The sequence below is a fragment of the Mustela putorius genome, unplaced genomic scaffold, assembly GCF_011764305.1.
Source record: "Mustela putorius furo isolate JIRA1106 unplaced genomic scaffold, ASM1176430v1.1 tig00000275_pilon_pilon_pilon, whole genome shotgun sequence".
NCBI lineage: Eukaryota > Metazoa > Chordata > Mammalia > Carnivora > Mustelidae > Mustela > Mustela putorius.
Window position 1 is genome coordinate 30,429,744 of NW_025421341.1, and position 144,179 is coordinate 30,573,922.

The 144,179-nt window shown below is 39.8% G+C and overlaps 3 protein-coding genes and 1 non-coding gene across 10 annotated transcripts in view; 3 read left to right on the plus strand and 1 right to left on the minus strand.

Moving 5' to 3' along the window:
- CCL20 (C-C motif chemokine ligand 20) overlaps nucleotides 1–159 on the plus strand; it is a 3,598-nt gene extending 3,439 nt beyond the window's left edge. The window contains exon 4 of the mRNA XM_004776611.3: nucleotides 1–159. This exon is cut by the window's left edge and continues 323 nt beyond it. The gene's annotated coding sequence lies outside the window, so the exon portion shown is untranslated.
- A 35,411-nt stretch (nucleotides 160–35,570) lies between these two features.
- DAW1 (dynein assembly factor with WD repeats 1) lies at nucleotides 35,571–80,207 on the plus strand. 4 transcript variants are annotated; one of them, XM_004776612.3, is made up of 13 exons: nucleotides 35,572–35,742; nucleotides 45,573–45,645; nucleotides 48,770–48,914; nucleotides 50,586–50,644; nucleotides 53,345–53,467; nucleotides 57,368–57,467; nucleotides 60,457–60,564; nucleotides 62,685–62,791; nucleotides 63,673–63,775; nucleotides 64,546–64,660; nucleotides 71,848–71,924; nucleotides 74,292–74,454; nucleotides 76,867–80,206. In XM_004776612.3, exons 1-13 carry the CDS (start codon nucleotides 35,661–35,663, stop codon nucleotides 76,899–76,901), a joined length of 1,290 nt encoding a protein of 429 aa, XP_004776669.2. In that variant the 5' UTR covers nucleotides 35,572–35,660; the 3' UTR covers nucleotides 76,902–80,206. The 4 variants fall into 4 exon arrangements, with proteins under 4 accessions (XP_004776673.2, XP_004776672.2, XP_004776669.2 ...); XM_045078824.1 differs by lacking the exon at nucleotides 53,345–53,467 and having other exon boundaries at nucleotides 76,867–80,207; XM_004776616.3 differs by lacking the exons at nucleotides 71,848–71,924; nucleotides 74,292–74,454; nucleotides 76,867–80,206 and adding an exon at nucleotides 65,881–70,061 and having other exon boundaries at nucleotides 35,571–35,742.
- Nucleotides 80,208–95,702: 15,495 nt separating this feature from the next.
- On the plus strand, nucleotides 95,703–95,959 carry LOC123391689. The gene has a single exon (XR_006606394.1). It is a non-coding gene; the product is annotated as a small nucleolar RNA U89 (small nucleolar RNA).
- Nucleotides 95,960–126,024: 30,065 nt separating this feature from the next.
- The window catches only part of LOC101693015 (SPHK1 interactor, AKAP domain containing), a 172,229-nt gene continuing 154,074 nt past the window's right edge, over nucleotides 126,025–144,179 (minus strand). For 2 of the 4 annotated variants that reach the window (XM_045078825.1, XM_045078827.1), the window contains 6 exons: nucleotides 139,336–139,521; nucleotides 138,981–139,007; nucleotides 137,415–137,501; nucleotides 135,247–135,299; nucleotides 134,972–135,156; nucleotides 126,025–126,956 (listed from right to left, as the gene is read on the minus strand). In XM_045078825.1, coding sequence (XP_044934760.1) covers nucleotides 126,813–126,956; nucleotides 134,972–135,156; nucleotides 135,247–135,299; nucleotides 137,415–137,501; nucleotides 138,981–139,007; nucleotides 139,336–139,521 — 682 coding nt within the window. In that variant the 3' untranslated portion in view covers nucleotides 126,025–126,812. The remainder of the gene's footprint in view (nucleotides 126,957–134,971; nucleotides 135,157–135,246; nucleotides 135,300–137,414; nucleotides 137,502–138,980; nucleotides 139,008–139,335; nucleotides 139,522–144,179) is intronic. The other 2 variants (XM_045078826.1, XM_045078828.1) reach the window with 2 other exon arrangements.

A 144,179-nucleotide genomic window follows, 5' to 3' on the forward strand; every position in this document is an offset into this window, starting at 1 on the left:
AGAAATGAGGTTATATGGACTTTCTTGTAAGCAGCAAGCTCTTTGTAAAAAACTATTTAACATTTTTCTTCTACATTGTTTTGTTTCCAGAACTGTTGTAATTATCCTGTAAAAAAGAAAAATTATGATAAAAATAAATATTGAAAATTAAAGAATGAACTAAAATTGTTTGTTAATAGAGTTATATAGCACTTCTAAGATATAAATTAAAAATTTAAAAAATATTTAAGGGGATAGTAAATCTAAAAATTGGAGGGGAGGGTCATATTTCTCCATTCACTTCTGTCTGGTTGTTCCCCTTTCCCTGTTCCTCATGGTCCTGGTTTTTATTCTATATGATTTATAATGGAAAGGGTTTTTTTTTTTTTTTTTTTAGATTCAAAGTCATCCAAACCAAAAATTAGAAAATCCATAGCTCCATTAGAAATCCATGGTTACATGCTTATCAATATAAAACTTTTCAAAATAAAGAGTACCTATATACTTTGTGACTTCAGGGACATAATAGCCACAGAGAAAATGTCTTCAGAAATTCTTTTGTCCATCCATCATGGTCACTAGCAAGGGACCTAGGAATGGGCATCTCAGCACAGAAACATTCTTCTATTTCATAAGTCCTCTGGAGTCATCCTTAAGCAGTTTCCAAAAAGAAAATGACAAAGCAGAGGGTTCTAGGAACTGATTGCCTCACTAAGTGGAGGAGATACTTGAGGTATGTGAAACTTAGCAAGAACCCAGACAAAAGATGAAAGGGTCCTCAACCAAGGGAGTCACGATCACAGTGTTCAAGTAGCAAAGTCTGTAACTTGAAACAGCACTCAGGACTGTCTGTCTTAGACTCCAAAGACCATGAAGGATCATTGGAGGCAGGCACACTGATGATATGATGCCAAATCCAGACACACAAACCCATAAAGCAGGGCAATGGTGGGTCATTGGTACAGAGCCAAGAGCTGCAAATGGCCCATTTAGCCTGGAAGTTGTCTCTCTGCCCAGGAGTAAGAACACTGAGTCATCAGGGAAAGTATGCTCAATATCCTGTTTGTTTATTCATCAAACATGGGTTTAGTACCTATTATGTGCCAGGTACTGAGCCAAGTGAAGCTTGCAATACCAATACCACGTCCTGACGTGGTCTTTGCTCCCAGATAATTAGGGCTGAGCAGTGAGGTTAGAGGGAGGGGACAAGAAAATCAGCTCTTACCACACATGGTGTAAGCACTTGGATAACGAGAGTCACAGAGTTCTGTAGGTCATCAGCAGTGAGGGCTTCCAGAAGGGAAGAACTTTTGGTTGAATCATATTAAATAGCCAGTATTCGATGCTCTTGAACTATAGGGGTGGCAATTATGTATGGTTCCATATTTGAGGTGAGGTTTAAGTGGCCAGTAGGAGCCACCCAGTTGGAGAAGCAGGAAATGTTTGGAAATATCTAGGGACATATTTTAATTCTCATAATGTCTGAAGGTGGGATACTATGGGTATTTAGTGGGTGGGAGGCAGGATGCCAATCTATTGGAATGCACAGGATAGCCCTGCACAATGAAGAATTGCCCCATCCAAAATGTCAACCACGCCACCAATTTGGCAAACTGGATGAAGTGGAAAGTATGTAAGGAGTGAGGATGGGGTGGAGTAAGTTACAGGTGAAGTGAAACTGTTACCTCAACCAAGTCTAGTGGTTTGAACTTGAACATGGGAACACTGGGGAACTTGTGAAAAAGTCCAAGCAGGGGCAAAGGGATGTGGGGAAGAAAATAGAAGTAGATGTAGCAGGGAGACCAGCAGCAAGTAAGGTGAAAAATGATGGGAATTCAGTGAAAATCAGAGTAGAAAGACAGATATATAAATAAATATTTTTTTCCCCAATTATATTATACTTTATTTTATTTTTTCAGTGTTCCAAGATTCATTGTTTATGCACCAAACCCAGTCCTCCATGCAATACATGCCCTCCTTAATACCCATCACCAGGCTCACCCAACCGCCCACCACCCTCCCTTCCAAAACCCTCGATTCGTTTCTCAGAGTCCACAGTCTTTCATGGTTGATCTCCCCCTCAAATTTCTTTAAAAAAAGAAATCCAAAAAGCAAAAGCAGAGAATCATACAAAGACCACCCCCTACCTTGCACCCAGCTTCATTCACACAGCTTCAGCCAACCAATGCCATCTTGTTCCACCTATAACACCCACCTCATTTCTTCCCATTTATATACCCCCTGAGTGACTTTGAAGCAATTCCCACATACCAAAGTACTCGGTCTATAATATTTAATTAAAATGCAAGAACACTTTCATTATCACAGATTTAAATTGATTCCCTAATATCACCAAATAACCACTGTTAAAATATCCCTGTTTGAAAAAAAAATCCAGTTTATTTCCCCCAAGAGTTTTTTTTTAAATTTATTTATATATATATTTGCAGTTGAATTTGTTTGAATGAAAATCCAGATAAGGTCTAGACATTGCATTTGTTTGCTTTTTCTTTTTTTTTTTTTTTTTTTTTTTTTTTTTTTTTTTTTTTTTTTTTTTTTTTTTTTTGATGGTTAGCTGGTGTGACTTCTTATTCTCTGGACAAGATTTTTTTTTTTTTTTCTTATTTAATAAACATATATTTTTATCCCCAGGGGTACAGGTCTGTGAATCACCAGGTTTACACACTTCACAGCACTCACCAAATCACATACCCTCCCCAATGTCCATAATCCCACCCCCTTCTCCCAAACCCCCCTCCCCCCAGCAACCCTCAGTTTGTTTTGTGAGATTAAGAGTCACTTATGGTTTGTCTCCCTCCCAATCCCATCTTGTTTCATTTATTCTTTCTACCCACTTAAGCCTCCATGTTGCATCACCACTTCCTCATATCAGGGAGATCATATGATAGTTGTCTTTCTCTGCTTGACTTCTAATGTATGTTTCTTAACCCCTCACCTTTGCGATTTATGTTTTGGAGAAATAAGGACCTGTATTCTGTAGTTTCTCATCTTCTGGGTCTTGCTGAATTTGCATTTGTATGCTGAGATTTTGTCTGTTCCCTAACTCTGAGTTACAAATAGAGGCTGCATTGAAGCTTCATTTGAGGAAGGGACGTTTTACAAGTGACATTGTGCCACCTTGGCATAAAGTTGCCTAAACTGTTATCAGCAACAGATATAGAGGGGGAGACTGTGGGCTTGGGCCCAAGCCTTCAAAGAATGTGAAGAATTGATTAAGACCTTCACCTGACAGCTGGAGGGTGGTGTGTATGGGCTAATGACATGCACGTATTTCAAAGAGGGTGATGGGGAAGGGGGCAGTAGGAATAGAGAAGCTCCATCGTTGAAGCATGGGAAGGCTATTTTCCATCTGCTTCTGACCTTGTGCTTGTTTTGAGAAGGCCCTAGGGGCAGTGATATTCTTGCCATAGACTCAGGTTTCAAGTGAGGAAAGGAGCTAGGGGAGGGAAAGATGGAAGGACAGAAAATAGTTGCCAGAAGAAGCCAAAGGGTGACATCACGGAGATGAGCTGGAGGCACTTAAGAGTACTGGAGTGGGAACATGAGATGTGTGAGAAAGGACAGATGAATGCAAGGGTTTAGGCTGGGGTCCCCGTCATGACATCAGTAATATCTAAGCCTCTGTGCTAGTATCACCTGCTAAGATCACTGATGTATTATCTCATTTAAACACAATGTATGTCCTATTTTTGTGTCCATTTTGAGGATAGAGAAACTGAGGGTCAAAGGAATTAAGGATTTACCCAGTGTCATACAGTCTTGTGAAATACTGTGGAATCAGTTGATCTCACATTCTGCCCAGACATTAAGGCATAAAGGTGTTTCTGTGTGAGTGAAGACACATATGTGGTATTTGATGCTTCTTCTTCTTCTTCTTCTTTTTTTTTTTTTTTAAAGAGTTATTTATTTATTTTGGAGGGCAGAGGGAAAGGGAGAGGACGTTCTCAAGCAGTGATATGGGACTTGATTTTCCAACCCTGAGATCAAGACATGAGCCAAAATCAGGAGTCCAATGCTCAATTGCCTGAGCCACTCAGGCACCCATGCCCTGCCCCCCGGGAGTGTGTTTGACAGTTTTTAAAGCTGTGCTTTTTCTTTCTTATTAGACAGTTCTTTGTCATCATTCCAGCGACTTCCTGGCTTCCACATGGTAGGTGTGATCTCTGGTTCAGAAGCTGTGTTTCACTACTTGAAGGAATTCCATTTCTTAGGTCTCCACCCTCAAGGTTCCCTGGGCAGAGTTTGCCCTCACCACCTGCATCTTCCTGCCACCACCACACCACTCGGCTGGGCTCTGGACCTTGTCTGGGCCTGCCTCGGCCTGCCTCACTCCCTCCTTCAGTCTACAAATCAGCTTGACAAAGTTCAGATGTGAAACCTGCCTGCTCGTGAGGTGAGTCAGCCCAGGTGGCAATGTCAGCACAGTGAAGAATTGTTTTCCACTTTACAACAAAGTGGGGTAAAAATATTGTCTCCTAAAAACCAAACTAGAAACCTCCAACGACATGGAGTGACCAGGATTGGCCGGGCTGCCCCCTCTCTGAGCGTGGCTGCCTCTCTTTTTGCTCCCTAATTCCATTTTCTGACACCTGCTTTGCTTTAATCTCATGCATGCCTCGAATTTCTTGGTTCCTACCTTTTCTTTCAATCTGTCAGTAGGTTTCAATTCTTGGCCCGACCAACCAAAACCTCTGATGGGTCAGTCCCCTTTCTGGCCACCTGATCTAGGTTGGTCTTCCTACTTATTTCATAGCAGCATATAAGTTGTTGGGGCTTCTGTTTTTGCATTTCTAAAGTGGGTAATTCTGGCACCTGCCCTATAGGGTTCTTATAAGGATTAAATGAATTTATACTTGGAACCATTCTCAGCACCTCATAGACACCTACATATTATCATTCCCGCCACTGGCACTAACTGTAAATATTTATTCGTTTATGTACCAGTTAGCTGGTTTCTTGAGCATCTTTTGCTATTGTAATAGATGCTCATTACTTCACAGATTTCCTTCTACTTGCTCACTTCTGCATCTCCAACACCTAAAACAGTGACTGCCTAGAGGGGATTCTCAATAAATATTCTAGTGAAATTATAATACTAATCAGACATGTGTTCACGGGACGTGTGCATATAGACAAAGAAAATCTGCAAGAAGAGAAATATATTTATTGTATGATCTTGTGTGATAAAATATATATATATATATATGCATATTCATAGAAGAAAATGAAAAGAGAAACACCAATCTGATTATTTTTCTTAATTCTAGGCTTTGAAATAAGGGATAAATTTTGTTTTTTTCTTAACATTTCTTTTTATATTTGAAAAATTCTCCACCAGGAAATATCTGGACTTACTTAAAAATAGAAATAGATACATTATTTTATGTCATACTTGTTAAGAGTAGAAGTTTCTAGAGATTCTGCTTTATTAGGTCCTGAGTGAGGTCCAAGAATCTCTATTTCTACAAGTGCCCAGTGGATTCTCACTATCGAGTGAATTTGGTTCCTGGAAAAACTCCATGAGGGAATGGATCTGTGGAGGTTAGGGTCAGCCCAGAGAACTTTTTTTTTTTTTTTTTTTTAAGATTTATTTATTTATTAGAGAGAGAAAGAGAGGAGGCGCATGCAGGGGGAGGGGCAGAGGAAGAGGGAGAGAGAATTCTAGGCAGACTCTATGCTGAGCACAGAGCCTGATATGGGGCTCAATGAGCTGAAACAGAGTCAGTTACTCAACCAACTGCGCCATCCAGACACCCCTGGAGGAGGCCTATTTTCAAAGGGTCTCTAAACTGGGAGGTTGATTAAGGAAAAGTTGATAAAAGCAAGAAAATTTTTGTTTTCTTCCCTAAGGGCTGGCCTTATTCATCTGAAGGAAATGAGTGAGCTTTATCTCCCTACACAGTGGGATCAGGTCACTCCCTGCTTCGAGGTGGTACCCTGTGGGGCATGTGTGCCACATTGGACCTGTCTACCATGGGGAACCTGGATTGCATGATCAGCAGGAGGTGAGACTGGCAATGGAGCCCGGGTCAGGTTGGTCCCCAAACCCACACCATTAGAGCTACCAAAGAGAATGAGACCATCAGATTATTGGTAGCATTCCAAGCATATGTATCATATCCAGAAAACTAGGACCCTGTTCACACTCTATCCCAGAGCTCAGCAGAGTGCCTGTCACATTCTAGGTTCCCAGGAAATACCTGTCAAGTCAATAAGTGATTATGAATCATTTCATAATTTACAACATACTCATTTACAACACTATAAATCTGTGATTTTCTTTAATGTTGAGTCTTTAATTTTCAGAGAATTCAATGCAGTTGATACCCAAAAGAGGGATAAGAAATGACAAAGAATTTGGGCACCTCTGTGGTCTTCCTCTGTCCTCAGCTCTTCTGGTGACCTCCATGTCAGTATCAGAGTCGGAATATTGGAAGCAGACAAGTGTCCATTTTCAGTTATTTCAAAGGCTCTCAAAGGCGATGTGGGAGACTTGCTCCTCCGCCTTTACTATTAATTTAAGTTCATTGTACACATACCCATGATCACGTGTCTTTTTAAAAAATCACTGATTTCTGCAATGTTTCTGCTTTTTGTTTTGCTCTGTTTTCTTGTCCATCTTCAGTCAACTCTCCAACTGCTTAGGTTGGAGCTGGATCCACAGAAGACAAGTTTAGTATCTCAAGGTGAGACCCCAGGAAAAACTAAAGAATGATTCTGTAGGGAAGTGGATATAAATTGTCATTTAATTGAAAAGAGGCCTGAATGAATTGCTCTTTGCTTAAGGTCACAACTGAGTAAAAGATGAAAGTAAAGGCCTCTGAGGTCACTTTCTAAAAAATGTCATTATTTTTAAGTTGTGCCTTCCACTCTAGGTCCCTGTTTTAAAATAATCATCTTTAGGGGCACCTGGGTGGCTTATTCAGTCAAGCTTCTGCCTTCAGCTCAGGTCATGTTCCCAGAGTCCTGGGATGGAGTCCTGTGGAGGGTTCCTTGCTCAGTGGGGTGTCTGTTTCTCTCTTTCCTTCTACTGCTCTGCCCCTCCTCCTGTACTCCCCCCAACCCTCGCTAATGATCTCTCTCTCTAGAAAATTTAAAAAAAAACTTAAAAAAAAAAAGAAAAATAGTAATCTTTAAGATTGCTTCTAATCTTATATCTTGTAATCCCATGAATCTGTAATGGATTACTTTTGAGATCCTGTTTTGGTATATTAACAATATCTGAAATGTGCTTTCAGCTAACAAAAATATTTTTTAAGAGCTTGGTAGTGTATCATATACAATTATTAAATTTACTTTACATTCTGAGGAGCACCTTGCTGGCTCAGTCAGTAAAACATATGACTCTTGACCTTGCCATTGTGAGTTCAAGCCCTATGTGTATTTAAAAGTAAATTTTTTTTTAAAGTTTACATTCTGTAAAGTAAAATGTGGATTTGTAAGTCACAGTTTAACCTGAGCATTTCTTTTATTGCATGGTTTTGAAAGAAGTTATTTCATTCTTTCTGCAAAGCTAGCTGTTCCTAACAGAGAGAGTTCCTGCTAGGCTGATAAACTCCTGAAGAGAATAATGTAATCCATAGGACAGGAAACTTTGGAAATACCAAAATGTTAGCATGGGGGTTCTTGGAATAGCTGGAACATTGACCTCATGATGTCTATAAGCCTTTACACCTTAAAATCCTACATACCTGGCCCTGGATTTCCATGTTAGGCAGGTTGCGTCATGATTACCTGGAGAGATTTAAAAAATAGATTGTAGGCTCTTTCTAGAGAGATTCTTACACTATGGGGTGGAGTCTGGGAATCTTTTTTTTTTGCTCTCAAGTGTACAATGTGGTTTGATGTTCCAGATTTTGGAATTCCTGCCCAAAGGTAAATTCCTGTTATTTCAAAATATCTTGTATTTTAGGGTGCATATTTCTCAGATCCAGAAAACTTTATCAGTCCGCATTCAGTGTGGATAAAAACCACTACAAGTATTTTGATCAAAAAAAGTTGTAATACAGGAAATCAGGTCTTAGAACATTATTGGAAGGGCAGACAGAAATGCATTCCAAGTTGGGTCTCCAGGAATAAATTGAGAACCAGAAGGAATTGACCCACCATGAGATTCGAGAACATCAATTGAAGTCACCTGCTGCTGGTAAAGTGGACCTTTAGACTATCTAGAACATGGAAAGTAGGCACCCAGGGCTGCAATCCAGGTAACAGGAAGCCTCACCAAGGAGCACCAGTAACTTGTTACCCTTGAAGCTAGAGATGGATGTGGAATGCTAGCAGAGGCTCGCAAACCTCATGATTTCATCACTTTGCGGGAGAATACAAACCAGAAAAGGGCAATGTGAAAGTGAACCTGGCTTAGTTCTACATTCCAAATCTTGACCTACTACATCTATTAGGTTGATCCTGTCACACCCAGCATACTAGCTGTAAGGGCTTTGGAAAATGTGGCTTTAGCTTTCCAGCCTCTCTGATTATGAGAAGGAGGGTAGAGGGGAGGCTGAGGGGGTCCATCTCCAACAGCTAGCATACCCGAAAAACACATGGCTTGTACGGAGACCATTTCTGTAATGTAGAGCGAGGTCGCTGGTCTAACCATCATGGGGAATATAGATGGGAAGATGTCAGGAGGCGTGGAAGGGAACTTGGGATTTGACTCTGAACCGCTGAAGGGTGAATAACAACATTTGATTTTTTTTGGCTGCAGGGGAGTAGGATAGGGTAGTGGAGAGCAGGACCAGATGCCAGGGACACTGTGTTGCTCACTGTGGTTGGAATCATGGGCTTTGTTGAGCATATTCAATAATATCATTTTAAATATATTTGGTTTGATACTATCTTATTTTAAATTATACTCTCTATTATGAGTTTTAAAAGATGATTTCATTCATTACAATTCCTTCCTTTTGTTAACATTTTTATTATAAAAATTTTCAGATATACAGAAAAATTGAAAGGCTAGTAGGAACACCATGTACTGAATAACGAGTTTTGACACCTACAAACATTTTGCCATATTGTTCTCTTGCTCTGTTTCGATCTCTGTCTTCTCTCTCTTTCTCTGAATTATTGATTTGAATTATTCAACGGAAGTTGCAGATACTGTGCTCTTCGTACCATAAGAATTTAACAGGCATCTCCTAAAACAGTGAAATTCCCCTCCCTCATCAATAGGTCAATTAGCACCCCTAAAAAAATTAGCAATCATTTTATAATATATCTAATGCCTAGTCCGTATTATACTTCCACCAAATTGTGCTCCACAGATTTTTTTTTTTTTTTGGCTGTTTTTTTCTTTCAAATTAGTTTCCAACAAAGATTCACACGTTGTGCTTGCTGACATATCTTCCGACCAAGTATTTATGTCAGACCTGCTCCATTTATTTTTTTTAAATCATATTGTTTGAAGGATTGTTTCATAAAATGGCACATTCTGCATTTGACGATTGCTTCTTTTAATTTCACTGTCTTTTTTAATTCTCTGTCCTCCATATTCCCTTTAGATCAGGAGTGAAGTCTAAGAGCTGATCAGATTCAGGTAAAATTTTCTGCCCTGATTTCATAGGTGAGGTTAATGTCACGTGCTTCCCTTCACAATGCACACAATGCCAGTTAGTCCACAATTAGTGATGCTAATTTGGTCACTTGGCTCAGATGGTGACAGACATCTCTCTCTTATAAAGGAGGTATCTCTTTGTAAAGAGTAGGCAGTTTGTGAAGTGACACTTCTGATTCATGTCATGTCAGTATCCCCAGTGTAATTTACAGAGTAGTTTTACATCCAGTGATGATCCTTCATGAATTATTTCTTTGGTGGTTGTAATTCTCCCATTATTCCTTCTATATTTTTGGCTGGAATTCCTCTGTGAAGAAGAGCTATTCCTCAGCACTTTGGGAAGATTTTCCTAAAAAGGTATTAATATCCAGAATAATGTTTTGGTATGATAGATAACTGTCAGTAGTGTGGATGTTTATTTATTCAATGTGTCTCAATCATTTAGTATTTTTGGATCCCATAGTCCTAAAATTTGGCCCCTGTGTGTTTTATATGCACCCACTGATCTTTGAACATTCCCTACTTTCAGCACAAGATGTCCCAGGCATTTTTTGCACTTTCTCTCCCTCAAAACTGGAATCTGCTATTTCTCCAAGAACTCATAGTTAAGTCTGGGCATATAGGAGGAGTCTATAGAAAGCACGATCTTTGTTCTAAGGTACTGATTGTCACGAGGTGCCCTGCTTTGAACATCTCCCAGGGGAAAAGAACCAGGGAATATATTTCTAAAAATATATGAGTTCCCATTGAGATTTTCAATTAAGTATTACATTTTGCCATTGTAATTAATATTACAGAGTTTTTACTTAACTTCTTGGATTTTAGTTTTGGTCTCTCTTTTTGCATTGTCACTCTTGGCTCCTGATAATGACAGCATATTTACTTGCTTTATCTTACAGTATATATGAAATAGTTTCAAAATAGTAGCAGTGTTGTTATTAACAATAAAACCAATAAAGGGAAATTTGTATTTTTTTTAGGTCTATATAGAATATATCCTACTAAGTTTACATAGACTGCTATGTTCAAAATCACTTCAAATAAATATTTTCTTCTGTGTTGTTATCAATTTGACAAACGATTAAGTGCATTGTTTCCTCTTCCCTTTTTTTTTTTTGATTTCTTTCTCAAACATTTTATTATAAGGTTCTTCAAACACGTAGAAAAGTTGAAACAATTGTACCGTGAACACCCATATACCCACTAACTAGATATCATGATTAACATTTAACACTATTTGTCCGTCTCCATCCATTAATCTGACATATTTTGATGCATTTAAAATAACTTGCAGGCATTAGTACACTCCACTCCCAACCATTTCAGTCTGCATATCAAGAACTATGGTTTGATATTTGTTTCCACTACTCCAATTCTTTAAGCCAACTTACATAAAACAAAATGCACAAATCTTAGGGGTGCCTGGGGTGGCTCAGTGGGTTAAGCCTCTGCTTTGGCTCAGGTCATGGTCTCAGGGTCCTGGGATTGAGCCCCTCATCGGGCTCTCTGCTCGACAGGGAGCCTGCTTCCCCCACTCTCTGCCTGCCTCTCTGCCTACTTGTGATCTCTCTCTCTCTGTCAAATAAAAAAAAATCTTTTTAAAAAATGCACAAATCTTAAATGTATCATTCCATGGGTTTTGACAAATGGATACGTTTAAAGAATCTAAACTGTGATCAAGTTGTATTCTCTTCTGTGTTTAATTTGTTTTACTTTGAAAAGTTTTGAGATTCTTCCATATTGAAGTATGTATTAATACTGTATTTATTTTTTTATTACTGAGTAATATTCCTTTGTATAGATACACCACATTTGTTCATTCAATTTCCCTATTGATGGACATCTAAGCTGTTCCCGGTGTGGAGTTTTTACAAAGAAAGCTTCTATGAATATTCTTGTAAAGTTTTTTAGTGGGCATACATTTTCATTTATCTTGGATAAGATAAGTAGGAGTGGAATTCTGGATCAGAGGCTAAATGTTTATTAACTTTATAAGAAACTACCATATTTTTTTCTGAAATGGTTGTAACATTTTAAAATGCCACCAACCATGTAGGAGACTTCCACAACCTTGTCAGTCTTTAATATTGTTATAAGTTATTCCAGTAATTGTGCAGTGGATTTTGTTATCCTGGTATAGTTTCATATTTTGAGTTTGTAAATATTATGATCTTATCTTGATTTTATTTATTATTTGTTTGACAGACAGAGATCACAAGCAGGTAGAGAGGCAGGCAGAGAGAGAGGGGGAAGCAGGCTCCCTGCGGAGTAGAGAGCTCAATGCGGGGCTCTATCCCAGGACCCTGAAATCATGACCTGAACTGAAGGCAGAGGCTTAACCCACTGAGCCACGCAGGGGCCCCCTTATCCTGATTTTTAAAAAGGTTTTATTTTTTTATTAATTTTGGGGCTTCAGTATCAATTCATCACAGAAACTAAAGTCTGTGTGTGATTTTAGGTATTACTTAATTTAACACCTTTTAAAAGTATAGAAAATGAGGAGTAGGGAGCTTGTCCAAGTATATACCAAGAAGCTTCTAGAATGTGTACTATGAGATTTCCATCCCAGTGCTTTCTTTTCTGCAATGCCCCTCCCATTTGACCATGTGCTTTCCCCCTTAGTGATGACATCACCTTCTTGCAAAAAGTTGCTTGTTCTTGACTTTAAGAAAACAGTCTGGTTTAAGAAAACAGTATGGTTGGCCATGAGGACAAACGTGATCATTTTGCGTTACGCTTTGATCTCTTTTTTGTCCCATTGACTCTTAACTATAATCCAGTAAGAAGGATGTGTTCATCAATTAAGAGGAAACTTGATGAAGTAGGAGGGGCAAATAATGGGACAGGTAGAAGTCTTGAGAGTCTTTCTTTTCACGTATCTCAAACATCATTTTCTGAGAGTGGTACAGCAATTCACAAATCAACTTTTTAAAAAATTTATTTATTTGAGAGAGACAGAGAGACAGAGACAGAGAGTGAGCATAAGCAGTGGGAGCAGCTGAGGGAGAGGGAGAAGCAGATGCCCCACTAAGATGAGAGCCTGATGTGGCTGGATCCCAGGACCCGGGGATCATGACCTGAGACAAAGGCAGATGCTTAACTGACTGAGCCACCCTGACCCCCCTCCTACCAACTCTTGAGGAAGATCTGCAGTTACTTCTCTGCTAGACATGTACTTAACATTCAACTTGAAGAATATTTTCAAACCCTTATTGTCCAATAGAGGAGATATTAAAAGTGGGAGAGATTTGAAAATGAGAATTTTAAACTGGCTTCTCATAGATGCCCTAACCAAAAATCATTTAAAAAATTATAGAGCATTAACTCATGCATTCAGTTAACATCTAAATTAAAGGAGACATTTGTTTTTAAACGGGGAAATTTTTACTAGCAATACTTCACGGGCATTAAAATGAAATCCCTGAACATACGTTTATGATGGCAATTCTTTAACATGTGAAACTTCACTCCATCTCACTTCTACCACCTCTCCAGTATTTGATCTCCAGAGAAGTATGAAGACACAGTGTCAGGTCTGGTCCCATGTGTCTCCATTTGCATCTTTTAATTAAAAAAACCAGTCCAAAAAGACTTGTACTATATGTTGGCTAGTTGAATTAAAAAAAAAAACACAACAAAAAACCTTGTGATTGTAGAAAATGTACTGGTGGGCATCTATTAATTGACAGGAAGGATGGGAGCTTCAGGAGGGGCCTCATGATATAGGTAGAAACAAACTCTTCTGTTTGCATCTTGCCTCAAGTGGTAGCAGAACTCCACAGAAAGTCCCTGGAAAGCCCAGATCTCTTGATCCCAGAACTGCTGGAATGGAAAGGCGGGATGGAAAGGCCCCTCCTGAGCTCAGGAATGTGGAGACTCAGTGGGTGCTGCCAGTCCTTTATCTTAGGGCTAACGGCACTGGCATGGGATGTGTACCACAGCTTGCTTCCACCTGCTCAGCACAAAGGCTTATACAAGCTTCATCCCATCTACCAGCAGTATCAGTGGAGCAAAGCTTGTTACATGTCAAAGAAAATAAATTATCAGAGTAGGTGTCATCTGTGCACACTTGACCCAAGTTCTCCTAAGGTAGATCCTTGGAAAATTTTCAGACACAGAATAAGTCTGTAATGAATCATGAGCATAAGGGAATTTTATGAATTAATACATGCATGGGAACATATTCTATAAACCAGTCATTTGGGTAGCTCGGGGCATTGAGAGATGAAAAATGCCCATCCTTGCCCATCAGATGGGTAAAGAAGGCGCGGCTCTGAATCAAAAAGAATTCCCATAGATGGCCAGTGGGAATGTAAACTGTTACCACCTCTTGGGAAGATAGTTTGGTATTTCCTACCAAAGCTGAGCCCAAGTATGCTCCGTGACTCAGCAGTTCTTTCTCATTCCTGACCTGGAGAAATGCAGGCACACATGTGCCAGGCTTCTTGTCCAAGAATGTTTTCAGCAACCGTGTTTACAGTAGCTCCAGATGGGTTCACCGACTTTATAATGAATAAATTGTGGAATGTCTCATGGGACTGAAATCTGGAGAGCAGGGAAAATAAGCAAGCTACACCTAAACACCATAGTCTGAAATCTTAAACACCGCCTGAATGCAAGAAAGAAGACAAAAGAGAGAGATCTGCGTGTTCCTTCCATGGGAGTGATCCCATTTCTATAAAATTCGAAATCAGGAAAAATGAAACTTTGTTGTTTAAGGAGGCATAGACAGGTGGTAAAACTCTAATGAAGTGTGAGGGAGTGATTAGCATTTAGGGCAAGAATAACAGTTATTTTCAGGAGGGAGGAAGCCATGTGTGTGTGTGACACAAAAAGATACATCAAGTTTGGGGGAGTACAGACCCAGGTTTTTAAAAAATAATTATTCAATATATTGTATATTTGTTTTGTGCATTCTTTTCATGTTGTTATATCTGACATTTCTTCTTTTTCAGAGAGAGAGAGAAAAAAAAGTATGAGCGAGGGAGGGGCAGAGGGAGAAGCAGGGAGCCCGATATGGGGCTCTATCCCAGTACCCTGAGATCATAACCCAAGCTGAGGGCAGATGCTCAACTGACTGAGTCACTCAGGCGCCCCATACCTTTTTTAAAGATTTTTAAAATACATTAAAAAAAAACAGGTCAATTTATAATCTCACCTTGAATTTTTATTGATAAGGAGGTTAAATTCATGAGGTAATAGAAGCAGAGATGACATTTGACTAACCAGGCTAGGAAAGTTGGGAGAAGTTGTGTTGGAAGAGCAGCAGAAGATACTTAGAGAAAAGAAGAAACATTGTAGACAGAATAAGACTGCTCCAGGAGGGTAAGTGATGGGCCAGCACCCCAGGTTTGTGGGTGAGAGCATAAGAAGGGCTGGTAAGGCAGGTCAGAGGCCAGATGTCCTGCTTGTGTTCAGGAGATTTATTGGAGTTTTTTTTTTTTTTTTTTTTTTTTTGAAGCAAGGACATTCTTGTTATGAAGCAAGAACAGAAAGACCTAAAAAAAGAGGAAACTTTTTAAATGAAAACTTAGAAGGGAAAATGATACAAAGGAGATAAAAGGAGAAAAGAAGGTAGGGAATGAGTCAGGAGGAAATTTGAGGGAAAGTATTTGAAAGGAATAAAATCTAAAGGTATAAGGAATGCCTACGGTGAGAGACGGGAGGGTTGATAAGCCTGATTTGTTCTCAGATGCAGGAAGGGGAAGAAAGACACATGAAAGAGAATTGAGAAACCAAGTTTTAACAGAAAAGAAGAGAAATTGATCAGACATGGCTAATGGGAATGAGAAAATTAAAAGGAGCAAAAATAAAATGAGGCTTATTTTTTAAAAGAACAAACATTTATAGGAAATCAAGGGGGCTCATATTTCAACGATCAACAAAACCAAGTAATGGAAAAACCTTTAGAAAAAAAAAAAAAGCAAGAATGGTCACAAAAATCTGCTTAATTTACTCCTTTGTAGATGCTGAAGGAAACCATCAGGCAAATGGGACCAAAAATATGAGTCATGACACTAGAGAAAATATAGAAGGAAAAAAGAATGAAAGTGGTTAGATTTTTCTAAGTTTCTAGTGTCCTTACTTCTTACTTTGCTAAGAAAAAAAGGAAAAAGGAGACAGAAAAGAAGAAAAATGAAATACATCACAAAGCCAACCATTTGAGGTCACTCCAAGTCATTAAAACCAGAGGGAATGGGGATTGTCATCACCGTTGGGAGGAGGATGGGAAAATCATGAGTTCACTTTTCCTGGGGGCATGACACTCCTTCAACTGGAAAGGCAAGTTCCACTCAAGTTAAAGGAGCAGCTAGGAAGTGACCTCACAAAAATCTTCCTCTGCTCTAGGGTAATTTATGCCTTTCATGATTTAACTCAGTCTACCACATCTTGACCTAGTTGAAAAGTGGGTCAGACTAGTTTTCTTTTTTTTTAAGCGGAAGCCTAAAAAACCACCCTCCCTTCAACAAATTCATATTTTGCACTATTTAACATTTTTTTACATTTCTAACTTTTTGGAGATGCTCATAAAAACTGCTGGAGCCAGTCACAGACCCTAGACTCTGAAACCGTAGAGAATTGGAAAGAAACTGGAAATTCACAAGATAGTAAGAGGACTTATTCACAGACCCTCCTGGCGTGGCCCTGGTGTTAACTTAGAAGACATTCAACTTTCTGATGTGACATTTCTCCTTTTCTGAGTGATCTTGGAAGTGCCAATTAACCCCATTTGGGCTCAGAGATTTCTATGAGGGGCTGAAGGAAGACTGTGTGAGGGGGGTTAGGGAATTGAGGAGAAGTGAGTGAGAAGTGAGGAGAAGTGAGTCTATAGAGTAAGTTGGGGGCAGGGACTCCCAGGCAACATGAAGGAGTTTATGAGGACTATAAAGATTGGTAATATGTTCAGATTTGTTACTTGAAACAGGTTAGAAGGGACCAGAGCCTCTGGAAGAATGATGGGGAAGAAACTGGTCTGAGTGTAGGTCTAGTGTAGGAAGCTGCTTACTGATGAATTTTCATCTTGACCCGGACCATAAACTCCCCTGGGAGCATGAATATCCACTCATTTTCCCATCTGCCTGGTTGAAACGGGTATGATCACCCAAGGAAGGTTGCCAGATAAAATAGAGGCCAACCACTTAATTTCGAATTTTGGATAAGCAACCTATTTTAGCATTATTATGTTCCATGCAATATTTGGAGAATACTTACACTAAAAATATTATGTGCTGTTTATCTGATATTCAAAATTAATAATAACATTTTGTATTTTTCTGTGCTAAATCTGACCACCGTATCCCCAAGGCAGTCTTGGGAGTCTCAAATAGAAGAATGTAGAGCCAAAACATGAAAGGAGCCCATGTCTCTGAATCAAAGCTGGCATGAGGCCTGCCTTGATTTCAGGACTCTGGCTTTCACAACAGTAAGGAAGTAAATTTATGTTTTAAGTCACCGGGGTGTGGTAATTAGTTACAGGGATTAATACGTAGCCTAACACTCTGGAACTACTGAAACTCTTTTCCTCTGTTTTTCTTCCTTTTCTGCCTTCCTTGTCTACCCCTTAGACACAGAGAATGCCAGCACTGGGAGTATATTAGTGGTAATGGAACTAATTTACTTGTTTTCAGATGAGGAAACTGAGGACATGAGGACCATTTAATTCACTTGGAGAGTAGCTCTCAGTGTTCTTTCCTCCATGCTCTCTACACAATCTCATATATTTCTTGTCCTCTTCCTCTTCATCTCATGGTCTCCCTCTTCCAAAATCTTTCCAGTCTTCCTGTTTCTAGCCCCCATTTTTTTCTCCATCCATCCATCCATCCATCCATCCATCCATCCATGCATCCATCCATTCATCCATCCATGCATCCATCCATCCATCCATCCATCCATGCATCCATCCATGCATCCATCCATGCATCCATCCATGCACCCACCCATTCATCCCTCCATCATTTATCCAACATATTCTTCCCAATTTTTGTTCATTATTTATTCCAAAGGAGCGCTGTTCAGATTCACTAGTCCTCACCTACTCCTCCCCCAAATTTAATCATTTTGTCCCTCCTTCATTATGGTGTGTCACTAGTTTTGGATCGATTTGGGTAAAGAAATTTCCTTTTTTAAAAATGCAGTATCTCAAGGGAGCCTGGGTGGCTTAAATGTCTGAGTCTTGATTTGGGCTTAGGTCATGATCTCAGGGTCATGGGAATCAAGCTCTGTGCTGGGCTCCCTGCTCAGCAGGGATTCTGCTTGAGATTCTCTCTACTTCCTCTCTTTCTTCCTCCTTGTCCCCCTGCCTGCTCACAGGCTCTCTGTCTCTCTCAAATAAATGAATAAATCTTTAAAAAATAAAATGAAAATGCAGTATCTCTAGTTTGTTTGTCAGGTTTCCATAGGCAAAAACCATCTGGGACACTTGTTAAGAGCCCCACCCCACACCCACTATTTGTATATTGTTTCAGGGCTCTGTATACTTTGTATACTTGAATACTATTTAAATACTTTGAAGAGCACTTTGTAGAAACCACTGGTTTCCCAGACTCTGGGATTTCACAGATTGGTCTTAAAAAAAAAAAAAAAAAGTGGGGGATTCACAGTGAAGGGGTGTTGACTGTCAGAGTTACCAAGTCTTTATTTTTCAAAACAAAATCATTAGACTAATGACCAAGTAAAAAGGCTGTAATTTCATTTTATAAAGGATATTTTCACATCATAAATATGGGAAGAATAATTTCAGAGTAATGGAAACTCATCTTAAGAAAGCACAAGAAGTAAAGTTCTGTGGATACCTAAATGTCTCTTTGAAGATAAAATATATGACAGCATGTAGGTACAAAAAAATAAAGAACAACACAGCAGTTTATTTTACTTGGAGTGTATTTTTCTTTTATACAAGCTTGTCAATTTGCACATTTATATTTGAAGTGGTGTGAAATGAGGTGACAATATCCTACTTCTTCCTGGACTTAATGTTTATCAGTTATTGCTGAAAATCTGTTCTCAGATGCATATGTTGACAGAAATAGAAACAACTTTCTTCAGGCGATCTCTCTCCATCTAAAATATCCTGGATTCATGGCTCCAGTCATTTCTCCTGATTTTTCATATTCTCAGTGATGAAAGCAGCTCTGCTTGATGATTTGCCATATTGGGAAAGAAAGAGCCAGAGTCTCCAGGGGTCCCTCCCATCCTGGTGACCCCTTCCACCTAGGGCTGGCCACCAGGGAGCTGAATGCAAGCTTCTGGGTCCCCATATAGGTCTGGACAGGGGAAAACCTCTTCCCCAACAGAAACCACATCTTGGACTTCTGTTTGGGAGCTAACCTTTCTTTATGACATTTCGAAATCTGTGGAAACTTTTTTGGCCAGTGGTTCTCCAGAGTGTATAAGAATCGCCTCTACAGTTTTAGAAATATTCAGGCACTTGGTTCCACTTCAGACCTATGGGATCAAAAATTTTGGAAAGGATATGTTTGACATATGGTTTTGTTTTGCTGTTGATTTTTAAACTGCAGAATGATCTGGTGCCCATTCTAATTAAGGAGCTTACTATATGCATCCATGATTCTCACTGATGCCCATAAGTATGTTTACTTAGGGAGCAATGCCTGAGCCATACCTCAGAGCACTCATATCAGAATATCCGGTGCAGGAGGGAGCCTGGGCATCCATAGATTTTAAGAGCTTTCCAGATTATTCTAATTTGCTGCCAGAGTTGAGAACAACAGGGGAAAAATGCTTGTATCCACATAATTTTGCATACCATTTCATGAGCCCAATATTAAGGAACTCCACACATGACACATGTAGATGATAGCCAGCTACTCCTTATTGTGATTTTATAAATCATGTGGGCTTTTTTAGGAGGCAGAACCAGAGTAAGCCTTGTAATAGAAGTTAACGCGTTCTGAATACTTCCCGAGTGCCCAGTCCTGTTCTAGGGGTTTACATGTATTCCTACATCTCCCAAGGATGCCAGTAGGTTGGCACTATTGTTTTCCTTGTTTTACAAGAGAGAGGATGAAGGTTAATTCTGTTGCCTGGATTCACGCAGCTGAGTCATGAGGCAGTGTGGCTCCACACTTGCCCTCTTCTCCAGAAGGCTCTGAGGAGGAGGATGTTCGGCAGGGAAAAAGTTGGGGGGTGGCAGATGGTTAAAGAGGGCAATGATTGTAAAGGCTTGTAACACCTTGGCAATGAGCGCGCGTCCAAGGGACCCCTTGTGAAGGGCCGATGTGGAAGGGAGAGAAGATGGGAGCATCCCTGGTGGGAAAGAGAATTGGTGCATGAAGTCAGCAGAGGCTGAGACAAAGACAAATGTCCTTACTCTGTTTGGATAATTTCCCTGAGCTTTGCGCCCACAGAAGGGGAAGGAAACCATTATGCAGTGTAAGGCATGCAAACTAGACTGCTCTCCATGGTGAACTGTTCCTATTACCCCGTGGCTGCCCAAAGAAAGTCATCTGAATTAACGGTACAGCATCAGACTTGGGGTCTCTAGAATGAGGGAGGTGGCAGCCCCTTTCCTTTGTGTTGTTTACACCATGTGCAGAGAATGAGCCATACTTGGAAAAGGAGAAGAGAAGAGGGTATGAGGAACCAGCAGGGTTTCACGGTGACCTTGAAGGGCACAGAGTGCCAGCTGCTGTGGGATGTCTTGAAGAAGATTGATTAGTTCCTCTGAATCTGGTTTCCAGGACTGGACTGCAGGCGGATACAGACTACGGGTTTATCCCATTAGAACAAAGCTATCTCTGACCGCCTTGAGAAGTGAATTACTTATTCCTGGAAAGAACCAAGGTAGGCTGAACCATGCCTGGGAATGGGGGTACCTTTCAAGGTCTTTGCAAGTGACCTTCTGTGATGATTCCTGATCCTCATTTAACTGGTGAACAACAGTTTATTGTCCTTGGGCTTGACATGAGGGATGCGGTGGTGACCCTCAGACTGGGCAAGTAGAGAGGAAAGAACATGGACAGTTTCATGCCTGTACGCATGATCACTTGCTCCCAAGACCTAGAATTCAGATTCAGATTAATTCGCACGATGTTTCCTTTTATATTTTAGAGGCAACCTCTCCCCCTCTTTCCCTTTCCCTCTTCCTCTCTCTTTGTTCACGTGTCCTATGTATTTCCCTTCTTCTTGGCCTATTTTTAATGCCTCCTCTTTCCTTGTCATTAACCATCTGTCTCTGTGACTTTTCTCTCTCTTTTGTCCCCTATTCTTCCCTTTACCTCCTTCTTATCACCCACTAATAAATGGGTGAAATTAGTACCCATATTAAACAATACTTAAGCATTATATTTATATGGGCATATATAAAAATATCTGCTCATCATTTTTGTATTTTCAGTTACATTAGAAGGATTGAAATATTGAAATAAAAGAGAAAATAGATTTCTTCTCTCCTCTCAGCCAATTCTCAAAGGTGAACTTCCTGTCTCCGCCTTGCGTATGGGAAGTACCGAGCAGGTTACACTATCAATATATCACGTATTCTATGTTTTGTTCCTCAACAGTGAATGGCTTTCTTGTTCTGCTGTGGTTGATCAGGTACCCACATTTCTAAAACAATAACATAGGTAGGACAGAAAGTCCTTAAAGCTAACTTCACCTCATTGTTTCAAAAGTGGTGGTTTCCACGGTGAAGAAAGGCAGTTTGAATTTTTGTTCTTTTCACCTGTGGAGGTTAACACTGTGAGTGAATTCTGAGAGCAAGCATTTCAAATAGTTCTGCTTTAACATGAAAATGGAGAGCACATAACAACATATTTTAGGAACTTTCACTTGGAAAGGACTAAAAAAAGATCACTCTCGGCAATTGCTACATATTAAATAGCACTTTCTGCTCCAACAGAGAAATAAATCAAGATGGTAGAGGAAGTAGGGGGTCACATGAGAACCCAGTTCTACCATCAGTAACTACTTAACGAACATATCTGGTTGAGGCCGAGACGTAGTCCAGAAGTTTTAATGGGAAATTAGGCCTGTGTTCTAAAGGGGGCTTTTGCCCAGATAACTTTCTACCTCTAAAAAGAAAATCAGACTGCTATAATCTTTCCCCTGGCTCTATGCCCTGTTAGATAATATCACAAATTCTTTGCTTACCGTTCCTATAATGTTACACATTTTTTACTCATTATATTTCTGGAAAAGATATAACCAGCTGCCAAACTGCCAAACAGATCTGTCAGTTGTTAAGGGATGAGGAACCACACTCGGTGATGTGTGCCAGGTACTATATTCGGTGGTTTACACTCATGATCTCACTTATTTCTCACGACAATCCTTCCAGGGAGGGGTTAGCATTATACACACGGGATGCTGAGGCTGAGCTCTGGGAAAGTCAGGTCTGGGGAGTCAAGCAGGGATTCAAGCTCCCAGTCCTGTGGCTCTAACAGCTCTCTGATCTTTCTATTGCAGCGGAGAACAGAGCCCTTGTCAGAGTTTAAACACCCTTTCCCCCATTCTTTTTGAAAGAGGGCTAGGGTGGTGCGGTCACATAGGAAATGTGTCCTAGAAGGATGTCTGGGAGATGCAGTCTTGGTTTCCAGAACAGCCTCCAGTTTGCAGTAAGGCCTGATTCAACCCAAGGGGTTTGGAATGGACTAGAAGGAGCCTGTAGCCAATGCTTTGCCATAGACCACACTTTTGGCTACTCAACACCCACAAATACCCTTCTTCCCGCACGTAAACTTTCAAACCACAGCACAGCAACAAAAAATGCCCTCATTGTTGTCGTGAGACCATTCCCCAAAATGGAGAAGCCCTCCCCACAATGTTACCCAGCATCACCAATCATCTCTGGGTGATGTCTTTCATCTTTCAGTTCAGGCTCAGCCTCTGTTGCTTTACTATAACCCACCAGCAACATTACAACCAAGCCCTCTGTAAAATAGTCGGAAAAGGGAGGGAGGAGGAAGCTACGACACAGCAGGGAGGGCAGGAGCCCTCTGCCTGCCGCAGTGCTCATTTCTGCAACCGATCCTGTGGCTTTGTTCATTATTTGTTATTTCTACCTTTCTAACTCCACTTCCAGTTCTGGGCTCCCTTTGCCTCCAGCCAGCCCCTAGGTTAGGTTTCTTTATTCAAGCAGGAACTGAAACTTCATTCTTGAAGGGCATAGATCTTAGGGAGGTCCTGGTTATATGGGTTCTCATGGTCATCCATTGACTTTTACCACCTGACGAGGTGTGGTATAGAGAATTTCCACAGGGCTGCTTGGTTAGCAGAATGTTCTCCCATTGTTTGACTGACTTAACAGGAACTCCATTTCCCCTTGATAGCCAATGGGGCAACCCTCTTTTTCTTTGACCTGTTTATCCAGGGACACAAGGAACCCAAAAGGGTCAGAAGGCAGTTCTTGGCCATAGTTTTCCATAGTTATTTCAATATCTATATAGTTGGCCATAGTTATTCCAATGGTGGAATCCTTTTGTCCTTGGGATCTCAGACTTCTAAACCAGTAGAATAACAACTCAAAAGATGTTGAGAGAACTTTAATAAAATGGGATGTTAGGAGATGCCATGCTCATTTCCATTTCAGAATAATACATTCTGACTATGGGAGAATCAGTATCCAGTACATTGGTGGTTCAGAGCGGATAACCATTATCAGGAACAACACACCCTAATCTAACCCAGCGTTGCTTTCCACCTGGTGCTGGAACTGAATGCCCCCACGCCAGTTGCTTCCAGGTGGTGAAGCTGTGGTTAAGAGGAGGGAATGCTTTAACTGCCTCAATTCTTGTGCATGGACAAGATTTTTGGCTCAGAAGCAACACTGTTAGCTAACATGATGATATTTTAGTCTGTTCAGGCTACTATAACAAAATACCACAACTGGGCAGCTTGTACAAGTAAAAATTTATTTCTCGTTTTATTTATTTATTTATTTATTTATTTCTGGGGTCTGGAAGTCCAAGATCAGAGTGCCAGCTTGATCAGATGAGAACCCCCTTTCAGGTCACAGAGGGCCCCTTGCTGTATTCTCCTGTGGGGAAGAGGGTTAGGGACTCTCTCAGGCCTCTTTTTGTAAGTGCATTAATCTTGTTCATGAGGGCTCCACCCTCATGATCTAATCACCTCCCAAAGGCCTCCTGTCTGAATATCATCCCCTTGGGCATGAGGATTTCAGCCTATGAATTCAGTGATGGAGAGAGAGGGCCCCATGCCGTGTTCAGCAAAGCATACGTCAGATTGTGTTGCAGGAGGGAGAGAAGATTGCTTATCCTGTATGAGTGTCTTTTCCACTTTCCTGCCCTCTGCGGTAAGAAGTTTCACTCTAATTAACCTTCTGATGGTGTCACCAGGTCCTCGGGTTATGGTACACAAATGGGATTCAAGGTTGCTCGCTGCTGTGGGTGATGGGGACACTCAACGGGCAGCAGGCAGGCCAGCCAGCGGTGAGAAGAAATCCTGTCTGGGCCATGTCTTACCTTCATTTCTGTCTCTACTTCACTCATTGCCCATGAAGCCAAAAGTGGAGTTGGTGGGCAGGAGACGGACTGACAGCTCCAGAGTGGGTTTACTTTGTTTTGTTCTTGATTGCCAAGACCCTTCACTCTGGGGGTGGGCGGGGGGAGCTGTGTCTTTGGTAAGCACTCATGTGGACATAACAAATATTCTCATACTCTGGCCCCGTTCTGAGATGCCCATCTCTACCTTCGTCTTCTCTAGACTTCCTTGTCACCAAACTCCAGGATTTTCTTTCCAATTCCCTGAACCTTCTTCCTAGTTATTGTGGTTGCTCACATACCAGGCCCTCCTTCCCGCCCGGTTGCCAAATAGACTTTGAGATGAGCTGTTTCAAGTCCTGTCCTGAACGTGGATTTTCATTCCCCACTGTCCTTGTGAGTTACTTCTAACTGGAACTGAAGCTTTGCAGCTGTCCACTTCTAATGTATGAAGCCACATTTAAATGATGCTTAAATTTTTGCCTTCCTCAGTTTACTGGTGGGCTCCTCACATGGCTAGAGGTGTGGGTGGAAGAAACAACGTCAGTGTAGCCATACAGACACCCTTGGGGTATAAACTTTGTTCATGCAACTGATTTATGCCTTCAGGATGGGCTCCTGCTGGATCCCATGAGTGCTGCTTGATCCTCCTGACTTAAAGCTTGACGAGCCAGGTATTATGCACCTCCATCTACAAAGCCAGCTGGTTTTTTGGTCAGGGATTTAGTCTCTGATAGGGCTCCCAAGCAAGCCAAGCACTATCTTTCTAAAGAAGATGTACTTAAAAAAGAGGACATGGTTTGCTTTGAAGCCCAGTGATTTTACCTTCATGGCTGTCCATAGGCTCTCTGTACGTCATCCTGAACATGCTTTGACCCTTAAGCACCAGGAGGTGGCGCTGTTTCCAGCGGGAGGAATTGAGAACACTCCTTTGGCCAGGCTTGCTCCAAGTCAGCCGCAGTAGAGGCTACTCGTTAGAGTTGAGACTTTGAACTCAAAGCATCCTAATAGTCCCACAAGGGTTTTTGCCTTTTAACTGGGTGGGGGGCAGGGTGCAACATCTTATTTTTCTCTTTGAAACTGATATCCCGACAAGCTTGAGAATGCTGGTCTCGCACAAACATCTGTAAGGTGGCAGATCCTTATATTTAACAGAATTTATCTTTGAACCACTTTACAGATGGATCATGGCAGGGTATCCTGCAGCTTGTTGCTTGCCGCGTCTTCTCAGCCTGGTGTCATTACCTAACGAACCAGCGTCATCTCGTGGGCCAGGTGGTGGGCAGATGAGTAGAGGCGGCAGATGGCCAAAGTCCCTCTGTGCTATGGACTCTCAGTATTTCATCCTGCAGTGGTTACTGCCGCAGCCTGGTCAGACAGCCACTCCCAGATGCCTATCTTTGAGGGTGTGTTGCCTCCAGTCACTTTTCTTTCCAATTAATGATCAGGCAGGAGTTTATTTTGAACTCAAGGGATTAAAAACAGGGATAAGTTTTCCAAGTCCCTCGAGGGCTAGAAGAACAGATTTTGACCAGGGACTTCAGGCAGGTTGAAACTCCCCTGCAGAGTGGGTGAAGCAAGTGTGTGGCCAGCTCTGCCACCGTCAGAAAATAGGGGATCGGGACACTGGCCCACAGCAGATGGCCGTGGAGGACGCAGTACTGTGGGCATTTTGGGTGGCCTGCACTCTGCTTTCCAGCGCCCATGAAGTGAGAGACCTCATGTGGAGCTCTATTAAAGCTGCTTCGGAAAAACTCTCCCTGCTTGCATGACTGAGGGGCGGAGCTTGGCAGCTGCAGCAGGTGCTTCGATGCCTGCCGGGCAGGACACTGATCAGCTCCCAGATGGCACAGGAGCCACCTGTTTGGTGGAAGTCAGGCCCCCCCCCTCCCCGTGGAAGCTGGCTCGGCTCAGAGGTGACCTGCAGGCTCCAGCAGGCATGAGGCCACCTGCCAGGGGGATGAAACAGAGCTGAGTGAGCCTTCCTGCCAAAGTGGCCATGTGAGAGTTTGGGAAATACAAAGACTTATCAGCTGATTCCCTTTGAAGAAGAAGAGGAAGGGGAAGTCTTTCAAGTGCTGAAAGTGTCGGAAAACGAGCTGGTATGGGGAAAGGAGGCTGACACATAGGTCCGGTTGGGGACAGCAATGTGGGACTGCAACAAGAGAGCGAAATAGATCAGAAAGGCAGGAGAAAAACTAAAGAACCTTTGAAAGAGAAGGGAGTGTGAGTGGGGTCACAGAAAGAGAAGGGAAGGAGTAAAGGTCTGGCCCCCCACTAATGATAGAACAGAGATGTGGGTTCTGCTACCCCTTCTGGCCATTACCCACAAATATTGATGCTCTGAGATGCTGGACAGTCCAGGGGATTTAAGCTCTGAGGAAAAGAATGACAACAATGATGGCTATAGCACCATGGGTCTCAAGTTCTTTATTGTTGAAAGTATTTTTGCATATATTGCCACTGCAAACAAGACACAGTGAGGGCAGTTTGATTTTTTCCCTTTTCCATTTTGAAATGCCACCTGTTAGCCACCATACATGGAGTATGATTATCCCCATGAAGTCACAGTCCTGGCTGACAGAGAGCCACACTGTGGTCATGTTAGAGTGTGTCAGGCATCACAGTCCTGCTGGGACCCCAGATCTTGAGTCAGCACAAACTCCATCTCTGGGAAGTAGTTCTTCCTTCTTGGGGAAGGTGTTACATTCTTCAAAGGAAAAGCAAGAGAAAATGGAATTTTAGTTTTCTTTTTAAATAAAAAAATGTAGACTAAAAAGCAAAAAAGTCGGTTAAATAAGATAACTATTTTAAATAGCTGTACATAGGGGAGCCTGGGTGATGCCATTGGTTAAACCTGACTCTTGGTTTTGGCTCAGGTCATGATCTCAGGGTTGTAGGATCGAGCCCCGATCAGTGGAGAGTCTGTTTATGACTCTCTCTATCTCTCTCTTTCCGACCCTTCTCCCCAACACCCCTTCCCTAAAATAAATAAATCTTAAAAAAAAAAAAAAAACGACTATACAGTCAGAGAAGGAGGCTTAATCTCAGAGTCTCAGTTTCTCATTTTTAAAATGGGGACAATAGTCCTCACTTTCTAGAGGTTTTGTGAAGACTGAATCAGGTCATCTTTTGTGTAATATACTTAACCCAGTGTCTGGCACAGAGTAAGCATTCTGTCAATGTTAATTATTATTATTGTTATCATAGCTAGCATATTTGGGTGTCATTAGCACTGCGGTGCAAGCCACATGTTTTGATTTCTTACAGCATGATCCTAAGATCAGGTAGCATGATCGTTGTCTTATTATATATTTAATAATTGATTGTTTCTCTTAAATATATTAAATTGCGGCTAAGAATATAGCACTAACACATAAGTAAAGTTAAATACAATCAATAGAAGACAATTAAGTCTAGCTCACCAATATTGAACATTCTTTCAAAGCAAAGAGAAACACACCTTTAAATGACAAAACCTCAAGAAATAAATGCAAAATTATTTATTTTACAGGAATAAATAAATAAATAAAATTATTTATTTAAACAGGAATCAGTCTTGTGCACTGTTTTGGTATATCCAGGGAATGGTCTTCAAAGATGGGTTTCTGGAAGCCAGAAGAAAGGAGCGTACGCTTTAAGAGTGTGTACTCCTTTGCCCAATGACTTGGGCTCTGGACTTTGGAAGGCAACAGGTATTCGGGCTCATAAAGAACGTATGTACACTGCTGTCCCCTACTGCCAAGGAGGCAGCTAAATAACAATAACTGGATTGTAAGAATCCCTCAAAGTGGTCTTTATTCTGAATAGCGAGCTAATTATTCTGTGCATGTATGCTTCGCAGAGTTAGAGAGTTTAGTTGTAGAAGCAGATCACTGCAGGATGATATTTAAGGGAAAACAATTTTAGGTGCCCAGAGACTTTAAGGGCCATAAGAACACTCCCTTATATTTCCATCATTAATCTGCACAAGAACCCCATGAGGCAGATACTATTATTATTCTCGCTGCAAGTGAAAGAATCCAGAAGTTCTAAAAGTGACCCTGCTCTAGGCGTCAGAACTGGCATTCAACTTCAAACTCCTCTGACCCAGTTTTGCATCCTTTCTGGGCCAGGATGCCTTCTTCTAAAGAGCACACAGTCGTCAACAGCTTCGAAAGTTTGAGGCTCGGGCAAGTCTAACCTAATCATGTAACTCTTCCTCTCAGCCAGCCTCCCGTCACTTCTGCATGGAAAAGCAACTTGCAGGCAAATGTACTTCCCTAGCGTGAGCCACACGGGGAAGTTTAGGTGGGTCAAGGCTTTTGTGTGGGTAGCATTGTAAGGATCAATCCTCCCTTGGGCATGCTCGGAGGACTGCGGGCAGTCTGGGCAGCACACTGAGCCTGGCCATGGAAGAGGAGTGCAGAGAAACCTAGCCCATACCCAGCCTGGGTTGGCCGGCTGTGGGAGCCTAGCCCCGGCACCCTGGAACCCTAGAGTGGTGAAGGGGCGTCATTTGTAGTTCTCCAGCCCAGAGGTGACAACATTTTTATAATCTGTGTATAGTCATGGTGGGTGCTAGCCTGGCTCTGTGTGAAGCACTTGCTGGGTGTTTCCCTGCCTGTGGGGGATTCCCAAGTCTGGGTGGGGGGCAGGGGGTTACCAGGGCACTGACTCCAAACCAACTCCCTTCACCAGCATATTTAGAAAATGGCCCTTTCATCTGGGTAGATGGAGAAACATGGAAACGGTTTGTTACAAGATGTGGAAGGCTTACGGAGAACTCCATTGGTGTTTTGGATCCAGGAAGAAGAAGGAGACCACCCTTCTGTGAGATGATGCTAGAATCCAGCAAGCCTTGTTCCTGCTTTACTGTAATGGATGGAAATCGGGAAGAAATGGCAGCCCTCTATGGATTAGAGGGAACCCCCTTGTTTCTTGTGGTCAAATTGGCGAATTTAGATATTTGAAAATTCTCAGGACCCATGAATGGGTCATGGGAGGTAATGAAGAAAGAGCTAGAGAGCCTTCCAGGATATGCTGGCCTAGAGGAGAAAGAGCAGACGTGAGGCACACACTGTCCCGCTGGGGTCCAGAGCAAGACATGGTCTCATCTCAGCTCCTGGCTGCAGGGAGGGGGTGGGAAGCACCCTGGCAAGTGCGGGGGAGGGATTGCAAAGTAGGCGGGCAGGACCCAGGGTAACCATGACTGAGAATTCTGGGTCGTTCTCCACAAGACATGATAAGTGGCTATGAAATGTTCAGAATAAACTCTATTTGAAAAGGACAAAGCAAATAACAGTTCCGAATGCAATGAGGTTTTAAAGATGAAATGGCTTCCAGAGGAATCCCTGGATTGATCTGGATTTGCCGGAAAGTGGCCAGGTGCAGTCCTGAGAATGGGAGCTTGAGGCAGGAATGGCCTTAGCCCTGATGCGAAACCCACACCCACCCCATACAGCTGAACTGAGCATGTGGCGAAGGTGATTGGAGCCTGGTACGACTTTAGAGCAGATGAGCTGGGTGTTTATCAGGTGGAAGGAATGACAGAATGAAAGCCCAGAGCATGAAGAAGTTGGCGGTGTTATGCTGGAACTGAATGGAATGAAGGATGATTTGCCGATGAGTAACTCCAGCTGAGGACAAGTGACTTGCTCAGAGATCACTGATGGGAGGGCGGGGACTGGAACTTCCAACTCCCAGGCTACCGTCATTCACCAGCCTGGGGTTACTCCTTTGTGAAAACACGCAGGCAGCACAAAATGAAGGAACTATAGCATCAGGAGGGAGACGAAACTTCTTATCTAGTTTTGGCTTTCATCCAATTAACACTGTGTTCTGCAGTCATCCTGGCAGCTGGTCAAATTGTTTCAGCTAAAACACTTCCCGTGCTGGGAAATCCTCAGTACTTTTTGAGACAGCCTAGCCCATTACTGGACACATGGGTACAAAGTTCTTTGTACTGAGCCGAAATCTGTCTCTGGGGATCCGGCTCTCTCAACCCTGCCCTCTCTCTGCACGTAATCAGCTACTTCCTCTTTCACATGGACCCTCCAAGTTCTTAAGCATCAGACACTGATAGAGGACCCACTGTGTATCAGGCACGGACATGGAAGGTGGTGTGAGGTCCATGGCCGCTCCCCTCGTTTGAACATTCTCATGTCCTTACACAGCTTTAGTCTTCTTTGGACAATCTCTAGGTGTTGTTAAGATCTATAACCCTCTTGCCCCTTCTAAGTCCTCATGGGCCATTTCTTTAAGAAGTCAAATCTACTCGGATCTACAGACAAAGTAGTTATGTCTTAAGGAATGTAAGCTCGTTTTACTATTTATACTAATTATACTAATACAAACATAACTTGAAAGGTGTATCTATTGTCAGATACCATACAAAGGACTCCAAATTGCTTATACAGGGTTATCAGAGTAATTGTGGATCTAGATTATCAATTTAGATGAGAGCAATGGGCACACGCCCTTCCTCAATTTCAAACAAGCCACCTTAGGAAAATAATCGCTTATCACTCCTCATCAACCTTGATACTTGCAGAGTGTTTCTGAACAAGCCAGACTCGGAGATAACAACCCCATTAACTGGATGCCGGGATCATTCTTATCTTTCCGATGAGGAAACTGAAGCCTTAGGGCTTCGGGACCTTGCCTAAGAGCCCACGGCTGGTAGATGGCCGAACGAGGTCTCAGGTCAGGCATGCTGCTCTTCATGACAGAAGCTACTGCAGTGGTCCTGTTAGTGCGGCCTGCAGGTCCCAGTAGGAGTACCTCAGAGACTGTAAATGCAGTCCTACCTAGGGACATGCCCCCCACCCATAAACACAATAGTTTCAAACCCATCTGAAGTCTGGTCCTCTCTAGGAATGAGAGAGGATTATTGTTTTCAGAATTAGACCCTTTATACCTGAAACATGCCTAGCACTGGCAGGCCCTCTAAATATGCTTAGTGCATCAATTAGCGGCCCTTGGTGTTGCTGGTTTTCCGGTCCCAGATAAGATCAGGTACTCCACAGGTCCTTCAGGGAGGTGGAGGCAGGAATGGGAAGAAGTTTCAAAAGCCCGGATGCAGCCCCTCTGGGATGGCTGTCCTGGGGTCCCACCGCCTGGGAGGCTCAGCAGACCTCTCTCGGTAGTCTTTGAAGATTCAGATCTCATTCTCTGTACTTCCTTTCCAGGAAGCAACTGTGCCTCTCTTTCCTATGGACTGGGTGCCCCCGAGACTAGTGATTATAGGTTCCCATTGATGGCAGGGCTCTTTCCCAGAGGAACTGGGTCAAATGGGAGCCACCATGTCCTTCTGGAACTGCATTCCTGCCCATCAGTCTTGCCTCGGTGCTGAGCCAGATCCTCCAGGCTGACTCCTGCCTCCCTCCCTGAGTCCTTCTCCCCTCCTTGTCTCCCTCTCCCGCTTGGAGACATTCCCCCATCCGGAGCCTTCCTTCACGCTCTGATATCCACCGGTGTCTCTCAGCCCATCAGAGCCTCTGAAACCCAATTAGGTTGAGAATTCCAGTTTCTTCCCACACTGTTTCTGGGTCCTACTCACATTCTCGGATGTGACCAAGCCGCGTACTGTCCCTGACAATCAGGGAAGACTTCAGAATATATAAAAGGCCTGATGGTAGGGGCAGAGCGCCCACCTTCTCTCAGGCCTGGCCCCACCATCGTAACATATTGTACCAACTGAGTGGTTTTCCAACTTTATTGTTCACCAGAATCACCAGAAAAGCTTGTTCAAACAGGGATTGTCGGGCATTCGCTACCCGCATTTCTGATCTCATAGGCGGGAAGGTGTGGTAAGAATTTACATTTCCAGCAAGTTCCCAGGTGGGACTATGCTGCTGGTCCAGAGACACACTGAGAACAGAAACCCAGTGTGGCTTCGATCCACCAGACAGAATTACTTCGGGGGAGTCAAGTTAATGATACTAAATTTTTTAAGCTTCTGGCTGCTCAAGGAAGGTGTCAGTGGGAAGAAACCCAGAGTCAAATGTTACATTTATATATACAAATCCATTATGAATGGTGATTGTTGCTCTAGTGAGTCAAGGGTCAAATCACTACAGAATGCAAGAATTGATGGAGAGTATGATATGACTTTTAGGAAGGTGTCTAGAGTAACCCTGTGAGGAAGTCATACCAAGTCTGCCAGACACTAAGATGAGCACCTTTCACTTGAACAATGAAGTTTTGTTTTTGTAGATTTCTGTACAGCATTCATGGCTATTGGCCATGAATTAGCATGGAACAGACATTTACTCAGGTCGAGAGAGATTCATGCAGTGCCTTCCAGGAATGAGTACATGGTAAGTCAATTACGCATAGCTTTAACCTCAACGTAAGCCAAGGCCAGAAGAGAAATCTGTCCACACTCATGAACTTCACTTACTTCTCTTTGGATCACCACTTCATTTGCAGAGAAGCCTATTGCCTCCCGAAAGGGGGGGACTGAGGGGACTTACACTGGATACTTGTGGCAGGATTCTGGGCTATCAAGTCAGAACACTAGGAATCCCATCAGCAGAGACTATCTAGGTGTTAGGGAGGAAATGTGAGAGAACTTTGGGACAGTCGGGATGTTTTGACATCCAGATAAATTACTCTGAAGCAAAGACAGAGAGGAGGGCGCTGACCCCTAGTGGGGATGGGATCTGGGAAGATGGGACCCCAACACGAAAAGTCTGTGCCCCAGAGTCGGTACAGAGGGCCCTGGATAGGACGTGAAGGTGGTGAGGAAGTTCTCTAACTTATGTGGGAGAACTTGGCTTAAACTCTTGGAGCCAAAGGAAGGATGTCAAAAGCTGCAGAGCTGGAATTTTTTTTTTTTTTTTTTTTTTTTTTTTAAGAAGCAAAAGGACAACCTGTTAAAGTTTGCTTCATGGAAGTAGGAGAAATCCTTTACCTGGAACAGAAAGACAAGAGCCACTTAGGAAGTGCAGGAACTCCTGGAAATGGAGGGAGTGGTGATGATAGATTGGTAACAGTGGTGGAGGCTCTTGGTCTCAACTAGAGGAAGATGGAGGTAGAATTAGAGGTGAAACAGGGAGTGAACTTGAACTTGGGGATCTCTTAACAAAAGTGGAGACAGATGGTTCCGTGGTTGTTATCTATATCCTGGAACATTATGAAGCCTGGCTTGTTCTGTGGAAAACAAAGGCCACTTTTTATTGTGTAAGAATTTCAAACTTATGGAGAAGTTGCAAGAGTAGGACAAGGAACTTAAAAAGAGTCCTGTGCCAGGCTGGATTCAGTATTTTTCTCTCAGTGGCTTTATTGTTTCTTATTCATCCACCTATCCAAACACACACATGCACACGTGCGCGCGCACACACAAACACACACACACACACCCCTACACATAAATATAAGATTTTCAAAACCACTATCTCTATCTCTAAAGAAATCAGTGTATTTTTTCTAAGAACAAAGACATTGTCTTATATAATCACAGCACAATGATCAAAATCAGGAAACTCACTACAGATACCATATAATCTAAACTACAATGTCTCATTCACTTGTCCCAGTCATGTCCTTTACAGATAATTTTCTTCCTGGTTCAGGACCCAGCATCACTCAGTGCATTTAATTGTTCTATGTCTTTAGTGCCTTTAATCTTTTTTTTTTTTTTTCTTGGCTTGACAGTTATTTCGTACAATTTCTGTAACTTTGGTTGCCCTGATGTTTCCTCATGATTAAAGGGACAGGTTAGGAATTCCAGAGAATTCCTATCATTGGAAGGATAAGAATGTCCTTATCATTGCCTTGTATAACGAGCTATGAATGTCAGTTTGTCTCTACATTGGGGATGTTAACTTCTATCCCAATGGTTAAATAAATGGTGTCTACTGGATTTCTCCATCGTAGTTACTATTTTTTCAAAGGCCTCATTTAAAATGTCACAAGCATAAACAATAAATGGGGAAACAAAATCCACTAAAGACTTTGTTCTTTTTTTTTTTTTAAAGACTTTATTTATTTCATTTGAGAGAGAGAGTGAAAGACCTGGGGGAGGGGCAGAGGGACAGGGAGAGAATCTCAAGCCAACTTCCTATGAGCAGGAGCCCAAGGTAGGGCTCAGTCCCATGACCCTGAGATCATGCATGACCTGGAGATCATAACCTGGACAGAAATCAACACCTAACTGACTAAGCCATTCTGGAGCCCCAAGACTTCTTGTTTCTCTAGATGATCCCTTCGCCCTTCCCCACTTAAACCTTTTCCAGAGTCTTAATGATTAGGGGAAACTTTGAGCTAGAAGGAATCTTACATTTCATCTGTTTTTCTGTTTCTCAAGTGTGGGATGCTAGGATTTTTATGTGCTTCTCATTTGTATTAGGCTTAATTTTTCCATGCAGAGACTCTCCCATTTCAATGATCTCCCCAGCCTTCTGAGGACATGAAGAAAAAGGCTCAGTTGGGTGCTAGGTTGTCTTGAAAATTTCAAATAGTTAATGATGCTTCCCTACTGTTTTGTAGGGAAGGTCTTTGGAAGGTCTTTGGTTCATAGTCTCTTGTAGGCAATAGTATAGGGTGATTCCATAGCATTTAAAAAATCGCATTTATTTTTACAGTTACGTACTGCTCCTCATCGGCAACTGGGCAAAATTCTAATTTACAGGATTAACAATAATTTTCTTGCAAGCTTGCATTTAAAAACTTGAAGTTAAATAAATGAGTCAATTTGGAGAATTGGCATGGAGACGATGAGGAGACGTGGCCCATAGTTGTGAAGACCACGGAGGAAGTGCTTACCTTTGGGGATATTCTGACTTAGGAATTTAGGTCAAATTCCTTAAAGGAAATGGACAGTCTGGCCCCACGGATTCTTCCAGGACCGTCTTCCTCACGGGAACTGGACTTTACAGGCAAAGAACCGACTCTGGCAGGAAACCGAATACGCCACAAAAAGGTCGGGGAACCATATACCCTGGGTGGACAGTACCCTGTAGACTCCAGGTGACAGGCTTCTGAGGCACCTGCCCTCCCGTCCCGCCTCTGTGGCTCACTAGTTGGGGGTGGGTGGGGGTCCTCACTTTTTCTGATGCTGGATTGTTGCATCCGTGAGAGGGGGCGGGAAGAAATGGTGCACCGCTCAAACCTCTGTCAATCTCTACAGCTACGGGTTTGTAAGGCACCAAGCGCAGTGCACCCCACAGCTTCAGGAAATGTAGCCTGATGCATTGTGGTCCTAATTCTTTTGTGGGAACAAGGACAGGGCATGAGGAGAGGCCCGGAATGGTGACCAGGAGGGGACTTTTCTCCCGTCCCCTCTCCTTGGAAACTCAATAGGCCACAGCGTGCGCGGCCGGCACTCCGTAGAGTGCTTCGCCCGTTGTGAAGAGAACGGGAGGGGACCCCGTCCCTGCGCAGCCCAGGCACCGACCGTGCAGACGGAGCGAGGGTGGCAGCGCTCTCTTCAGCGACGCGCCCTGGAGCCCCCGCCCTCCCCTACGAACAAGCAGGCAGGTGCGGGCACCCGCAGGGGCAGGGCGTGCTCCCTGGCCGCGCCTCCCGGAGCGGACGCCCCCCAACCCGCCACGGGTCGCCTGCGCGGCAGACCGCACCCCCGAAGTCTGCAAGCCCAGCTCCGCTCCCTGGACGCTCGCGCATGCGCGCCGAAGCACAGCTGCTGTTTGGCTGTTTCCATGGCTACGAAGAGCGTTGACCAGGGGTCTGGGAAGGAGAAAATGAAGCTCAAGGGCCTCCTACTCCGGTATTACCCGCCAGGTAGGGGCCGGACCTCCTCGGTGCTGGCGTGGGTGCTGGGCTCTGGCCTTGAGAGGCTCCGGGGCGATGGAGGGTGCGGGAACTCGAGGGGTCGGCGGGGTCCCCTAGAGGGTGATCCATGTCGGGGACAGAGAGCCGGGCGATTCTCAACAGGTCCCCTCGCTCCTTTGGTTGCTGAACACTGTGACTCAAAACGTTTAAAGTGATTTTTTAGGAATTCTTTAAACTTTGAAGTTGCGGAGTTATAATGCTTTTCTGGCTAGTTAGGAATGGGGCGGATGGGGAGGGAGAGGTGGTGATCAGTGATGTCCCTAGAGATTGGTATCCGGAAGGGAAGGCACTGACAAGGAGCACATTGCTTTTTATTTTAAACAGAGCAGAACGATCAAGTCAAGTGTGTTGAGTATGAAAAGGAAAATGCATATGCAACAAAGCATATTAATTGAGTGTCCACATTCCAGACCACGCTTATCAGTTGACCAAACACATTTATTGAGGGCCTGCCACCAGGCGCCTGTGCCCCAGGGCTTTCAGCTTAAAGGTCACAGTCCTTGATTCCAATGAGTTGAGGAATTTCAAAATACACCCACAGTACCCTGTAGTTTTAGAGTGGGACAAACTTGTCTAGTTGTCTTGTTTCACAGGTGAGGACATGGTCACCTTTGAAGAATGAGTGAAGACCACTGGTCACCCAACTCGTTAGGTACAGAAATAAGGGGAGAACTCTTTGTTCCAATTCAGAGCTCACTTTAAAAATAAGAATAGGGGCGCCTGGGTGGCTCAGTGGGTTAAGTGTCTGCCTTGGGCTCAGGTCATGATCCCAGGGTCCTGCGATGGAGCCCCTCATGGGGCTCTCTGCTCAGCGGGGAGCCTGCTTCTCCCTCTCCCTCTGCCTGCCGCTCCCCCTGCTTGTGTGCGCGCGCTCTCTCAAACAAATAAATTTTAAAAATCTTTAAAAAATAAATAAAAATAAGAAGAATATAAAATTAAAAAGTCTACAAAACTTGCCACAAAGCAGTAGATGACCAAATATCCTTGCGGGATGAGAAGACTGGGCTTCCCTGCAACAGGAGGCCTGGCATGAACTCTCACCCATGTGAAGTTAACATCTGTAGTAAAATCATAACTCATTTCCTCCCTCAGAATTACAATTAAAATAACACAAAAAGGCCCTAGATGTGAGAGGTAGCACGTGGGAAATTGTAAATAGCTTGTTCTCTCGATGGATTCACAACTTTGGCTGTGCTTGGTGTAGGCTGGGGCTGGTTCCCATAAATAGATGGGCACGTGAATGACTGGCTTTCATTCGTCCCTTTGCTGTGGAGTGTAGGTTAGGAAGATGAGCTCTGGGATCATAATATCTGGCTCTCACCGTACACAGATTTTGTAGCTTGGGCAATTTGTTTCAATCCATCAAGTCACACGTTGGTAACAACGCCCATCCTAACCTGTCTGTTGACCCTTTGCAGCTACTCCCCCATTTATCTCCTTCCCTTCAGAGCAAACCTCCTTGGAAGAGCAGCGTCCCTATTTCTTTTCTCTTCTGTCTTGGACTCACTCCTGTCGTGTTTCCACCCTCATGGCTCCCCTGAAACTGTGCTCTTCAAGATCCTCAGTGACCTCCCAACATCACTCAATCTGTTGGCCGCCTCTGCCTCCTTCTTGTCCTGACCTGACAGCAGCATCTAATGCATTTGACCACTCTGTCCCTTGGCTTCAGGACACACTGGTTTTTAATCCCACTTTATTGTGGCCCCTTCTTCATTCATCTTATTGGTGTCTCTTCCTTCTGATCTTAATGTTGGAGTGTCCCAGCACTCTGTCCTTGGCCTTCTCTATCTATACTCATCGGTTAGGTGATCTCATCTATTTTCTCTGTTTAAAAACCTGAGGGAGTAGTCCTGAGTACCTCATGGCCTGCCTGATTGTTCACTTGGATACACAATGTATGTCTTCTGCTGGTTTTTTTTTTTTCTTAGCTCTATCTCAGGGCAACGTACCACAGTTTTACCTATGTATTTCACCTGGTCACCCCAACTTAAAAGAAAAGCTTCCTGAGGTCCTGGACTTCGTCTATTTTGTTTATTAGTGCATCTCTAGCACTTAGAGTAGATGGAGATGGGTCAATAAAGATGAGCTCACATATTTGTTGAATAAACAAGTTTAATGAGATAAGATGTGTTGAGTAGAATGCTTTCAGCTCCTTTTGAAGTGGGAATAGGTGAGACAGATGATCTGTAAGATTCACTCCAGCTCTGAAAGTCCAGGATTCCAATGGCAATCTCCCATTCAATAAGGCTTTGGACTTAAACTTGCAACTATTGCCTTAATGATTATCTTGTAATGAAGTCATATCACTTAGCATGTTAGATACTTAATTTCTGAATTCCAGTCTTTGGTGAGCCATGCATTATATGCAAGTTTCCAAGGTACTACTGAATAGCGGGTGGGTGTTGAAATAACATTATCAAGGAGGAAAAAAAATCACTCACCACTGAATCATTCTTGTATTACCTTTATCCCTTCTGCAATTTTGTTTAATCTCTTAGTCCCCAGATTTCAGTCCTCCTACTTTCTTTTGAATAGCATATGGGTCAGGAGCATCCCACCATTGGCATCCATGGAATTTGTCCCTCTCCCTCCGAAAAGTACATGGCAGTAATATGGCTAATCAAGCCTGGGCATTCTCTTTTTATCTCATTCATTAATTCATAAGCTCTTCACGAAGAGTAGGTGTTGCATACGTGCTTTTCAACTGACTCAGGCATGACAGTCTTTGTCTTTTACTTCTTGTGTGTAGGCCCCTAGTGTTTTGGGCCACGGGAAGGAGTTAAGTAAACATTAATTAGACTCATTAATATTCTGAGCACTCTAAGGGTCTTTGTTGGTTGAATGTGATCGGAGTAAGGAACACTCACATCTTTTGAAGCTTAGTCTTACAGTACATTGCGGAATTTGCGGGGGAGAAGTTTCTTAAGTGTTCTTGGGAATCCTACCTACTGCACAAAAATTCATGGAGAACATTAAGAAACTGTGGGCAACGATCACTGAAGAACAACATGTACTCCTGGGAGCATCTTTGTCTGTTTTCTACTTGCGTTCTTCACTATGCACGACCCAGCTTCTGTCTCAATACTGCAGCTCAGTGGTCATGGGGAGGGTGAGCATTTGACCTTGATGTTTTTTAACAGCAGAACCATCCAATGCACAGGTTTCAGATTTTGCACTTTGTTTTCTAAATCCATCTGTATAGTAACCCAGCTAATTTTTAGTAGTTGACTTTAAAGACTTTCAACACTTTTTATTTTATAAGAAACAAGATAACCGTGAAAAAAAGAATGCAGTATTTTGTGAATTTGCTAAAATTATTTAGTGCATCTCCTTAGAATAATGCTAATTCTTTCCAACCTTTCTCTGAGTTACAGATTAAGATTATATAATTTACCCACTGTTTACACATCATTTATTTAGTCAACTATTTATCGAATGCCTACTTTCCTTAAGAATAAATAGTGCATATTGAGTACTCATATATAATGCAAAATACTTAAAATTACAGAACAGGAAGGAAGCAGTCCTTAATGATAGTGATACGTTAAGCTGATAGAAACTTTGTATGTTATTTGAGTTTTCAAATAACCTTATGGAGATCTTGATCTTTAGGAGCTTATATGTTAATAATGTTAATCTCTATCATTTCTCTCCCTTTTCCTCCATGTTCTAATTTTTCTTTCTCTTTTTTTTCTATCTTAAGAATAATATTTACTTTTAACAAAATTCTGAAAAATACATGAAAGGATAACTAAGAGCATGCTCAACCCACTGAAGGTATGATGGCTTTTTTTTTTTTTCCTTTAAAGATTTTATTTATTTATTTGACAGAGGGGAGGGATCACAAGTAGGCAGAGAGGCAGGCTGAGGAGGCGGGGGGAAGCGGGGGAAGCAGGCTCCCCGCTGAGCAGAGAGCCCGATGCAGGACTTCATCCCAGGACCCTGAGATCATGACCTGAGCCAAAGGCAGAGGCTTAACCCACTGAGGTGCCCTGGTATGATGGCTTCTTGAAGGGAGCCACCTGACATGTCTACCACCAATAAGAGCTCCTATTTCCTCAATCTGGCTAGTATTTAGTATTATCAGTCTTTGCTATCTATGCAATTCTGATGAGTAAAAATTATATCTCTTTTTGTATTTTGTATTTCTTTTCCCAGTTAAAATATGGGGAATATTTTATTTTTGTCTATTTATTGACCATAGTCGCTCTCTGTTTGCAAACTGGCCTTTCTTGCCTTTTGTCCATTTTCTTTTTAAAAATAATTTTTAGGCTTCTTTATAGTAAGTTCTTGAAGCTTTGTATTTATAGTTGAAATTTTTTTGCTGATTATCATTTATCTTTAACTTTGTGGTATCTTCTCCTGTATAGAAGTTTCAATTTATTTCAGACAAAGGCATCATTTTTTTTTTTTTTTTCTTTTTTAGGTGTTGAGTTTCACATCATGCTTAAAAAGGCAATTGCTGGGTGCCTGGATGGCTCAGTGGGTTAAGCCTCTGCCTTCTGCTCAGATTGTGCATGATCTCGGGGTCCTGGAATCGAGGCCCACATCAGGCTCTCTGCTCAGCGGGGAGCCTGCTTCTCCTTCTCACTCTGCCTGCCTCTCCTTCTACTTGTGCTCTCTCTCTCTGTCAAATAAATAAATAAAATCTTAAAAAAAAAAAGTCAATTGCTTACACTAAGTTGTAAATATATTATTTTGACCATTTTGTTTTGTTTTTAATATTAAAATTTCAAATCAATCTAGAATATATTTTTGTATCTTGTGTGGTAGCAATCCAGTTTTATGAATTTTTCCAAAATCCAACTGATTATTATATCATTATTTATTGCATAATTTATTTTTCCCCATTAATTTCAAATATTACCGTCAGTTTATTTTTAAACTTCCATATATAAGTGATTCTTTTATGTTGATCTAAGTCACACTTTATGTTGACTGGAGTCACACTTTTTTGTTTTACAGTTTGTTATAATATATGGTAAATTTTCAAATTCCAAAGAATAAAGTCATTATAATTACTTTAATTCATAGATTGATTTGACATGTTTATAATATTACATTTTCTCATCTAGAAATGTGTGTCCTCATCACAAAAGAAAAAGTTTTCTTTTATGTTCCATAGTACAGCTAGGCCTTGCACATTTCTTGTTAATTTTATATTTAAATGTTCTATGCAATTACAGATGTGATCTTTCCTTTACTTGAACCTTCCCTTGTCAATGCATCTAATTCTTACTACTTCCAATCTTTGCTTTTTGAATTTTATTTATTTTTCTCTAAGCCCTTTTAAATCTTTTCTAGAACACATGACATATAAATAGGTTTTTTAAACAGATTTTCACAATGTTGTAATTTTTTGAAAAGGTTAGTTACAGTTGTTTGCCTGCTGTGTCCGGGTGCTCTGGTCATTAAAAGCACCTGGAGTGATTTTTTGGTTCTAATACCTTATACTTCATTACACAACAGCTGCTTGGGTTTACCTACTTAAGTTGTGCCAAATCCATGCAGCATGACCGTGTTGAGATGAATTCCTCCCAAGAGTGCAGTTGTGCTGTCCTGTGAGTGGTGATGTCTGACCCTGGGAAATAAGCTCTGTAGGAAAAGCAGGATGAGGCGGAAGATCCAGGACTTGTTTGAGGTACTGGTGAGATACATACGCATCTAAGAACGCAGAAGTCTAGACAGGAGAATTACAACTGGTAATTGTTGGCATACTGATGGTAATCAGAGCCATGGGTATGGGTGAATTTATATAGACAAAAAAAATGTAAAGCGAAGAGAGAATTCCTAGACCCAAACCCTAATCTAAATCAGTATTTAAAGGTCAGCTATAAGAGGAGGAATTTGTAAAAGAGAATGAAAAGTAACAAAGTAGAAAAAAGACAGATTTCATAAAAGCCAATGGATAATTGTATCTGAAGAAGGAGATTTGGTCATAGTGTTGATTATTTTGAAAGTCCGTGTCGTAAAGATAAGGACTATCAATTGCATTAAGCATTCTGGGGGTACTCATCATCTGTCAGTTAGCTCGTGTATTCAACAAGCTCTGTTTGAACAGTTCCTGTGCACCAGTTTCATGGTAGACACTAGGGATAAAGAGAAGACAGACCCAGGAGGGCATCGTCTGGTGAGTCAGATGTGGAGAGATTGGAAAACAGAAAGATCATAAAGACAACGGGGAGGGGCAGACCCCTCTGAGGGAGAAATGAAGGCCAGAGAGGGGAAGGTGTAAATCCATTTGACAGTGTTGCTTGTACTTGAAACTGGTCAAATCATGTGATTACTGTGCGTAAATCATCAGGACTCATTTCAAGGAGGATATCTTATACTTCCTCCTGGAAGTGTAAAGAAGCATATGGTTTTCTTCTCAAAGATGTTACAGTCTCACCAGAGAGAGAGGGTATAGATGTAATTTAAGTAATATAAGGTGACTATGTGTCACAAGGCAGTGTTAGATTATTCACCAGATAATAAGAAATACTTAATAAGTTTCTAGATGCCAGGGGCTTTATGTACATATTATTTAATTTCAACCAGAAAAATGAAAGTATTATCTATAAATGAGAAGACTGAGGTATAAAGAGATTACTAGTATCATGAAATAAGTAGGGACTTGAGCTGGAACTCAAACCTGGATCTGTTTGATGCCACGTACATGCCTTTTCAACTCCACCTCATTCTATCTCAGTGGTTCAGTGCTCTAGAACATAAATATGTATTTGATGGAATTTCCTACTTTCTATTGATCTAAAATGCTTCTGGAATCACATCTGTTATATCAAATATATGACCTTAGGGGAGCGATTCTCACATTGTAGGAGGACCCTTGGGGCTCTTGTGCCTTTTCAGTGAGGCTTCAAGGCCAAACCTCTTTCCATAGTAACAAGATACCACTTGGATTTTACACGATATTGACATTTGCATTATGGTTACAAAAGCACTGGGAAGTGAAATCTTTGAAAATTTAACTCCACGTCAGGAGGTGGCAACAAACTTTCATACTGGTGATAGGACAAAAACCCTCTCAGTTTCACTTAGGAATGCCCTTGATGAAGTGGTAGAACTTAATAATATAGTCAAATACTGACCTGGGAGTACTTGCATTCTGCCTGATGAAATAGGAAGTTCTCATTAAGTACTTCTGCTGCACAGAGATGTTTGATAGTTGTTTTGAGGAAAACACTTGTATGGTCATGTGAATGAGAGATGAACCAGCCATTTTCTTCATGGAACACCAGTTGTTCTTGAAAGACTGAAAAACAAATGCAGCTTTCAGACTTGGACATTTGGAAGACATTTTGTTTGCAAATGAGCAAAGTGAGCCAGGAACTTTGAAGGCAAACTGTCAGCATTTCTTGCCAGTGATAAAATTTGAGCCTTCAGGCAAAAATGAGAATTTCAGAAAACTTGGATCTACCACCATGAGTTGGGCAGCATACTGACCCTGAAAGAGTTTTCTGATAAAAGATATTGGTAGTGATATTAACAAATGTGATTTTTTGGGGGGATATTGTGTGATGATATATGTCAACATTTAGAAGATGTGTATAACTCAGTAAACGAATATTTTTCAGATGTCTGATGCATGATCTGAATATTTTTCAGATATCTGATCAGATAAATCATACATTAATAAAAGATCCTTTGAAAGTGTGAGATAGACCAATGGATTTTAATATAACAGAATACGAAGGATTAATTGATGTGGTTTCAGATTCTATATTGCAACAAATCTTTAAGAATTACTAGTTATTAAGTTTTAATGCAGTATTAAGGAAGATTATCTACAATTACCTGGAAATGCAACTAAAATAATTTCTTGTTTTCCAACTACATATCTGTGCATGACCAGATTTTTTCCCCTATACTTCATCTGAAACTGTGTAGGAACCACTTGAATGCAGAAGCAGAGATGAGAATCCAACTGTCTTTCAATAAGCCAGATATTAAAGATATGTGCTAAAGTGTAAAATGATGCTACTCTTCTTATTTTATAAACTGTTATGTACATTAGCATACTATGACTTTATTATTATTTTAAAGCCGTTTAATAAATAATTTAAAAATTTCTCAATTTTAATATGGAAAATATTACAAAAACAAAAACTCTTTGGTGTCCTCAATAATTTAAAGAGTATAAAGTGGTCCTAAGGCCAAAACTTTTGAGATCCACTGGCCCATATTTATAGAGGTAGTACAGTAAAGTGGGTAAGAGACTCCTTTTATTTTTTTTCTCCTAATAAATTATCTCTCTGTTGTTCAGAATGAATATTATTCTATTGATCTGTCTTCAAGTTCACTGATTCTATCCTTTGTCATCTCCATTCTGCTACTGAACTTATTTAACAAGTTTTTCATTTTGCCCATTGAACTTTCTCATTCTATAATTCTCATTTAGTTTGTTTAAAAAAACTTTTATTTATCTGAGATTATTTTATTTTTTCATTTGTTTCACACGAATTTGTAAGTGGTTGTTTTTAAGTGTTTTCGACATCTCCTTTAAGGAGGTCAAATAATCCCAGCATAAGATTATTTGTGTTTGTCAATCATCTTTCTCTGGTTCTTGGTGTGATGGGTGGTTTTTTAAATTATATCCTGGGTATTGGGGTCTAGTGATTGTCTTTTCCTGTTTATTGTATCCTGGACATTTTGGTTCTTACATTAGGAGACTCTTGATCCTATCTGAATCTACTTTGACAGGCCTGTCACCATGTTTAGATTTAGCATAGAGGTTCTGTCTAGCTTGTGGGCTTCAGTTCCAATGGCAGCTTAAGTTTATGAGCCCTTGCAATGTTATTCTGGTCTGCTTCATTTTTCTGGTGCTGCAAGGTCTCCGGTTCTAGCTGGTGCCACCTGCAGGGTAGAAGGTACTTCCCAATATGCCTGCTCTCACTGAATAACCTTCCAGGACAGTGTGGGGGACAAGACTCTAGTCCTGGTGACACCATTGGTTGAAAGGCAGGAAGAGACCATTTCGGTACCTAGTTGTAGAGTGGGGTCCAGTATATCTCAGGACTTCATTGTTGTCCCTTCTAAGGGTGGATAAGGCTGCCCAACAATGACTTGGTTGTGAAATGGGTTTTGAGTGATTCTGGGACTTCCCAGTGGCTGCTAGACAGATTGGATAGCCCCCTGGGGCCCCCGCTGAGGATGTTGAGGGGGCCTGGGTCTTTGTGGCCAGGCTACTGCAGGCAGATCAGATTACTGCTGGGGCCCAGTTTTGCAGGGGGACTGGGACAGGATTTCTTTCCACTGGGGGATTAAACTGCCTAAGGATCCCCAGTTATGGAGCAGTGTTTAGGGTTCCCCATTAGTTCTTTGTCTGACTTCCCTTTGTCTGGTCCTTTGGCCACAGAGAGCAAACTTTGCTATTACTTGGTTTTTGTTGTTTATGCTTTTTGGTGGTTCCAGGCAGCAAGTTGCTCTGGTTTCCAGTTTGGGGGTATATAGGAGATAAACAGAAAATCCAGGAAACTCATCACACTGTCATTGCTCAAGTCCTGAGACCTCTAGCCAGTCTACCCTCTATCCAACCTTCAATTATTTTAACATTGCTTGTTGAGTAATTTCAAGGGTGTGTAGCTGTATTTAGAGGAAGCACTAGGAAAAAGTGAGTTCACACTATCTTGTTTTAGAATCAGACATCACTGCACATGTTTTATGCAGAGAAATTCTAAAAATTAAAAAAACAAATAAAAAAATTATGGCAAAGTACATTAATTTTTGACATTGTTGTCATCCTAAGTGGTTTATAACATGTTTGTTTATTTTTATAGGAATTATGTTGGAATATGAAAAGGGTGGAGAATTGAGGACCAAATCCATAGATTTGCTCAACCTCAGTTCCAGGTAAACTAGCTACTCAGTGCAACCTGGGTTTCATATCCAGATTTTTTTTTACTGGAAAATGCTGACCCAGGATGATGTGTGGATGAGCTGCATGAACTTAGATTGCTAGAACAATGTTCTAGTGGTGCCGTATTAATTCCTGCTTGCTTCAGTGAGGTCTGCTTAAATGACTTGCTGGGTGGGGAGGGGGTGGGAAAAGGGTAGTCAGTCTGCCCTTTTTTTCACCTTAAATAGACCTGTTTTTATTGTTTTTAATCTTAGTTTAGAATAGTTTTAGAAAACTGTGAAGACAGGAGTTCCCACATACCCCATGCCCTGAATCTCCTATTATTAACATCATACATTCGTGTGGTACATTGGTCTTAACTAGTGAATCAGTACTGAAACATTCTTGCTAACTAAAGACCATATCTTATTCAATTTTCCTTGTTTTATTTTATTTTTTTCTATTATCTCTTTCTTTTCCAAAATACCACATTCCATTTCATTGTCAAGTCTCCCCAGGCTCCTCTTGGTGAATGATCTTTCAGACTTCCCTTCTTTTTGATGATCTTAACATTTGTGAGGAATACTGGTTATTAGAATTTTAAGAAGACAATGGAGCCTGTTACTTTGCTGGTAGATAAACAGTTCACAGTACTGATTGCATTCTGTCCTCTTCATTAATTGTCATGGGGCAGAGTTAGGAAATCCTCTTATGAGATCATACTGCCCAGAATTCATCCTCTTTAGGAAATCCTATGCAAAACTAAAAAAAAAAAAAGAAAGAGAAGAGAGAGAGAGGAAAAGAAGAGAGAGAGAAAGAAAAGAAAAAAATAAAGAAATCAATTCTAGGCAAAACTCCACTTTGAGAAACAGAATCAGATTAGTGATTATCCTACAGAAACCCATGTTCAGATAAAGTAAAGATAGTTTGAGTGGGAGAAAATTTGCAAATAGAACAAAAATACCATGATACCTGTTTCAGAGTTGTTGACCCAGAGAAATAAGGGATTTCCCATTGTGACTGTCCTCCTCCTTTGTCATGATTATCGGGGAGGGGAACAGAAACTGAGAGCCAAGGGACCTCTCACATAACTGTAGTTAAATAGTAGATGAGCTGCTCTCGAGTTTTGAAATGAGCCCAAACAACATGGCTTCCCAGAACTGTGGCCACTAGAGAGGTCTGGAGCTTGTCTGAGGGTGAGGACAGGGAGTGGCTCGGGTGGTGATGGTTTACCTTGAGTCCTCTTCTTGTTCCAAGTGACTACACAAAGAAGGTATTCAATCGTTTGTTGTTTAACCAAAGAATAAATAGTGGCAAAGATAATGCCATTGAATTTCATATAGAAGTCATTGTTTTATCTATTTTCAGGGAAGACAAGGTCTAAGATCAAGTCAGGAATGTCAGTTATTTTTGTAACTGGCACATGTTACTGATTATGCCAGCGTGTAGAAAGTTCCTTTGTTAAACATTCATTTATTGAGTCTGTAATGAGGTTATCTGCATCTTCTACATGCAAACCTCTAGGTTAGGGTCAATAAGAAGCTATAAAAATCTTAATCCTGACCCCGGTGAATGTGTTTTCCAGTTTGAGAAACAACTTGTACTGAGTGGGACATCATGTGAGTGGCACAGATTAATGTTTATATGAGAGAATAGCTTTCAGCTAGAGAGGCAGAAAAATATAGATTTTATATTTAAAAAGGTATAGGTCCTTAGGATGCAGTAGTCATGCTTTGTAGTATATAAATGCCAAGTTAAAAAAAAGTATATGGATATTACTTCTGGTTCTGCTCAAGAATTTAGAAGAATTCTGCACATAAAAATATTTGCACAATAGGGGACATTCTGGAGTTACTATATTGGAAAGGAACAATTAGAATTCCACAGGCTTGGGATGTACAGATTAAATATCTGTAAATCTGGTGAATATCTGGTGAATTTAGATCTTGCTGGGAAATCTGTTTTGATTTATAACAATGGTCGGAAACCTTTCCAAGAGGCATTATCATCTTAATTCTTAGGAAACTATAAGCCCTTGGACAACTGACTCTCTGGAATTTATCAAAGTCATCATTATAAACTGCCTCTGATTCATTTCTGATCTAAATATTCATTCTGATTCTGATACATTGTATTTCTTGAGAGCAGGGACTGTGTCTTTTACACTCCCAGGGCCTAAGCAATAGTAGGATAAATGTTAGTGGGATGACTAGTCTTCCAGCTCAGTCCCTTACGTGGAAGGGAGCTCGGGAACTGTTTATTTATGAAGAGGAGAGGCTTGCTTATCTGAGTTTGCATTTCTGAGAACCAGCTGCTGAGACAGAGGTAGGAGAGGTAGGTGGGTTATTGAGAAGTGACATTCGCGACAGACAGCTGATGAAGCAGAATTTGGCATAAGGAGCCAAAATGACCTATTTTGGTTGCCTTTGTGGTTTATAGACATTATTCTTTGTCTTGAACAATTATTCCAGACTAGCAAAATTAATCAGCATTGCCATAGGTTATTTGAATATTGGGGGAAAGTTGAATTCATACTTCTCAGAGCAGCTTTTTTTTTTTTTTGAGAACGATGCTATAGTCCATATGAAATATTAATCATCATCATTCTTTGAATGTCCATTTTTCTCTTTCCTTAAAAAATATTTAAAACTTAACCTTTCCAAACCTCAGTTTCTTCATCCCTGAAGTAATTATGATAAAAGCATTAAATCAGGGGGTTGTTTAAACAAGAGAGCATATATAAGGTACAAAATAGAGTGGTACCAGGAACATTCTGTACGGGTTCATTAAAGAGACAAAAAAAAAAAAAAAAACCAAAACAGGAAGAAAATAAAGAGCTCATGTGCAGAACCTATATGCACTTGGGCTTCTCAGGTGAGCAAATAATAATTCTTGCACAATTTCCACAGGAGAAGACGAGGTTCATGATGGTGCATTCTGAAGAACCTGAGCTACTTTTCTGCAGGCTCGATTTTACTGATTTGTATCCTCCACCCCCAAAATCTCCTAGTAAAGCTATGGTGTTTTGACATTCTGTAGATGTGCTTCATAACACAATGCAATTCTTCCTGCAATGCATGTCTATGCAAATTTTGGCATAGAAAAAAAGTAACTCTTTTTTTTGTGTGTGAATTTCAGCACTGATGTCAATGCCTTAGTAGAAGAAATACAAAAAGCAGAGCCTCTAATCACAGCTTCACGATCAGATCAAGTAAAGCTTTTAATACAGAGGTTACAAGATAAACTCAGACAGCACAGCAACCACAAATTTTATCTTTTTAAGGTAATGAGTGTTTTAAAAAACTAAATAGAAGAACTTCAATGAATTAGTTGGTATCCTACCAATTTGAGACAAAATACAGATTATATTTTCTCTTTCCCTCTGTGCCTCACATATATTTGCTAAGACTAAGTCTCAACAGATGTTTGTTTATTGACTGACTGAATGAAATTCTAACGTTTATTTCTTGAGAAGTTAAAGAAAGATTTTTAGTAAGTTTGGCTGTTCTTTACAGTGTTAAGCTTAAACGATGACCATTAAGGTTGTCTTAAGCTATTGAATAATTAGATTTTTTTCCAGTTGGACTAATACCAAGAAGTTGTATTTCACAGTACATCAATAACTTAATATTTTCTGCTTCCATGTGAACTAAACTGTATTTCAGTAAATTATTTATTGATATGACTTCTATAATAATTTAAATGCAGTGCAAATGTACCTATTTTTTTTCTAATCAGCTTATACCGGTTAAAGTAAAAATATCACAATTATAGTCAATTATTCAGGACATTTTTAGTTTTTCTTATTTATTTAACAATATTTAATAGTTTATTCTAGTATTGCTTCATATTACACTGATTTTATTTTTATGATTTAAATAAAACTAAACTAAACTAAACTATTATTTAGATAATTAACATATCCTATCTGAAAGAAAATATTCAATCTTTTGTAGCCATCCCTTCACTGTATTATTGAAAGATTAAGAAATTATTCGTATGATACTGCTTTGTTCCAGGAGGTGGCACTGTTTAACTCCAAATATGAGCTCTATAACTCACAAGCCCTTGTAATTTATCCTCCAAAGGGAATATTTTTGATAGGGAAAGGGGACAGTATTAATAATTATACTCCTGCAGTAGAAATAACTGGGTCTGGCCCAGCCTTGGCAATCACTTTATCTTTAAACACACTATCCAATTTATGTATGTTCATTCAATAAATATTAAGCATTCACCATGTGCTTGACAATGTGGAAATTGAAAGATAAATAAAATAATACATATCTTGACTCTAGGAAAGTTTAGGAGTCCAAAAGTAATAACAAATTGTAAAGTCTATATTTAAAACACATTTGGTATATTTCCTCTGCATACTATTCATGCATATTTACAAAACCATGTGCAGTATTTATTTACTTATTTTCTTTTTTTAAAAGATTTTATTTATTTGGTTGGCAGAAAGGGACATAGAGAGAGAGGAAACACAAGCAGGGGGAGTGGGAGAGAGAGAAGCAAGTTTCTCGCTGAGCAGGGAGCCCAATCCGGGGCTTGATCCCAGGACTCCCAGACCCTGGGTCCATGACCTGAGCCTAAGGCAGAGGCTTAACCACTGAGCCACCAGGGCCCCCATGTGTAGTATTTAAAAGAAAATATTATAAATTAGTGCTTTTTGATATCTTATTTAATATCAGTAATTTATCTTAAAATCAAATTTATGGAAAACACAGATTTAATTATGTTTTTGGAATTATTTTTAACTATCAAATGTCTTAATGGTCTTAATGGTAGAAGACACAATGTATTTTTTTTCATATTTGTTCAGATAGTGACTATTGTCCATTTATTTATAATTAAGACAAACTTGAATGTCTTCATTAGTTTGAAGTTAAAATTAATGAGTTAAACTTAATTTTTTTCATTTTAAAACAAATTGTGATTTCTTTCATTGAAGGTTCTCAGAGCACATATACTGCCATTGACTAATGTTGCACTTAATAAATCAGGCTCATGGTAAGTTTCTCAAATTTATTTATTTAAAATTTAAAAATTTTAGTTTATTTGACTATTTTATTTATTGATTTGGGAGACAGCAAGAGAGAGAGCATGAGCAGAGTGGGGGAGGGGAGGGCAGAAGGAGAAGGATAAGCAGACTCTCCCCGGAGTGAGAAGCCTGATGTAGGGATCGGTTCCAGGCCCCCGGATCATTACTTGAGTTACAGGCAGATGATGGTTAACCAACTGAGCCATCCAGGTGCCTCTAAAATTTAAAAATTTTTGAATGAAAAAAATTTATTAAAGAAATTATTAGAATACGTTTTATAGCGGTTTTTAGGTTTATAGCAAAATTGAACAAAAGGTACAGAGATTTGCCATACACCCTCAGATTCCCTCTTTGCCGGCCCTACATTGACAAACTCATCATTATCACCCAAAGCTCATAGTTTGCATTAGGGGTCACTCTGGCTTTCGTCCATTCTAGGGGTTGATGGATGTGTAACGACAGGGATCCCCCATTAAGACATCACACAGAGCAGTTTCTCTGCCCTGAGAATCCTCTGTGTGCCACCTCTTTATTTCTATATTTCCATTTCTAGTCTTTATTTCTAATTTTTAACAGCCAAGGAATAGAAATTCCTTTTTTTAAATTAACCTTGTAGATAGTTAAGGTGACATAATTTGACATTCATATATACAGAGTAAAGTAATTGTTACAGTTGAGCTAATTAACATTATCTCCTCACAATTACCACTTTTTTGTGTGTGTGAAGGAAGCACTTGAAATGTGTTCTTTTAGCATCTTTCCAGTATTCAATCCTATATTATTAACTACAGTCTTTATGCCTGTGCATTGCATCTCTAGCCTTATTCATCACACAGAACTGCAATGTTATACGCTTTGACCAATGCGTCTCCATTTCTCCCACTCCCCGCCCCTGGTGACTACTGTTCTATCTATGCTTCTATGAATTTGACTTTTTTTTTTTAAATTCCACATATAAGTGAGATCAGACAATATTTGTCTTTCTGTGTCTGGCTTATTTTATTTAGCATAATGTCCTCTAAGTTCATCCATGTTGTAGTAAATGGCAGCATTTCCTTCTTTCTCATGGCTGAATAATATTCCATTCATTTCTTGATGGACATTTATGTTGTTTCCATATCTTGGCTACTGTGAACAATGCTGCAAAGAACATGAGGATGCAGATAGCTCGATGAGATTCTGATTTCATTTTTTGGATATGCATCCAGAAGAGAGATTGCTGGATCATATGGTAGTTCTATTTTTTTAATTTTTTTTGGAACCACCATTCTGTCTTCCATCACGAACGTACTAATTTACATCCCTGAAGAAGCTGTGAGGAGATGCTTAGAAAGGAATCATACACTGTTTTGTCAGCCTTTTCATTTATTTGAGTTTCAATGTCAGGATTTGTGTTCAACTTTTATCTTAATCATTTGGCGTAGAGACTGGCTTTCTAATTTTGTGCATTTTTTTTTCTGTGTCTCTGTGTCGGGGAAGTATATTTCCTAATGGAATATTTAAGGAATAAGTGAGATACTATTATTTTACTTTAAAATTTGAGAGGGCAGCATGCTAATTATTCCTGTAGTAGGATAGTCATGTAAGAAGATTGCAAATCTTAAGTAAATGTTCATTGAACACTTATTAGTGTGTCAGTCATGTTCCAGGTCATGGGGTCTTACAGCAGTAAACCAGATGGGTGGAACTAGCATGTGTAAAAAAGGAAAAACAAAAATGAGTTCTTCAGAGACAAGCAAAAAAGCCAACATGGCAGCTCAGGGTATGCTTTGGGGCAAAGTTGAAGTCCCAGGGAAGGCCAGTACTGCGGGCCTTATGGGGATAAGCAGAATTTGGCTTTTCCTCTAGATTGCTAGGAAGCCATCTAAGGAAGGTTAAAAAAAAAAAAAAAAAAAAAAAAGCCCAAAACAAAACTCCAGTTTCAGTGTGGAAAACAGACTTGTAAGGACCAAGTACCAGCCAAGACCCATTAGAAGATGGCTTCATTTGTGGAGGCAAGAGATGGAGGCAATGGAGCCTGGTGAGAAGGCGCCACACTAGGGATGTATTTTGAGATTGGACTAACAGGATTTACTAATAGATTGTGCGTGGGATGTGAGGGAATTAAAGGAATCAAAGATGGTGCTCATATTTTATGGTGGGGCCGATGGGAAGAATGATGCTGTTTATTGAAATATGTTAGAATTTCAGAAAACATTATGATTAATGCTCTAGTTATTAATTATTTATAAGAATGATTATTCTTCTTTTTAAAGATTTTATTTATTTATTTGACACACAGAGAGAGACAGTGAAAGGGAACACAAGCAGAGTGAGTGGGAGAGGGAGAAGCAGGCTCCCTGCTGAGCAGAGAGCCCTATGCAGAGCTGAACCCCAGAACACTGGGATCATGACCTGAACCGAAGGCAGAGGCTTAACTGACTGAGTGATCCAGGCACCCCTGGCATGATTATTCTTTATTTTATTTAGTGACTCCTTTTTGAGTTAGGGATAATCAGAAAGTTTATAATCAAAGGATTTAGATACTGTTCCCAATTCACCTCTTCTGCATCCACAATTTCCATTGTAAAAACCAAGATAAATGGGCTTACAATATTGCAGGTTAAAAAAAATAAGGATAAACACCCTGCTATTGTCACTTTGTGATTCATTTATATTCCTTGTCTTAGCTTTATCACAGGAAGCTATGATCGGACATGTAAAGTCTGGGACACTGCATCTGGAGAGGAACTTCACACCCTGGAGGGCCATAGGAATGTAGTCTATGCCATAGCATTCAACAATCCATACGGGTACAGAGACATTCACTCATTCACTTATGCCTTTTTAATCCATTAATTTGTTTGTTCTTCTCCCCCTACGTGGAAAAAGAGAACTAAAATTTGCCAAATGCCTTATGTGTGCATTGAAAGCCTTCTAAATATCTTCTCCAGTGCTTAAAGGGGTTTTGGGACAAGTATTACCGTTCTCATATAAAGTATATAAAGTTCAAGTACCCTTCCCAGGATCACATAGTAAACAGAAGAGTGAGAGTCCAAGTTCACGCAGAGCTCAGTCTCTTCCCTTCAGAGTTCTCTGACAGGCAGTTCCTACGGATGGTTATAGCAATGGCATCTAGAGACTCTGACATACCCACATAGCACAGTTTACCTTGTTTAAAAGTTAACTTACCATCTTTACCAGGGAGAAAATGTGTACAGTAACATGATACATAACAGTACAAAATATAATTGCATTTCCAACCAACCTCTAGTTACCTGATTGAACAGATTAACTTAGTTCTCTAGCTCGCCTTCTGCTCCCTGCATGCTTGCAACAACTGCGCCACCCACTGGTATGCCCAGCTTCTTGTCCCACTGGTTAGTCAACCTACCAAGAATTAGTTGTGTTTGTTCATCAGTCAGCTTATGTTGGCTGTGCTTTCAGTTATAATTATGGTATTTATTTGAGCATTGCTTTAACTAATGAAATATGACTATGAAAATAAAGCTTTTTTTTTGTGAAAACATAGATAAGGCAAATCTTGGAAAAAATTACTACTGAATGAAGTTGTAGATGATATCAATGCAAAAATTAGAAAGCACATTGAAACATTTAGAAAACCTTTGCATTCAGATTGTTCTGCAAGTATGTTTACATTCTCATCCCATTTTTAAGAAAATAATTGGAAGTGGTAGAGGTTGGATATGATTTCTGAAAGACACTTAATGAGCTCGAGTTAGCCAAAGAAAAGGCCTTGGCCTTGCATATTTGAGTAAAAAAATTTTAATGTGTGTCTTTTTCTTGATGACTCCCCAACTTTTTTCACTCACCATGCTGTTTCAATAAATATAGGTATTATGATGACTAGAAAAAAAAAAAAACAGCAAATGGTTTAAAAGTTAAGAGGAGAAAGATCCATGTGATTTCTCCTGGTAGAGGTTTTCAAGATGATGTGAGGCTCAAGCAGAAGCATGGAAAGTGGGAGACAGAAGGAAAGGGGAGGACATCCTGGGCGAGGGCACCTTGCAGCTCCGGAGATTAGGTAGGACTCCGTCTGGCTCGCCCAGTGCCCCCGGCTCTCTAGTGGACATTTCCTGGTGAGAAACAAAAGTCAAGATCATAGTGTTCTGTGTAGTTCGGACTCTGCTCTGGAGGACGGAGTTGTGATGAAAGCTTTGTGAACAAAGGAGGCACTCAATGAAAGTGCTATTCAGGAGGGCTCTTATGGCAGAGACAAGGGGCCAGAGGGTTTGGACTGGGAAGAAACAGGAGGCAAGGAGATTGGTTGGAGGCAGATAAAGTGGTAGATTCAAGAGACGATGAAAACAGTGTAAGATAGTGGCAAGGGCAATAATAGGGAGTTTTATAAAAATTTGATGCACTTAGAGTTGAAATTTTATACCATAAATATTAAACACTTGATATGTAGGTTGCTAATGTCATTACATCTCTTTAAAATGTAACACACTTTTAAAACATTAATTGTGATGGCACAGTCAAACTTAATTGGTACATTAAAATGATTAAATATTCCAATTGCATTACCAAAAACTTAACTATGATGTGATGCAGTTTTACAATGTAGGGAATGATAATTTTTATAATATCTTATTTCACCAACCTGTGGAGAGAAAGATTTTATTGAAATTATAAATGATCATGCTTTACTTCTAGTATAATTTCTATTTTAATTGCAATGTTCTTTAAAGCACTTTACAAGTATAGTCTCTATAGTATATTACCATATCACATAAAGTCTACTTAGAAGATACGATATTTTTGCATGCCTATCTGAGAACAAAGTTTTTGGGGGTATAGAGAGGTCAGGAACCCTTCACTTTTTGGCCCTTTTATTGGATTCTACCAAGACCCCCTGACGAAAACTTTCTTGTCCAGTTACATAATTCAATATTTATGTATGGATTAAAGCAGCATTTCCCAGGGAATTTGGGGGCATTGAGGTTTCAACCGAATGAGTCCTAAATAACCACCAAAGAATGAGAGGGAGTGTGTGTGTGTGTGTGTGAAAGAGAGAGAGAGAGAGAGAGAGAGAGAGAGAGGAGGGAAAGAGGAAAGAGAGAGAGAGACAGAGAGGTGAACTTCAGCCAGTTTAGTGTTTATGTGTTCTATACATTAGGTCAGGAGTAAGCTTTGATTCAATAAAGTAATTCTAAAAAAATATGTGAATATGTGATCAGTATTATCTTTTCTCATGTAGAGGCATATGGATGTAGAGAGCAGTGTGTGACCAAACAGTAGTTAACTGAGAAACAACAGCACTTGAGACAATATGTTTGAGGGGCAGGAGGGATAGGAAATGGAGAGAAGGAGCAGGAAAAGAGCACACAGGGCTCTCAGCGTGTCTGAGCAGAAGTTGGTGGACACAGCAACTGATGAGGAATGCCTAGACTGGATGGAGAGAGAGCCAGTGCAGACTTTTGGTTGACAACCAGCCTTGAGTGTAAGGAAGCTCTAGGTGGGTTGGGTGGGTGTTCTCCAGAAAAAAGAAAAAAAAAAAATGTCCCTGGAGCATGGGTAGAAAGGACTTCATTTATTTTATTTTTTATTTTATTATTTTTTAAAGATTTTATTTATTTATTTGACAGAGAGATCACAAGTAGGCAGAGAGGCAGGCACAGAGAGAGAGGGGGAAGCAGGCTCCCGGATGAGCAGGGAACCCAATGTGGGGCTGATCCTAGAACCCTAAGATCACGACCAGGGTGAAGGCAGATGCTTAACCCACTGAGCCACCCAGGCACCCCCTTCATTTTCTTTAGAATCAGAGACCACAGAAACACTATGTGGGTGGCCTAAGAGCAAAGGAGATATACAGAGCGTTGGTGTTAGTTTGGACAAAATATGAATTCTGCAACTGTGCCAAGCACATAGAATTTGCTTTAGGATATGTATTTTGGATCTTAAGACATTTCACACTTTTGAACGGTGCACCTGCATTGTAATTGATGACCCAGTTGGATGAACATTTGGACGACTTGCTATAAAAGACAGGAGTCAGTGGTAAAGGAAAAGATTTAGTTCTATGATGAAAGCCAAACAGGCCAACCTACTCTTACCTGTTGGATGTTGATAGTAACCCTACTCCCCGGTATACACAGGAAGCCTCTTGTTTGCAAGGTACTGGTCTTCACCATATTTCCTCTCTAGACCCTCCTTCTTGTTCAAAGACCTTACAGTTAGAGTAATATTAGCATTATTTTCCCAAGGAGACACTAAGTTCTCAAAACCTTACCTAGTCATATGGTATAAATTAAATTATTTATATATTTTCATTCTTCTTCTTTTAAATTCAACATTATCCTTGTCAGTAGACCTGCTAATAGAATTTTTTTGTGTCCCTGCAACTCATACATTATGTATTTCCATTTGGTAGGAATTTTCTAAACTAAATTTTGTACCAAATTCATTTTGTTATTTTAAAAGCTTATTGTAATCCCAAACATAAATTTATTACTTTTTAATGCAATATTTTAATGTAAAATACTTAAAATTAAACATATAAACTGATACTATTGAAAAATTAGACCTTAGTTTTGTTGTCCACTGAAACAAATGCCAGATTACTTTTTGTTTTAAAAACAAAGTAAATTCCTGACTAGATAAACCCATGTATTAATATCTCTTGTCTTAATTCAGTGTATGATATACGTGCTTGAATTTTTTTTCAAAATCCATTTTTTTTTTAATCTTAGTGACAAAATTGCCACTGGGTCCTTCGATAAGACTTGTAAGCTATGGAGTGTAGAAACAGGAAAATGTTACCATACCTTTAGGGGTCACACAGCAGAAATAGTGAGTATATTTATTTTATTGCATTTTCCTTCCTTCCTTCCTTCCTTCCTTCCTTCCTTCCTTCCTTCCTTCTTTCCTTTCTTTTCTTTTTTTAATAGACTTTATGTTTTAGAGCAGTTTTAGATTCACAGCAAAACTAAGTGGAAGATATAGTGGTTTCCCATATATTCTCTGCCTTGCCCCAAACATGTCCATTATCAACAACCCGCACCAAACTTGTACATTTCTTACAACTGATGGACCTACATCAATGCATCATTTTTATTTCTTTTTAGTAACCCATTATACAAGGAATAGTTCTACCTTTATAAATAATTTTCCAATTATATCCGGTATTTTCAGTTTGTATATATTTTATATGGAGGCATTAAAGTAATTTGTAAACTATTTGAGTTTTTATATCTTACAGTTGTTGTCAAAGACCCATATCCTACATTGAATAAGAAGATGTGCAAAGTGATAATTACATTTGAATACCATGTCCAACCTCACTTTTTCTTTTTCAGTGACTTGCTTTTAAAGGACCAACTTAATGAGTGTTGATAAAATTCTTAGAATAGTTTTTAAAGTAACTTTTTTATATCATGTGAAATATTTAGCCTGGTTGTTTTCTGGATATCATTAGAACTCAAATTTGCATAAACAGTTTGCTACTCTAAATAGCTATCGCTTTTGGGAAGACCTTGCCCTTGGCCAATTCTGCGTTACATCCTATAACAATTAGTGAGTTAATTGGCACCCTATGGGAAAAATGATAGCATTTAAAAATAAACAGGCTGCTTATTTTAGGAGTAAAATTTATAATTATCATTCGGATTCATGGCGTATTCATCCAATAAGGGCTCATGCTATGTTTAATATTTTGCTAGACACTGGGGGATACTATAGTGCAAAATTATAACCAACCTGTTAATGACACTCAGTGTGCACAAAAGACAGTTTTGTGCTAATGTATAAGTCCTTTATATATATTAGCTTAGTTGTACCTCATCACTACCCTAAGAGCTAGAAATTTCCCCATTTTACAGTTGAAGATGCCAGGGCATAGAGAGAGTAAGTAACATGTCCAAACTCATGAGAAAAACATAATCCTCATTCTCATGCTTCCTTGGAATTCTGAAAAAGTTTTCTTTATATATAGTTCCAAGGAAGACTTTGATACTTTTGACAGTCAACAACATCAATCCAATAATTATTTACTACCTATTGACCATGTGTCGAGCCATGGCCTGTGTGTTTGGCATACCAAATAGAATCACACATGGTTCCTGTCCTGCAGGGACTTTGTGGTTCACTGGAGGGAGTAGAAGCATCAATAAATAAGTTTAGAGATGCATTGTAGTGTGCTAGAAGTTGGTGGGGGGTTTAGTGTGGTCACAAAGGGGACACTCTGATGGTGGGGATGATAAGGAAAGTATGTGCAGGTAGATAGCACATTCTCTGGGCAGTGAGAGCTGCACTGGCCAATGCCCAGAGGGGGTTTGCAACAGTGATGGGTGTTTTCAGCCTCAGATGACTCCATGTGGCCAGAGAAGTACTTGCCAACCATCCCCACCTGATGACGTACACAGAATAGGCCAATATGGCTGAGCACCACACTGGATGGGGGGTTGGAGGTTGCTGCCTGCTGCCATGGTCAGAAGTGCTGGCTGAGGATCTCTGGTGCTGCCCAGCTGCCTGGATTAAAGGTACCATGTCTTGGTGCACTTGCACCGCATTCGAAGCCATATCACATGGTGAGCGTGATCAAAGTGGGGGAGGCTGGCAAGGCCGTTGTATTGATTCATATGTTGTGCTAAGGGATTTGTACTTTATCCTATGGAGAATGCCATGCTGTTGAGACTTTTTAGGTGGGAGATAGCGTGGTCATTTTTACTCTTTGGAAAGACCCTTGGTGTGGCAGAATGATGTACGATCAGAAGCAGGGGCTAGCTGGCCATCTTGTTGCAGTGCAAGCAGAGACAGCGGAGGCCCATCGTGAGGCAGGTGAAGAAAGTGTGAGAGAGGCTGGAGTGGAAGAGTAGGAGGGGGTTGTCAGGCAGATGTGAGGCGTGAAGGAGAGAAAGGGCTCCAGAGTGATTCCTTAACTTCAGACAATGGCAGGGCATTTTATGTAAAACGTCTTGTCCATTTATATAAAAGGGACAAGCAGGTTTGTGGTCATATGACTTGCATGTCTTAGATTGATCCAAGCTGCCTATGCGATGTCTTCACAGAAGCCCTTTGGGGTTGAACTGAGCGTGAGGTCGGGGAAGGAGACGTGGGCGTGTGAGTCACAGGCATCAGGGTGGCCACGGGAACTGCTGAGAATTGCAATTTCTGAAAATAAAAGGATGAGTAGGGAGTGAAGTGTGATGGCACCTTGAGCACCTGGGGACGAGAAGAATTCTCCAAAAGATACAAAAAAGAGATAGGAGGTAAAAGAATAAAAGCAGAACGCCATCAAAGTTGTCAAGAAGGAAGAAAATATGGAGAAGAAAGGAGTCGACACTGCAGGCATCAGGGAGCCTAAGTGGGGGTGACCAGCAGAGCCTTCCGATCAGTTAGTCAGAGTGGTTCTCACAGTTGAAATATTGGGGGATGGGCAAGTGATGATGATGGTACACTATTTTTCCAAGGAATTTGGTTGTGAAAGGGGAAAAAAGGTAGCTAAAAATGAGGTACATGGAGTCAAGGGAGGATTTATTTTTATGTGGAAAGAGCTCGAACATATTTATGGGCCATTAGGAGGCACCCAGTATAGACATAGGGAAAAAATGAGTGGGCGTGTCTCCCTAGGTGACATGGGAGAGCAAAGAGACCTCTTCTCAAGAGGACAGTGCTACAGGATTCAACCTGCAGAACATAAGCCACCCAGAGGCCACCCTGCTATCTCACTGCAGAGAATTAGGCTGAACCTAAGGCAGTTACCTCTTGAAGCTTTTCTATACAAAATCAACAATTCAAAACTCTTCTCTTTCTAAAATCTCTTCCATTCCCTGGAATTCAGGTGTGTTTATCCTTCAATCCTCAAAGCACACTCGTGGCCACTGGGAGTATGGACACAACAGCCAAACTGTGGGACATCCAGAATGGAGAGGAGGTGTTCACTTTAACGGTACGTGCATCCTGTCGCCAGTTTCCAGAGCTCTGCGCTCTCCCGAGCTATTGCTTAGCCTAAGCCTAATTCGGAGTGTGTTGTTATTCATATTCTTATCACAGAATGAGCTCCATGTGAGAAGATATTTTTGAGCTATTGGTTTTCAGACTGTGATGAAAGTACATCCCAGTGGGTTTGTTGGTGATTCCCAACGACTTTGACTTTGACGAGGGAGCTGAGAAGGTCTGGGCTTTTTTATTTTGATGAGCTTCCGTCTGTAAGTCCCATCAAGCACAGCTTAAAACCTAGTGCCATCTCTCCTGCTTAAGGCCAAGGAGGTGGAGGCTGACACTTTCTGGAAGAGGCAGAACTGGAGAAACTTGCCAGAAGATTCCCTAAAACGACAACTGTCCGCACTGCACTCCACTATCCCTAGTCTCACAAGCCTCCTGTATTACAAAGTCTGAAATGACAAGGGGTACGTGGCTGGAGGAGAAAGGCTAAAGGGCACTGCCCAGAGAGCAAGAGCGGGTGGTGTATGTCCACGGGGGTCTCAGTCTGTCACCACCACGCGCCCCGCACTTTCCTCCCACCTGCTCCCTCTGCTTCCTCGCACCCCAGTCCAAGCAACAGAACACACATAGGGGGATTCTCTGTGCCAATCAGTCAGAACAGCTAGGTGGGAAACCCAATTCTTATCCTTTCAAATTATAAATGGATTCCAAATTAGGACCCCTTTCGTAGGAGAGTTTTTTCTAAGAAAGTCAAAATGGACTAGAAAGAGAGAAAAAGCACTCTTTTCAACGAACACCAAGGGGTTTTCTGAATTCAGAGTGCCATCCTTAATTAACGTAAGTATATACACTCTTCCGACGTCGTTCTCATCATTTCTGTGGGGTGCTGCCTCTTCACTACCTTTTCTTTCAGACCCATGCCCAACAGTCTTCGAAAGGCTGCGTCCCCCTCGGCACACCCACACCTGTCTGCCACATCTATTTTGTGTGCTTGGAATTTTCATGTTCAGCTACATTTAATGTCCACCATTTGGAATCAGCCAGAAATTTGATGTGTAAATGAATATTTTCACTAGTGAAAAAAGTAATGTTAATTTGCTAAAATAATTCGGGAAACCAGGGCCATACTGCAAGCAGAGTCTGCTGCCAGGAGGGGCTTCTTGCCGTTGCCTCAGAATGTTTGATGCGTTGGCCCTAGACAGTGACCAAGGGAAAGTCAGGCCAAAGGCCAGATATTTATTAATCTATTTTATGTTAGATCATCTTAAGAGGGGTGCCTATGTGGCTCGGTCAGTTAGGGGGTACATTTGGCTCAGGTCGCCATCTCAGGGTCCTGGGGTTGAGCCCTGTGGGTTGGGCTCCCTGTACAGTGGGGAGCCTGCTTCTCCTCCTCTTTCTGCCCATCCCTACGCAGGTCTTGCTCTCTCTCTCTCAAATAATTAAAATCTTTTTTAAAAAATCAGCATAAGAATATCCTTTTTTAAAAGTTAAATTTATTCCACAAGCCTTTCTATCACCTGCTGTTAACTCATAAAGCATATAGCTTTTTTTTTTTTTTTAAGAGACAGAAAGAGAGCAAGAAGGGGGAGGGGCAGAGAGAGAGAGAGACAGACAGACAGACAAACAGACTCCCTGCTGAGCGGGTAGCCCTATGCAGAGCTGGATGTCAAGACCCTGAGAGCCAAAACAAACAGTCAGACACTTAACCTTAACAGACTGAACCAACCACCCAAGTACCCCAGCCCCCCCCCCTTTTTTTTTGCATACCGCTTTTTAAAAAGTGTTTTCAAGACAATGTGGAAGAAGCCCTCTGATGATTTCCCACATATTGCCCTCTTCCTGTCCATTAAAACAAACAAAACCTAGTTTTATTAAGTTAAATGGACTTGATTTAAGTGTATAAGTCAGATTTTAGTAAATTTACGGAATTGCAACCTTTACCAAACTCCAGTTTTCAAAATTTCCCCCGAAAGATACCTATTACCACCCCCCAGCCAACCACTAATCTCTTTTCTACCTATAGAGTTTTGCCTTTTCTAGCATTTTCTTTTAAACTAAGAATTGTGCCTTTGTAGAGATTGTTTTTCTGCAGGTAATGCATGACAGTATCTATTCTCTTTCTAGGGACATTCCGCTGAAATCATCTCTTTGTCCTTTAATACCTCAGGAAAGAGAATCATTACGGGATCTTTTGATCATACTGTTGCAGTGTGGGAAGCTGATACTGGAAGGTATTCTGTGTCTTTAAGGATTTTTTACTCTGGATCAGAGGGTTAAGAATACCATCTTTGCTGTTCATATCTAGTAACTGTGCTTTGGACTCTATAGGAATAGGATACCCCCTGAATAAATTAATCCATTATTTAATTCATTCATTAATCAGAAGTGATATTTTGGATCCAGGAAAAAATGTGTGCATTCTTGGAATTCTGACCAAATAATGCCACACAGAAACATAAAAGGAGAATGTTAACAATAGCCTGGGTGTATGGCTGTTATTCCTTCTGTATATGTGTAATCAGATTTCAATGACTTGTCAGTATGGCGGGCATGGATCTCATGAGTAAATAAAATCATGGCTAATTTTCAAAATTTAATTTAGTCCAACAATTTCAATTTCCTTCCTAATTATTTTGGGTTCTAGTTGCTGAGAAGTTAACTAAATTAGACTCTGCATTGGAAAGCTCTACCTTGGACTTGCATCTTTATGGAGGGGCTAGTTACCAGGGATAGCAGTCAAGATATGAGGGGGAAGGAAGGGCCCTTCAGACGTTGGATGGGTAGTTTCTGAACTACCAAGAGGTCTACTGGTCTGGTAAAGAATACTTCCAGGACCTCAGACCAACTGGATTAGTTATTAGCCATGGATTTCTGAAGTCTTAAGTAATGTTGTTATTTTTGAGTGCTCCAAATATATGTTTGCCGAAATGAAATTAATAGACTAGTTGGCTGTTTCTAAGCTGTAGTAGAACCATCTTTGTTTTGTCATCAAAAGTATTTTTTTGTGAAAACCAAAATTTTGACTCTCACACCAATGGGCTTGACATCATTATCTGTACCTTTATCCTGAAGTAGGGCAACTTTCACAAATGTGAATCCTTTCCTTTTGTAGGAAGGTGTATACCTTAATTGGGCATTGTGCTGAGATTAGCAGTGCTTTATTCAACTGGGATTGCTCTCTGATATTAACTGGCTCTATGGACAAAACCTGCATGGTGAGCTCAAGAAATATCTTTGCTTTACAGTTCTCCTGTGTGCCCTTTTTACTGGGTCAGATATTCATTGAAACATTACCACATTTCAAAGGTGCTGTAAAATTAGGATTTAATTTATAAATAATTGGCATTTTTAAATGTTAACTTTCTGATCCCCCAGGTTTAAAGGAATTATGATGGAGTAAAACCATGTTAATTGAATCAAATATATCACAAGATCTTATTTTCAAAGACACGTTATTTTTCTTTAATGTCTCTCTGTTCATTTGTTAAACTTTGATTAGAGTGAATCTTGAGGAAGCTCAAAACAATGTTTCCCTGCCTTTAAATTTCTGTTGCTAAGAGCTTATGCTCTTGAATTAATATTTGATTACATATGTGATGTATTATAATCTTAATGTACTTTTTATTCTCTAGCATTATAGTTTTAGATCAAGCTTCTTATCATTCGATGACCTTCTTATGGAAAGAGGACATTTCTACTCCAATCAGTGAAACACGCACTTTGAGATTTTTCCTGATGTAGTGGCAGATTTGCACTCTCCATTCTAAATGTGTGTCTCTGGTCTTTTCTTGTCCAGTGTGCCTTGTGAGTTGGTTGGCTGGGGTTTCTTGTCATGAATCCAGGTAAACTTAACAGAACATGTGGAAATTATACACATGATCTTGGCACAGTTATTCAGCTAGCCATAAGCATGTCATAATGACTACTTCTTCCCATTTTTGCACTTCAGACAGGAAGTCACAGTCACTTTCTTTTTTTATTGTAGCTGTGGGATGCCACAAATGGAAAATGTGTGGCAACACTAACAGGCCATGATGATGAAATTCTAGACAGCTGTTTCGATTACACTGGAAAACTTATTGCAACTGCTTCAGCCGATGGTAGGTCATCTGTTCATACATTTGATTTGTTTGATAAATGTGTATAATTCTATACCATAGGTAATCTATCTGATAACCAGCTGTGAGAGACACTACATCTGCCTCATCTCTGTGATGCTGGTCATTACACTACGTTGGTATCATATTCTTGGTAACCACAGGTTACAATGTCTGCATCATCTCCTTGACAACCACATCTGATATTATACTGGGTCTTCACATCCCCTTGATGACTATATATAATGGTATATTCTGGGTCGTCTCCCTAATCATGCATTATGCTACAACACGTTGACCTCATCAACTTGACCACCATCCATAGCACTATAATAAATCTGCATAAATCTTTATACCACATGTGCTGCATGTAACACATCTTTGCGATGACATATGTGATGCTTTGTTGTACATCATGTTCTTGTTTACCACCTAGGTCTGCATCATCTTACTGATAACTATGGGCTGGTGGTACACTACGTGTACCTCTGTTCACTGAAGACCACAGATGATGCTCCAATACCTCTATGTCATTTCCCTGTTGACCACGTATGCTATTCTATTATGCCCACCTTGTCCCTCTAGGACACATGCTCTATCTACTCCAGGCCTGGGTCACCAAATGAGATACTGCTTTATATACCATCATCATCCTGATCACCGTGCACGATACACCATACTCAAATTTTCTTAAAAACCATATATGAACAAACTGAGGGTTGCTGGGGGGAGGGGGATTGTGAGAGGGGGGTGGGGTTATGGACATTGGGGAGGGTATGTGCTATGGTGAGTGCTGTGAAGTGTGTAAACCAGACGTGTACCCCTGGGGATAAAAATATATTATATGTTTATAAAAAATAAAAAATTAAAAAAATACAAAAAAACCATATATGATATTGCACTCTACCTATATCTTCTCCTCGATTGCTGTGTATGATGTATACTACGTCAGCATCATTGCCTTGATAACTGTGTGTGCTGTGATACTAGAACTCATCTTGATGACAAATATATGTGATGCTGCACTGTATCTGTGACATTTCACTGAAAACCATATATGTGATGTCTGCATCATCTCATTGACAACCATCTGTATTGGTATACTACATATACAGTATGTCCTGGATGATAATTTATGATAGTAAACAACAGGTCATCTTCATAACAGCTATGTATTCCTGACAAGCATGTAAAATGCTATACAACTTCTGCCTCATTCACAGCCCCCCCCGTCATTATATCATATCCACGATAATCACATGTGATACTGTGTCTGCATCATCTCCTTGACAACCACATGGGATGCTATACTCAGTCTCTGTCATCTCATGCCGTCATACAACAATGTGTGATTCTGTTCTGAGTCATCACCTTGATAATGAAGTAAGATGCTACAGAACACTACATGTCCTCTTCCTGAAGACTGCAGTTAATGCTACACCACCTCTGTGCCATCCACCTGATGGTCATGTATGGAGCTGTGCTATGTTAACCCTTTAACAACCAAGTATGATGCTATACAACCAAGTATGATGCTATATTGTATCTATATCATATACCTGACAGTTTTAATTTATAGTCCTTGTCTTTCCTCTTAAAATCATGTATGATACTACACTATATCTACATCAAATATTTTATAACCATATATAATATTCTACCATACCTTCACCATTTCATAGAAATTTATGTGTGATGCTATAATATTTCTACCTCATCACCTTGATAAACACATCTTCAAGGTCTGCTATGTCTGGATCCCTTCATTTACAAAACTACATGATTCCATGTTATACTTAGATTATATCCTTGAAGTCTGCTTATCACACTATCCTTTAATGTCATCTCCTTGAGTGCTATGTGTGGTGTTATTGTGTGTGTCATCTCCACAGTGGGCTCATATGTTATGCTCTCTGTGCCCACAATTAATGAGGTTATGTGATGTTAAAGTGTGTAACTTCACTGACCTCCATGTATGATGCTACACTCAGATTGTCTCATCTCTCTGATAACCACATTATCTCTGACAATTATTAAGATGCCATGCTGTTTCTGTGTTATTGCCTTAAAAACATGTATGGTGTTATACTATGTCTGTATTATGTTCTTTACAGGGACATCTATATCCTCTTCTTGAAAATCATGTGTGATGCTCTACTATGAGAGTTTTCTCAATTACCACACATGAGGCTACATAATATATGCATCATATCTTAGAAAACCATGCTATGTTATGCAAAACCTCCCAAACAAGTATGTGTGATGCTTTACTCTCTCATCCCTTTAACAACCCTGTAAGCTGCTAGAGGATGTGACTAGATGATTTCTATATCATGTCCATGATAATCATGTATGACACTATACCATGTCTGTGCCATTTGGAAAACAGTATGACGATACATTATTTTTGTGTTATTTTCCTATTTTTTAATGCTGAAGTCTATGTCTTATATTCCTGATAAGCACCTATGACATTAAATATGTCTGTCTCAAGTTCATTATATCCACATATGACACAAATCATGTCTATGTCATCACTCTGATGACCACGTATGACACTATAATATCTGTTAGCTCCATGATAATATATGTCACCATGCTACATTTGCATCATTTCCCTGACAGCCAAAGTGATGCTACACTATTTCTGGGTCATTTCCTTGACAACCATGTATGAACTTATGCTAAGTCTCATTGTGTCTCTGACAACAGATGAAGCTATATACTGTATGATGATCTATTGTGGGTAGTCTCTTGACAATCACGTATGATGCTATGAGCATCTTTACCATCTGGTCCGCTATGTATGCTACTACAGTATTGCTGTGGTAAGCACATATAATGCTCCTGTGTGACTGCATCATCTCTTGGGTAACTGTATTCATTTGTCAGGGCTGCTATAACAGAGCACAACAGACTAAGTGGCTTAAACAAAAAGAATTTCTTTTCTCACCATTCTGGAAGCTACAAGTTTGAGATCAAGATGTTGTCAGTCTTGGTTTCTTCTGAGGCCTGCAGGTGGCATTTTTCTCCCTATGTCTTCATGTGGTCTTCCCTCTCTACATGTCTGTATCCTCATCTCTTCTTCTTAAAAGGATACCAACTATATTGGGTTAGGGCCCACTCTAATGAACTCATGTTAATCCATTTCTTCTTTAAAGTCTCAAATCTCCCTACTGAGTCAACTTCTAAGATACTCGGGGTTAGGAATTCAACATAGGAGTTTTGCGGGGGACACAATTTGATGTGTAACACCATGTGGGACAAACAGTGTATTTCCATTTTCTGCCTAAAGTCTTCTCTCCTTGTAAATCCCAGGATATTCCATGTCTAACTAGGTCTTTGATAATCATATGTGAGTCTATGCTATAGGTCATCTTTCTGACAACCACCTATCATGCTACACTATGTATCATCTTTAACCTGCTCTATATGATCCTACACTGTGACTTCCCCCTGTCCTGATAGCCATGGATGATGCCCAGCTATGCGTAAGCTCCCTGAAGACAATAAGTGATGCTTCACGATGTTGCCACACTCTGTATCAACTTTAAGTATGTGTTGTGGTGTGTCATTACGACTGAATGTTTTGATAAATACATGATGCTGTGTCATTATTCATGTCTTTGATGACCAACTAGGGATATATCTTATATATGCTATACTATGTTTATGTCATCTCCTTGATAACCATGTTGAGTGGTACACTATTTTGAATCATCTCCCCGATGGCTGTGTTTCATGATATAGTATGTGCTATATCCATGATGGCCTTATTATAATGCTACAGTGTATCTGTCCCATTGGTTGATGACCCCATATGTTACTACACTGGTATGTGTCATCTTTCTATAGTCCATAGATAACTCTACACACCATCTCCATTATCTTTTTGATGTCCTGTATGATGCTATGCTGTGTGTTTTCATCTCCTTGACAACCACACATCATGCTTCACTATGTCTGCATCATCTCTGTGATGACCACCTATAACACTATATTGTTTCTGTGTCACCTCCCCATGAATGCATATCATGCTGTTCTATGATTATGTCCTCACCATGTCAGCACACATTAGCCTACACTGTGTCTAAGTCATCTCTTTGATAATCACACATGATGCTTCACTATGTCTAATTCCCTTAATGACTGACCTTATGTGACTCTACATCATGTCCATGTAAACTTAAAAGCCATTTAAGAAATTCTAGCAAAAATGGGATGCTTTTTCCAGATATGATTTGTTCTTTGTTTGCCTGCATTTGCTCTTTGTGACTAACATACTGTTAGATAGTCACATATACTTTGTGTTATAACCAGGTATGGAATTTTGCCAGTGATTCATTTTAATTACACAGTCTTTATTCCAACTTTCTCTCACTTTTCAAAATTACATTTGCATGCTGTACCCTTACTCACTATGACTTTTCAGAGGTGATCCTTTGATCATACATAAATTTCTTTCTATATCCTTGAATATAAATGCCCTAAGTTTGGAGAACGATCTTTTTCAGAGTAACTACTTACTTTTTCATCTTACAGAGCTTTGCTTTTTAGAATCATACCTCAACTGTAATTAATCTACACTTTTTATTTTAAATATCATTTTCACTTATACCAAAAAAAAAAATCATTCAAAAAGAATAGGGAACCTACTTTGTGCCAGGAATTGTTTTAGGAACATGGGCTATATCAGCGAACAAAAGAGAGAGGAATTCCTTCCCACGTGGAGCTATATTATGGAGGGGGAAGATATGAAGAATATCATATATGTGTTTTCCATAGAATGTTAGAATATTGAGTATAAAGATTATACTTTATATATAGAATATATAGATTATAGAATATAGATTATAGAATAAGTAAGTTATATATATAATATAGATTATAAAGAATGTTAAGAGATTGTCAGCACTAGGAGGGGAGAAACAAGCAAGGTCTAGGGATCAGGATACTGAGAGATGGATGAGAACTAACTGTAAGTTCAGTAATTCTTCTGTTTTCTCTATCATCTGTTACGTCCCCTATCAGTGATTCCATTTCCTTGCTCTAGAAGACATTACTTCAAAAAAACTTTTTTTTTTCTTTTGGTATGTTTTGTAAACCTCTTCTCATTCTGTACCTTCTAAGAAGTCTTGATGCTTGGAGAAATCTTGTTTACTTAACTCTGGTTCTTGCTTCTCATTCCCTTCTTAAAACTGGATCCATTCAACAGGAGTTAGTTGAAGCTGTAAAAGTGAAGATAAATGTTTCCTCACATTAATCACATTGTACTTCTTCATTTGAATCATTCTCAAGGCTGGATTATTTTTTGGTGTCTTATTCCTGTTTCTATCTTTTAAAAACGTAGTTTTAGGTTATATTATTTTGGTGTTTTCTTAAGTTTAAAAATCTTTTGAGCAATTTGGAGAATTATTATATGTAGGATATTCATTTTTCTTGTATTAACACTTCTTTTTTTAAGAGATATTTATTTGAGAGAGAGAGAAAGAGAGTGAGCAAGTGAGGGAGGGGCAAAAGCAGAGAACCCCAATCAGACTTCCTGCTGAGCACAGAGGCCAATATGGGGCTATACCTCACAACACTGAGATCACGAGATTAGCTGAAACCAAGAGTTGGATGCTCAGCTACCTGGGCCACCCAGATGCCCCAATATTAGCACATTCTTAAAAAAAAAAAGTTAATGATTTGAGAGAGAGAGATCGTGGGTAGGGGGGGAGGAGCAGAGGAAGAGGGAGAAGCAAATTCCATGCTGATCAGGGAACCTGATATGGGGTTTGATCCTAGAACCCTAGGGTTATGACTTAAACTGAAGGCAGATGCTTAACCTACTGAGCTACCGAGGTCCCCCATTAACACATTTTTAAAATGCATTGGTCACTTTAAGTCTTTTGAAATGTTCGACACATTAATTGTAAAATAGCATTTTTCATCTATTTCCCTCTAAAGTTGACATTGTCAGAAGGGCAAGTAAAAATTTTACTTAAATGTTTTGCTCTTCTCTGAATGAAAATTAAGTAACCAAAACTCCCTATCATTACTAATTTTGCCCCTATGTAATTTTGCATTGTAATAAGGGAGCAGCCTTCATCTGGCCAGAAAAATTTTAACGTTTTTTCTGACAACAATTTTACTACTGCTGTTTTTCTCCTTCTACAATTATTTAGCTCTTCCATACCTTAATTCAAAGGAAATTTCTATACCACTTCTTCCTTCCTTCCTTCCACTCATCCATCCATCCATCCATCCACCTACCCACCCATCCATCCACCTACCTATCTATCCATCCATCCATCCATCCATCCATGCATCCACCTATCCATCCATCCATCCATCCATCCATCCATCCATCCACCAATCCATTGTACATTCTACCAATCTATCTATCTATCCATCCATCCATCCATCCATCCATCCATCCATGCATCCACCTATCCATCCATCCATCCATCCATCCATCCATCCATCCATCCACCTATCCATCCATCCACCCACCTACCCATCCATCCACCCACCTATCCATCCATCCATCCATCCATCCATCCATCCATCCATCAATCCACCTTCCCACCCATCCATCCATCCACCTATCCATCCATTCACCCATCTATCCACCTACTCAACCATCCATCCATCCACCCATCCATTCATTATCCACTTATTGTCTACTGGGAGCTTGGCACTTCTGGCCCCTGGGGATACAACAGGGAATAAACCATTCTACCAACTCTTTCCTGGCTTCCCTGATGCCTCTTCTTTGTTCAGCAAGTAGTGGCTGTTGCTCCATTTCAGGAAGACCTCTCGAACCTTTTGTCACCTTAGACTCCTATTTGGTGTATGATGCTGGTCTGGCTGCTTGTTTCATCACCAGCCTCTCAAAACTCGTTTTAATTCTCCCTTTCCCATTAAAAGCTTTTTCTTTGTGGATTCCTTCCCCCCCACCTTTTCTACCTTGGAACCCATCATTTCTTCTAATAAGCTTGGGGCTGGAGGGGCACCCTGTTCCCATTCTTCTCCTACCCTGGCACCAGCTTACATTTGCAGTTTTAGGTGGTGGCTGTCACTGCAGGCAAGAAGACAAGCAGCACAGAACCTGGACATCAGAGGGATGGATATTACATAATTCAGGGCACATGGCTCAAACGGTCTGTATTTCAGATGAATTTATGTATTTCCATTCTTTCGAAAAGGAACAGCAAGAGTTTTCAGTGCAGCCACAAGAAAATGCATTACCAAATTGGAAGGCCATGAAGGAGAAATTTCAAAGGTGAGTTGCTTTCTCACTTGGAGCAATTTAGTTTAAAAACATAGCGTGCTTAGTGTCAATAGATCTGTTGGCAATAGGGTTTGTCCAATTATCTCATTCTTTCTAGAAATCAGCTACCTAAAAATTATATTTTTAAGTGGGACCTCAAACTTAGCATAATAAATCATTCTTAAAACCTTTTAAAAACTATAAAACAGCATTTTTCTCAGCCATCAGCAAAAGATTGAGCTTGTTGAAAATACTTATTAAAGCTATTTAAGAAACTCATAAAGTGCTTTTCCTGGTCCGAGCAGACACACAAGTATGTATTATGCAAAAAACATGCTGTGCAACGAGTATCAAGTGTTTTGTAAATTAGATGCAATTGAGAAAGTATTTCCTGGAAATATTTAACACTTAACAGAGTTTAAAATGACCTACTTTGAAACTTCAAAGCTGTAGCTTAAGATTTTGTCTAACCTCCTCCCACAAGCTGATTCACAGAGCAGGGCCTTCCAGTCAGTAATCTGAGGTTTAGCTGTGTCCTTCGAAAACTCTGGAAAGGTCGGAGGTTGGTGACTCTCAGCTCCCACACAGCTCAGTCCAGTTTTTTGGTCTCATACCTGAGATCAGATTTATCCTTTTAAAGGATCAGGTTGATGTCTTCAGGTCCTGGAAGGCTGCCCCTGGACCCTTGAACTGCCCCCTGTTGTGTTTTCTCTACTCTTCCCTCCTCTGCACCTGCCACTGTGGACAGGAGCCTCTGCCCTTCAAAGTTTTGTGCATGTGTGAATATAAAGGGTTCTCTCACTCTATATTGCATTTTAGGATATGTGATACATTACTTATTGAATTGCCTTTCAGCAATGGCATTTCTATGGTATTCTAAGGTATTCATTCATTCATTCATTCATTCACTCAAGAAATGCTTTTTGAGAGCTTTCCCTGTGCTGGGCATTGTACTGAGGACACAGGGACAAAAAAAGCTATTCTCTTGAACTTTGTTCTCATCAAACCTTCAACCATAAAGGGTGTGACCCAAGTCATTGCCTTATGATGATTTAGAGTTTTATGTTATAAGCATGGAACCCAAAGGAATAGTGAACTAACCATTTCCTTTGACAGTCGCTCAGATACTATATGACAATGCTTGACACAAAGGAGGCGCTCAGGAAATATTTATAGAACCTACTTTATTTTGAATGGAAGTAGAACAAAAGTCCCCCCGACATTCACTCATTCTGAGGCACAGATGGAAACAATGAGGGAGCACGAGGCTGGCTGGTGCCTTGTAACCCGCCCCCCCATCCGCTCCCCCTCAGCCCAGACTGCCATGAACAATAAGCAAATGGTTATCTTGCAGAGATCACAGTCCTGCAAGGCAGGAGTCTCCCTTGATTTGCAAATGTCCTTGAGATTTACAACAAAGAAGTTACCTTATCAATAGCCCAGTTTCCAAAGACACATAACTCAGTTCCTCAAGCCCTAACCTCCATAAAAAAAACCCTCCCCTCCATAAAAAAACCAAAGGAGGCAGAGGTAGAAGGAAAAGTAAATAAAGTTAAATTTCTTCTAAACCTAAATCTCACTAACAAGGACGCTTGATAGCAGGAATGTAACATTCCACCAGGAGACTCCCAATTGTCTTTATGTTAGTGCCTCATTAGAGGAAAAGTGGCCTTGGCTTGATAGTAACCAGGCCTTCAATATCCTGACAGTCTTCTTTACCCCAAGCGCCCTTCTGAACACCCCCTTGTCCTCACCTACCCAACTCCTGTGTATATAACCAGCCACTCCTCACAGGCCCTGGGCAGTAGCATCTCCGTCTGCCCACAGGTCCTGTCCCCGTGCTCTAAAAAACTACCTTTTTGCACAAAGACGTCTAAAGAATTCTTTCTTAGCCCTTGGCTCCGAACCTCAGCCCATTGAACCTCACCTAGGTTCAAGAACTTCATCAGAAAGAGGATTTATATGCTTTTGATTAGAGAAAGTTGAGTTATAGGGATGACATGGGGGCTTGGGTTTGAAGGAACCTGACTTGTGTTCTCATCCACACCAGGGCTCTGTCTCTTCGTGTGGAAAGGCTTGCATCTTGAGTTTTTGGAAAGAAGCTAGGTGGGGAATACTCGAAATAGAAGGGAACTTTGGTCTTTTTCCTTAGAACTGTGGGGTGGGTGTGGGGTGCCCTGTTATACTCTGTTGTATAGCCTTTAATTTTCATGTATTAGTCCCTGCAGTTTTTCCCCCTTCAGGAAGGAACTGTTCTATGTAAGAATAAATGCCAAGCTGGGAAGATGACAGGTGCTTAGTCATGTCCCCTTTCTGCTGATTAAAAATATATCAGGAATCAAATTACACAAACCTGTCATTTTCCTTTCTGTCTTGTAGATTTCTTTCAACCCCCAGGGGAATCATATTCTGACTGGCAGCGCTGACAAAACAGCGAGAATCTGGGATGCTCAGACTGGTCAGTGCGTCCAGGTCCTTGAGGGGCACACAGATGAGATCTTTTCATGTGCTTTCAACTACAAAGGCAACATAATCATTACAGGTATGGGAGAGAGAAACACATACACTTGGTTTTCTTTTTCAGTTGGCTATTAGCGTTTCCAAGCTGAATACCAAAGAGTTTTACTGCTCTCCCCTCCCCATCTTGCAGGGTCCCTGGTGTGTGCTTACGTTTCCCACACCCGCGATTTAATTTTAGTAGCATGTGGGACCACAGGGGTGAGCTCTGACTGTAAGGCTTTGTGAATTTTGAATTTTAGTTGCTCTTAACAAAGAGCTCAGTAGCCTGCCTTACTGGTTACTGCATCTCTCCAGGAAGTACCCACCGAATGGTTAATATTCAGTTGTCAGTAAGTGTTAGTAACTAAAACAGGCTAGAACCCATGTTCTGCACAGTTGGACTTCCAGCCCATGAGAGATTTATTCTTTGAGCGAAGTTGTTTTCTCCTTGGATACCCCACTAACACATTAATATTTGGGAGAAGAGAACCCATATTCAGCATTTTTCAACTGTTAACAATTTATTGTGAATTAATTATATTAGAAATGTTTTTTAAGAACTGAATTGAAAATAGGCTAACTTTGATTGTGGAAAGTGACAAGAGTATGGTGTAATGTTATTTGGTGCCTCTGGAAGGAGGCCCTGGCATGGAGTGGGGTGGTAAAGCTGTGTGGGGTAGGGGCACCCTAAGAGGACCCAGAGGACAGAATCTGCCTAACTCCCAGTGATTCTTACTATGTTGAGCAATTTCAAAATTGCTTAACTGGTCTAATAACTTAAATGTCCCATGCACAAGGTTGGCTTTTTATATTGGCCGATTAAATAGCTTCTTAGTCATATAACTTGAGGGGTGCTTAGAATAATCTCCCTTTTCGCCCTAAAAAATCTCTTCTTACTATTTAATTGTGGACAATTTCTAAAATTATGGATTACTTTCTGGAGTTTATGATTTGCTAATGTCACTAAAGTGCAGGTACTCTTAAGACAATGCCATAAGAATCCACATATTTTATTGTGAGCTCACTGTCAAATCCTTTCCTAGCATGAGGAAAGAGATGGGAGGCAGTGGTGGGGGCACCAGCAGCTGATGTAGGAAGCTCCTGGCAAGTAAGGAAAAGGAAGCTGGCACTGCTTTGTCAGAGGACCAACCTTTTCTAGTCTACAGGGCTCATGTTAGACCAGCTGTATGATGCCTCTTCCTGGAGTCACAGGAGGTCCTAAGAGACTTTAGGGAAGAAACATTGTCTATCTCTTGTTTTGGGGCTGGCATTTACACTCCTGAGCTCATTGAGACATTATTGATTTATTTAGTGTCTCCCAAAGCACTGAAGTGCTGAATACTGGCCTACTAGATGGGGGAGCTTACTACAAAGGGGTAACACTTCTGTCTTGAAAGCAGCAGAGCAATCACTTTGTTTGAATGGATCTACCCCCTTTTCTTGATGGACCCAGGTATGAATAAATGTGTGAGTTTTCATGGACTGCCTGAGGTTGGGCTTGAAATAAAACAATTGGAAGGAATTTGGCCAGTGTGGTCATTAACTTTTTTTTAGAAGGTGAGGTGCCTTTTGGTGGAATGGACAGTTTCCGTAGCCTCTCTCAGTCCACGTAAACAGCACATTTCTTATACTGATGTCATATGTTCCCGAAGATCAGGGAACCAGCAGTGCCCGGTGCTGCTCCATACCAGGGTGGTCATTTCCAAAGGCATAATGAATGTGAACAGTGCCCTTGGGGACCAGTCGATCAGAGCTGCTTTGGAAGAGTGTCTATCATAGCAGTGGGGAGGGAGAATGCACATTTCACATTTTACCAACAATGAGAAAAAGCCATTGACATTTTGAAATGTTCTGAAGTGGAACGTGTTGCCTCCTCATAAGTTAATCACCCAGATCTAGAAATTTTCAAATTCACTGTCTTTCCACTTGACTGTGTTGTTTGAGGGGAGGGTGCAAGGAATGAGCAGGGGGAAGGCTGCATTCTCAGGGCTCCAATTCTGAGATGCCATGAATCTCACACGTGTGAGTAGGACATGAACTTGCCCAATTGATGACTGACAGGAATCATTAAAAATAATTATTTTTCGGGGCGCCTGGGTGGCTCAGTGGATTAAGCCGCTGCCTTCGGCTCAGGTCATGATCTCAGGGTCCTGGGATCGAGCCCCGCATCGGGCTCTTTGCTCAGCGGGAGCCTGCTTCCTCCTCTCTCTCTCTCTGCCTGACTCTCCGCCTACTTGTGATCTCTCTCTCTGTCAAATAAATAAATAAATAAAATCTTAAAAAAAAAAAAAAAAATTATTTTTCCCCTAAATGCTGGAGCAGCTCTAAGACTCCACAGCTGGGTACATTGAGTGGACTGATCATCCTCGATGTCCCAGAGGTGGTCAACTTGTAAAAAGGGAGAATTAATGAATGAAATAAAGAAATAATAACTTGGTGAAATTTGTTTTATTAGGTAGCAAGGATAACACATGTAGGATATGGCGCTGACTGAAGAAAAAAGGCAGTTGATGAGCAGATTTGCTAGCAATGGAGTTCAAGACCTGGAGCTTCACATAGTGCAAGCAAGCTGTTTTTTATATTTCACATTTTCTCTCTTTCCAAAAGTCAGCTTCATGGATAGGACTATTAAAACTGATAAATTTATACCATTTCTTGATATTATTTGATGGGAAGGACAAGAAAGAGCATAATGTCTGGCAAATGTCACTGGTCATTTCAATTTTGTTTTTGTTTTTAGTAGCATCATGATAGTGAATAAGGAAGCCAAAGTGATTTAACAGTGTGTCTCCTAGATTCTACTCTGAAGGCCATTATAATTTCTGTTGACTAAAGTTTTGGGAAGCAGTTTTTAGTGAATCGTACATCTGTTTTTATGACGTACGCTTCCCTTTTCTTGGGATGAGAACTTTAAGTCTATTCTCGTAGCAACTTTCAAATATACGATCCAGTATGATTAACTAGAGTCATGATGGGGTCCATGGCATGCTCAAGATTTATTTATTTTTTAACTCTGAGTTTGTACATTTTTGTAGCCTTCACCCTCTTTACCCATCCTTCCAATACCCTGCTTCTGGCAACCACAAACCACCGATCTGTTCTCTGTATCTATGAATTCAGTGGTTTTTTTTTTTTTTTTTTCTGTTTTGTTTTTCTTTTTAGGTTCTGCATATGAGTGAGAAACTACAGTACCTGTGTTTCTCTGTCTAACTTATTTTGCTTTTCAGAATGCCCTCAAGGTCCATCTATGTTGTTGCAATTAGCAAGATTTCCTTCTTTTCTATAGCTGAGTAATATTCCATTGTATTTATATACCACATTGTTCTTATCCATTCATCCATCAGTGGACGCTTAGGTTGTTTCCATATCTCAGTTATTGTAAATAATGTTGCAATGAACATGCGGGCACTTACATCTTTTCCGGTTAGTGTTTTCATTTTCTTTGGGAAATACCCAGAAGTGGAATTGCTGAATCATATGGCAGTTCTATTTTCAACTTTTTGAGGAAACTCCATGCTGTACCGTGGCTGTGCCAGTCTGGAATCTGACTAGAAATTGTGTTACTTCTTTAGTGGTTTTACTTTCTGCACCTAAGAATGAAAAAGGCAAAATTGGAAGCCTAATCTTTCCTCATACTCACAAGTATATCTATACCTCCTTCCCTCAGAAAAAAGTTGACAACCTACACTGAGTAAAATGAGGGTGGCATATAGGGAAAGCAAAATGAATGTCACTTACTAGGAAATATATTCTGAATTCATCGTGGGTATCAAATATATGGGCAGGTTTTTCTCTAAAAGAAAAGTTAAACAGAATAGACCTTTGAATTATTGAATTAAAAAATTTGGATAGGAGACAATTGAGGTACCAGAGTAAATCACCAAACATCAACCCACTTGCTGCTGAAATACTGAAAACTATTTTTTAAAGGCTTTTCTATGTAAAAATGCTCTAATGCCTATTAAAAATTATTATTAAAAGATAAAGCACACACACAAAAAAGATAAAGCACAAGATAAAACTAGTGATGCCTGAACCCAGAACTAGAGAATGCGTGAGGATCTTCTGGAGTCTTTTTCTCAATAATAACAATTGCAGTCAGGGTGGCTGAGCGTGTGCTGCCTGCCAGATACCGCCCACCCACTCCATGTAGATCATCCATGCAACCCTCGCAGCAAATGTTTCTGAGCAGGTAACTGTCCTGATCAGAAAATGAGGTGGTGAATCACATTGAAGGGAAATAATCTACCAAAGACACCACATGTTAGGGACCCTGATTCCATTACATTCTCATGGGTGGAGAGTATCATACGTACCGGTAGGAAGGTCAGGGCTGAGAATTACCCTTCAGATCATCAGTGGATGTCTAGCACCCAAGAAGGAAAATAAAACAAAAGCAAAGCAAAACAAAAACAAAACAAAAAACAAAACTTCAGTGCAGCTGCTGGAAGGAAGACACTCAGAGATGGCAAAGCCCAAGAGAGCTTGGATTAGAGAAACCTGGGCCAAAATTTAGCTACTTCTTAGGAAACCAAGAAGCTGATATTGACTCTTCCTCTTTGATGGTTTGATGGCTTTAGGAAAGGTGGCAATACTATTTTGTTACATGGTTCAATAGAACGAATATATGGTCATGGAGCTCATTCTAAACCTCATTGACCTATTAAGCTGTTGGAAGACCCTCAGTCAGATAAAGTTTCTCTAATTTTTTTAAGCTTCCTCTAATTCTCATGAAGAAATATTTCTTTATAGAATACTTATTAAGGTTTCCAGTAGGGTTTTTTTGTTTTTGTTTTTTTTTTTTTTTTTTTTTTTTTTTTGAGAGAGAGAGAGAAAGAGCATGCACACACATGCACGAGCTGGTGGGAGAGGCAGAGGGAGAGAGAATCTTAAGCAGCCTTCATGCTTGGTGTGGATCCCATGGGGGACTCGATCTCATGAACCTGAGATCATGATCTGATCTGAAATCAAGAATCTGATGTTTGACCATCCAGTAGCATTTTTTTATTATTGAAGTGTAGTTGACATACAATGTTATATTAGTTTCAGATGGACAATATAGTGATTCAACAATTCCGTTCAGCACCAATGCTCACCATGAGATGTGTCGTCACCATCTCTTCCCATACAACATTATTACAGTATTATTTATTATATTTCTTATGAAATAAGTACTTCTCATGCTTATGACTTATTTTATAAGTGGAAGTTTGTTCTTCTTCCAGTAGTATTTTTTAAGCTACTTAAGAAAATAAACGTTTAGATACTTAAGATCATAGAATAAATGATAATACCCTCACTTTTTTTTCATCTGGAGTATTATAGGGTATAAATGAGTTATATGTGGGGTCTGGAATCAGAGTGCCTGGATATATATTCTGATCCCAATTCTTAATTGTTGGGCAAGTTCCCCTACCATGCTTTCTTCATTCCTTCAGCCAGAAAGGGGTGATAATAATCATTCTTGTTTAGAGGACTGAGAATATCTGGCACATCACAAACATGATAAATATTTCCCATTACTCTTATAATCAGTAACTTAGCCATCATCTTAAAAAACTGATATATGGACACATTTCTCAGAAAGGAACATAGCATTAATTATTCAGAAATGATAGCTGAAATATAACTTACTTTCTCACTTTAATGTATTATAGTTATCCTGGGGAGAAATATAACTCAATTTTTTTTTTTTTTTTTTTTTTTACTACTAAATCCTCTGCCATTATCTTAAACAAAGACAGATACTGAAGTCAATTGATTCTTCTCAAGCAACTCTCCTTTTTTTTTTTTTTTTTAAAGATTTTATTTATTTATTTGACAGAGAGAAATCACAAGTAGATGGAGAGGCAGGCAGAGAGAGAGAGAGAGAGAGGGAAGCAGGCTCCCTTCCGAGCAGAGAGCCCGATGTGGGACTCGATCCCAGGACCCTGAGATCACGACCCGAGCTGAAGGCAGCAGCTTAACCCACTGAGCCACCCAGGCGCCCCTATAACTCAAATTTTTATCAATGAAAATTTAAGAACCCTGGGAACATTGTCCTTTTAAGGTTTTTCTCTTGAACAGAAGAGCTGAGATGTGAGGCCATCATCAATATAAATGATTGTGATCTAATCCATCTTCAAATATTCAGATTCAGGATAGGATTTTAAGAAAGTGAATCATCTTCATAAAAATGAAATATCTTTTCTAAGAACTCATATCTAAAACTGCAGGAGCTCACGATTTAGCATAATGCCTGATTTAGAGATAAAATAAATGCTTTTTGAACTAAACAGTGCTTTCTAGACATGCAACTTCTGCATTGCCATTTAAAAACACATCAGTAATCTTTTAAATCACATGCAGATTACCTTCTGTCTTTCCACTGGTGCTGTTATCTTCAGTTTACCTTGTTGGGTCTCCAAAGGGGGAAATCTGTAACAGAAGGAAAAAGCAATTACTATATTTGAAGACATATCCCTTCTCAAATACGAAGAATCGTAAACTGACTCAAAATATCTATAACCCTTTTAGTTATCTTACCATGATTATTTTATTTTTTGTTCAATTCAGCTACACTGTTACATTGGGTAGGGTGGTTTTGGCTCTACGTGTCAAAATGCACAGTTAAAACAAAGTCAGTCCCAAAGTTGGTTATTTAGTGGCAAGATGACCCAAGGACTCAGGGTTTGGGTCATTCCCCTTTGCCATCCTTATTGGCTTATCCTCAGTGTCTTTCCAAGCTGCAAAATGGCTGACACATTTTCTTGGTTTAATCATCTTGTCATCTCTTTAATCTCACCCAATCCAGAAGAGAACATCTCACTTCCTTTTCTAGGACTTCCATTTATCCTGATATCTTAGCAGTTCTATTCCTGCAGCTGATGGCAATAATCTCGTTTTTCCACTATTTATTTTCTCTATGTGCCCACAAAATCATAAATGTTTTCCTCAATTAAAAAACAAATCCTAGCTATCCAGTTTTGTCATTTTCTTTTAAAGATTGTATTTATTTATCTGACAGACAGAGATCACAAGTAGGCAGAGAGGCAGGCAGAGAGAGAGAAAGAGCAGGATCCCCGCTGAGCAGAGAGCCCAATTTGGCGCTCCATCTCAGGACCCTGAGATCATGACCTGTGCTGAAGGCAGAGGCTTTAATCCACTGAGCCACCCAGGCGCCCCTTGTTGCCATTTTTATCTGTAATCTCTAATCCCACTACCTCTGTACTAGAAATCAAAACATCTGTATCTTTGGGGTAAATACCCAGGAGTGCAATTGCAGGGTCATAGGGAAGTCCTATTTTTAATTTCTTGAGGAATCTTCACACTGTTCTCCAAAGAGGCTGCACCAACTTGCATTCCCACCAACAGTGTAAGAGGGTTCCCCTTTCTCCACATCCCCTCCAACACATGTTGTTTCCTGTCTTGTTAATTTTGGCCATTCTAACTGGTGTAAGGTGATATCTCAATGTGGTTTTAATTTGAATCTCCTTGATGGCTAGTGATGATGAACATTTTTTCATGTGTCTGAGAGTCATTTGTATGTCTTGATTGGACCCCAAAGATACAGATGTCATGAAAAGAAGGGCCATCTGTACCCCAATGTTTATAGCAGCAATGGCCACGGTTGCCAAACTATGAAAAGAACCAAGATGTCCTTCAACAGACAAATGGATAAGGAAAATGTGGTCCATATACACTATGGAGTATTATGCCTCCATCAGAAAGGATGAATACCCAACTTTTGTAGCAACATGGACGGGACTAGAAGAGATTATGCTGAGTGAAATAAGTCAAGCAGAGAGAGTCAATTATCATGTGGTTTCACTTATTTGTGGAGCATAACAAATACCATGGAGGACAAGTGGTGTTAGAGAGGAGAAGGGAGTTGGGATAAATTGGAAGGGGAGGTGAATCATGAGACTATGGACTCTGAAAAACTATCTGAGGGGTTTGAAGTGGCGGGAAGGTGGGAGGTTGGGGTACCAGGTGGTGGGTATTATAGAGGGCATGGATTGCATGGAGCACTGGGTGTGGTGAAAAAATAATGAATATTGTTATGTTGAAAATAAATTAATAATAAAAAAAAGAAAGTCATTTTTAAGAGAAAAAAAAAAGAAATCAAGACAATCTTCTAGTTAATTATCCTGGCTTCCTTTTGCCATATTAGATAATTGCTTTCTAAAGCAAACAGGGAAAAAGCAAAACAAAACAAAAAAACCTTTCCAAATATTTGCATGTTTTATGGTTTACAAGACTTCTGCCTCAGTTCATTTAATAAAGAAGAATGATGTAGGAATTAATAGAACCTGAATTTAGAGTTGGTAACACATAATTGAGGAGAGGCAGGGTGGCTTCCCTGGATCAGTGGTCAGTGGGTTGCCAGACATGAATTCAAACCTAGAAAGGCTATGTCCTATATATAGCTCAAAGAGGTCTTAAATAATGATGTGCTGCCTGGGTTTTTCCACATGATTATTGTGCTGCACTAGCATGTATGTTTTTGATTGTCTAGATTTCTTTTAAATCCCCTTGAATAACTTTTAAAACATAAACATTATGAAGGATGGTGTTTTCCAATTAATTAAAGTTTGAGTTTGAACCTTTATTATGCATGCAATTATTTAGTAATGGGGTCCCAATTCCTGTGGCCTGGTAATCATAAATTCACACTTCTCCTAGCAATTATATTACAACAGAGTAGAATTGTTTATTCCAAACTTTACAGATACTAAATGAAAATTAAAAATAAAAACTTTTGGAAGTAGAAAAGAGCAAGTGCTCAGATTCTTATTATTCACACTTGGCGAGTGGAAAGGTAGACGCAGTAATGACCTAGGAGTTCTGCTTAGTAATAGGATGACCTGTGTGAACTTGTAAGAGCGAGTTGTTTATTCTCACTTGGAAGTTTCCTTACCAGCATCAACAAGCAGAGTAAGGCTGGATTTCCACTCATTCTTACTGTGGAACCCATTTCACAAATGCAGGGTGTTGAAATCATGCCAAGACAATGAGAACAAAGGTGAAGTCACAAGTGTATAAAGTAGGACTGCTCTTCTTAAATGTGTATTTGTTTAATTGCATGGTTAAATTACCTAATCACAATATAATGATATATATAAAACAAAGTATTTGAAAAATACTGAAGGGTTTAGAAAACTCAGAGCAAAAGAAACCACAAAAGCCAATGTAAAAATACTCTTTATGTGAAGTAAATTGAGTTAATTTTGTTTAATGAAATCAATGTTTTATTAAAAGAATATGATTAATGGGAAAACTGTATCATTTTTTTCTCTGATTCATATAACTGCATTTCTGACACTGGCTATTTCTGTAATGGTTATTTATTACAGAGGACTTCATTTTTAAATGCAGTTTGTATCCAAGGTAACAATTTTTGACTTACTAATACAATAAGCCAGTGGCAGACTATGATTCACATATAATTTTTTCCTTTCCCTCATGTTAGAGGGAGTTTATCATTCTTAAATATGGGCCAGGTCCATCGATATGGTTAAAGTGAGTAGAGATTCTACCATAGCAAAATGTCCTCTCCACAGGCTGTACTCCTTTTGGTGAAATCCCTGATCCCAACCAGATTAGATTATGGTTGGTTGTGACTTCATTTGTCTCTTCTATTGGCATGTTCTATCTTTTACTTTGTTATTTTTCTTGATTTAAAAATCAAGTATGCAGATTCTTCAAAATTTAACCATGAAATTACCAAATGACTCAGCAATTGCTCTCCTAAGTAAATGCCCCGCACCACCAAAATGAAAAATGGTACTTAAGCCTATGTACCTTCGTGTTCCTGGCAGCATATTCACAACAGCTCACACATCTGCCCATGGGTGCATGGATAAACGGGCTGTGATACATCTTTACAATGGAATATCATTCAGCCATAAAAACGAATAAAGGACTGATACATGCTACCAAATAGGTAAGCCTATGTTTAAAACATTATGCTAAGTAAGAGAATCCAGACACAAAAGGCCATGTATTGGGTAACCCCAATATATGGATATGAAACATCCAGAATAGTCTGTAGAGACAGAACACAGATCCGCAGTTGCCAGAGATGGGCAGTAGAGGGCAATAGGGAGCGGTAACTCAATGGGTGCAGTTTTATTTTGGGATCATAAAAACCTCTTGGAATTAGGGGTGATGATTGTACAACATTGTAAATTGTGTACATTGTGAATGTACAACATTGTAAAACTACTAAATGCTAATGGCTAACGTCTAGTTTTATGTTAAGTGGATTTCATCTCAATAAAAACTTTTCAAATGCTCAATCTGTTTTCACAATCTTTTGCACGTGGTAAGGGGTCGATTATCTTGGTTTTTGCGGCATCGTGTACCTGGGGTTTTTTGTCTTTTAGAGGCATATTACTTAAAGGGGGAATCAAGCATTGACCTCATGAGGAAAAAGACATAAGCCTTAAAGATATTTGTATTAACTCTTTAGAAAGATTCTTTCATTGTGGGATCATGTGTTTCAACAATTAATTACTTACTATCTCCGAGACACTATGCTAATTACAAACAACTTGATTAGGTTTTTGGTGGGAAAGGAGGTTGTGAAAGTTTGGAAATTTCTTTTCTTCTTTTAGAACTGAGAGTATATTTGCGGGGAGTATATTTTAATAAAATAAATAAATAAAACCTGAAGGATGAAACGATTGAAACATGACAAGAAAAACATTTTCTTATTTTAGCATAAAATCCGGGCCAGAAAGGGAGGATCCAGTTGGTATTTGATGCTTTTGTAATTATAAGACTCAGAAGCCTTCAAGTATTTTCTCATAACAGTTCCTGGTTTGATACTTTCTGAGTTTGGGTTTGTGACATGAGATTAGTCTACATTTGGGAATGCTACTTTTAGGAGTACCCTGCTCTTGTAGGGTAACCTAGCGAAATTTTACAGACCTCTGAGGCCAATTCATTACAACCTCTAGAAGACTCCAACAGGAAGTTGGTGTAACTTTGATTTTTTTTTTTACCCCTTTTTACTACCCTTCCTCCATTTTTTTTTCTTCCCTGAAACACGCTGGTTATCCCCAGAATGGATATTGGTTTAACACATGGTGAGGAATTGATAAAGGTATGTGTGTGTGTGTATGCCTATGTGTATATGTGTGTTTCACAGGGCTCTTTGAGTTCTTCACATTAAGGCAAAAGCATTAGTTTCTCTCTACTCCTAAATTTCTTTTTGAGTTCAGAATTTCAGTTTACCTTGAATTTAAAAATGAGTTTTTGGGAATGCAAGAGATGGAAATCCCAGAAAAGTTGTCTGGAAGCTAAATACATCAAAGACCAGGGCTGATTACTCATTCTACCTTTTGAGAAATGTTGGATGCATCTCTTTGGACAAAGTTGTCTTTGCTATTATTTTCTTGGAACTCTAAGATTTTTTTTAAAGGTTTATTTGTTTATTTTAGAGAGAGAGAGAGAGAGCGAGAGAGTGGGGAGAGGAGCAGTGGTGGTGGTGGTGGGGGGAGATTCTTGAGAAGACTTGGAGCCTAGATGGGACCCCAATGCGGGGCTCCATCTAACAACTCTGAGATCATGACCTGAGTTGAAACCAAGAGTTGGACGCCCAACCACTGAGCCGCCCCGGCACCCCAGGACTGTGAGATCTTAATGAAGTAATTAATGCTCTCACTAATGAAAAGCAGAAAATGTTATGTTCTTCAAGTGCATAGACTTGCATGCCTTTATTTTCTCATTTCAGCAGATGGCAGTGTTTATCTTTTAGCAGATAAATTGTTTCAAAAGCTACAAATGAGGAGTATAAAGAGTGAACTTTTTATTCTATGTCCTTTAATGACCAGGGTTATGTGGGGATATATAACAATGCTCAGATTTTGATATGGATTAAACTTAGGACCATCTTGGCTTATCTGGGGCAGATGACAGATCTCATTAATTTTGATACAGTATAGAGATATTTTTCCATCTATGAGGACTCAGACCAGTAAGGAGAATGAGAGATAGTTCTTTTTTTCTCTATAAATCCCTCAATTGGAAGCCAGTTTTAATATCTTAAAGTATAGTCAATCAATCAAGGAATCCAACATTCAATTATGTCTTTTAATGGTAATACCTGATCAGAGTATAAAATGAATTCCGTTTAAATTTTAATAAAGTTTATTGTAATATCACTGGGTTGAGAGTTTAAGAATTGTAAATACTTGGAATATTAATTATTTTAACATAACCATAAGTCAAGGGGTCAAACTGGTTTGTGTTGGGTTATCAAAGATAAAAGTAGGTCTGAGACTAACTTAACAAAGGCTGCTAAATCATAAATTTGTCCCAAAGAAAGCCATCTGCTATCACTTTCATTCCAGCAGGAGTTTGAGGTTGCAAAGGAGAGTCAGTTTCATAGAGTGAAATGATGAAATACTGAGTTTCTGACAAGTGTTCTATTAAGATGGGTACTTTGGAAATGAGGTGACTTTCTAATTGGTCTTCAGCTACCTTTGATAGTTCTTGGTTGACTGCAAGGGAGCAAACAAACAGCTTGAGGACATTTCAAAAGAAGAATGGTTCAATGTTGTGGGCGGAGTTTCTTTTTTCTTCTTTTTCTATTCTTTCTCTCTTTCTTTCTTTAGTGTGTGTGTGGTGACTATTTCCTGTAATAAGTGGGGGCCAATTCTGTTGTCATCGAACTGTCATAATAGTCCTTATTTGGTGGTGAGGAGGTGGCTGCCACAACAGCCGCTTTCCCAGGTAGGGACAGTGTTTTGGAAATTAAAAACATGGATTCAAGAATCAGAATGCCTATTTTAATACCCTATTCAGCCACTTCTTGGATATGGGACTTTGAGAATTCAAACACCCCTTGACTCTGTTTTCTCGCCTATAAAATAAGACTAACAATAGTATGGGGGGAGTTTGTGAGGATTAAGTAAGTTAACTGGTACATACTGAGGCTGATACATCATAAACATTCACTTAATGGGCAGCTTGTGTTATTTGTGGGCACTGCTTCAATGATTTAGATTTAAAGGATTTAAGAATTGAGAAGGGATTTGCACATTCAAGGTAAATTTTCTTATTAATTTATTATGATTTGGGGCATCCCTGCAATAGACAAAGACCTTCCAATTCACTTTCTCCTAGGAAACTAAGAGGGAATAAAATAAATGCAGGGGATATTTTGAGTGCCCATCTGTCATGGATTCTCACGGATTCAGGCATGTGAGTAAAATTTTGGTTCACCTTAATAAACATGTTTTGTCCGTGGCTCTGAGTCAGCCCAGGTTTTCTGGATTTTTCCCCTTTTGCAAAACTGTGCACTTCTAAGTAAAGCCTTGTCCAGCCTGCCCAGCCAAGGAAATCATAGTTGAAGAAGATGTAAATGCCATTAATTAAGCAGAATTCTAAAATTCTTCTTGAAAACCTCCTCTCAGTACTTGAGAAGATGTTCTTATTAGGAAAATTAGAGGGAATTTATCAAATACTTCTCAAAAATATCTTAAGGGTGAAAACAGTCCCCAGGGTGTGCTGATGGGCCTATTACAAGTTTAGTGACTTACTTGTATTTGGGGAGTTGTCTGACAAATGCCCCCAAATTTGGATTTTAACACTTACACTGTTAAAGAAGCCGGTGCCCCTTCAGTATGAGTGACTACAGTCATACTTCCCGTAGTTACCTCCAGTAACGTTTCAGGTTTGGGCTTATCTCAAATGTGCAGTAATCCCCTTGGGATCTTTTGTGATGTGTTTCCTAGGTTAGTATTATTCATCATCTGAAACCCTTTGTTATTTGCAAGTATTTCTTGGACATACTCTCATCTTTAAATATGGTAATGGAAATTCGGGCAGGAATGCCTAAACTTCTGCTCCATTTAGATGTGGTTTTTCCCTGTTTTCCCGGAGGAGTGTACATTCCTGCAGTGGAAGATGACGCTGGGTATTTTCCCCCAGGCAGGAGAAGACCTGTTTTCTAGGTGTGCCTGAGGCAAAAGGGCACATACAATTATTTTCTAGGCTAGAAAACCTCCAATGTAAGTTATATAAGTTATTAACCCTTGGGCTATCACCATGAATAATCCATTTGGTTGCGTCATATGAAATTGCCATTTTTGACAAATTTTGATCTCCCAAAAGTAATTTCATCTGGTTCACCCTAATATATTGCTGTATGTGTGAAAGGTGAGAGATTTTATGTCCATGTTTGTTCTCAAAAAGATCCTTGAAGGTGACCCACAATCCATTACTACGGCCTGGCGTCCTCCTCCTGCAGAGGCAGAAGGCAAAGGGCAGAGGGAATTTATCAAATTAATTGTGATAATTTTAATTTTATCAAATTAAATTTGATAATTTGAATTATCAAATTCATCCCGAAACAGCTGATGACAGCTTGACATACGTGATCATGGGAGAGAAGCCCCACTTAATACACTGTGTGGCATAGAGTGTGCACTTTGGTCTGAGAGAGTGTTCAACTCCTCCTTCTATTGTTCTGGATAAGTCTTTTTACCTTCCTGGATTTGTTTCCTTATCTCTACAATGGAAATATAACCAGAGCCTGGTTTGTACTACACATGAAGAAAAACTAACTCAAAGACTGTAGTATATCTGGCAGTCAGTAAGTGTCCTTGACCTTACATTGCTCCATTGAGAACAGCCAGGTCAAGGTTGGAATCAGTGCTGACTTGAGTGATTGGAAAGACGATCTTGCATGACCTGCCCTTGTGGATGAGAGCCAGGGCAGCCTCCCTGCCTTTTTTATTTTTCTGAAGGCGAGAGCCCTCTCTTCCCAAATGTGCTTCTCTCAGCCATTCAGATTTTACTGACTCCCTTGGGAAAAGCAGGTGGCCTATATTTAGAATAGCATCAGCTACTTTCTTACACAGTTGAGCTAATGCTGACAAGTATTAATCACAAAAACTTTTTAAGCATTGGCTAAATGTAAACATTTTGTTTCAGAAAATCTTCGAAATATCTATAGGATCTTTCAGATTTGGTTTGAGCAGGGGGATAGAAGTAGGAGAATGTAAATACATATATCTGAAAATTAGTCTCTCTTGAGGGAAGTCAGTTGCTGCAAAATATATCGTATAACCTATATAGATAATTTATTAGTAATGAATCACGTTAGCAGGTCTCACCTTCAGTTTTGAATAGCTTGATGAGTTGATGTCATGTCAGGCATCCATATAGTTCACTGTTTAAAGAAGAGGCTCAAATTTCCCATTCTTATGTTTCAAGGTATCCATGAGCTAGTCTTAATCTACATTTCTGGCCTAAACTTTCCTGCTTCCTGCTATCCCAGATGTTATCAGATGAATTGTATCCCTCCAAAATTCATAGGTTGAAGTCCTAATCCACTTCAAAATGCAATAAAAATAGAATTATATTTAGAGATAAGGTTTTTAAAGAGATGATTACATTAAGGTCTTTAAGATGGTTCCAAAATCCAATCTGACTGGTACCCAGAGGAGAAATTTGCATACACAAAGAGACACCAGGGAGGCACACAGGCAGAGATGAGACCATATGAAGTCATAGTGAGCAGGTGGCCAAGACAAGGAGAGAAGCCCAGGGAGAAACTAAACCTGTTAACAGCTTCATCTTGGACTTCCAGCCTCCAGAACTGTGAGAAATACATTTCTGCATCTTAAACCACTCAGTTTGTGGTGTTTTTTTTTTATGGTAGCCCGAGCTGACTGATATAACAGATAATGAGTCCACTCATCAGGTCTTAAATACGTGCCAGACTTTCCTCTCTTAGTGATCTTACTTTTACTTACAGTTTTCTTCCACTAGGCTACTACAAAAGACTATCATAGATAACTGGGGTATGGGAGTGAAGCTATACACACCAGAAATTTATTTCCACTGCTTCAGGAGCTGGAAAACCCAAGATCAAGTCACCAGCAGGTGCAGGGTCTGGTGAAAGCCTACTTCTTGGCCATTTCCTTGCTGTGTCCTCACATGGTCATGGGGCAAGGGAGCTCTCTGGGGTCTCTTTTATAAGGACATATCATCCCATTCATGAGGACTCCACTTTCACAATCTAGTTACCACCTAAAGATCCCACCTCCTAATACCATTTTAATAGATGAATTTTGGGGGTAGGACACCTATCTGCCCTAAAACTCCTTATATCTCTGGCTGGCAATCTGCCCTCCCCCCATGCTTTACAATTTGCTCCAGATATCAATGCTTCCTTGAATTTTTATTTGATCCCTCCCACCCAGCCTTACCCCTCCAAGGTAGAAAAGGTCTCTTTCCCAAATTCCATTTCTGCATGCCTATTTTATCATTTTAAATTATGTTATTCTTGAAAATAGACACTAAGTTTCCAGGACTTGGTCTGATGATGGAAAAGATGAAGGGGCCATGGGGCCATCAGATGTCTCCATGGTTTGTTTAAGAATGTACAAGACTTACACCCAATTTTAGACTGAGAAGTTGTTCTAGTGGCAAAAGGAAGGTTGAAGAATTAGAAGGAAATGAAACTTGTTAGAACCAAGGGTTAGAGGAGACAGAAGAGGTGGTCGAAGACCAAACAGAAGGAGGGCTTGACATTGAAAGAAAAACAGCTCATGTACTGAGACTAGAGGGGATAATGTGAGAAAGAAACAAGTTTTATTAATTTTGTAGATTATTATTTCTGAAATCATGGGTGCATGAGCTCCAGAGACACATTCCTAAGTCTCTTCATCCATCATGTTGAATCTGTGCCCCAGATGGCTTGTAAATTCTGCTGTCTTTTGTGTTTCCAGGTCCACAGTGGGCAAAATTGTCACTGTCATCAAGGGATTAAATGAACAACATGTGTGAAGTACTTAGCACAGAACCCAACAACGGTGATAACAGTAATTCTTATTGCTATGCCAGTGCCCTCTTGCCAAAGAACAGATTGGGTGGATTGCTCCTTGGAGGGAGAACACACTTGCCTGGGGAATCATGGAGCATCTCAGAAAGAGAATGTCAGAAAGGATTTATTACAGGGTTTGTGTTTGTGTTAGGTTCTCTGGGGGATTGTTTAGGGACTTTGCTCTTTGCTCGAGATTGGATGCTATAAGGAAGCAGGGGGAATGCTGTTATTGTGTATATTCATCAATTCTATTCAATTGGTAAATTTTATGTAATTTAGTAAGGGAAGAGGCACCATTCATACTCACCAGGAGAGGGGGCTGTTTGGTCATTTTTGTGCTTGAACAGCGCTCCTATTTTTGCTGTGTTCAGACTTCTAATGGAGTAGTTTTGTTTTTGTCTTGATGTCAAGGCAGTAGCAACACTAAGACCTGGCTGATAAATGCTTGATGACCTTGGGTTCTATAGGGTTGTTGGCTGAGAATGCAGTGCTTAGAGACCAAGGGACATAGACTTTTTTTTTTTTGATAGTTACTGAAGGAAATCAAAAAGGCTGATGGGCTGTACCAAAGCTGGGACCTCAGATGTTTGTAGCCATGTGTACTGTGATTGTGTGATTCTCTCCCAAGGTGTGTTGCTGCACAGCACAGGTGTGGAGAAGGCATATCCTACAAGTGGTTCTGGGCTGGGGTTGACAGATAGACCAGGACACAGGACAGGAGTCAAAATTGAGAGTGTTGGTGAGCACAGTCTCGACTTGCTGTGATGTATGGGCAATGCAGTGAACACAGACAGGAGAGGAAGGGGGTTACCACCAGGAGATGAGTCTTAGAAAACTGTCTGGTAGAAGCCCTTCTAGGTAATGAGAAGCTCTTCAGCTAGAAAGAGCCCAGGGCATTTGGAATCAGAAGGTTGGGGGTGAAAATGGAAAATCTGCATTGCAAAGTCAATCAACCAGGTAGATTGAAGTCTCCTTGGGCCACTTTGGATTTGTCAGTCTGTGTCATCTAAGACAGGATGCAGTTGAGGTGACGAGTACTCCTGCCTCTGCAATGACTCTCACCTTTCCCCCATCTGATGGGTAACATTCTTTTATATTCCATTTTTAGAATATGTTCCACTTTAAGGGAAGAGGATACCCTCTGGCACTGGTTTGCCATATAGTCCCTCCCCCAGAGTCTCAGAGATTTTTATGATGGAGTATTTAATTTTTGCGTCCTCTCCCCAGGGCTCTGGCACATGCTCATGGTGGAGAGAAGAGGTCAGATAAAGACCTGATAAGTAAGATCCACAGTTTTTACAGAACTCGGTCTCCTCTATCAGGAATTGCCTTTGCAACAAACTGCAAAACCCTTAGGCGGCCACCCTTCAGGACCTCAGGAGCATAATCACTGCCTCTCATCCTGGGCCTACCACCAGCAGACACAGTCTTTCCTTCATCCTGAAGTTCTCCAGAATGTGGCATGGTAGAGCGCTCTAACAGTGAATGACTGATGACTGGTTAAATGAGTGAATTAATACTGATATGGCCTGTTACTTTAGCGCTAATTTTCAACAGATGCTTTATAGGACATTAGCTGTTCTTTAGGGGTTTCTTAAAGGCATCCATGCCAGGGAGCGAGAACCATGTCCTCCAGATCTTTCTTTACCAGAGGAACTTAGCATTTTTGTTAGTCCTGATTTTAGCCTGCAAATAAAATGCATTCAGAGAATGGTTTGGGAATCCTTAAGAGAGAGACTGAGAGCCACCACTGGCTAAGAGATTGAAGTTCTGCATTTAATCATGCAAAATCTGGCCAGGATTGATTCTTCCCAATTCATTTTCTTATACTTGCTCACATAAATTTGTCATCTAGTCTAGCTTGTATAATGTGTCTGTGCTTGCCATTTCTGGTCTCCATATTTTTCCTCCCTGAACCTCCATCCTGCGACCGCAGGTCATGTTGCAAGTCTTCCCTGATCCCCATGCCTGGATGTGCTCTCTCTCCTTATGCTGAATTGCAAAGCATTTATGGTGTCTCATGGCCAACTTTTTATGTTGCATACTTTACTTCCCCAACCAGATGGTTCGTTCATTCACTTACTTGATAAGTGTTCATTGGTACGTGTTAGGGAGCAGGCATGGGGCTCGGAACTGAGATTCATGATGAATAACACAGATACTTCTGCCTTCAGAGTATATAGTCTAGTGAAGGTTGGGGTATATTAATCAATATTCAGTCAGAGAAACAGAATTGGTAAGGAGAAATACATTAAGAAATTCATTGCAAGGCTCAGATGATTTGGGGGCTCACAAGAAAAGTCTGAAAGCCTGAGGGCAGGCCATCAGGATGAACTGGGTGAGACTCTCAGACACAAGCTGAAGGAGCTGCTCATGGGTAGAATTTCTCCTGAGAAGCCTCAGTTGTGCTCTTAAGATCTTTTAACTCATTGGATTATTTCATTCAGATTATTTAACATTCCTTACTTACTAAAGGTTAGCTGATTATGGACTTAATTTATTTTTAAGAATTATTTAGGGATGGGGGGGCACCTGGGTGGCTCAGTGGGTTAAAGCCTCTGCCTTCGGATCAGGTCATGATCCTGATTCTGGGATCAAGCCGTTTCATTGGGCTCTCTGCTTGTCAGGGAACCTGCTTCCCTTCCTCTCTCTCTGCCTGCTTGTGATCTCTGTCTGTCAAATAAATAAATAAAATCTTTTAAAAAAGAAAAAAGAATTATTTACTGGGGTTCCTGGGTGGCTCGGTTGGTTTAAGACTGTTTTTGGCTAAGGTGTTGATTCCAGGGTCCTGGGATCGCGCCCCGTGTCAGGCTCCCTGCTCGGCAGGAATCCTCCTTCTCCCTCTCCTACTCCCCCTGTTTGTGTTCCCTCTCTTGTAGTCTCTCTCTGTCAAATAAATAAATAAAATCTTAAAAAAATAAAAAAGAATTATTTACTTAGTTGAGAGAAAGAGAGAGAGCATGGAAAGGGGCAGGGGGAGAGGCAGAAGGAGAGAAGCAGACCCCCCCTGAGTAGGGAGCCCAAAGATAATGAGGATGGGGAGTGGGGCTTGATCTCAGGATTCTGAGATCATGACCTGAGTTGAAATGGAGAGTCCAACACTTAACTGAGCCACTCAGGCTTCCCTATTAATGGACTTGAATCACCTCTACCAAATACATTTACAACACCCTTCACAGCAAGTGTTTGATTGAATAACTGGGGACTGTGGCCTAAATTGACACAAACTGACCATCATAGGGAAAAACATTAAAGAAACCATGCAAAAATATCATAACTTCCAGGAAGGAGAAAAACATGATCTATTTTCCTTTGTTTAGCTGGAAGTTAAGAGTTAAATTTGATGTTCACTTTAAAACTTAACTTAGGAGACTTTATCCCAGGAGCTTAATGCAACTATCAAACGAGAAATCTTGCTAAAATATACTAATGCCTGAACCCTAATCTGAACCAATTAAGTTGCAATCTCTGGGGATTAGGGCTCCAGACACTGGCATTTTAGAGATATGCTAACAGGTAACCAGAGTTGAGAACAACCGCTCTGATGAACTTGAAATTTCTAGTTGTCTTGTTTTATATATGTTTTGATATTGATAAAATTTTCATCACCCTTGGACATATACCTATATAAATTAGAAACAGTTATTTTGGTTAAAAAAATGAATGCTTCCTGAAGCCACTGGAATACCTATTACCTTCCTGGATTGTACACCTGTCACAAACAACGTGCCATGTATTCTTAGTCATCAGTCAGGACAGATAAGGTCAAGATGCCATTAAATAAAGAAGACCCCCAATTCTCAGGCAGTTAATAAAGAGAAATGTATTTCTCACTTATGCAAAATCTGTTATGGGTCTAGGCAACTGCCCAAGGAGGTCGTTCTCCCTGGATGGCTCATTAGTAAGATCTAGTTGATTTGGTTTGTTATCTCTGCATTTAGCTCAGTAACTGGCACATAGTAAATGCTTACTCGGTATTCAATGAATTCACACGCCTTGTTTTCTTCTCTCTTAGAGACTGGGCGATTTTGTGTATGTGCATGTAGTCGATCTACTTTTCCTCTCCAGGCAGGTGCTTCTTACCTCATTGGCTCTTCAGATGTACAGGTCCACAGATTTGGGACTCCTGGGAATAGAAGAACAGAGACATGTAACTGTGAGACCTTTATGATTCCAACCGCCATGACAGCATCCTTAAAGAGAAACTCCCTGTGATACCACAGATACCCAACTACTCACTGACTCTCATCTCTTCAGAATTCCTCTTTTATGTTTGTTTGTTTGTTTTTTTCTTTTTTTTTAAATATTTTTAAAAATTTATTCATTTGACAGACAGAGATCATAAGTAGGCAGAGAGGCAGGCAGAGAGAGAGGAAGGGAAGCAGGCTCCCTGCCGAGCAGAGAGCCCGATGTGGGGCTCCACCCCAGGACTCTGGGATCATGACCTGAGCCGAAGGCAGAGGCTTTAACCAACTGAGCCACCCAGGCGCCCCAGAATTCCTCTTTTTGACCCAATAAAAAAGCAAAAAGCCCTTCCAGAAAGTACCCCATTAAAAAGTCTATTTGCTTAGCCAGGTGCCTGACGCCCGCCGCTCTCTGTAAGGCAGGTCAATAGCACTGCTGGCCTTGCCTCTGGTTCCTGGCAGCCGCCTGCGGGAGGGTCCCACCGGTGGGGAACAAAGTGGGACGAGGCAGGAGCCATCTGAGTGCAGCCTTGGATCTGACAGCAAAGAGAAGTGCTGGAGTAGTAAAAGACGGGGCTGGGGTTCAAAATGGGCTTTGTATGAACCCATATCCCAACCTGCTCACGTCGGAGGAGCTCTGAGCAAGAACCCTGGCTATATCAAATTGCACAAGATCCAGGCAGCCCAGAACATCTCCAGGAGGATTGCCACATCACAGAAACTTAGCTCTCTCACTGATGACAACTTTGTCTTGAAATCTGCAGGATGAAAGTTTTACTAAGGGCAGTGACAGACTCATCAAGGATAAGAAATGAGCCTGGTGACCAGGAACCCCATTCCCAGAGAAGAAGTAGATCTTTTTCTCTCCCTGATTTTTGAGGACCCTGCTTGGGGTGCAGCACATCTTATCCTACCCCCAATATCATGCGACAGTTTCTTCTGTATCTGTCATCCTACCCCTTCTTGGATGAACAAGTCTTGGCCAATTTCCCAGGGGCACGACTTTGCTCCTCCCTGTGTTTGCCAGAGGTGTTGGGACGTGTGATTTCTGACTGATTCCCTGTCGTATTGGTTCCTCCTTCTAGGTTGGGAGGCAATAGACACCATCCCAGGAATTCTATTTTTTTTTTTAAAGATTTTATTTATTTATTTGTCAGAGAGAGAGAGAGAGAGAGTACAGGCAGACAGAGTGGCAGAGGGAGAAGCAGGCTCCCTGCAGAGCAAGGAGCCCGATGCGGGACTCGATCCCAGGACGCTGGGATCATGACCTGAGCCCAAGGCAGCCGCTTAACCAACCGAGCCACCCAGGCGTCCCCCAGGAATTCTTTTTTTTTTTTTTTTAAAGATTTTATTTATTTATTTGACAGAGAGAGATCACAAGTAAGCAGAGAGGCAGGCAGAGAAAAGAGGGGAGCAGGCTCCCTGCTGAGCAGAGAGCCTGATGCGGGGCTCGATCCCAGGACCCTGAGATCATGACCTGAGCCGAATGCAGCGGCTTAACCCACTGAGCAACCCAGGCGCCCCCCCACCAGGAATTCTTAATAATTTTTTATTAATGTGCTGAAAAATAAAAGTCTATTTTCAGTGAACCTGTCTAGGCTCTGCAGAGAATCCATAATGCAGTTCCAGGATTCCTCCCCTGGTCAGGTAAATGCCACTGACCAGTGCTGTCACCACATGTCTCACTTCTGAAGATTGGAGGCTTGCTGAAAAAGGAAGACAGCCTGCCCTATGCTCAGGGCCTCTCAAACTTCTGCATTTCCCAGTGTATCCTATATGGGACTTAGCTGCCTCATCAGAGAAATTCATGAGCAGACTTTCAGAGGGTGAACTTCTCATAAACCTCCCTCCAGGACAAATAAGAATTAGAACAATTCTATAACAGAGTGGCATTGGGGCAGACACATCTTTATCCAGATGTTAAATTTTCACTGGAAATACTTGATTTATATTTAGATTTCATAAAATTTCCAGTTGAAAAAGTTACATTCACATATCTCAGTTGTTCCAGCCATAACTGAAATTTCCCAATAACTAAATTGGATACCAAATAATCATCTTCCTTTATAGTTGCACCCACATTGACAGACTTGGTTCATTTTTATGGGAAGAATTGATTTGGCTTTGAAACAAAAGCATCTGTTTCAAAGTTACATTTGTCCAACTTAAGTAAATTCATTAATCCTGCTATCAACTCTGTACTATTAATATCAAATTAGTAAGTGAAATCAAAACTTCACTTCCTCAAGTCACACTACCCACATTTCAAATACTCAATAGCCATAGGTAACTACTGACTACCATATTGGAGGGTGTAGGTATTGAAGACATCATCTCTGAATAATACAATCAGATGGATATACAACAGTTATTCTGTAAACTAATCAAGGTGGTGACCAAGGGCAAGATGGTTAACAGATTTTACCTTTCCTTTGTCTGGCTTGGAAGTCTTGCATCTTATGCATAGGTAGATTGTCTCTAGTTTGACTTTCTTTCTTCCTTTCTTTCTTTCTTTTCTTTCTTTCTTTCTTTCTATTAAATTTATTATTTGCTTCGGGGGTACAGGTCTTATACAAATCATCAATCTTACACAATTCATAGCACTCACAGTAGCACATACCCTCCCCAATGTCCATCACTCAGTCACCCTCTCCCCCACTCCCACCCCCCAGCAACCCTTGGTTTTGTTCTGAGATTAAGAGTCTCAAGCCTTAGAGCTATCAGCCTCCTGGTAGTCTGGGGTTTGTACCTATCACCCAATGTCTTTTGTGCAAGGGATGCTCAAATATTTGTTCAGTGATTACCAAGTTCATCTAGTGCTTATTTGAATCTTGTTTCATATTGAGAGAATTTTTTTAACATTTATTCAAAGAAAAGGAAGGTAGAGGTACTCATTAATTCTTTTAATTTGCTGTATGAACTTGGTACTCTTTTTGTGTTAATTTAGCTTTGCCATTTCTAAAATGGTACCACCTACGAGCAAATTAAGGCAAGACCAAGTATTCTAGGCAATATTTGAACTTGGGCCTCCTGACTTTTTTTTTTTTTTTTTGGCCTAGTTCATGTCTTTTTGATTTAATTAATTTGGAAGTTATGTCAAAGAGGAGCTTAGTGGGAATTCAAATAAATTTTCAGATTGAGGCTTCTTGTTTTTTCAGATATCTAGTTGAAAAACATAAAGTTTTGATTTTTAAATATAATTTAAATACTTAACTCTATCAAAAAACACAGTGACAAATGTGTTATGGTGTGGAAATATATCTCTTAAAGGAAGCTTCCCTAAATTACTTTAGCGATATCTTTGGATAAATCTTCAGCCACTTGTGTATATTATTAAAGATCAACAAGCAGGAAAGATAAAATCCTAACTGGATTGAAGTCTTTAGTTTTAAAATAAGGAAGACAGACGAATAACAGAAGAGTTTCAAATACAGTCTGGTCTGACCAATGAGCCATCACAGAACTCTAGAAAATTGTTCTTTTGTGCTTGGATCTTCTGATGAAAGTCTCCAGTCTGAAGCAATAAATTCATGAACTATTGTTTATGCTTTTGTCATAATTCTGCGTGACCCTTTTCTATCAAGAACTAGCATTTATTCACCGGAAATATCCAACTTGTACACACACACACACTTTGGGTAATTATAAAATTACACATGATAAAAGAGAGAGAAAGCTATCATTGACCACAATAAAAGAGAAGAAAAGAAGGTAAAAAGAGCTAGTCTTTGTGTATTGTAGTTGTTGGCACACAAGACTGCTTCTCTGGGGATGCTGTGCTTAGCTTTGGTGTTCCCAGAATGTCTGAGTACAGTGATGCCCGGGTGTTTATTTAACAATGAAAGTGGCATTCAAATTAAAGCTGTCAGGCAGCCAAGTCCATTGTCAAAAGTTAAACATTCTTACAGGGCCCTTGGAGGATATTTTATGTGGGATTGTGAAAATTAATGCTTCTATACTCCTTTTGTGGGAGCCTGGCAGTCTTCAGATTTTCTCTCTTGGTGTTCATACTGAGATCTGAACCAAGACATACATTAAAACCAATCACAAGTCTGTTTATTACCAGAAAAGGCCACTCAAATGGCAGACTTCAACTCTAACATATTTTTCTTTTCTGTAGGAATAATTGAGGAGAGTTGAAACATCTACAGGGCAGATCTTCTTGTAAGGACCACCTGTTGTTTTCCATGAAAGAAAATACATTTGTAGGGGTGTCTGAGTGGCTCAGTTGTTTAAACACCTGACTCTTGATTTTGGCTCAGGTCATGATCTGTTTTGTAGAATCAAACCGCATGTAGGGCTCTGAGTTCACCAGTAAGTCTGCTTGAGATTCTTTCCCTCTGCCCCTCCCCCTGCTCATGCTGGGTCTCTTGCTCTTTCTCTCTCTCTCAATAAATAAATAAATAAATAAATAAATAAATAATATTTTTAAAAAAAGGATATATATATATATTTGCAAACCAGGAATGACAAGGGGTTCATTGAGGGGCTGGAACATCCCCACCATGTTCAAAAGCTCTTTTAATGAAACACAAATGATCTGTAAAGCCAGTGTGTTTTTACTATATGATAAGTTTTTTTCCTACTAAACTCTACTTCCTATATGAAAATTCTGAAGCAGTCAATGTTTGCATGCTTAACTGAGTATCTGTTATAAAATATGTTTTGTCCTAAGCCCAGCTGAGAATCTGTTATAAAATATATTTTTTCATAAGCTCACATGAGCAATTTCCAATATAAAAAAGTATTCTTTGAGTTCAGAGTTTTGTTAATGGGGAACATTTTGGGAGAGGTTAATTTGTAATCGAACTTTTCAGTATTTAAATTAGTTTCTTTCTGACTTTAAACTTATCATATTGCTGTTGAATAATTATTTCTAGGAATGCTGGATGAGCATAAGCATGTGGTACTGTTGAGATAAGTAAATGCACTATTGTTCTAGGAAAATCTGCTTTATGAATTATGTTTCCACAAGTGATTATTAATAAATATGTCTGAACTGGTCAGAGTAAGAATATAGGGGAAAATTATATTCATATTTTGGCATTTCTGTCTTCTCTCAATAATAAAACTTTTTGATCAACTGTGCTTACCATATTTTTATTAGAAGACTCAAAGAATGACCTATTTTGAAGATATGGAAGATCCATCTTTTCCCTTGGTTATTAAATAAGAATAAAATTTATTAGCTAATTATCCTAAGTCTGTTTCCTTTAACTTTGGAGTGGTGTGATCAAATAAATCATTGCTCCCAGCCTGGTGCATTAGTGTTTGGAAAAAAGAGTGAGGAGAAGAGGACTTACATTTCTGTGGCTTTGGATTCTTATGCAATAGCGATGTTGATTTTTTAGAGCATCTCTAGTTCAAATGTTTCAGATCTTCTTTCATAAAAATCCTAAGTGGATAAAGTGGTGGCTGGGGATTTAGATGTATTTTTTAAGTTGTTGCTGAGGGAAGGAGAAAGGAAGGATATTTACATTTATCATTAGAGACTTAATATGTATCAAGTAATTTGTAATTGTTTTCACTTTTAAGCTTCACAAACTTCCTGGAATTTAAGATGCTAAGAAACTAACCCGAAGTGACCCCATGCAAGAGCATGGATTTGAAGCCGAAGTCTTTTTAAGCAGCCTAAGTCTGCTTAATAATCTTGCACACTTTTCTATACACGGTACTACTTCCATGTACACAGAATTACCCTTTATTTGGTTATTTGATGTATATGGGTCTCTAGATACTAAAATGTGCTTATGTATATATATATACATATATGTGTATATATATATATATACAGATACATACATATCCTAGAAGTGTCTCATGGCAGCTGAATTTACTTGAGGTGTTTTGTTCTGTACTGCCTTGAACATGTCCTTGAAATTGAGGGGGACTATCCATTCTACAAATCTGCCTCTTGGTATCGGTTACTGAGGAGAGGTCACATGTTTTTTTCCTCAGAGCTTCCAAAGCTGCACGTCCTGATGATGATAAATAGCCACCTACTTCTACCCTTATTTCTTGCATAGTTTCCCAAGAAAACGGTTCCTCAGCTTTCACCTGCAGACCCATCCTGCATGGACTTAGACAGCTGATCAAGGGATGTAGTGTGGGAGGCAGATATCACACTATCTTCTGTCATCATTCCCCGTCTAACTCATGAACCTCTTACTCCTTGCAAATCATCTCTGTTGAAATCAAAGTAGCAAAAAAAAAAGAAAAAAAAAATCAAAGTAACACTGGGAGTACCACCATGTCAGGTACCTTCAAACATACTTCAGTCTCTCTGGTTGCTCAGTGTTGAATATATTATCAAGGAAATGTTTAAATGTGTTTGATTAGGAGTAGCATATTGTTTAGAAATTACACTTGGAATGTCTTCTATCATGAGTTTTCGTCTTCCCAACTGCCACTCAATATTCCTATTCAGTTTTATACATGTGACTCAAAAGTTGAGCATATCACATAGGAGCTTGTTAAAATGCAGAATTCTGGTCCTTACCCTAGACCAACTGAATGAGAATCTGTATTCCTGTTGACAATCCCACCATTTAACAAGATACCAGCTCATGTGTATGTATTGTAAAGTTTGAGAAGCTCTGATCTCTATTAGTTTACCATTTCCTGAATTTATGTTTTAGGTAATAGTGAGCTATGCAGTTTGGATCAAACCTTCAATGAAACAACCAAAAAAGCTGAGTAAAATACAAAATGAGCTTAAAGCAATCTAGACTGAAAGACTGCTAGCCGAAGCAAGCAAAAATCCTCCCTAGAAGAATGTTTCAATATCATTGCTCTACAATTATTTATACAAAGAGTTTTTCAAATAGAATATTGAGCATGTTATCAAAGACATCAGGTGCACAAAGAATCAAAATGACATGAGTGAGATTCAGCAGAATGATAGTCAATAACAATAGATCCAATGTGACTTCAGATTTTGGAATTACCAGAACACAAATGAGAAGACAAATATACTTATTATGTATAAAGGATATTTGTTTTGTATTTTATTTTTTATTTTTTTTATTTTTATTTTTTTTAAATAGAACTGGGAAATATCTGTAGGGAACAGGAAATTATAAAAAGTGACATAACAGATTTTAAAAACCCCAGAACTTCTACAACTAAAAAACAGAAACTGAAATTTAAACACAATGAATGGGTTTAACAGAAGACTTAGCTGAAAAGAGAATCTTTAAACTGGAATATAGTTCAGAAGAAATTATCTAGCATAAATAGGCACCAAAAGAGTGGGTGAGAAACAGGAGACCCAGGGTAAAGGTCTAACATGTTTGATGAGATAAGGATATGGAGAATGAATGATTGAATGGTACAGAAACAGTAATGACTGAGAATTTTCCAGAACTTTTAAGAGAGCAATCACAGATTCAAGAAGTTTATTAAATTCTAAATATAACAAAAAGAATGCTATATTTAGACACACACAAGCTAAAACTCATCAAATAAAAATCTTAGGTTTATCCTTGAAGGAATAAAGACAAATTTTCATATTATTATGCTGTATAAAAAACCACTCAGTGGCATTGCACATAGTAATTTTATTATGTTAAAATAGTTCTGTAGGTTAAGAATTTAGATAATACACAGCAGGGATGGTTTGTCTCTACTTCATGATGTGTGGTGCCTGGGCTGGATGACTTGAAGCCCAGACTCACTGAGATGGCCAGCAGGAATGTCTACATTTGTTCTCTCCAGCAAGGTAATTTCAGGCTAGTCTGATTTTTTTATATGGCAACTGGATTCCCTCATAGTGAGTGGTCAATGGCAGAAACTGAATGGTATTTAATTATCTAGCCTTAGAAATCACATAGTATCACTCCTACCAAGCACTGTTGTAAGAAAATGACAGAACCCCACCCAGATTCAAGTGCAGGGGACACAGACACTGCTCAGTTGGAGGAGTATCAGATAACTTGTGTTCATTTAAAAAATATCACCCTCCAAAACTATAAAAATCTGGATATAAACTAAGGCTGACTCTTCTTAGAGGAATGAATTATTGCAATAACTTAATCAAGGTTGTTTGATATTATTTTCATGGTGCAGTTTTGGGCATCAATTATAAAAGATTTTATAGGTCTTCCAGTTTCTAGAGGAGAGATGCCAGGTTTAAGCCCATTCATTCCAAAGAAAGATATCAAGATAACTCTTTGAAGAGAGATTTAATTAATTTCTTTTATGCTTAACTCCATTATTAATCAAAGTCTTTTAAAAGATGGTCAGAATTATCTTTCCAATATTTAGAAGAATAAATTTTAGTTTCAAGAAACCTTAATTATGTTATTGAAGAAACCATATGTAATATCACAAATACCTAGTGAAAATAGAAAAATGAAAAACATAAAAATAAATGTAAAAATAAGCCTGTTTTCCCTAACAGATCTATTTATTAGTTCACAGTAGTCTATAAACTCTTGCTTCACTCTCTAGACTCAGTCATACATCCAACACTAAATCAACCACTGTGGCCAAGGAAATAGTAATGAATGGTTTAGCCTAGGTTGTGTGCAAACTTCTAGAGACTGGGAAGCTATTAGTTTCCCTTTAAGCAAGCAGATACAAAGATGGAAATTGGGAATCATTGGGATGGGACAAAGAGATACTGGAAGAGACACTACCAAGTCCATCATAGATGAGTATATATTCCAAGCAGAGAAAAGAGCTTCTGTAAAGTTCTTCAAGGTCATGGATTATTTGTAAGGAAATGACAAGAAACTGTTATGGGTTGGAATAAATAACATCTAAAGGCTCTGTCCACTAAACCAAATGGGACAGACTCTACTTATGTAACACTAAGAGGTGATTACATAATTGTTTCACTATCAACACTCATTTAAAAATGCAGAGACCTGTATTCTTATGGAGCTGAGATATAAGACTAGGAAAATATAGAGAATCAGGGAGTATAAATGCAGAAGTATTAAATAAAATTCTCCTTTAAAGAATCTTATACTCGCCAAGATCCTAGCAATGCTACTTCAAGCTGTGTTGACTACCCCCAGGCTCTATTCATGGGTCCATGAACTTGACACATGAGAACTTCCCTTGAGAATTACAATAAAATAAGCTTTGACCAGATGAGAACCAGATTTATAAATACTCCAGCCTGTTTTAATTCTACCTCTGTGGGTTTATGTGTCATTTTTCAAGCAGGCATCAATTGGGGTGACCTTTCCAAAATACAGTCAAGGATTTGGGAGTCACATTGACACTATACCTCAGAAAACAGCTTGCTGCCTACAAGGCATGTTCACAGATGTTTTCAAATCAAATACTTACAATAACCCTGAACAGAAGGTATATTGATCTCATTTTACAGATGGATAAACTGAGACTCAGAAAGGTTAATGATCTCCCCAGAAGATACACAGATTCTCAGTGGCAAATGCACCACAAGGCTGTATTCCCTTATCTCAAATTCTGCATTCTTTTGGTTCCTCATCATGAATAAAGCAGACATTATCAGAAGTCTCTCACTTATTAAACTATGACATAAATCACAGAGTCTACATTGTATTGTAAGCTACACTGTGAATCTGGAATAATAGCGATAGCTTGTCTAGAGTCAAAATACCAGAATAATATAAAATGCAAGTAACCTACTTTCAGAACAAATGTGCATAAAACACATTGCTTGAATAGACTCTATATCTTCTTTCAATGACTTCTATGTTTTGGCGCCAACCACTTTTAAATCATAAGTCCTCCCATTTCCCATACTCTTTGTCCTATATTGCCTTCGTTTTAAGACTCACTTTCTTTTGATTAGAATTATTTTTCCAACACCTCTTCCATTTCTTCTTTTCCAAATTTGATATGGGCTTTAAGGCACAGGTCATGTAGAACCTCAAAGTCGTTATTCTCCAGCAGACCCCTCAAGCTTTCTCACTGTAACCGTATTCCTGTCCAGTCCTATCTTTCTGTCTCAGAATGTGTGTGTGGTATAGAAAGACAGAAGGGGGCACTGAGGTTCTTTGGAGTTGCCTTAGTTCTGGCTGATATAACAGAATGCCATGACTAGGGACTTAAACAACAAGCCTTTTATTCCTACAGTTCTGGAGGCTGGAAAGCCCAATATATCAAGGCACCAGCAGATCTGGTGTCTGTTGAGAGCATTTTTCCTGGTGTGCCAATGGCCATCTTCTTGTTATATACTCACATGATAGAGAACAGAGAGACAGAATCTTTCTCGGGTCAGTTCTTACAATGGTACTGATTTAATCTATGAGGGATCCACACTCATGACCTAATTAGCTCACAAAGATCCTGCCTCCAAATACCATCACACTGGGGAATGCAGTGTCCCCCACTTTGAGGGGGACCCAAATATTCAGTACATAATTCTGCACCTAGCTCCCCCTCAAACTAAGTCCTTCTCAAATAAAAAATATATTCATTCCATCTCAACAGCCACCAAATTCTTAATGCATTTCAGTATCAACTCTTAAGTCGAAAGTCCAATGTCTAACTAAATATGATCTAAATCAGATATGGGTGAGATTTGAGGAAAGATTCATTTTGATGTGAAGTCTTCCACAGCTGTGAACCTGCAAAACCAGAGGAGCTGTGTGTTTCCAAAATACAATGGTGGAACAGCATAAAATAGACATTCCCTTTCCAAAAAGGAGAGATAAAAAGGAAGGAAGAGGTGATGGTTTCCTGGCACGTCCATGACTAAACAAGGTAAACTTCATGAGGGATTAAGGCTCAAGAACAGTCCTCTTTGGCTTGATGCTCTGCCTTCTGTATCCACTGGGTCATGTAACCTGGCCATATACATGGCCTTCCACTGAGAAAGGCTTTGTGATTGACTTATTGCTCTGCTGTCATTCTCTCGAAATTCTTTTTTTTTTTTTTTTTTAAGATTTTTATTTATTTCCTTGACAGAGAGAGATCACAAGTAGGCAGAGAGGCAGGCAGAGAGACAGGGGGAAGAAGGCTCCCTGCTGATCAGAGAGCCCAATGTGGGGCTTGATCCCAGGACCCTGAGATCATGACCTGAGCCGAAGGCAGAGGCTTAACCCACTGAGCTACCCAGGCGCCCCTTCTCTCGAAATTCTTAACACTTTTTTTGAACAAGGGGCTGCATTTGGATTGAGGCCAACAAATTGTATATAGCTGGTGCTGCTGTTTTGGTTTCAAGCTCCAACAGGTTGGTATAGAAAGGAGGAAAAAGGAAAGAAACACATATCTCCCACTTATCTGGCCAGTTTTAAGACCCTCTCTCGGTTGTCATTATTTCTCTGGCTGAAACTGGCCTCTAGAAATGGGAAAATATAGCTTCAGATCTGTACTTCTTAAGCCATTTCAGCCATCATCCCAGCTGCATGACTAATGTGTCATCAGCCTCTGCCTTTTTCCTTCTCCTCCTGGGATGGAGAGTATTTTTTCCTTCTCTTCTTGAAATCAAAGGAGGGAATACCAAGATCATCCCTTAAGAAAGGGATTCTGGCTTGTTTACTTTTTTTGTTGGCTGTTCGTTTAGACAGCAGACTTGATTATTTTACTTTAAGCACATCTAAGCAGAGAAGAAAATTCCAGAGAGAAAGCATAGCTGAGGTGAAGATGGGAAGAGGGAAGGGTTTGGTGCAGATAAGGCTGTCGCTGTATGGCATGCTACGTTTGCCTTAATTTACTGGGATATTGTCGTAGGTAACTGCGCCTGAGCTACTTTGCTGGTCGTCTGTTTAAGAGGGTGGTCTGTTGCATAGCAAGAACCAGGAGTAAGAAGCTTGGATGGGGGAGGGGGAGAGAGAAAGGAAGGATAGCGACTGGGGGTGGGTCATTGAGCTGCAGGAAGAAGAGACAGACCCCGAGTTGGAGTTGTGTTTCCCTCTTCAGAGAAATGAATAGTTCCATGGGGCCTTCCAAAACACGCACGAACGTATCCCATGGGGAGAGCGGATGTTTGGGTTTCTGCTCCAAGGGGGGTGTTGTCAAGGGGGGTGGTATTAAAAAGAGAAGCAATAACGGTCTATTGAAAATTGTAGTTGTGCTTCCAGATAGAAAAAGAAGCATTTGCTCGGCTTCCCTTCCTGCTCCCCCGTGCCCAGCACTGAGAGAGAGAGAACCAGAAGAGGAAAAAGGACAAAAATAGCAGGCACTGTCCCTCTTCCCATTTCAAGCTCCTTAGGCCACAAGCCTGGCTGGTGCTCAGGGCTTTCCATCGCATGTAAGAACTAGGCTGTAAATTGGATTAGACTGACTGGAGATTTTAGTTATGAAAACAACCGGAAACTATGGGGTCTGCCCCAGATGCATAATTGATGGCCAAAAGAAATTTGACAAAACCCAGTTGGCCTAATAGTTAAATTTAACGATGCATCATGTTTTTGTTTGCCTCATGCAATTCAGATTGTTTATTAAAGCATTTACATTTTTAAATCGACTGCTAAAAGCAGCTGTGGAAATGCTTTCCTGTTTAATTTTTGTTGAGGGTTGTAGAGAGAGAGAAAGGGAGAGAACCTACTGTATAATTCTTTCCCTTCCTTTTGGGCACATCAGGTCCATGTCCACCCTTGAATTCATCATTATTCCAATAATGGAAGTCTGGGCTCTGTCCGATGGGCTTTGTCCAGCCTGCATTGGTCCCTGAGATTGAATCAACTTCTGCATCACACGGGTTAGGTGGAGGAAGGTGGGCTTCTAAATAAAATCAGTTAAGGAGGAGAGGGACACGGGTTGCTGCTGAGGAGGCCACCCAAACTCTATTGCATGGGGCCACACCATGTGATAATCATTTGCTTCCACCTTAGTAATGACCCATGTGGCTTTGGGTGGTGTTGGCCAATTTCATTTGGGCTTCTCCATGACAAGGATCTCCTTCATTCCCTTGTCAGTGGGAGTCACTCATGCCCAGACAGGAAAAGGACTGGTGACAACATGTAATTGAAAACCAAGAGCCCTGTGTGCTGTGGTCACTTCATCATCCCTACCCTTTCCCCACTACCTTCTAGACCCATCATGAGTCAATGTTGGCCATTTCTTACTTTGAAATGCCCTCTTTTCAGAGCCCGTGGGTGGCTTAGTCAGTTATGCATCTGCCTTCAGCTTGGGTCATGATCCCAGGGTCCTGGGATTGAGCCCAGGGTCCTGGGATGAGCCCTGTGTCCAGCTCCCTGTGTGGTGGGGAGCCCACTTCTCCCTCTGCCCCTCTCCTTCTCCCTGTTTGTTTTTTTTTTTTTTTTTTTTTTTTTTTTTTTTTTTTTTTTTTGCTCTCTCTCTTTCACTCACTCTCTCAAATAAATAACTAAAATCTTTTTCTAAAAAAGAAAATACCCTCCTTTTAATCCTTTCTATTTTTTTCTTTCTTCCTCCTAGAGTCAAGCTCTAAAAACAGAATTTAAAATCACCTCCCAGTGTGTCTGAGATGTTTATTCTTCCCATTCTGAACACTTGGTTGGCATGTACTTCCTCTGTCTTCTATTGAATGATTCTGCCCTATAGCTGGCTGTTTAACTTTCATTTCAAGCAGAGAAATGGTGCAGTGCTCATTATTGGTTAAGAATGTTTAATGTATTATAACATTTTAAAAGGTTAGGTATGATCCATTTGAAAAATGTTTCTAAAAGCATTATGAGAGAAGCAAAATACATTTTTTTTTTCTTGGTGAAGAGAATTTTATTGTGATTTTAAAGCTTTGGAAAACATCTTATAACCTGGTGTTCATTCATATTGAAGGCAACTTAACATTTTGCATTTACATGAAGTATTTACTTAGAGTCAGCTATTGTGAATGATCTAGAAGTGTCCCTGAATGGGGATATTCTCAAACAGTTCTCTTGGCCTCATAAATAGTCATCAATTCCACTTCCTCAGCCTGATTTGCTGTCAAAGTAACAGAGTTTTGTTTATTGCTTACTCTCTATTTTGGGAGAGTGATGGTTGGTAGCTGAGAAAATATATGATTGAACTGATACAGAATGGTTTGTGTTTTGTGATTCTGCTTCCTCTCCCCTCTATGTTGTTTATCCTTTGACCTCTCTCACTTCTCATGCCTCTAATTTATGCCAATTTAAAATGAATCCTGCTCTGCCTGTCTCTAGCTCTGTGACCTTAAGGAAGCTATTTACTCTTGTTGGGTTCCAGATTCTTCAGTAATGAAATCATAACAGTAATATCCATCTCCTAGGGCTGTTGTGGAAATTAAATGAGTTAATACATGTAGAAAACTTAAAATAGAGCAAGTGGTCAATAAATGTCATTGGTGGTGGTGGTTATTTTTCTTCTTATTCTTGATATATGAGGTCCTCTTACCTTTTTAAATCTCAATTTCCTTATCTACAAAATTAGGTCCATAATTTTTTTCCACTCAAATGATTTATAGGGACTTGATCAAGATGCACAGAAGGAGGAATCATTAGTAAAATGTTGGCTAATTAACAGTGGGGAGCTTCTTGACCAAGCTGTCCTCTATTTTCAGGATCATTAGGAGCTGGCCTTGCTTGGACTTATGTCAGATGCTCATTAGCAGATGTCACTATCTTTCAGCTCAAGGGCTTGCCAAAACCTTCATGCCGAGCTGAGAGGATTCATTTTCTTCCAGGAATAAATTCCTTTATTTTTGTATGTTATTTATTCATCAATCAGAGGAGTTCTGATGACGACAGGATTGCCCTTGACATTTGAAAAGATAGGACTCCATGACCCAGGCAAGAGTGTGCTCATGTGTCACCAACCCTGTGCTCAGGCAGGGCAAGAAAATGCCACATACAGGGACATTGAGGGTTGACGATAGTCCAGAAAATGCCCTAAGGGAACATTTTGGGATTTTAGTTGAGAGTGGAAAAATATATAGCCTGAGAGACATGGAAGTGAGAGGAAAAACTGCCAAAGAACTGGAGTACATTGGCTTCCTGCACAGTCTGCTCTTTGGAATAGTTAACTCTTCAACTCTATTCCCACCATTGCTCACTGGAGGCACGTGTCAATGTTGCCATGGTAACAAGCCAGTGCCGCTCTCTCAGTTTTGGATGTGTAGACAGTAGCTGGCATTGCAGATGCCTTCTACCTTAGGACCCCAAATCACATGTTTATATTGACTAATAAGTGGTTGGGGCCAATTCAAGTGACAAATTTTTGACTTCCTCAAAAACTGTCAGATTTACCTAGAAAGGAACTTGGAACTACTGGGGTTAACCATGATCCCAATGAACACTGCCCTGCCCTCTTTCATCTCACCCTGCTTTCCCCCACCCCCAGTACTATTCACTACTGCTCTATGCTCAATTAAACTTATTTCCTATATTGTGCTTTTGTTATGGTTTATCGTCTGTATCCCTCACTAGAATGGAAATTCTAAAATGCCAAGCACATGGTCTGTTCTCTATCACATTTTCCTGGGTCATCTTAAACAGTGCTTGTCATGCCTGGCCTCATAAACATTCAAGAAACGAAAAGGCTAAATAAGAATGCCTATCAGAATGCCAGGAATTCTACTGAACTCCTTTTCTTGACTTTCTTTTCTATAAAATGGTTACTGAACTGTCAAGAAATGCTTACCCGGACAGTCACACATTGTTAAGGGCATAAGAACCTATAGCTTCCTATTTCTTCAGAGGTATCTATGGCAACTCTGATGTAATTGGTGCCTTTTTGAATGGCTTTTTTATGGTAAAAAGAAATAATATGAAATTTACTACTTAACCATTGTTGTTATTTTTAATTACAACATACACTTTTATTGTTGTTTATTATACTTACAATTAATAACTTACTACAAAAGTCATTTGCTGTCTCCACTATTTTTTAGCTAATTACATTATGCAAATTATTAGTAAAGCTATGTAAGTGCAATTTCTTTTCAAGTGTTCATGCCTTGACAAGGTATTTATGTAGAAACAATTATTCTGTTAATTATATATAATTCTTATTCTTCCTCATTAAGGTATATCTCTAGAGATTTCTTCTTTTTCATTATATTATTCTTAACCATTGTTATTGGTGCATTTCTTTCAGTGATCTCTGTCCTCTTCCCCAGTTTTATTAAGTGATGGTTGACTAACAACAGTATAAGCTTAAGGTGTAGAACATAATGATTCAAATTACATATATTGTGAAATGATTATCACATAAGCTTAGTTATCATCCATCATCTTAGATACAAAAAAGGGGGGGGATGTTTTTCCTTTTGATGCAAACTCTTGGCATCTACTTTCTCAACAACCTTCCTGGATATCCTACAGCAGCGTTAGCTATGGTTGTCACGCTGGAGATTCCTTCTCCAGTACTTATTTATCTCATAACTGGAATTATGAACCTTTTGGCCCCCTTCCTCCAGTAACCCCCTCCTTTCAACTTCCCTATCTGGTAACCACTAATCTGATCTTTTTTTTCCCCCCTGTCATCTTATTTTTTTTTAAAGGTCTATATGAGAGAAAAAGAGAGAACAGGGAAGGGGCAGAAGGAAAGCGGGAGAGAGAATCTCAAGAAGATTCCATACTGAGTGCAGAGCCCAACTTGGGTCTCAATCCCAGGACCCTGAGCTGAAATCAAGTTGGATGCTTAACCGACTGAGCAACCCAGACACCTATTAGCTTTTTTTTTTTTTAAGAGTCCAAATACAAGTGAGATCATACAGTATTTGTCTTTCCCTTATCTATTTCACTTAATACAAGGCCCTCAAGTTTCTACCATGTTGTTGCAAATGTTAAGATTTCCTTCTTTTTGTGGCTGAATGATGTTCCTTTTCTGGGTACATTTTAAATTAAAAATAAGTCCCTCAGTCCTGGGAAGAACCAGGATGGTTTTTCACTAATGAATTTGGCTATTCTGAAGGCAGGTAAAAATAATACTGGAGTTTACTGTTTTTCTACCCAACCTCCTATTTCTTCCAAAGGACAAAGTTTGTAACTATGGGGACAATGAGCAAATGCCTATGAGGACTCATGTAAACCTGTAGTAATGGGATTAGATAGATGCATTGGAAATTGAAACAGAAGTGTTCCTCCTCAGAACAGCAATCGACTTGCTTTATTATCAGGTAGTCTTCATATGGGCCATTAAATGTTTTAACATTTCCATGAAAGTCCATAGCCAAGATAACTTGCTCAGTAACATGATGAAATAAATAACTTTATTTTTGAAAAAAAAATACATTTAATCTGCTTGGACTGGCAGATGGTTTGAATGGTTATCTTTGTTTTCAGCAAATTTTGACAAAGGAAAAAATGCATGTGGTTTGATTGGGAGACGGACATCAGAACCTCATCCCCTGGCCATTGAAAAGGAACTAAAAGAAGGTCTTGTTGTTGCACGGAAACCTGTTTCATGTTTATAAAGAATTGGGTCAGACTTGTACTAAAAAAAAAAAAAAAAGAAAAAAAGAAATAACCAGTGTTTACAAGTATGTGGAGAAAAGGGAAGCCTCACACACTGTTGGTGGGATGTAAATCAGTGCAGTCGCGATAGAAAATAGTCTGGAGAGTTCTCAAAAATTAAGGAGTCATGAAGGGGACCCAAGACTTCGAATGAAGCGTAAAGCAGCAAATGTGGACATTTATCTTGTCATGCATTAGCCATGACATATGTTATATAAACTCAACTCCATACTTCTGCTAGAGTTAGAATTTTCTTACTTTAAAAGTATTACATAGTCCTTGAAGAGTGACAAGGCGGGGCACCTGGGTGGTTTAGTCATTAAGCGTTGCGTTTGGTTCAGGTCATGATCCCAGGGTCTTGGGATCAAGCCCCACATCGGGCTCTCTGCTCAGCGGGAAGCCTGCTTCTCCCTCTCCCACTCTCTCTGCCTGTTTTCCCTCTCTCACTGTGTCTCTCTCTGTCAAATAAATAAATAAAATCTTAAAAAAAAAAAGAAGAGTTACATAGGTTTCTTTCCTCCTTCACTTCTTTCTTTCTCCCCCTCCCTTCATTCATTTGCCTCTCTTCCCTCCCTTCCTTCCTCCTTCCTTCCTTCCTCCTTCCTTCCTCCTTCCTTCCTTCCTTGACTAGGACATATTCCACACAAAAAAATACCTTTAAAATACTATTCTTTTGTATGGAGGGGGGGGTTGGGTTATGGACATTGAGGAGGGATGTGCTATGGTGAGTGCTGTGAAATGTGTAAGCTGGTGATTCACAGACCTGTACCCCTGGGAGGGCAAATAATACATTATATGTTAATAAAAATAATTAATAAAAATAGTATTCTTTTTAGTTAGAATCTGACTGTTTTGACATGGTTTCCTCACAAATCCTTGAGCTCCCAGAGGGGGTTTTCTTTAAACAAATGGATACTGTACTACAATAGATCAGATTCTAGAGGAAGGATCTGGAAGGTGATAGCGTATGTGTTGTAGAGTTTTAGAGACTGTAGCGTCTAGAGCAGGATTCTGAAAAATGGCATAGATAATCCTCCTGAAACCATACAGGTAATCCCAGAATTTTACATACGTGGAGTTTTCCTTAGATTTTCGAAATAGCCTATACCAATGCTCAGAATTGTAACTACATTTTCCTTTGTCTTTCTTTTTTTTTTTTTTTATCTCAATAATTGTTTTATTCATAATTTACTATTGAACCCCAATATTGCACATCAAAAACATCTCAAGAATTCTTTCTTGACAAATGGCTCATATCCAAAATCCATCAGTTTGCACTGCACAAGGAGGGCTCTCACTTCTGTGTAGTTGTATATATGAGTTCTGGGTTGGAGATTCTCATTCAGTCAACCCGCCATCACATAGTTTTTCTTCTACTGGACACTCCTATCACAGACTCACTCTTCTTTTTTTTTTTTTTTTTTTTTAATTTTTTATTTTTTATAAACATATATTTTTATCCCCTGGGGTACAGGTCTGTGAATCACCAGGCTTACACACTTCACAGCACTCACCAAATCACATACCCTCCCCAATGTCCATAATCCCACCCCCTTCTCCCAAACCCCGTCCCCCCGGCAACCTCAGTTTGTTTTGTGAGATCAAGAGTCACTTATGGTTTGTCTCCCTCCCAATCCCATCTTGTTTCATTTATTCTTCTTCTACCCACTTAAGCCTCCATGTTGCATCACCACTTCCTCATATCAGGGAGATCATATGATAGTTGTCTTTCTCTGCTTGACTTATTTCGCTAAGCATGATACGCTCTAGTTCCATCCATGTTGTTGCAAATGGCAAGATTTCATTTCTTTTGATGGCTGCATAGTATTCCATTGTGTATATATACCACATCTTCTTGATCCATTCATCTGTTGATGGACATCTAGGTTCTTTCCATAGTTTGGCTATTGTGGACATTGCTGCTATAAACATTCGGGTGCATGTGTCCCTTTGGACCACTACATTTGTATCTTTAGGGTAAATACCCAATAGTGCAATTGCTGGGTCATAGGGCAGTTCTATTTTCAACATTTTGAGGAACCTCCATGCTGTTTTCCAGAGTGGCTGCACCAGCTTGCATTCCCACCAACAGTGTAGGAGGGTTCCCCTTTCTCCGCATCCTCGCCAGCATCTGTCATTTCCTGACTTGTTGATTTTAGCCATTCTGACTGGTGTGAGGTGATATCTCATTGTGGTTTTGATTTGTATTTCCCTGATGCCGAGTGATATGGAGCACTTTTTCATGTGTCTGTTCGCCATCTGGATGTCTTCTTTGCAGAAATGTCTGTTCATGTCTTCTGCCCATTTCTTGATTGGATTATTTTGTTCTTTGGGTGTTGAGTTTGCTAAGTTCTTTATAGATTCTGGACACTAGTCCTTTATCTGATATGTCGTTTGCAAATATCTTCTCCCATTCTGTCAGTTGTCTTTTGATTTTGTTAACTGTTTCCTTTGCTGTGCAAAAGCTTTTGATCTTGATGAAATCCCAATAGTTCATTTTTTTCCCTTGCTTCCCTTGCCTTTTGCGTTGTTCCTAGGAAGATGTTGCTGCGGCAGAGGTCGAAGAGGTTGCTGCCCATGTTCTCCTCAAGGATTTTGATGGATTCCTTTCGTACATTGAGGTCCTTCATCCATTTTGAGTCTATTTTTTGTGTGTGGTGTAAGGAAATGGTCCAATTTCATTTTTCTGCATGTGGCTGTCCAATTTTCCCAGCACCATTTATTGAAGAGGCTGTCTTTTTTTTTCCATTGGACATTCTTTCCTGCTTTGTCGAAGATTAGTTGACCATAGATTTGAGGGTCTATTTCTGGGCTCTCTATTCTGTTCCATTGATCTATGTGTCTGTTTTTGTGCCAGTACCATGCTGTCTTGATGATGACAGCTTTGTAATAGAGCTTGAAGTCCGGAATTGTGATGCCACCAACGTTGGCTTTCTTTTTCAATATCCCTTTGGCTATTCGAGGTCTTTTCTGGTTCCATATAAATTTGAGAATTATTTGTTCCATTTCTTTGAAAAAGATGGATGGTACTTTGATAGGAATTGCATTAAATGTGTAGATTGCTTTAGGTAGCATAGACATTTTCACAATATTTATTCTTCCAATCCAAGAGCATGGAACATTTTTCCATTTCTTTGTGTCTTCCTCAATTTCTTTCATGAGTGCTTTATAGTTTTCTGAGTATAGATTCTGTGTCTCTTTGGTTAGGTTTATTCCTAGGTATCTTATGGTTTTGGATGCAATTGTAAATGGGATTGACTCCTTAATATCTCTTTCTTCTGTCTTGCTGTTGGTGTAGAGAAATGCAACTGATTTCTGTGCATTGATTTTATATCCTGACACTTTACTGAATTCCTGTATAAGTTCTAGCAGTTTTGGAGTGGAGTCTTTTGGGTTTTCCACATATAGTATCATATCATCTGCGAAGAGTGATAATTTGACTTCTTCTTTGCCGATTTGGATGCCTTTAATTTCCTTTTGTTGTCTGATTGCTGAGGCTAGGACCTCTAGTACTATGTTGAATAGCAGTGGTGATAATGGACATCCCTGCCGTGTTCCTGACCTTAGCGGAAAAGCTTTCAGTTTTTCTCCATTGAGAATGATATTTGCGGTGGGTTTTTCATAGATGGCTTTGATGATATTGAGGTATGTGCCCTCTATCCCTACACTTTGAAGAGTTTTGATCAGGAAGGGATGCTGTACTTTGTCAAATGCTTTTTCAGCATCTATTGAGAGTATCATATGGTTCTTGTTCTTTCTTTTATTGATGTGTTGTATCACATTGACTGATTTGCGGATGTTGAACCAACCTTGCAGCCCTGGAATAAATCCCACTTGGTCGTGGTGAATAATCTTTTTAATGTACTGTTGAATCCTATTGGCTAGTATTTTGTTGAGTATTTTCGCATCTGTGTTCATCAAAGATATCGGTCTATAGCTCTCTTTTTTGGTGGGATCCTTGTCTGGTTTTGGGATCAAGGTGATGCTGGCCTCATAAAATGAGTTTGGAAGTTTTCCTTCCATTTCTATTTTTTGGAACAGTTTCAGGAGAATAGGAATTAGTTCTTCTTTAAATGTTTGGTAGAATTCCCCCGGGAAGCCGTCTGGCCCTGGGCTTTTGTTTGTTTGGAGATTTTTAATGACTGTTTCAATCTCCTTACTGGTTATGGGTCTGTTCAGGCTTTCTATTTCTTCCTGGTTCAGTTGTGGTAGTTTATATGTTTCTAGGAATGCATCCATTTCTTCCAGATTGTCAAATTTATTGCCGTAGAGTTGCTCATAGTATGTTCTTATAATAGTTTGTATTTCTTTGGTGTTCGTTGTGATCTCTCCTCTTTCATTCATGATTTTATTTATTTGGGTCCTTTCTCTTTTCTTTTTGATAAGTCGGGCCAGGGGTTTATCAATTTTATTAATTCTTTCAAAGAACCAGCTCCTAGTTTCGTTGATTTGTTCTATTTTTTTTTTGGTTTCTATTTCATTGATTTCTGCTCTGATCTTTATGATTTCTCTTCTCCTGCTGGGCTTAGGGTTTCTTTCTTGTTCTTTCTCCAGCTCCTTTAGGTGTAGGGTTAGGTTGTGTACCTGAGACCTTTCTTGTTTCTTGAGAAAGGCTTGTACCGCTATATATTTTCCTCTCAGGACTGCTTTTTGTTGTGTCCCACAGATTTTGAACCGTTGTATTTTCATTATCATTTGTTTCCATGATTTTTTTCAATTCTTCTTTAATTTCCCGGTTGACCCATTCATTCTTTAGAAGGATACTGTTTAGTCTCCATGTATTTGGGTTCTTTCCAAACTTCCTTTTGTGGTTGAGTTCTAGCTTTAGAGCATTGTGGTCTGAAAATATGCAGGGAATGATTCCAATCTTTTGATACCGGTTGAGTCCTGATTTAGGACCGAGGATGTGATCTATTCTGGAGAATGTTCCATGTGCACTAGAGAAGAATGTGTATTCTGTTGCTTTGGGATGAAATATTCTGAATATATCTGTGATGTCCATCTGGTCCAGTGTGTCATTTAAGGCCTTTATTTCCTTGCTGATCTTTTGCTTGGATGACCTGTCCATTTCAGTGAGGGGAGTATTAAAGTCCCCTACTATTATTGTATTTTTGTTTGATGTGTTTCTTTGATTTTGTTATTAATTGGTTTATATAGTTGGCTGCTCCCATATTGGGGGCATAGATATTTAAAATTGTTAAATCTTCTTGTTGGACAGACCCTTTGAGTATGATATAGTGTCCTTCCTCATCTCTTATTATAGTCTTTGGCTTAAAATCTAATTGATCTGATATAAGGATTGCCACTCCTGCTTTCTTCTGATGTCCATTAGCATGGTAAATTCTTTTCCACCCCCTCACTTTAAATCTGGAGGTGTCTTCGGGCTTAAAATGTGTTTCTTGGAGGCAACATATAGATGGGTTTTTGTTTTTTTTATCCATTCTGATACCCTGTGTCTTTTGACAGGGGCATTTAGCCCATTCACATTCAGGGTAACTATTGAGAGATATGAATTTAGTGCCATTGTATTGCCTGTAAGGTGACTGTTACTGTATATGGTCTCTGTTCCTTTCTGATCTACCACTTGTAGGCTCTCTCTTTGCTTAGAGGACCCCTTTCAATATTTCCTGTAGAGCTGGTTTGGTATTTGCAAATTCTTTCAGTTGTTGTTTGTCCTGGAAGCTTTTAATCTCTCCTTCTATTTTCAATGATAGCCTAGCTGGATATAGTATTCTTGGCTGCATGTTTTTCTCATTTAGTGCTCTGAAAATATCATGCCAGCTCTTTCTGGCCTGCCAGGTCTCTGTGGATAAGTCAGCTGCCAATCTAATATTTTTACCATTGTATGTTACAGACTTCTTTTCCCGGGCTGCTTTCAGGATTTTCTCTTTGTCATTGAGACTTGTAAATTTTACTATTAGGTGACGGGGTGTGGGCCTATTCTTATTGATTTTGAGGGGCATTCTCTGAACTTCCTGAATTTTGATGCTCGTTCCCTTTGCCATATTGGGGAAATTCTCCCCAATAATTCTCTCCAGTATACCTTCTGCTCCCCTCTCACTTTCTTCTTCTTCTGGAATCCCAATTATTCTAATGTTGTTTCGTCTTATGGTGTCACTTATCTCTCGAATTCTCCCCTCGTGGTCCAGTAGCTGTTTGTCCCTCTTTTGCTCAGCTTCTTTATTCTCTGTCATTTGGTCTTCTATATCACTAATTCTTTCTTCTGCCTCATTTATCCTAGCAGTTAGAGCCTCCATTTTTGATTGCACCTCATTAATAGCTTTTTTGATTTCACCTTGGTTAGATTTTAGTTCTTTTATTTCTCCAGAAAGGGCTTTTATATCTCTCGAGAGGGTTTCTCTAATATCTTCCATGCCTTTTTCGAGCCCAGCTAGAACCTTGAGAATTGTCATTCTGAACTCTAGATCTGACATATTACCGATGTCTGTATTGATTAGGTCCCTAGCCTTCGGTACTGCCTCTTGTTCTTTTTTTTGTGTTGAATTTTTACGTCTTGTCATTTTGTCCAGATAAGAGTAAATGAAGTGGCAAGTAAAATACTAAAAGGGTGGCAACAACCCCCGGAAAATATGCTTTAACCAAATTAGAAGAGATCCAAAATCGTGAGTGGGGAGAAAGGGGATAAAAAGAGGTTCAAAAAGGAAGAAAGAAAAAAAAAAAAAAAAAAAAAAAAAAAGAAAAAGAAAAGAAAAAAAAAAAGAAAAGAATTTTTAAAAAAAGAAAACACCTAAGAAAAATGTAAAAAAATATATATATATATTAGATAAACTAGTAAAAAATCGTTAAAAAAGAAAAAGGTAACAGTTAAAAAAAAATTTTACCCGAAGGCGAGAAAAAAAAAAAAATGAAAAAGAAAAAATTAAATTAACTGCAAGACTAAAAAAAATCACAGGAAAAAAGCCATGAGTTCCGTGCTTGGCTTTCTCCTCCTCTGGAATTCTGCTGCTCTCCTTGGTATTGAAACCGCACTTCTTGGTAGGTGAACTTGGTCTCGGCTGGATTTCTTGTTGATCTTCTGGGGGAGGGGCCTGTTGTAGTGATTCTCAAGTGTCTTTGCCCCAGGTGGAATTACACCGCCCTTACCCGGGGCCGGGGTGAGTAATCCGCTCGGGTTTGCTTTCAGGAGCTTTTGTTCCCTGAGCGCTTTCCGTAGAGTTCCAGAGGACGGGAATACAAATGGCGGCCTCCTGGTCTCCGGCCCGGAGGAGCCGAGAGCCCAGGGCCCCACTCCTCAGTGCGCCCTCAGAGAACCGCGCCCAGTTACTCCCGTCTGCCTGACCTCCGGCCGCGCTCCGAGCTCACCGAGCTTGCGACCGGTTCAAGGTAACACCGAGCTGCGAGCTTACTGTCGGCTCTGTCTCTGTAGCCGGCTTTCCCGTTCCAATACCCGCAAGCTCTGCGACACTCAGACACCCCCGATCCTTCTGTGACCCTGCGGGACCTGAGGCCACGCTGACCCCGCGTGGGCTTCGCCCCGGTTTAGCCTCTGGAGCGATGTCCCTCAGCGGAACAGACTTTTAAAAGTCCTGATTTTGTGCGCGGTTGCTCCGCCGCTTGCCGGGAGCCGGCCCCTCCCCCCGGGGTCTATCTTCCCGTCGCTTTGGATTCACTTCTCCGCCAGTCCTACCTTTCAGAAAGTGGTTGTTTTTCTGTTTCCAGAATTGCTGTTCTTCTTCTCTTCGATCTGCCGATGGATTTTCAGGTGTTTGCAATCTTTAGATAAGCTATCTAGCTGATCTCCGGCTAGCTGAAGCAGTCTCAGCTTGCTACTTCTCCGCCATCTTGACTCGATTCCCTTCCTTTGTCTTTCTGAGTACTCTCACCTCTTTATCCAAAATTGCTCAAATCTGATTTCTCTGCATCTTGCCCCAAACATCGAGGAAACCAAGGGACAACCTGCTGCTTGATGTTTAATAAGAGGCCTGTTCAAATCTTTATATTCTTGAGACACAGAATTCCATAGAAGAACCCCTTTGCTCTTCCTGGGAATACCACCTTTTCCATTCTCTCTGTGAAACAGCAATGTGTAGAAGGTTGCAGCTGGAAGTGATTTTGTATATCATATTATCTGCATACTTTTTTTTTTAAAGATTTTATTTATTTGACACAGAGAGATCACAAGTAGGCAGAGAGGCAGGCAGAGAGAGAAAGAGGAGGAAGCAGGCTCCCTGCTGAGCAGAGAGCCCGATGCAGGATTCGATCCCAGGACCCTGAGATCGTGACCTGAGCTGAAGGCAGAGGCTTAACCCACTGAGCCACCCAGGCGCCCCTATCTGCATACTTTTATCTGTTACATTAATAACAAATCAAAATGTTTCAGAATAAAGAAAATGTTTAGGGGCTGGGAGGCACACGTACCTGAGCCTGGAAATGACTGCTTTGTCTATAGATCCTTGTACTTACATTTTAAAAGATGATCCAGATGTTGAATGAAGGAAGAAGGAGACACTGATCTAATTGAAGAAGTCTTTACTAGAGATTTTTAAGGCTTTGGTAAAAGGCTGACATGAGGCCTACTGCCTTTATCACTATAAATCATATTGCTAACCTTAAGATAATTGGCTTGTTGCTTGAAAGAGTAGGTCAGAGGACCCTTCACACATGGCAAACATGGCCCTGAAGAATCCAGTACACTCCAAACTAGAAACTGTTCTGGTTTTAACCACTATCATTTGATTTCAACAAATGGCAATTCATTGTTTTCCTAAGAAGCAAAACTTTCCTACCTTATCTGTGTTGCATGCTGTTGTTTGTGATGTGGCAAAAGAGGGGTGTGTTTTGTGTTTATAAAGATTTGGGTCAGACTAATAGAAAACAACAACAACAACAACAAGAAATAACTGGTGTTGACAAGGATGTAGAGAAAAGGGAAACCTCACCCACTGTTGGTGGGAATGTAAATTGGCACAGTCACTATAGAAAAGTCTGGACAGTCCTCAAAAAATTAACAATAGCAATACCATATGATACAGGAATTCCACTCTTGGGCATTTATATAAAGAAAATGAAATCACCAATTCTAGAAGATAATGCACCTCTGTGTTTATTGCAGGAGCATTACTTCTAATAGCCAAGATATGGAAAAGCCATCTAAGTATTCATTGATAGACGAATGGGTAAAGAGATAATGGTGCATTGGTGGAAGAGATTGTGATAATGGAATATTACTCAGTCATTGAAAAGAACGTGATTGTGCCATTTGTGGCAGCATGGATGGACCAAGAGGGAACCATGCTGAGTGAACTAAGACAGCCTGAGAAGGACAAATACCATATGAGTTCACTTATATGTGTGGAACCAAAACCAAACAAAACAAAAAGCCCTAAGCAGAAACAGGTTGATAAATACAGAAAACAAACTGGTGGTTGCCAAAGGGAGGAATGGGCAGAATAGGTGAAGGGAATTATGAGGTACATACTGTGAGTTCTAAACTAACTAAATCATGAGGATGAGAACTACAGAATAGGGAGTAGTCAGAAATAGTGTAATAACACTGTAGAATGACCAATGGAAGCTGTACTCATTGTAGGGGGCATTGAGTAATGGACAGAGTTGTCAAATCGCTATGTAGTGCACCCAAAACTAATACAACCTTGTATGTCAACTCCACTTCTATAAAAAGAATTAAAAAAAAAATGTCTTGGGCCAGGTGTTCAGCCCTGGGACCACACAATCTGCCAGAAAACCATCTCTGCACTTGGGTTCTGTGGTGTTTCGAGCATCGTGGTAGAATCTGGAGTCCCTGCCACATCCTGGCCAGAAACAGGCACAGCAGAGACTGAAGCAGTAAATGGGACAGAGTTCAACAAAGCAGTGAGAACCTTCCAAAGGCAAATAAATGACTGTTGATAAGAATTTAGCAAAAGGCCATCTCTGAAGGACAGATGGGGAGGAAACAGGAAGGAGATGTAAAAACTGAAAAGAAGCATATGAAACTGGATATGGGGCTTTAATGGGGGGGAGCATTTTAAGGGAACTATTACAGGAAATGGAAAGTTTAGATGGTTGAAGGATTTTTGCAGCAATAGCAGTGGACTGCATTTTGTTGGCTTTTCTCGAGCACAGTTATTGCTGATGGAAGGGAAACTCAGATGCTTTTTGCCCTGTCCACTGTATTCAAAGGTGTCTATATTCAACTGGACTCAAAGTCCTGCTGATAATGTCCTGAATATAATTTAAATGTATCCCAATGCCATGAATACATTCTCAATTCTGCGATCAAATGTTCTTATGCAACTAAAATAAAAGGTGGTTTTTAATAGAAAGTTTCACTTGCTTACATCCAAAAGCAATTTCATTAAAAAAAAAATCTCAAGAAGCTTATTAGAGCAGGTAGCAGTCTCTGGTAAGCTAAGAAGAAGATTTTGGTAGAATTGTGTTTCTGGAAGTAGTGTAAATATCGTTAGTTGGAAGCCGAAGTTACAGCCTACCAGCTTTCCCAGTGGGCGAGGCTTTGTGTGGGAACTAGGGTGGGAGCCATGGAGTCAATGGTGGCTCTGCCCTCAAGGAGCTTACAGTGGTCACTATTATCAATGCCCAGATGCAGGAATTCCACTTACTACCCTAGAAGCCAGGGGTGGGAAGGGTGTCAGGAAGCCTGGTTTGCTCAAACCCTGTAGGTCCCGAAAAGAGGCTCGTTTTCGGATCTTGCCTCTGGATGGTTCCTAAGAGCTAAGCTCTGAAACTTGGACCCCTGGATGTCCCCCTTATTTGCCTCAGATAGGGACCCCCCCAAATTCCCCTTCTTTGCCTCATAAATGATTAGCTGAATGGCTCACACCCACGGATCAATGGGAGCAAGGGGCTTGTTCACAAATTCAGTTCACCCAAATTCAGGTGCTTCTGTACTTTCTCCAGGCCCCTGAATGTTGACCTGTTCTCAGCCTGCTCCAGCCTACAACCCTGTTTAAGCAGCCCCTCCTGGGGAGGTGCATGGGTGGCTCAGTTGGTTAAGTGATCAAATACTGGTTTCAGCTGAGGTCATGATTTCAGGGTCATGATCTCAGGGTTGTGAGATCGAGCCCTCGTCAGATTCACACTCAGCACAAAGTCTGCTGAAGACTCTCTCTGCTACTACCTCCACCCATCCCTCTCAATCTCTCTTTCTATCAAACCAATCAATAAAAAAAAAAAAAAAGGAAGAAGCCCCTCCTAAAAACAGATTGAGCTCAGGATGCAAGGGGCTCTCCCCTACTGTTCCTCCCTGCCACCCCGCTGCTTCCACCAGCTCTGCTGGTCCATCTTTTTTGTTTATTCTCACAGTAAAATAAAACACTCTTTGCTTGGCCCTGAGATACTGGCAGGTCTCCCAGTGGGAGCACTCTGTTACCATTACCTCTGTGACCATTGCAACAACCCCTTTCTCCTTCTTATTATAATCCTGTCAAATAAAATCCCTCTTTGCCAATGTCCAGGGCTTATTTCATTCGACATTACCCTGTGGTTGACTGGACAATCCTTTACATGGCAGATTTATGCCTTCTTATTAGTGAATAATAAAAAGTGCTCAGAAGTCTCAGAGCTTTATTTGCACAAATTCTACCAATCTATTTCCTGAATTCAAAGAACACTGATCCATTTACCTCTAAGCCTGACAATTTTACCTCTAGTCTACTGGAGTCTAGGTCAGTTTTTGTCCAAGCCCTGTTTGCCTATTATTATTATTATAATAATAAATAATAGTAGTACTCCCTTAAGCCCCTTCCTTGCTTTCTTTTCTTCCCTAGCACTTACCATTCCCCAGACTTGCTGTAAAAGCCACAGCTCATGGGCCGTGGGAAGGCGAGAGCAGAATGCCTGGTTGTTAGGTTCCTACTGGGATTCCCTAGACTAGAGACTAGAGGCTCCCCTTCCTTTACCCTAACACCTTCTGGAGCCTCAGACTCTGCTCCTTCCGTGCATGTATGTATACGAGCAGCCCCTAACTGGTGGTGAATCTGTCACCCACGGGATGTTTGGCAATGTTGGGAGACCCATCTTTTGTTGTGATGACAGGAGGAAGTGGTTACTGGCATCTACTGGATAAGGGCTAGGGGTGCCGCTAACATTCTAGAAGTCGCAGTACAACCCCCTGCAACAGAGAATTATTTAGTCCCAAATGTCAATTGTGCCAAGGTTGAGAAATGCTAATTTACATGAATATCACTGATGCCAACTAATTTAGTCAAAGAACATTGGCTTATTTGAAAGTTGAAAGTGTAACAGTAAACCTTGTCTAAAAGATAATCTTCCTTCATCCGATCGTACTGTGGCTCTTGTGTTCTATGAGGCACTTACGACTTTGGGAGAAAAAAAAAAAAGGATCGACAATGCGGGAACAAAAATTTATTGATTAGTTTGCAACATTAGGTACAACATGTTATAACTTTATCACACGGTTACAATCCAGTATTTGTGCTTTTTAGGATAGTTAAACATTCATTTGAGCACAATAAACATCTACACACAATATTCTGGGATTGGTTAAAAATAAATAGATCATTTTCCATTTAGTAGCACAAAGAACTTTCAGCTTGAGATAATGGATATGTTTTAAAATTTGACATCTTGTTAATGTGACAAATTAAACACATATCCTAAATTTGGACGAGTAACATAATAAGTGTCTAGTGAGTACTGAGGAGGATTCCTCAGTATGTGGTAAAGAGGGAAGTAAGGCTTACAAGGAAGCTTTCTTGACAGTTCAAGATGTGGATGACACCTAAGGCCAGCATTGACGGCATGGGGCCTTTTTCACATTTAAAATTACTTCACAATTAAAAAAAAATAGAATAAAAGCATGGTATTTCAGGGAATCTTAGTAAATACCTTCTTTGGTCAAGAAAATAAAAGCCACGGTATCTCATTTAGTTGAAGGGAGAAGAGAAGTTAGATACTTTTTATTTTTCAGAAGAGTAAATCCCTGTTATTTAAACAAATTAAATATGATAAGGTTTTCTTCCCTAATTAAATGTCAATATCTTTGAATCAGGAAGAGTGTATCAATCTAACAGGTTATGTCAAATCCGGTGTCTGTCATCAAAAATGTCATCCAGGTAAGGTCTACCATACTAGAACCAACACATTTATAATAAAAATACTGATCTTGCATGTCAAGATATGACACATAAGACTATAATCCCCTCATATTTTATGAACCTCTAAGATAACTCAATATATTATTTAAGATAATCTCTTCATAATTTACAATAAAAATAAAATGAAAGTTTATATCTTATATAATTTAACACACAAGCAGATTTTATCTCAAAAGACTTTTTTTTTTTTTTTTGGTAAGAAAGTTTTTTCTTATGGTGAGAATTCTGTGAACATGTTATGCAAGTAATACAGAGATGGAAACAAGACAACCTTCAGTCTTTCTCTCTCTCGACTGAAAACCAAGAGTTTTCTGGTTAGCTGGAAACACAGATATTGCTGGGGAGGTGCTGAGCATTTATCAGTGAGTTGCAGTGAAAAAATGAAATCACCTCAGTAGAGGACGTCAATTATACTCTTGCATTTCTGTTAATATCCACTGATACTGGTCTGATGGTGAAAATCCCTTGTATCAAAATTCTGGAAATTTCTCACCCATATTTTAAGTGTTGATCTGGGCTGAGAGCCCCATTATCAGCTTGAAAAAGTAAAATAAAGGTTACATCATAGTTTACAAAATTATATTGACTAGTGACTTGACTTCCAGTTGAATCACATAGCTGGAGACATTACACACCATTTTATATTATTAAAAATATTTAAGAACAGCTTTCCTGGATTTTGGGCCTAGTTGTAAGCTTTTAGTTTAGGGACCATTAAAATTTTTGTTTTTCCAGCCATTCTAATACAAGCTCTTTTGAACTCGTTCATAGGTTGTATTGATTTGTACATACCTATTGCTTTTCCTCAGATTTATTCTATGTGCCATAGACTTGAATAGCAGATTTTTTATAGCTCTGCCAATGTGATGGATGTTTTGAGAAAGTTTAGAGCATTTAGAGCAAACCACTGTAATCTAAGCTGGAATAAAGGAAAGGGATACTCTAAGGGCATAGCTGTCTTATCCCAGTTCCAAGAGCCAGTCAAAGAGACTTGGGGTCCCTTCCTTCTGCTCTTCATGCACTTTGCAATACTGAACAACTGCGTGAAAGATATCTCCCACTTTCCAGGACTTCTGCTGAACCAGCCGCACGACATCTAAAAACTAAAATAAAGCACAGAATTAGGACTCTGGTATCACAAATGAGCTTCAAAGTCATCTCATGCAATCATTCTTCCAAAGCCAAAAGCTCTCAAGGCTTTATTTTTAATCTCTAGTGACAGGGAAATATTTTCCAGGACAGTCTATTTTTTTTTTTTAGACAATTCAGATTGTTAGAAAGTTCTTTCAAGTGAGCTGGAATTTTCTCCTTCAGAGAGTTGTCATCCATTGATTGCCAGAGATTAGATAGAATTCTTCTTTCAAGAGTCTGTCTTTTAGATATTTCAAGAGTTTCTTCAGGTCTGCTTTTCTCTGGGTTGGACTCTCTCTGACAGGACTGTACAGCATAGCTCCCAGGACTTTCTACCTGTCTCAAATGATCTCTCATTGGATGTATACGTTTAGGGTAAATAAATCAAATGATAAACTTTAGAGTGCAGTCACTTACTGGCTCCTTCCTCCATCTTGAAAAATCTCTTTCCCCGTCACATTTCAAGAGACATTGACTTTCCATTATAAAAGGAAAAGGAAAGATTGAAGAAACACCCTAGATTTGTCCCAGGTATTGGTACCAGCTTCAACTGGTACCACAATTTAGAGATAATGTTTTTGGCTGAAGGTGAATTGGGAGCTGAAGTGTTGGAAGATGGGAAATTACTGTAGATTGTTCGTTTCATGACACTGTGAGATGAAGCCCAAAGTGAAGACCTCTCCATACTTCTTAGGCAGACACTTTTAAAGAAAAGTGACAATTACTAAGGGCCAAAACCTGTGGGAATACATTTGTGCATATAATCTCATTTAATTCTGTCAACAACACTGTGAAGCAGGCATTGACAGATGAAAAATTGAGGTCTTGAGAGATGAACTCATGGGCGTGAGCCCATGGGGTGATGTAAAAAAAGAAACAGATAGGAGGTCAATAGCAAACAGGTTATAAACAATAATTCCCCAGGGGAATTATAATGTCCCTTGAGGACAATACCTAAGCCCTATCTTACTATCTTGTGCCTGTACCTGATAGGTGTTCAATAAAATTGGCCAAATGAGAGAAGGAACAAATGATCAAATGTGACTCAAATACATTTAAAATGAGCAAGAAGACTATTTGAAATATGGAATAGCATCCAGAACCATTCAGGATTAACCTCATCTAAGTATTCATTCTTAAGTTTTAATTTACACATATGTAACTTAAATATGCATATCTTGAGGCTGTTTAGTCAGTCATTTTCTATTGATAGTCTGCTCCACAAAAGTGGTTGTAGGCTGAAGCTGAACAGAGCCTAGACTGGGAAAATGGCTGTGGGCAACAAGCACAGCAAAAGTTGGTCATGGGGCATCTGTCTTATTGCATTGTGACTGACAGTGTCATGTATAGCCAGGACCTCTCTTCTCTATTTACTAGAACAGCAATGGAATGTTAGCTTCATTCAGCTTCCTTGCTCTCAGTGATAGAATTTCAGACTACTAGTTGTGTGGGACTTTGCAACTTTTGCGTAGCTTCTTGTCTATCAGATTCTTGAAATTTTAGAGAGCTTAATGTTTTGTGTTAAGGCTTTGCAAAAAAGACAAATACCTTCAGATAGGGGAAATTTCCTAGCAACTATTAGTAATTTATGGAGATGCATAAAAATAACTTTGTGAGCTATTACTTATATCTTGTCATGTATGAATGATCTGAGGCAGGTTTTCTGTCAGACACATGATAAAAACATGAAGCATCAGAGAAAAAAGAGAGAAAGTATAGGATGTCTTTGCATGATTTGACAAATCAGACTTTTCCAGCTCTTTTGGAAGTCTAGAAAGTAGGTGTTACCAGTCGACAAGGCTTGAACATCAAGTTTCTGAGGTCTCATTGTGAGAGGTTCATAGGTTGGTGACCTCTCTTCACGATTTCAGGGTCATAAATAATCTTAGGCCAGGCCCATCCCTGGAGGTTGTCTCTTCTTCCTTAACATGTCTTACAAAGATGCAGTCAACATAAAATACACAGAAATATAAAATTAGCCTCAGTTCCTTTTTTTTTTTTTTTTTTTCCTGTAAACTCTGGCTTTCTGGGCTATCATTTTGTTCCCAACTTTTATCTCTGAGTCATTTCTCTAAAAGACAATAAAAACTCTGGGGCAGATGTCAATATTTGCTAAGCGTTTCCCAGAAGGCTCTCAGTCTAGACCTCTTTAGAAGCTCAATTACAAGCATCTTTCCATTTATTTAGGACTTGCTGAAAGAGGATCTCCCACTGTGGGGATGACCTCAGGATGATGTTGACTGACCAAAAGTTGTCAAAATGCCCCACCAGGTAGCCATCTTCCAGTAGTTTGTGAAATGGTAATAGGCTAGGATCTGTCTCATGATTTCTAAATTCAGTCTGATATCCCGATAAAGCAGCTTTTAAAAATGATCCAGCCCCACTAAATATAGCCTACTCCGAGGCTGTGATGACTTAATCTCAGACATTAAGACCTTGAAACATCTGTGGGTCTGATGAGCAAGAAGGTCTTACACTTTCTTTTCTTCCTTGACTACAACAAATTTCTAAATAAAAATTGAGGCTAAGGTTGTGAAGAAGCCAAGAAAGACACTCCCAGCTTGTTACTATAGGCTTCCAAACCATATTCAATTTAGCAGCTGGCCCTAGATCTTTCATTTTGCCTGACCATGTGTTTGCTCTGGTAATTTTAGAATCAGCTTCAGTATGTCAAGGATCTGAGGTTTTTTATTCCAATGCATTGAAAATTAAAAATCAAATATTTTCACTTCCTGCCATTTCATAGTCAATAATAATTAGGTTCCCTTTCTATAATTAATAATTGGCATTTCCTTGAGCAAATATTTTGTCTTAGGAAGCCAGAAGATTTACATCCTGTGATGGTACATCATTGACAGACTCATTTGAAGAGGAGTGTCACATGGTAGAGGACTTTTATATTCACAGACACATTTACTAAATTAGATAAATTGTTTACAAAAGTCCTATGTTAGAATCTATGGGAGTTGTTTGCAAGCTATGAGAGTTTTAAAAAACAGCTTGGATTTCTGAAAGTAACTGTCTTCTTTTGCTCCAGGGCAGAATTCCATTTTATTAAGCACAAGTGAGTTGGTTTTATACTGCTCCTGCAATTATAGCCTGTAGAGCTGTGATTATCAGTGTTGGCTGTACCCTGGAACCACCAGAGACCTTTAGTAAATTCCAATGCCTGGGCTTCATACCAAGAGGAGATTCTGATTTAATTGGTCAGAGCATCTGGGCCTATAAATCTTCCCAGGTGATTCTGGTGCACACTGAATTTGAGAACCTTGACTAAAGGGTTCAATTCAAGACAATTTCTTATGTTTATAAATGAGGAGATTTACTATCTATTATGCACTTAATGTCAGTGTTCTCCACCAAATTCATGTATTGAAACTCCAAATCCCAATGTGATGGTATTGCAAGGTGGGGCCTTTGGGTGATAATTAGGTTTAGATGAGGTCATGAGGATGGGGCTCCTGTGATAAGATTTATGACCTTCTAAGAAAAAGAAGAGATACCAGAGCTCTGTCTTTCTTTCTACCGTATGATGACAGAGGGAAGGAGAGGGCCCTCACCAGGAATGGAATCTGCTTGTATCTTGATCTTGTAATTCACAGCTTGCAGAACTGTGAGCAGTAAATGTCTTGTATAAGCAACTCAGTCTATGGTATTTTGTTAAGGTTGTCTAAGTTAAGACAGTGTATTTTTCCTTCCTTTTTTTTCTTATTGTCCTTCCACCACTTTTCATGTAGAATGGAAGGAGAAATTAGCAGTGAGGTCACATCTCTTCAGATCCTTACTTTCTTGGAGAGGTATGCATACAACTGTTTCCTCTCTTTCCTCTCCTCTTTGTATTGCCTCCTAGAAAAGGAAGTAATTCTCAAATGCATAAATATGAGAAGGGCACTGATTTACAGTGAAGCCAGTCATCAGGCCATTCCAGCTCACAGAAGCTCATTAGATTTAGAAAGGGAGCTAGAGGGCAATGATACCTTGTATCCAAAAGACAGAATAATTGGCCAATTTATGTTACTTAAAAAAAAATATTTTCATGATTTTGTTCACTTGAAGTAGACCAAATTTTTTAAAAAAATTCTTAATTTAAATTCAATTTAGTTAACATACACGCATTATTAGTTTCAGGGGTAGAATTTAGTGATTCATCAGTTGCATCTACTGTCAGCCATTGTGAATGATATTTACAAACTGTTTTAGATCATCAGGCATTAGGATTCTCAGCAATTCTTGCCCTGGAATTTAGAATACTGAATACTATATACTTAAATACTAATACTAAATGCTACATATAATACTAATACTAATACTAAATACTAAATGCTTTAATTGTACATCAAATTCTGCCACTCTTTCAGGATATTTCTTATGGGAGGAGGTCTCAAACTTTAGTACTCATCAAAATGACTTCACTTGAGGGAAGTTGTTAAAAAATGTGTATTTCTGGGCCCCATTGGAAGTGATCAGGGCCAAGGAAGGGTCTAGGCATATGAATTGTAAACAATTGTCCCAGGTAATTCTGTGCGTTTGGCTCATAGTGGAGGTGTGATAAATCCCATTTTCCAAGTGTTTATCATCTCCCATTTCTAAAATAAGTTTCCATCACATTTCAAGATTTCTCTTTAGAATCTGAGTTTCTCCTAGTTTATATTCACCCTACTCTGGGTCCCTCCTGAAGTAGAATGAAACTCCATGGGTCGGAAGTTTGTCTCTTTTGTTTCCTATATTCCTGGGACCTAGAAGAGTGCCTGGTGTGTTGTACATGCTTGAGAAACACTTGATGACTGTTCTGAGTGTATGACTTTCAAGTGAACATAACATTTTAATGAGTAAAAAAACAAAACAAAACAAAACAAAAAAACCACCATTAAAGAGAAAGCTTTAAAATGAAAGTCATTTTACCAGAAAAGAGTGACACTATATTAGGCACTAAAACTGTTTGGAATTTGCCTTTTGAGTTGAAATGGGACTGAAATTCATTATAAGCTGACTTTAATTAAGTGCCCTTCAACTCCTAGGTCAGTGGTGGGAAAGATAAACTGCTTCACTATTTACTCATGATACCCTCTCCCCTTTAGATCATGTTTCTATTGTCAGAAGGCAGGTGGGTTGATGAGCATGGAACCCCTAGTGTGAAAATTGTTAACAAAATTGATATATCTTAAAAATCCAGAATTCACACAAACGGGAACTCAGGGCATAGATCTGTGAGTGATGTTTAATACTTGAGTGGTGGTGGGAAAATGACATTTCCAAACTTAAAAGAGATGCTTCTTTAATCCTTTCCAAACTGAGAAGGAGCACGTGAAACATTGCTGTCTTTACATATGACACAGCCTCATGGGAGGCCACAATCTCTCTTCCACACTTGAATAACTACTTAAAGAGATTTCCAGATACAGCATTGATAAAAGAAAGGATGTCAGCATGTTGCTTATGGGTTTGCTTTATTTGACCAGTTTCGTCTCAGATAACAAATAATGCCCATTTATGGAGAAGACACCCTATGTAGAGAACTTTAACTGACTCAGAAAAATATTAGAATATTTAGTCCTTAATGTTACAGTACTTAGAAATATGCTCCTTGACCTGATGACACATTGAATGAGTAAAACATTACTTCGTGTTTTTCTTGATAACACCAGTGGAGCATTTATTCTCTCAGAAAAACTGCTATGAGCAAAAGGCAGGTATCCCTCTGAGAACTGAAAAGTAGTGAGGATAAATAAATATCAAGTCAGGGCCGAATTTACATAATCAAGTTAGTAATCAAGTTAGTGACACACCATTTGTCTTTTCACCTGATAAGGATTTATGAGACACATATTCATAGAGACTATACATAGTTTCTTTGAAATGGTGGATCATATAAAAATCTACATCATTAAAAGACCATCCAAAAATGTACCAAATAATGCTCTGGAGATAAAATTGGGAACAAGCCTGTCTATCATTTTTCCAGGAATTTGAGGATGCACTTTGCCTGAGAATGTTCTTGTTCTCCTCCCCATGGCTGAGAGCCATCAGGATTGTGTATGATGAGAAGGAGGAGTCCAATGTAGAGTGTTCCTTCACTCCACTCTTTGCAGTGGGCAGGCTGGGTGGTGAGGTAAAAGGAGAATTTATCAGATAGTGAACCTCTCATTGCCTTGCCTTTGCCAACAAAGCTATGACAAGTATAGGATAGTATCTAGTTTCAGGTGGTACAGAATGGTAGGAAGTCTTAGACACGAAGAGAAATATAAGTTACTGGTTGGAGAGAGAGGCTGGTGTGGGAGAGGGCAGTATACATGAGGTCTCCTTCTGAGTTTTTCCAGTAGCTAATGCCATTGGCTGGTGATGCAGAAATGGGGAAGCCGTTCTAATTTCTATGTGCATGAGCAACAGAGTAAAGGATTTTTCATTTCAGGCCAGTAGATTTTGACAATGAGAATCATAACACAATTACATATTAAAAAAAATCCAGATCATAACTCCAAGACAATTTAATCTGAGAGAGACACTACTGAGAAGTTTCTAGTATCAGGCTCAGCCATCACTACCTGAGGACTCTCTCATGGGTGGCTAAGTCCTGACCTGATAATTAAAAAAGGATGATAATATCCAATGGCTATTGATGAGTGGGGGTTATTGATGAGTTACTGAGGGAGAAGTATAATGTATATGTGGGTGTACTTTGTGACAATAAGACATTACAAAATGCACTGTGGCAGTGATTGGTAGGATCCTAAAACAGCTCCCAAAATTTCTGCCCTAATCTTCATTATCATGACTAGGATGAGAAAATTGTGCCCTTATTAAGTACATGGTAAAAGGGATTCTTTAATTAATAATGTGTTAATCAAGAGGGAGACTATCCGGTGAACCTAATTTCATTGCATAAACCTTTTAAAAACCATTTTCTCTGGTTGGTGGCAGAAGAAGTAAGAGAGATTGACTGCATGAGAACATGGAGGGGCCCATATGACAAGGAATGCTGGAAGTTTCTAGAAGGGGCACAGCAAAGAAATGGATCATCAGTCCTACAACCACAAGGTACTGAATTAAGACAACAACCTGAACAAGCTTGGAAGCTTGTTTTTCCCCACAGTTTTCAGACAAGTTCCCAGCCAGGCTGCCATCTTGATTTCTGCCTTGTGAATCCCTAAGCAGAGAGCAAATTAGATAGAGTTCACCCAGCTTCTGGCAACATAGCTAGTTGGTCTTGTTTTAACCTACAAAATTCGTGGCAGTTTGTTACACAGCAATAGGAAACTCACACAGCAACATTACTATTGATTTAAACATCGTTAGAAGGAGCACACTTTTAAATTATGGGAAGTTGAGCTTGAAGACATTGGCAGGTGGATTTGTGCTTAAATATTAATCATTAACTTTCTAGAACAGAGATTGGGAGTTAGAGCGATAGTTGCTGTTAATTTAGAGGTTGGCAAGGGATCTATTCCCCGACTTTATGTTTCTGGTAAGTGGTGAGTGACAATGAGGAAGTCTGTCTAATGCAAACCTAGTTAGTAGGGGATTACACACACCTCCCACTGACACCATGCCACAGTCTGTTTTAAATATCAGTATGGCCTTACTTTAGTTTCTCATATCTATCAAGCCTTTCCCATCTATCTATTTAAATGAGTGGGATGAGGAGGTTGGTTGCAGAGCAAGGAAACATCAAAACAAAAACAAACACAGAAATAAAACACCAGACTCTGAGAAAGTTCCCATCTCCTCACTTCACTTTCTCATTGTCACCAATGAGCTGAGACCAATTGAGAGTCAAAGAAACAGTTATCATGGTTATATTGATACAGGTGGAAGGTTTCAAAGTTCTAGTCACAATTTTTCTAGTTCTAGTTCTAGTTCTAGTCACAATTTTTAGGTGAAAAGGACAAACAGTTTAAATTTAAATGAATTGACTGGGAATTTCATAAGTAATAAAAGCACAACTTATTCACATCCCAACACATCCCAACACCCCGAAAGGATGGGGTACCTTTTCGATTCTGTTTTCCTGAGATTTCTTAAAGTAGATGGTAGGGATCCCAAGTTCAGATGCAGCTATCCACTGCAGCGTGGCTCGAAGTTCAGCATCAGGACACTCTGGCTCCAGGTCAAAGTTGATCACCAGCAGGCTCCCCTGGGGGCTGGCCGCTCCCACTGGCACTCCAGAGGCACCTTCTGAGCACAGACACAAGCCCAGACTTACTACGTTTTCCATGGGGAGGTCACAGGCAAATTGTGTGTCAAAATTATGGGAATGTGGCTTACCCTCTATGTTTTCTGACTGTCCTTTAAGAGTCTCCTTTTCTTCTACTAATTCACTTTGGGAGAAAACAACAGTATATGGTTGGTAATGTTTAGGAAGAGTAAGCTGCAAATGGACGATGAGGCAATGGATCTTATTGACCTAGAAACTTCTGAAGTTCATTCTAGATTTATCATTTTCATAGAGGGAAGTACCACTGGGGAAATATCAATGTGGGTGTTACATAGAATCATTGGGTCTGCCATAAACAGAGGACCTTAAAAAGGGCCAGATAAACTATGTAGTTTTAGTTGGGATAATTGCTGTGGGAGACGAAGAACTGCATCTTTCTCTTCTCCTCAACTTCTCTTCTAGAAACCTTCACTGGTTTGAACAATCAAGGAAGTATCTTGTAGACGACTAGATCTTATTTGGGGACTTATCCTTCTTCTGTATTTTACTTGTCATTTAAAGGACCATATATTGTCATCCTGACACAATGATTTGCATTTAGTCTATTTTTCTAATATTTTTTCTAATGTGGAATAAGGGAATCTGGAATAAGGGGAAAAAAAATCTTGATCTGGAATAAGGGAAAAAAACATCCAATGAGCTGCAGAACCTAAATTGTACAACAAAGTATCTCAATTAAAATTGGAATTTTTCTTTTTTAATCAGGAGGATGAGTAGGTTGGAGGTGATAAAGAACTATAGAGACATAACTGAAGTATTTCACTAGATACATTCATGTTCGATATTTGAGGTGTTTTCATACAGTGAATACTTGTAAGGAAGCCTCGATGTAATGGCAGGACTCAGTAACTGCTTCCAAAAGGAGAGCATATGTCCCAACAGCTGAAAGGAGTTGACCATCTTGGGAAGCTTGTGGTTGTCCTATATTTTTGTACGGGCTGGAAATTAGGACACAGAGCTCTTAAAAATGTGTATTTTTATGAAAGAGTATTCTCTCTTATATTTTCTATTACTGCTAAGATTTACTGGCTGTAAATTCCATTGTATCCCTGATATTGAGAGAGAGTTTAGCTGTTCTGCCATGCATACAGAATTATTTTTAGAAGAATTGTCAATTTCCCAAGAGTCCTTGCAAGTGATATAAGTGAAATGACATATGGTAGGAACAGTTTCTGCCATTGTTGAACTTCAGGACGCTGATATGTGTAGTGGCTGTTTTTGTTTTCCCTGAATGCATCTACCTGTATAGGGTCCTACACTCTAACCCTGGAGAAAGATGGAAAAAGTAGCTAAGCAAATGTTTCCTGAAGGATAAAAATAAATGTACCCCCATTATTTTGTATGAAACAAAACAAACCCAAGGTCATGTGTACATTCATCTCTACTTGTGAATAATGGCAGTAAGGAAAAACGAAGGACTGATTCCTTCACTCCCTGAGGAATACTCTCACAGGCAAGATACCTGATTACAAAAATGACTGAGGTAGAGTAACTGAGAAAGTAGATCAGGGAGCAGCTTTCGTCTTATCTTTCATTTTTATCTTTCTGAGATTTCAGAGAACTCCAAATAGTAATAAGCCAAGTCATAATGGTAAAAAATAGATTTCAATCCATTTACTTTTCCAGAATAATCACAAATTCTGGATGTAGCCCTGACTTCCTGTTGTCCTCTTTTCCTGAACTGTATTTTGTGTTATTTATTATGTTGCACTTCTCTAACTGCTATTTATTTCCCCTCGGTCTTTTGGAAGGACCAAGGTCTTGAGAAGCAGAGTCACTATGTGGCAATGACATATCTGCTTTGTGGCACCATTTGGTATTAGACACATTTAGTAGTGATTACCCCAGGTGTCTACAAGTAGAGGAAAACCATTCACATTATATTCTATTGAAAAATAGTCTTTGTTGGTTGACATGGTATGATTGAAAAGGATTTTTGCTTCTCTGTGTCTAATTAAGTAAAATGACATAACATTTCTGATTATATGGATCAACTTTTTCTGGGATGATTCTATCAGAGGGGTTAGATTTGAAATCCAGAAAACAGTGGTGCTAGCTAGGACTATTCTAAGCCCCAGTTTTTGCTCCAGTGACATGGACCCACGGCAGTATAGACATGATGATTCAGTGGTTGGGTGCAATCTGAATGATCAAAATGGATTTCCAGATGAAATTAGAGTAGTGGTCTCACAATCACTGCATCTCAGTGGCTACTTACTTAATCATGGGAGAAGATGGCATGCTTTCCTGATAAATGTCCAGGTCCATAGTGCCAAGACTGCTAGTGGCACTACTGTTGCCATTGCTGACAAAGCAAAAGTTTACATATTAATGCCTGTCTCCACCACCTGACCACACGGCCAACACTGACGTTCTATCTTTCTTCCTAAGAAGTCCTTCTTTTGGTCCCCAGAAGAATATTGTTGGGGGACTCCTAAATTAATATTTATTTCTGGACAAATTAGGGGAATACGTAACAAAAGACAGTTTTGGTTCCAGCCAATCATAATTGTCATCATCATCATAATCATCATCATCACTGTTTTTGAATTTCTGCACTGGTCTCAGACCTAGTGAGCCACACCTAGTGGGTGACAATCAGCATGACTTTTGTCTTCCTCATTCTAGTCACAGTGAGGATGTTTATCTGTCAGCAAGAGACTCTTTGGCATACCCATGGAGACTGACATTCTTCTGAGAATGCTGGCTGGGGAGATATCAGAATGCTCACTTGTCTGCTTTTTGACTTCTGACATAAACCAGTAGACACATGTTCTCCTTTTTCCATTCAAGGGATTTTTCTGAGGGACATTCCATAGAATATGCACCTGGCTGATTATTTTCCTGTGGGACTGCAGAATTTACAAATATGAAGTTGTGCAATGTCAAAGTTTTATTATCTCCTTTATCATAAAATCTATGAGAAGCAGCACCTGATACCTTGTGTATCATGGAGAAGGAGGGTTGCTGAATCATTTTCATAGGTTACACAATCAACATATGGTCTAGTTACTAGCTTGGAACTTAGTTGCTGAAACATAGTAGACTTGAGCCAATTTTTAGGCTCTGTCTGTACTTGCAGAATGGAACGCCTCCAATTTCAGTAAACCCATTGAGTTTCCTCATATTCCCACTACCTCCCAGTGATGTCTCTTCCAAGTCAGGTTTCCAAAGGGTGAGTGCTGGTGTGTTGTGTAACAGGACAGTCTTCCCTGGGGACTACCATGAGTAACAAACTGGACTCCTTCAACTGCTTTGGGTTTCATGTGGGGCATTGAATATATTCACCGATTGAAATCTGATGATTCAAACATTGTGCTGAAGGCAATTAACTGTATAAACTTCTGCTAAGTCTAGAGATTTAAATTCTTTGTTTTTTATCTCTATATTGTAATATTTCCCACTAATTTGGGGGGATTTTAGACCAATTATGTAACACTGTGAATTTTTTCTAAGTCTAAGCACAATGAACTGCCAGAAATAAGACCACCAAGGAGCCATTACACCCAGATGCATTTGAATCTCATTTCCCCACTGGCCTTTCTGGAAAATCTGCAGATTTTGTCCGCTATCAAATAAGGTAGAAATGTGGAGATTGTTTTCATTTCCACCTCACAGAGGGACAGTGTTTAGTTTCTGTCTCTTGAGGGCTTGGGTCCTTCCAAATCTGATCTTTCATTAACTTCTCTCTTGCTTTCTCAGAGTCAACAATACACAGGGGCAGGGGAGAGAAAGGGGAGAAACAATTAGGCCAAACAACACAACACAATGTGGAAACACTTGCCTCATGTAAACCCAGCCTGGGTTGCATCTGAAATACAAATGAACCAGAGAGAAAGTATCAAACACACCAGGTGTAACAGCAGCTCTCATTTAAAATTTCCCAGTTGTTACTGAATGCACTAGCTGAGGCTTGCAGAGAGAATACAGCTGACTCCTAACTTTGGCCAAGGTAATTAAACGCATAGCTGGATATTAGGAAACCTCTCAGCATAAATCATGACAAGCAAGTACCCTGAATTAGCGGGAGCTCTCCTTCTTGCTCTATTAGGGACCCTTTGTAGAGACCCATTTATTAAGTATTTTCGAATCTGTGTTGAGACCTATTTCCCTGGGAGAGTCAAGTAAAGAGCAGGTACCTCATGGATCGCTCACTGAGCTGCAGGAAGCTACTGGTGTCATCTGGATTGTCCTCCTCATTGGCAAGCTGGGACCAGCTGTCGGTGCTCTCCCCACTGCTGCCGGAAAGGTTGGGGAACTCATCCGGGGCTCTGCCTTCTGCTGAGACTTCAGCCCCTGTTACCTCTCTGGCATCAAGACTGTCACTGTAGATGGCAAGATATCATTACCAAGAGTGGAGACATAAGACAGAACTTTTCATGGAGACCTTGCTGGCTGCTCTGTTGAGCATGAGTCTCTGCCACAGGGAGCATGATATCCTTGGAGATGGATGGCGTCTTTCTTCCAGGTTATTCCTTCTCCTGATCCCTAGGTCCCATTTTGCCTTTTCAAGATTGCTGTCCATTAGTTTCCCCAACCTTCATTTTATGTAATTCTACTGAATCCCACCATTCATTTCAAAAACACATTGAAGCACCCTGGGCTGCACACATAAGCATAAATATGTGGCAGTAGTGTTTCTAATGAAGAGACCCAGAGCCTCCTCTCCACAGATTATGAATCTTTGGTTTCGCAGGAGACCAAGAAACCTGCATTCTGAACAACTATGCCAGGTAATTTTAATGCAAGTGGCATGTGGACCATGTTGGAAGAAAAACACCCACCAGGTTCTGGAGGTTTACAGAGTCAAATTGCTTGCAAATGCCTCTGAACACATTTTGCATTCGTAGCTACCGTTTTAAACCATCCTCTCCCTCTGAAACCTCTGATGTATATCAGCACCGCCTTTCTAGATGAGTGCTTTTTAAGGTTAAGTTGCTCTCCAAAGCATTTAACCCTTGATCTGACAGGCTTTTCTCGTAGCAAGCCTTTGTTTTGGTCCCTAGCCTCCCAGGACTTTCTGGCTCTCTGGTCACACTTTGCGAAGAAACTGCTTGCCTCTCAGGGCTGTAATGTCCATCCTTGCCCTTTTCCAGTCTGTCCCTAACAATTTCATCTACTCTCCTGTCTATGGAAATAGCTTCTAAATCTGAACTCCAGCCAGGGCCTCTCTTCCTGCTTCTGCGGCTCTCTTTTCAGTTGGTCTTCTGAACATATTCAATCTGTCTCATTAACTTCTGAAATCAACGTATCTTAAACGAATTCTGATTGCCCTCCCATCCTCTTCTTGTGTTTTTTATTTCCATTGACCTTTCTGTCTCTCTGCTCATGAAATTATCTTAATTTAGATCCTTCTAAATTGCTTGAACTTAGATTTGGAAGGAACCTCAGAGATTTCCTGTAGATCAGGATGCAGAAGCCTGGTGAGGTTATATGATTTGTCCAAGGTGCAACAAGAGTTAGTACCAGACATTAGACCTCAAGTTTTGAGACTCATGGCCATTGCATCATTACTCCTTGGCTGGACTATATTTTATTGGCCTTCTAACAGTTGAGCCCCAACTATTTCTCCTCTTTCATATGATCCAGAAATTCCTTTTTTTTTTTTTTAGGAAGTTATCTCCTCCAACCAAAAACAATAATTTGAAAGGACATACACACGCTGATTTATTTCAGCTCTATTAACAATAACCAAAATATGGAAAGAACCTAAATGTCCATCAGTAGATGAGTGGATAAAGAACATACAATAAAAAAGGGCACCTGGGTGGCTCAGTGGGTTAAACCTCTGCCTTCAGCTCAGGTTATGATCTCAGGGTCCTGGGATCGAGCCCCACATTGGGCTCTCTGCTCAGCAGAGGGCCTACTTCCCCCCTCTCTCTCTGCCTACCTCTCTGTCTACTTGTGATCTCCCTTTCTCTCAAATAAATTTAAAAAACTTAAAAAATAAAATCTTTAAAAAAGAATATATAATAAATATATATAATGGAATACTACTTAGTCATAAAAAAACTACAGTCTTGCCATTTGCGACAGCATAGATGGAACTAGGCAGTATACTGTTAAGTGAAATAAGCCAAACAGAGAAAGACAAATACCACAACGGACGAATGGATAAGGAAAGTGTGGTCCATATACACTATGGAGTATTATGCCTCCATCAGAAAGGATGAATACCCAACTTTTGTAGCAACATGGATGGGACTGGAAGAGATTAAGCTGAGTGAAATAAGTCAAGCAGAGAGAGTCAATTATCATATGGTTTCACTTATTTGTGGAGCATAACAAATAGCATGGAGGACATGGGGAGTTAGAGAGGAGAAGGGAGTTGGGGGAAATTGGAAGGGGAGGTGAACCATGAGAGACTATGGACTCTGAAAAAAGATCTGAGGGGTTTGAAGTGGCGGGGGGGGGTGGGAGGTTAGGGTACCAGGTGGTGGGTATTATAGAGGGCACGGATTACATGGAGCACTGGGGGTGGTGTAAAAATATTGAATACTGTTATGCTGAAAATTTAAAAAAAAATGATTTTAAATTTTATCTCTTCACCAGGGAGGGAGAGAAAGGAGAGAGAAAGAGAGAGACAGACTGACAGAAAGTGAAAGAGAGTGAGAGAGGTCACTTATAAACAAATCCAAATGCTCCCTGAAGAGAGAAGGAAATGGTCTCTACTATACCACCCTAGATGATAAACAAATAGCTTCAGGAACATAAATCTGTATCTCTCTAAAAGTCTCTATCTTTAGGGCTAGTATTCAATCGTCCTTTGATCCAGGTGCCAACACTCTTTGTTCAGAAAGCCAGATCTACAGAAATATGAACATATTCATGCAACCTTTCTCCTGACACTGACAATCATCAAAATTAATAGTATAGGAGAGAAGCACCTTAATAACGCAAGCAAAAAGTAAGAGTGTATCTCTGAAGCGACAACAAAAAAATGTGACAGCCTGGTGTAGGGGATACTAGAATGCTTTTCTGGGCCATTGCACACTGTCTTCAGAGAATATTGGCTGTTGACAGTGCACACTGGGAATAACCAGCAGGCCTAGAGTTGTCTGGCCAAGGTCATACCCTCTCTCAGTGAACATCCCATCAACCAGGTGATACAAAAACACAAAGGCTAGTTCTTGTCTCACTTGGCACTAAACCCGACAGACCATTTCCTCTTCAGGGGTTCCTGTAGGATGTGCTGAAGCCTCAGTTGCAAACATATTTAGGGGAACCTTCTCTCCCTACAATCCTGCCTTTTCTACCTATTTACGGATGTATGCACACATATCTCTGGAAAGCACATCCTACCAGATCATCAACCTGAAACTCTACCTCTTAAGGTCTGTTCCCAGGGGATGCAATCCAAGGCACTCAATCTCCTTCATTGAAAATAATATATTGGCTGCAGAAAATTCTATGTAATTCTCTTCAGTTTTAGGATTAGTACCATTATCCTTTCTCCAAAAATGGCTATACTTGAAAATTTTTTAAATGAGTTCTAATATAGAGAGTAGAGTTTCAAATGTATAAATTTTGAGGTTTGATGAAAATTTTCCTTTTTGATATGTGAACTGGTTACCTAGAAAATTTCACAAAAGCTTTGGGGCCTGGCTTCTAAGAATCCTTCCCACAGCATTCTGGATAGATACAGTATTAAGGTGTGGCTGTTTCTAGCATTCTGTGCGACTAACACTTGATGAAAAAAAAAAGTCCTTAATAAGCTTGATTTTCCTTTCTAAAATGTTGAGATATTTCCAAATTGAGTAGGGAGAAAGTGAGAGAGCGACTTCAACTGAAAAGACATTGGGTGAATTTAGTTTAATTCAAATGAAAGAAAAGTTTATTGAAAACATAAATAATCCCCCTGAAGAGGTAAATAAGCCAAGAACTGAGCACAAAGGAGAGGCTTCTACAACCATCTGTTTGCTTAGGTAGAAAGAAATTTCCCAGACTAATTCTTTACTAAACTAAAACTTTACATTATGAGAAAAACTAATCCCAGGGTATTTCTCACTAAAGCAGAAGTTAAATCTCAGTGATTGACATTGGATATTCAGGTTAAAAATGAGTCTGTCGGCATATTTTATTTTATCTAGTTTCATGGTCTATTTACAGTAAATCTCATATTCTATGTCACATAACCGGGAATTCAAAATGAATAATGATGACCTAAAACACTGGTTTTCATTTTCTTTTGAGATAAATGGATAGCTTTGCTCATTTATTTATGAATAATGCACAGATGTGTTATGCAAATATATGTAGATGGTCTTTTTCCACTTCTGATTTCATAGTTCACATACAGAGCTTCAGAGGACTGTTTTCTCATATGATATTAAAATCAATTATAGAATTTTTGAGTTAGCCAGGACCTCAGAAATGATCTAGCCTAACATTCCCGCAACTTAATTTACCAACAAACCACTGTCATGATTTTTGCCATACCTGAATTCCCCCTGTATTTGGTAAATATTGTAAAAACTGGTTTAGGTAACCTAAATGTTTATTTTAATAAAGAAATTTTGAATCATCACTGTAAATGGAAAATAGAAATATCTTTCCATAGGTAGGAGGTAGCAATAAAAAAATATAGAACTACAGTAAAAACCCTCTTTCCAATGGGTCATCTACTTGTTCAGTTATAAAAAGCTCATTGAAGAGGGAAATCATAACAAACATACACACACACATTTTTTTTTTTAATTTAAATTTTAGTTAGTTAACCTACAGGGCAATATTGGTTTCTGGAGTAGAATTCAGTGATTCATCATTTACATACAACACCCAGTACTCAGCACAACAACTGCCCTTCTTCATACCCATCACCTATCTAACCCACCCCTGCCCACCTCCCTCAATCAACCCTCACTTTGTTCTCTGTCTTAAAAGTCCCTCATAGTTTTTTCCTTTCCCTCTCCTTCCCATATATCCACCTGTCTTCTTTCTTTCTTTTTTTTTTTTAAAAGATTTTATTTATTTATTTGATAGA

What these genes read in the sequence shown, in the direction of transcription:
- DAW1 (XM_004776612.3), top strand. Translation starts at nt 35,661, where the DNA reads ATGGCTACGAAGAGCGTTGACCAGGGGTCTGGGAAGGAGAAAATGAAG. An exon ending in TTGCTCAACCTCAGTTCCAG is followed by an intron (nt 45,646 to 48,769) that starts GTAAACTAGCTA and finishes TGTGAATTTCAG; the next exon opens with CACTGATGTCAATGCCTTAG. An exon ending in CTTAATAAATCAGGCTCATG is followed by an intron (nt 50,645 to 53,344) that starts GTAAGTTTCTCA and finishes TCCTTGTCTTAG; the next exon opens with CTTTATCACAGGAAGCTATG.